We start from the raw sequence: 140257 nt of genomic DNA on the forward strand, positions 1-140257 counted from the left end.
ACAGATGTTGTGGGATTTATTTACCCGGACCATGGCTTGTGAAGAAAAATACATCTGAGGTTTACTGACGAGCCCCGCAACCGCGTCCTGCTCACACCCGGAGCACCTGCTGCTCAACCACTGATCATCTGAAATGTGTTATTTCAATCTACACTTGCGGCCATGTCTACCTATTGGCGCCCTTATAGTATTTTCAGATAATAAAATACTGGTTTAATTGCTACAGCCAATCCATACAATGTTGCTTTATGAGGCACCTGCTGGCCGCACACCACCGAGCAAACAAGATCAGTTTAATAATCGTTTATTTATTTGCTTGTTTGTTTGTTTGTTTGGATGCTGCCTTTGATAGGCGGCTCACTTTCAAAAACACAATTGCTGTATGTAGTCTTTACTTTCCTAAATGTCTAATAATAAGTTGGGTGAAGCGCCACCATAATCATTTCTTTACCATCATTTGGATAAAGGTACGCATGCGTGTACCCATAGCTGCGCAGTCAAACTGTATGTTAATGAAACACAATAGCGTCGCGCTGTGCAGTCATTTAGCCGGGGCGGTGGGCGTGGCTAGTGTGAAGTGGGCGGGGACTTGTGTGAGGGGTGTGGCCAAGTGCAAGTTTTGTTTGTGGAAGTTTCCTGAAGTGCGCCTGCGCAGGACTAGCCTCAGCTCAGCGGCTATCCCAGAGTTGCCGGTCCAACATGGAGAGGAAAGGTAATCCGGTCAATGATTATATGCAATTAATAATCTCGATGTGCGGGAGACGGAGCGGGGCAGCCGGCGAGCGGTGCCAGCAGGGCCCGGCCTGTCAGAAAGGGCAGTGTTGGGTGTTCGTGGTGCCGTCTGCAGTGCGCGGTGCAGCCCGCAGACACGCATTGTGCAGCGGGCGCCTCGGACGCGGCGGCGCGGTGTCTCCGTGTGCGGGATGCGGGCTGCGGGCTGCGGGAGTGCGTGCGCTGCTCTCTGCGGGTTTTACTGTGATCATGTGGGACGGGGGTCTTTAAAACCGCGCAAAACGACCCGGGATCTCCTGTCCTGCTCGGTTTAGAGCCTCGCTGTGGCCGGGGTGTAAAAGAGCAACAATGGGAAACTCTCGCACTCCTATAAAGGGTGTAATTGTGTTTATTGTGGTATTTCTGTGTGAAAGCGGGACGTGGATAGTGCGGGTGTGAAAATAGTTATTCCACAGCCCCCCGTCCCACGGTGCCTGTTGCTAACGGACAAAGCCCGGGGGATCACGGAAGTTTACCAGCAACTGCCAACTCCGTGCTTATGGAGGTTTATATTATCACACCTCTCTCTATCGCAATCCTCTAATGTCTCACCCCCTGTCTTACTCTCGCCTTCCCACAGTCCTAGCGCTGCAGGCGAGGAAGAAGAGGACCAAGGCGAAGAAGTCCACCAAGAAGTGAGTACCGTCTCGGCCGGGCACGGGCACCTCATCCCCGGCATGTGCGCTCTACCCGAGGCCGGTGCGACTAGGCCGCGTCCGCATGTGAGCTGGCAGTGCCGAGCGGGCTGCCCCGACTGGACCCGGTTCCCCCCCACCGTGCAAACACTGAAATACGGGACCATTCATGTAGTATGCGGGTTCGGGGTGGCTTTATATTTCCTGTATTGTTTTTAAATAAAAACAGTGGTTTCGTCCCCCCCCGTTCCGTATAGGGAATGTACATACGTATGTGTTTTTGACAGTAAGCGTGTCTGGCCGGCTGTGGCTCTTGATCTGTCTTTATTGCAATGAACAAGATCCAAAGCACAGCACTGATTATAAATATGCATATATGTATAGTTGCCCCCTAGTATAATAAGCATGTGTTTTTTTTTTAGAATATTAAACACGTTGCATGTCTTGCTATGCTCTAGCGAAGTTGATGTCACATGTGCGGTGCTGATGGCTGACTTACTCGGGTATAATTATAGTGCCCGGGATAGGACCCCTTAACCGCTCTTGCGCCCCTAAGTTTTAAATATCATCATATGGGGGGGTGGGGTGGGATGCTGTAAATATTTGGGGGTTGTTTCCAATTCCACCCAGCGTTTCCCATTCCAGCCTGAATCCAATGCGTAAGGCCATTATCCTTTCATCCCTTGCTTCCTTGACTTTGAGGGAGATAGTATGTTGAAGAACCCCACTGCCCCAAAGTGCCCGATGGTTCGAGGGCCATGGTTCCAGAATGCACTGGAACGGGGGGGAGAAATGTGCCTGGAGGTTCCATACAGGTTGGGTGCGAAGAAGAGCTTGTGTGTGCATTGCGTTTGCCTTTATTTTTAAATCGTGGAAAGTGTGACTGCCCTCGCTGATTTGGGATACCCGGAGAGGCATGGTGTCAGGGGCTGGTGTGGAAAGTGTGACTGCCCTCTGCATGATTTGGGATACCCGGAGAGGCATGGTGTCAGGGGCTAAAACACACTCTTGAACTGAACACATCTGTTAAGAAAACGTTGAGCACTTCATCTCCTGCCCCCCCCCCCCCCCATGTGCAGTGGATTGATTCACTGGAATACAGTTACACAAGGGAGACTATGTCCCAGAATTCATTTTTACTTTTTTTTTTTTTTATACACTGTTGAGACTAGCTTTCCAATTTAAACAATTATTTTTGCTCCACACAAAGCTGAGACTGATCTAGTTTTTGCCCCGACAACCCGTGAGTGTTTTCTTCTGATATTAATCTAGTCTTGCACAGGATTCTTCTATACTTGATTTGCTCTTTCAGTCTGGGAAGCCACTGGGCATTTTTTTACAACCGCTAAAAATAAAACCTTGTGATGATTGGTACCTGCAGCAATCCATTGTTTACCAGTGTGTGTCTGTGCTGTGTGTTGATCATCGGCAGCTGTGTGTGTATAGCGGGGAGGGTTGTGGGTTCAATCCCAGGTAGGGGGACACTGCTGTTGTACCCTTGAACAATGCACTGTACCTAGACTGCTCCAGTAAAACCTCAGCTGTGAATCGGGTGACTTTATGTAAAAATAATGTGATGTAACAATTTTAAGTCACCCTGGATAAGGACTTCTGCTTAGCATTATAATAATAATCAATTTCTTCCTCTCCAAATAGTTTGGCTAATTATGCTTTTCACAGAAACCCCTAATTTTAAACAAATCCATGAGACTGAAATGTAAAACGCCTTAAAATCCATTCACAAAATTAGTTAATTATCGTTCTTTGATTGTCTCTTTTGCGGTGTTCTCTCATGTTCAGTTTTGAACTCTTCCGGTATGTGGACGGGTGTATGAGTGTGGTTTTGTGTGTAATGTGTACATAACTGATTTTCCCAAGCAGGTTTTAATATTAGGAATAATATTGTTTGGGTTTCTGCTTGCTTTTCTATCTTGCCCTTTGGTTAGGCTAAAGATTATTATCTGTAACAATAAACCTGGTGACATGCACTATTAAAACACATTTTATTCCCTTATTAAACTAGCAGAAGGTATTTTTAAGTCTGTCTTTAGGAAGGAAATTATCCCAGAGAGGGTTAAATGAGTCTAGCGCAGAACTGTCAGGTCCCTAGAAACGTAATTGTGTGTCCTTCCTTGCTTCCTCAGTTATAGGTGTAATGGGTCTCGGCAGAATGGTCTAGGCTTAATTCATGTCTTCCACCTCTGCCCGGATCTCTGTTTCATAATTGGCAAGGGATGTAGTCGGAATGAGCTTTTTTTGGCCATTTGCAATCTGGACACGACTGCTGCTTAATTCTGAGCAGTTCAGCAGTCTGGTTTCTGCAGGAGAGATGGCGGTGAGTCCTGGTTCAGATCTCGGCCTGTGCATCTCTGTAGTTCACCGTACTGGGAGAAGTGAAGGGGAAAAAACAAGCCTAGCCCCACCCTCTTCGTTTTGAAATGTACCCCTATTCATGGAGTCTTTGCTTTGTGCGTCAGTTGGACCCGCACAGATAATTAGGCTGGCATTTGCCGTTCTTTGGCGGGTTCTGTCTCGCCATGGCATTTATCTTTTTAGTTACTCGCAAGACGGATCTTCCTAATTTGATCTCTCGGTCGGAAAAACAAGTCTGCCGCTGCCGAGTGGGGCTGCCGTTAATGAGAGCCGCTTGGCCATGACTGATCGCGCCAGTGATGCTGAACAGATCAGGACAGACAGTGCCAACCGCAGCACCCTCTGAATTATTGATGATCGTGTCATATAAAATAACTTTACAGAGATAACGTTTTTCCTCATTTGCTAACCGCTGGTGTGCCAGTTGAAATGCACTTGTTTTGAGTTTTTTTTTCAAGGTTTTGTCATTGTTATGATTTTTTTTTTTTCATATTTTCATATTTCTTAATTGTGACATAAAAAGGAATCTGATTACTAGGTTCTAATTACAGCTGGCAAAAATAATTGCATTAATCTTGTTTTAGGAAAATTGGACCTGCAGGTGCTATCTCAAGATTCAGAATTATTTATTATCGCCTCCCATCCGCCGAAAATTTAAAATCAGGACGCAGATGAATTCCCAGCAGTCACCACTGATGTGGTGATCTTTATATTAACAGGGTGGGAAATGTCGTGGGGGTCATTTTATTAGTTTTTGGTTTTGGGTGCATTTTTATGTGCCAGGACCCGGCGGTCCAAACGTTATTGTTCGGCGGGAGCAGTAGCATAGGGAACTGCGTCTGGGGAACTGCGTCTGACGAGCTGCCCATCGGTGCCAGCGAGGGTAGCTAACGGTCTTTGTTTTTGTTCTCGAGCGTGTTGACTGGGTGGAGGGCAGGGAGGAGTGTGTGCCATGAGGGAAGGCTGGGGGGGTGGCAGGCTGGCTGTAGGGGGCCCTGACAGTGGCATCCCTTCAGTCTGAGCCAAGGCAACGCGGTTCTGGCTGACATCTATATTCCTCCCACTCTCCCGCCTCCCATCCGCTCGGCTGAGCGCCGCTCCCGGGGGGCCGTTACGTAAGGCAGCGGTGGCCGGCTGACAGTGCCGATCGAAGGCGGTGTGTCGTGTGTCTTGAACCAGCAGTCCCTCTCTCTTATCTACCGCCGATCTCTGCTGAGGACCAATGAGCTCTGTTGTTGTTTTTGAGGATAAGCAGAAAGCTGTGTCTGCAAATCTCTCTCTCTCCCCCACTCTCTCGCCCTCTCCTTTCTCTGCCCCCTCTCTCTCTTACCTTATTTCTTCTTGCCTCTCATTTTGTCTCCCTCTCCTCTTACTCCCCTTGTTTCCTCCTCTCTCTCTCTCTCTCTCTCTCTCTCTCTGACGTGCACACGCTGATGTGTTCAGGCTTGGATATGCAGAAATAGAATTGTGTACGTTTTATTGCCCATTTTAATTATTCGCTGACTTCCCTGTGGAAACTCTGCACTTGTGTGCCTCTCACTGTCCCCTGACACATCTGCTAGCCAGCGAATTGCTCTACCCTGTACACAGCTCCCCTTCTTTGAGTGCAGCCCCTCCTCTCCCTCCCTCCCTCTCTCTCTCTCTCGCTCCAACCCTCCCTACCTCGGTACTTTGCGAGGCACTCTGTCTCGGGGAGGCGAGCGTGCCTGAGCTCCCGTGCTGGGCTGTGCTGTGCAGGGGTGGCATGTGGCTCCTGGACTGGATCGTCTCTCTCAACTCTGCAGTGGTGAAGCTGGCCAGCGGCTTGAGGTGCAAGTGAGTGCGAGCGCCAGGTGGACCGCAGCGCTGATTTATTGATGGATCAATTCATTTTTTATAAGGCAGGAGAGTGCAACCGCCACGGCCGCTGTTTCGCTGCTGCAGCTATGGCACGGTGCGGCTCAGCTGGGGAGTACCGCGGGGTGCCGATTCGGGGCTGCTTTTAAATTCCTACAGCTGTACAGTAGTTATGTGATGTTGGGGATTTGTATGTTGTTGTTTTACTAATTTGATCAAGTTTGGCAGCAACTGTGCATGCTTGTCCTCCAGTCCTGTGTCGGTCTGTGTGCGGAGGCAGTTGTGTTGCATGGGGCTGTTTCATTGCCCATGTTTTAAAGCTCTTGCTGCAGTTGTTCCTTCGCTGATGTGCATGTTTTCTGTGTGCGTGTGTGTCTATCCTCCCTCCCCGTGTGGGAGCCATTCTCTTGGTGCACCGACTGTCCCTGGTGTCGGTGAAAATACAGTCCGCCTTCTTCCTCCCACTCGCTCTGCCCTGATTAATGTCTAATTAACTGAACCTGTAATTTGATTTCCAGGGTTGTAATTTAATCCAACGTGCCTGACGCTGTGTTCTCTCTCTCCTTCGATTGTGCGCTCCGATGAGCTCGGTAATGGGCCCCTGTGCTTGAAATAGTTTGTGTTTGTTACGTAAGATGCGTGTCCGCGGCTGTTTATGAGCATCTGCGCGCTTGTTGTTCTGATGCAGGCAGCTGCCTTTTTTATATATATATATTATATATTTACATATATTTATATATATATATATATATATGTGTGTGTATATATATATATATAATGTGTGTGTATGTACAAACACATTCACGTACACCAGGGTTTAATTTTTACTGAACTGAAATTGCTGCAGCTCTGCTGTTCATCCACCCTGTGGGCTCATGGCGAGATCTGCGCCCTCCTAATGCCCGAATAATAAAAGTGCGTTGCATGCTTGATCTTTGACACTGTCATCTTTTCCTCTGCCTCCGGGATTAGAGAGGCCGTGTCCCTGGGACCTAATGAGTTGTGACAGCTGTTCCCACATGTTTAACGGCGAGGGTCTTGCAGAGGAATTTTGTTTTTGTTTACTGTACAGTAGTCCTTGAACTTCTCTTGTAACAGTATTGTACCAAGGGTCTCGTCTGCCCGCCCTTTCTCTCGTCTTTTTCCCAAATTTGCCCCCCTCAGTGATGTCGAAGAGGGAGGTGGGGGTGGGGGTATATTTAGTTGTATGTGATGCTCTGCTCTTGCCTCCCCTCTGTGGGTGTGGACCCTTTGGGGGGCTCCAGGCAGCCCCAGCATCAATCGGCGCAGTGTGGGCGATTGCCATCGGGGAGCAGCTGTAGAGCGCCTCTTACTGTTGTAATTGATGGGGGACAAGTTAGGTAAAAGCAGTGCTTGTCATTTTATTTTTAGGTATTGGGGTCTGCCATACAATCCATTTATCACAAGCCAAGTACCTAGGAGATGTCTCTTTCTGTATACTGGGGATGGGCACGAGTATTCAAAGTATTGAGAGTAGTTAAATTCTGGGAGATAAAAGTGAAATGAAAAATCTTTGTCTAAATGAAACATGATATAAGCTAAATAAGGGTTGTAACATTTGAAACCCCTCGGTACCTCTAGCACCGCCCCCCGCTCTCACATGGCACCACTGGCACTAGGGTGACCATACGGTTTACCGGAACAGTCCTGGATTTTAATTAACCGTGCCGGTGTCCTGACAACGCTCTCAAAATCGTCTGCGTCCAGGTTTTTAGCTTTTCCTTGGTTAGACTAACTTGAAACCTTAAAAATAGACGACATGTTTTTAAGTGATGGATCACATGAAAAAGCGAGCATTTTCATTATATCGGTAAACCCTAATTACCGATAACTCTTTGTAATACGATAACACTAGTACATATGGTTTTCTGGATGACAACCTAAACAAAACGTTAGTGAGATCGCATGCGTCAGAGTTGGGCCCACAGAGACGTGCAGCTGCCCATGAAACCAACGGGGAATTTCACACTAGAGGCAGATGTTTCTTAAGTTTACCGACTGCAGAAATACATCACTACCTTGAAAAATGAGTCGATAATACAGTCGGTACATGATCCGTTGACAACGGTGTCGGGACAAGGCATTATTGTAAAGGAATCCCATACTAAATTATAGTTGATGCCGCACATGATGTGATTAGGGATGTGACAGAGCTGACAGAAAACCACAGCCTTTGAATGCAGATTATAGAACATTAAATCTGTGTGGATGTAGTGTATTTAGTTGGCATGAGCGGCTTTTTGTCAGTATTATACCGAATCAACCCAAGCCGAAACGACTTTGGACCAAACTGACACGTTCCCAAGTAAACACACATGGCATGGGTGCTTAGGATACAGTTGTTACTCAAAAAAACGTTTTGAGTAAGTTATGGCAGCAGATTTATTTATTAAAATACCATATTTTTAAGTGATGTCCTGGTTTCATCTAAAAATGGTCACCCTAGATTGAACGCCCTGTGAAAACGTGTCAAATGCCCATCCCTCATCAGGAGAGGGCAGATTGATTCATGCAATTTTGTTTATGAGCTGATTTTATTTGCACACTCATCACAGCTGAAGCAGTGGGCCGGCCTCGCTGCCATGGGAGCACGCTGACGCTGCACCCCCAATCCCGTCACCGAGGCCAAGCCTTAACTTGCGAAGCCAGTCTCCTTGTAATGATTGCATAACCACGGCACCGTGCTATATTTATTGTCCGGGGACCCCAGCGCTCACTGGTGGACCAGCCAAGGAAGAAACTAACATCTCTGCACAGCCTGTGTTGGTGACAGCAGGGATGAAGCATCATGTGTAGATGCCATCATTTGTGTTCAGAATCCTGGTTTAGGCTCATTGTGCAGGGGTGACGGGGGTGGGGGCAATTTAGTCAATTTTGCGTTTTCTCTAACGTATCGCTGAACTTATTTTGTGTATTAATTTATATCTTTAAATGTATTCATTTTGTGGTAGTGGTGGCGGTACCAGGGTTGCACCCCGCTACTTAAATGTAGAGGTTCTTATATTGCAGACTCCCAGGAGTACCGGCACCACGGGGACGCACGGTATTACCGGGAGACGATCCTGCCGCGATTCGTTGCTAGTGGATGATGATGTTTTGTTGTTTAGATTACATATTGTACTGCTAGGGGGATCTCTGAATAACACACAGTATTTAATGAGGCAAATTGCCAGGATTTACTGAAAGAACAGCAGCGACAGCGAGGACAAGATGTGCACATTAAACACTACTGTACTAGTTTTCTGTAGTTCGACTTTATTAAATCAGCTGCTGCACTTGCAGCACAAGAACATGTCTTATACCTGAACATTATGCAGTTAGAATGCAAAGGAAGGTTTTAAAGTCCACCAAAACTAAAGAAAATATAGAAATACCCTTATAAGCGTAATGATCCCATAACTAAAGAAAAATACCATGATTTAGCAATTTAGTATGCTTTCCTGTATCTTCAGTCAGTATATGCCCTTTATCTAAAACCAAAGACACTCAAATGCAGTGCTGCCTTCAAAAACTAATTTCAATAGGTTTGGTTTATGACTTTCTATGTCCTAGCAGGAGCTCAGTTTGTTTTGTAAGTGTTCTGCTTAACCTTTCTTTCTTTTCTGGTGGTATCGTGGCAGTATCGAGTATTGTGACACAAATTAGTATTGGCATCATGGAGCACAACCTTGGTATCGTGTGGGTCGCACCTGCAGCCACAGCAATGTTTACATGATGGACTCATCAATTACTGTTGAGGTTTGCCTTTCCGGTTTTTCCAGTCCTTCCAATCTGTCGCAGTGTGGCAGGTATGGACACACCTGTGTGCCCACGGACAGTTCAGCAGCCTGTAACTCTTCCCGGCCCTCCGCCAACGCACACACTCGGCTGAGCGGTTCAGTCCTGCCAAGATAAAGCAACAGGTGTTGGATAGTTTACTTCGGTGGCATATTGTACTGAAGCATTTCTGATTTTGCGGTGTTGTCGTCCCGGTGTTTGTGTAGGGCCGGTTAGGTGGAGGAATGTCATGACATCCTGTTAAAAGGAGGTTGGGCCAGTTTAGCGTAACACATTTTGTAACCTTTTCCTGGATAAGCAAAGTGGTTCAATTACCACGCCAGCTCCGGTATCATCCGTGCCATTCAAGTTCATGTTTGGTGTACTTTGCACAGTACCCTTTAAAATGCTATTAATATGCGCAATTTATATCGTGGGGTTCTGCAGGAGTCCCATCTGACTTATTTACCAAACGGCAGTATGTACGTCTGAGCAGAGTGGAGCATGAAGTTGGAGAGAGAGAGAGTGTGTGTATGTGCTTTTACTGGTTTTGCATGACCGCACCAGGTACAGCATCTCATGTTTACATGTAAATTGTCCTATTTATCTCTGCTGCTGTTGGTTAACACTTAGTGTAGAAATACTTGCCATGGTTTGTCCTTGGGGGAGCAATGCGTTTAGCCAAGAAAGTGCCACCCGTGTTAATTTGCACGGCTGTGTTGATGGGATTGGGTAGCTGGGCGAGGTTGACCACCCTTCTGAATTTTGCCTCGTGAGCAGATTCTTCCCATAGGCCAAGTACTTTTTAAGTGACTGTAGTGCAGGGAGTCCCCACATGCTGCAGACCCGCTCCCTCTCTCCTCACAGAGGATCGCCCTGCTGTGATGCATCCGCCAGGCCTTGTCTGGGTGACTCGCAGGTGAACCTTTAGACATGGCATCGATCTTGAGAGGATGGGGTGTAGGGGGTGTTTTGTGGACTCTTAGGGTCTCCAGAAGAATGTGTCACCAGTGTGTGCCGACATGTCCCTTGTGTGTGGGTGGCGAGGGGGTGTCCTGGACTGTGTAGCACTAGGCTGAGATCGGGAGCCGAAGAGGTTCGTCACTCCGCAGCAAGTGGAGGAAGTGGCACTGTGACATGTCCCTGGCAGCGTTCGCTCATGAAGAGAGGGATTAAAATATATATTTTAAACTCTGAAGTAGCTCTGAGGAGCTGTGCTCTCTTGGCAGCTTCTGGGAGATAACGTTATCAATATTCCTGCAACCTGGAAGGATCTTGTTGCCATGCTTTACAAGAGAGAGTCTGGTCTAGGGTCAGTTTTGTGGATTTATTTCCCAGTTGCCTCAATTTCTGTTTTTGTTTTTCACCCATCTTGTGTTCAGGAATCTTAATTATTTTCTTAAAGTGTCACATCTGTCATGTGTTGCATAGCTGTACAGCTGACTGCAGGAAATTAGCTATTCGTCTCGACAGATCTGACCAGACAGCATATAGCGCATTACACCTTTTTTTGTTATCTAGTTTTTACAAATACCATTGTTCCGAGTCTGCTCTGGGGAATTTTTATCATATAGATGTGAGGCACATACTTCACATCAATCAATCAATCAAGCACGCAAGCAAGCAATCGCAATCTTTAATTTAATCTGACTGACTAATTTGTTAGCCGTGATGAACGGGCAAAGAAACTGCAGCTGTAAGATAATCTGAACACAGTCCGCACCATTCAGAGTAACCGACCGGAAGAACACTAATGAAAGAGAACAACAACAACATTCATTTGCATAAGCCACTTGAGAGGCAAATCTATGTATTAGTGCTGTGATCATTATGTATTCTTACAGATACGACCTTTTTTTCTTTTTGGCACAGAAATATCAACTTCAATTATATAAAAATCTAAATCTGGGAAGGATAAATCTGCACCAACAAGTGTCTGACTGAGAAACACGACCTCACTCGCTCGCTCTGGGTTGGATTCAAAAGCAGAGATTGCACATTAAAGCTCGAGATGACATTGACATGCATATCGGTGGTTTTTTTAGGGGAAGCAGTAAATCTGGAGACTAGGTTACCTCTATATGCAGTACTGTAGTCTGGGAAATGAAGAGAAGCAATAGGATTCACTCTCCACCTGCAAGCAGAATCCAGTAGAGATGCAGAGGGGAAAAAATGAGAGCCGGGGGGGGAGGGGGATCGTATTCACAAGAAAGCAGCAGCAGCCGAGCACCGATACAGACTCCTGTGCACAATGAGACGCTGCTGAGACGCCTGCGGCTGCTGGTGTCTGTGAGGTGTTGTGAGTGAGGGAGCACGCTTGTGTGTTTGTTGTGCTGCGTGTGGAGAGCCGCGCAGCACCGGCTCCTCGGCATTTACCTGCATTGCAGTACTGCGCTCCCCCAGCCAGTCGGAGCATCGCAGCGAGAGGGTGGGCTGAGCTCCGGCTGACGACAATCAGCGCTGTCAGAGCATCGTCAGCGCCCGACACTCAGCCTCCCTCGCAGCCGGAGGGGCACTGGCATCCCACACGCTGTTAGATGGCTTTATCCAAAACCTGTGAGCTCTCTCCCGGGCTGCTGTCTCCGATGGGCATTCGCGCTTCCTGCAGGTAATGAGGGGAAAGCTTTGCTGCCTGGTCTCTCTCTTCCTCTCTCTCTCTCTCTCTCTCTGTGTGTAAATATCCTTGAAAACTGCTTCTAATTCAGCACCACTACTGCCGCTTGATCGTCTCCTCCTCCTCTCCTCCTCTCGCCAGGGCTGGTGAATGCAGGCTGTCGTGAGATTAAAGACTGGGGGACACAATACCTAGAGGAACATGGAAGTAGACACTTGGCATGTCGAGTGCATATGGTAGCTGCGTGGCGAGTGGGGGGGGGTTGTTTTTAAAATGTTTGTTTATCAGTCGATCGCCGGTGCCTGGTGTTTTTCGTGCAGTTCGAGTTCTTGCCATATGTCTGCTTGGCTTGCTGCTTGTTTTCTATACGAGTCCCCTGTTGCTGTTCAGCATCACAGCTCCAAATCAGCATTTGAGCTCTGATTTTTCCTATCATTAACGTCGGTTGTAGTTTATTGAGGGAGGCAGGCAGGCAGGTGGTGGTTGGGCTTTGCTGTGTGTGTGTGGGGGGTGCTTGTGTGGAAAGGTGTTGATTCAGGGCCCTTGAATGTAATTATTCTTCTCTTATGCAGTTTAAGATCGGGGAGATGCATATATTGGAGGAGATCAGGCTTTGATTGGCGGGCTACCAATTTTGAAATGGGGAGCTGGAGGGGCAGAGAGGAAGCGTCGGATCCGCAGGTGTGCGGACGGCCACGATTGAAGTGGAAATCTGGATTCTAATGTTTGCTGTGTGACTTCCTCCTTTTGCCTTTTTTCTTTGATCTCTCTTTCTCTCTGGTCGATCTTTCCATCTTTAGCTAGTGGAGGTGTTGTGAGTCCGGGGCTTTTTCAGGAGCCGTGGCCAGAGCGGTCGGGCCCGTCCGGTGGTGCTGTGTCACGGGGCTGATGTGGTTTTGTCACAGTGTTGTTTCCACCATGGGGGGAGCCTCATCACCCGTTCATACCACCTGCCAGAGAGAGAGCTGGGCGGGGGGGCTTGTCTTGTGAAAACCGAGGAGCGCTGAAGTGAAGGAACCTGCTGCTTTTAGCAACTGCGTTAATTGTGTCTTTGAATATATGTGTACGCATGACCTGGAATCGATACACAATCGCATATTTAAGTGTGTGTTCATAGTGGCTGCCAGAACAGGCATTCCCAGAGGGTGTAATTAAAACAATGGGTATTCAGTGAATGGTGTGTGTGTTTGAGAGCAGTTTTTTGTGTGTTTTGTTTAGTGTTTCTTTGTTGTCGTCGTCTCCATGCTGTGCAGAATGTCGGTTTTCCTGCCGGTCTGTGAATGCGGTTCTCCCTCCCCACATTGAAGAGAGAAGCCTGTGACTCTTCTGAGCACCGCGGTCTTGCCGGATCGGGGATTTGAAACTGGGTTTGCGAGCGGGCTGGGGGATCTGGTGGCCGCTCTTGGTCGAGGCTGCGAAACTGGGCCGGATCTCTAGAGAGGAGGGGGGAGAGGGCTGGCTGTATTTCGGGGAATCAGTCGGAGTGGAAGGAGTCCTTGTGTTGATGAATAGAGCTGGTGGAGAAGCACGGGGCGGCACTTGCACTTGCGGCAGGTGTTTGGGAGGAGCAGGGGAACAATCAACGTAACGTTGATATGATCTGTCCTCCTATCAAGAATTTTAATTTACCTGCCTGATTGTGTATCTCGGCCACACGGCTCTGGAGGGCGTTTGACACCCTGCTGGAGTGCGAACGCCTCCTGATTACATTATTGACTGAGAAGCTTCCAGAGAGCGCATTGTGCAGCGCTACGCAGCTGAGAGAGGCCTTCTCTGAACCATGGGGGTGGCTGTGACACACACACACACCAGCGTCTGTCTGAAGTGTGTTGTGTTGCTCTTGTTGAGACCCTGAGGGCTAGACCAAAAGAGTAGAAAATAAATCAAATGGGGGGGGGTAAACAAGAAACGGAGGAACATGACTCCTGTTAGTTGATTGAGTGGTTTGTGAAGTGGCCTTGCTGGCCAGTAATTGGGAGTCTTGATTGATTAATTGATTTTAATAGTAGGATCCATGACAGGACCAATGAGAGGCTCTCGTTTTCCCCTCTCCCTTGACGCTGAATCTGCTTTCTGTGTCGTCTCTTAGCTGAGCGAATGGCAGACGCTGGCATCACCGTGCCAGTCTGCTCCCATATATAGAGAATCAATCACACACAGGTGCCTGGATTAGACCTCACCTTTGTACCCATTGCTAAGTGAGAGACCTGCATTCGAGAGAGAGAGAACTATGGAAAACCTTCGCATTTGCCTTTCAATGAGACATTTCAGCAAAGTCTTCTATGCATCCGAGTTATACGAGGGTAGGAGGAGGAGGAGGAGGAGGAGGAGGAGGTGGGGGAGGCGGACTGGCAGAGCACTCGTTTATTATAAAACCGATCCTTTGTAGTGGTTTGTTCTGTGCTTTTTTGTGCCAAACCGACTAGAAGAAGAATCGCAAAATGCTGCTTAATCCTGGATTGCAGGAGGGAAACCAGAAAGGAAGAATTGAGATGAATAGAGAGAAACTGAGTTGTCTCGGGGAGGGGGGGTAATTAAATGCATAAATAAATGCGTAAATATAGGAATGTCTTGCAGAGGTTTCTGTACTTGGGTGGGGGGATGATTTTCCTTGAAGTCTTGCTTTGCACATCTAGTCTGTGATCTGTAGAGGTTGTGGAGGGTGGGGGGTTGGTTCTGCTCCAGTCAGTGGCCGTTCCTGCAGGGGTTCGGCGAGGGTAATGTAGGACAAACACACAATCAATTGGGTAAACACAGAACATTGCAAACTGCAGTCTGGGGACCGGACTAAGACTCCAATGCATAGCTGTTGGGTTCAATGTGTACATTCTGTATTTAAATCAACTCCAACTGCCTCTCTATGCAAATCTACTCAAACGAGGCTTAACTACCCATCTTTCTGCATTCATTTAGGATCTATATGCTCCCAACTAAGATCCTACCGCAACCATTTAACAGTTCATTCATTGTGTGTTTCCTTAATAGAGTTACAGTGTAGGCACCTATTTCTGAGGGTTCAGTTTCACTCTGGTTTCCTGTTTTTAGTTTTTCACCTTTTTTCCTGTCAGTTTTACTTTTTGTCGTTGTTCTTTAAAAAAATATAAAGATACAAATCCTGTTGTGAAAGGAAGGAAGCTTCTCTGAGATTGTATCCAGTATATGAAAACATAGTGGGCAGGAAACCTCAGACAATCAGCTGATCTGAGCTGCTGCTTCGCCGTGCTATTGAGGTTGCATTTGCATTGTAGATTTATAGGCAGGGCAGAAAGCGTCCGCTTCGGGCGGCTGACTGGGAATTGAAGCTTTCTTGACCATTGCTCGGCTGTGGTTAAGGCCTTCTTACTGGTCCGGGATCTCACTCTGCCTGTGACTCACTGTGTTCCTGGACAAGTTTTTCAACTTCCTTATTTTCCCACCTTCAGATGAGCCAGAAAGTGAGTTCTGTTGCCAGTGTTAATACATACCTCACTGCCTGGTCCCTGGGAATCACACAGGATAAGTGTCTGCTCAGTGGTTGATGATGCATCAGCATTTGAAGGATGTCTGCTTATTCTCCTGTGTTCTGGTTGGTTTTGGTGCCCTTGGCTTTGGCCAGAACAATGAAATCCTGGCCAGATGAAGAGTACAAAAAATTGGCCTCAAAAAGCGTTTTGGCATTGCTGCATGTTATTCTCTACCTGGATTTGGCTTTGATCTCCTGTATTAAATTAGCTAGTATGAATCCTTTCAGCTTCTCTGGCCTTCGTTTAAAGCCATTAAGAGAGCCTTTGATCAGAGTTAGCATGGCGTTTCATGAGCGCAGTGAAGGTGGCTCGAATGCCGAGCTGATACGGATCTCGACGGTACATTCTCTACCCGTCAGTCTCTCTCCTCACCCTGAGGCCATCGTGCTGATCCGACCGCTCACCTGTTGACTGTTCATTTTTAAATCCTGTGCGCTCTGGGTGTCCAGGTTTCCTGCTGCTGCGATCGGTCGCCAATGCCGGAGCTCGACCAATCCGGCTCTGGGAAGGTCATCCGAGTCTATTGTTTGTTAAGTGCCGGGCTGCGATCAGTCGAATCCCGATCGATGGTGAGCTGAAGTGGACAGCTAATGTAATTGGATAGCATTCTGTATTGCCAGCTTTTTTAGGGCTGAAACTAAAACAAAAAAACAGCATCTAAATCTTGCACAAAAATACTTGTGCCACACCTGCCACACCAGTGCCTTGCGAAAGATGGTTCTCACTTGTTCATGTCGTACAGTTGTGTTGAATTAATCTGAGGATCTCGCTGCATTTACAGGGGACCCTTCTCGGTGCATTTATAATGTGTATTTATAATCATGCGTCTGTGGCTCTGGGAACAGTGCAGCAGGCTTCTCAAATGCGACTCCTTCCGAGGGGTTTGTGTCCCCCATCACTCGCAGTACGACGACAGTCCCTTCCCAGTCCGACACGGGTTGGGGGGGGGTCGTTTTGCCACAAGAATACCGCAGCCAGTGAATAAGTGCACGTATCGACGTCATTTTGAGTTCAAACGCTGCTGAATCGGACCGATGCTGGTGGCCAGTTTATTAGTCTCACGTTTTTCTTTGTATATGTGTATTTAAATATACATAAATATTTCTTTCAGCATGGTTTACATATTGAAATGGATTGCTATCTCTCTTCCAAGAGTTTCTGTTTACAGTAAAGGTTTCAAAATCAGAGAGAAATAAATGACTTGAGCTTTGTTTATTGCATGGAGGTTTGCACTAGCGCCCTGGTGTGAAAGCTGTTGAAGGAGGTCTGAGTGGCTTTAAGTGGCTCTGCTAGTGTGTTCAGGGTGGCCTAGTACTGCTTTGGTCCATTGCCATGAACAATGAAAGCGTCTAACGGAGGGGCTGGAATTGAACCTAACTGCGCTTGCGTCCGTCTCAGGCATGGGGGCAAGTTATGAGCTTGACGAGGGCGTTGCCATTGGCACTTCCTGGTTAGACTTTGGAGTAATTTCTGGTGCCTTATCGCAGTCTCACTTAGCCGAGTTAAATAACATTGTAAGATGGATGGGCTTAGTAAATTGCAGGATGTAAATGAGGGTGACAGTGTGGTTGGGGGCATCTGTCTGCCCCGCTGCTGCTGCGGTCTGTGTGAGCAGCCCTGTGGGGGCCGGGAATGATGGGATTAGTCCACTCGGGGGGCCATGGGAATTTCCACTGCCTCTGTGAGAAACGTAGGGGAGCTTTTGCATGGCGTGCACAGATGCTCAAAGGAGGACATGGTGCTGACCCACTTCCTGCTTTATTTTTACATATTTTCCTTATCTCTCCCTCCCTCTCTATCTCTCTCGATCCCTCTCTTGCTCTCTCCCTTTCTTCAAAGTAGGGTGCCCTGGCGGAAATTCTGCACTCCATCTCCACGCTAAATCCCTCTCTGACCCATATATATAGAGCGCAGCAGCGCCGGATGGGTGACAAGACTTCAAAGTGTGATTATGTGTGATTAGTCTCCAGGGGCTCCTAATGACTTCCAGTCTGAACTGCTTCCACAAGCAGGGGGGAGAGAGAAGGGGAGAAAAAGAGAGGGTGGATGTTCTTCCTCGTTCTATTTTTAGCCACCTACTGAAGTGATTTAATAGTTTTTCCTCAATTAGTTTGTTTCGAGAGTAGCTCTGACATCTGTGCCCAAACAGTCCGTATAGTGTTGTGTGTCTTGGCTGGGAAAGATGTGTACAAAAATATTTGTCATGAAAGCATGATCCACTCTGTGATTTAAAAATGAGTAATTCCAGGTTATGGGTAGGGTGTTGTCTTCATTCAAATTAACACACTAATTAAATAATTGGGCTTTTGAAACCAGGTGTAAGATGTAGTCACCATTAGAGCCTGACCGATATATCTGCTGATATATACTTAACATACATTTTCTTAAATAACATCCTCAAATTAAACATTGTAAAAATAAATCAGAATAAGGTAGAATAAAGGAAAAATATAAAAATATGCATGTTCTGTACATAAGCACAAAGCCCAAGGTATATGAGCAATTTCACACACAAATAGAAACGTGTGTACTTTCTATTAGAGCAAATAAGATAGTGTTAAGTGCTGGTCTGGCTTATATTTGCATTTCACATGCGTCGGGTTCTCAGTCCTGCTCAGTGCTCAACACTGCCGATCACATAGGGCAGGTTATTATACTGGAGACAGCACAGCACAGATGCATTGGTTTAAAAATGCCCTTGAAGGTGTAACTTATTAAATATGTATGTTAAACATATTGCAATACGAATCACAGCCAAAACACAATGTAGGATTTGAAATAGTTGTATGAATATCATGTATAGTTTGTTTTATCCAGCATTGTCTGAGAGATGCGTTTCTCACTCATTTTCTTTAGATGTTTTGCTGGGATCTGAGCTTGCTCGTCATTTTGTTTGCTGATATCCAGTCAACATCTTCAGACATTTACTGTTTTTTATTTTCTTTATTTTAATTCCTATTGTGAATTTTGAAAAGCGATTTAATTAACTTTTCACTAAAATTGCGCATCTATGCCATAGTATACGGTCATCTTCAGTCATGAGAATAAACAGTCAAAACCATGCACACATTTAAATGCAGCACAGCCTTCAAAAACACTTTCTATTCTATTTCTATCGCATCCCATATAAACCCCCCAATGCAGTTTCCAGGACTGTGGCTCCCTCCGAACAGCGTCTCGGGTGTCTCTGTGCTTTCCCCGTGTCCCATCTCGTAACCGTGCCTATGTTCTCTCCATAGGCCGGAGCCTCATCCCAGGGGTTCCTCCCAGGCACCCGAGTCCCAGCTCCCAGAACAAGAGGAGGAGATCCTGGGCTCTGACGACGAGGAGCAGGAAGACCCCAACGACTACTGCAAGGGTGAGCGCCGCGGCCCATCCGTCTGCCCCCCTGCTAGGCTTGCCTGCCGAGGGTGATTAAAGGCTTTGCGTGCTTGTGTGTTCTGGGTTTAAGTGTCGGTCCTAATCCCCAGCGACATTCATGTTTTCTTATTCATCAGTCTCATTTAATTTGCTGTCGATAGAATAAAGTCACACTTAAAACAGCAGTACAATCGATGTTTAAACATCCCCGCTCTGTTGTAATAATCGCCCCCCAGCTGACGAATCCCACGCTCCCTTCCTGTCTAGGTGGCTATCATCATGTTAAGATCGGGGACCTGTTCAACGGCCGGTACCACGTCATTCGGAAGCTGGGCTGGGGCCACTTCTCCACCGTGTGGCTGGCCTGGGACATCCAGTAAGCATCTGCGATTTTAAACCGGAGGATTAGGTGTTGCTGTTTTATTTCTTTCCACAATTCCAGTGATATTGTATGTGACTCTAAACATAGTGGGAGACAGAAATGAAGAGCTGCTTCACATGTCTAGCACTAGGTGGGTTTGGGTATTGTTTCAGGAATGCTATGTGCAGCAGTTATTTTTTAATTGTTTATAAAGGCTGCGGGAAACAATGGTGGCCAGGAATGTCAGCCACAGAAGCGGGGATTGTGTGGCTGCATTTGGAGAGCCTGGCGCCACGCTGGACTGGTGGCGGGGGGCGGTTGGGCGGGGGCGGGGACCCCGGGCTGCGTTCTGATTGCGGTGCGTCTGTGTCGCAGGGGCAAGCGCTTCGTGGCCATGAAGGTGGTGAAGAGCGCCGAGCACTACACGGAGACGGCGCTGGACGAGATCAAGCTGCTGAGATCGGTGAGTCACTGAGTCTCTCTCTCTCCTGCCTCTGTCTTTCTCTCTCCTGTTCCAATACTCTGACCTCTGACTCCTGTCATCTTGAAAGGATGTGACGAGTCTTCTGAACAGAACGGGGTGCAAAGAGACATTTATTTTATAGATTTACAAAATGTCAGCAACAGGATCAGTTATCGGATTATCTTCTCACTGCTCTGTGTCTGTTTGTGGCAGGTCAGAAACACGGACCCCAACGACCCCAACCGGGAGATGGTCGTCCAGCTGCTCGACGACTTCAAGATCTCTGGCGTGAACGGGACTCGTATCCTTCCTGGGCCATCCGAGAGCGGGAAAGTGGCTCGTTGGGAATAACGACCCATAGCTGGGAGTCTGTTATGTGAATAGTCTTGTGGTGTGGGGTGACGGTGGGGTCGGGTGCCAGCCAGCGGGGCAATAGTCTCTCCGCGGTGTCTCGCGTTCTGTCCTTGACTTGCTCTTCTCCGAGACGTGTGCATGGTATTCGAGGTCCTGGGACACCATCTGCTCAAGTGGATCATCAAGTCCAACTACCAAGGGCTGCCGCTGCCCTGCGTCAAGAGCATCATCCGACAGGTATCCTCAAGCAATGCCTCAACTTAGGCTTGGTGGTCCTGATGACTTGGCCACAAAAGCCACCGTTAGGACTGTTTTCTGTCTGCTCCCCCCCCTCTATTTAACCGAGCTCTGTTATCTTCTCTCCAGGTCCTTCAGGGGCTGGACTACTTGCACACCAAGTGTAAGATCATCCACACAGACATCAAGCCCGAGAACATCCTGATGTGTGTGAATGAGCCGTACGTGCGTCGCCTGGCCGCTGAGGCCACCGAGTGGCAGAAGGCCGGGGCACCCCCCCCCTCCGGCTCTGCAGGTACCTCACGACACTGTCGCAGACCCCCGCTTCGGTCATTGGTGTTTAAAAGCTCTCCACGCGTTCGTGCTGTCCCCGCAGCTGCTCCTTTAGCACTCTTCGACTCTCCGCCGCTTCTTTCGCCTCTTTTATAGATGGGTGCTGTAAGAAAGTGTAAAAATAAAGGGTTGTGTGTGAGGCGTGAACGAGAGAGTCTGCAGCTCTGAGATGAGCTGTAGCGCGTCGGCCCGGCTGGTGAGGGGGTGCTGGAGCGGCGGATATTGATAACCCACGATGTGATTATTGACTCTCTGTTCCTCTTCTCTCCCCTGTTTGTCTCAGTCAGCACCGCGCCACAACCCAAGCCGGTAAGTAGGTCCTGTTTTCTGTCTCTCGAGTCACGTCAGTCCAGCGCCAGTGTGTCCGGCTCACTGTCCCCGTCTCTCTCTCCATCGCTCTCTCAGACGGTGAAGATGTCCAAGAACAAGAAGAAGAAGCTGAAGAAGAAGCAGAAGAGGCAGGCGGAGCTGCTGGAGAGACGCATCCTGGAGCTGGAGGAGCTGGAGCGCGGCCCTGAGGGTGGCGAGGAGGACGAGGAGGACGATGGCCCGGAGCCGGACACCCCCGTGGCCCCGCCCTGCGTCCCGCTCCAGCCGGCCACGCTGCAGGACGTGGCAGACGAGCAGAGTGCCGGTGAGGCCCGCGGGGGGGAGGCCGCCGGGGTCAGTTAGTGGTGTGAACGTAACGCGGGGGGGATGCTGTGCGTGTTGCTCTCTGAAGCGCACCTTGCCCTTGCTGGTGATTTAAAGCGTGTCCCTGTGTTGTGTTCTTGGCCTGGCAGAGGGCGGCGGGCAGCAGGAGCCGGAGGGGCCGGCGGAGGAGGTGGCGCGCGGCGAGGCAAACTGTAACGGGCACAATGGCGGCGAGCGTCCCTCCCCCGAGGAGGAAGAGGACGAGGACGAGGAAGAGGAGGACGAGAGGAGAACCACCAGGAAAGACGACGATGACCACCACAACGCCAACGACTGTGTGCCGGAGGACCTGTACCCGCCGAGCCAGGGCCTGCTGCTCAACCCCGCCTACCAGACGTGCAACGGCACAGTGCAGGGCGACTCGCCAACGGGCAGTGACGGTAATGGACCCTTCCTTAGTGGCATGCTTCAGTCCATGTCCTGTAGCTTGCAGTCCGAGGGGCTCGACGCCAAGGAGGACGAGGACGGCATCGGGCGGGCGCAGGACGGCTCCGACATCCCGACGGGCCTCGAGGGGGACATGGGTCAGTTTGGGATGGTTCTCATCCCTTTGTTTTGCATTTCTTTGTATTTCTAAATGTGTAACCGGCCTCGGTCGGTACTAACACTAAAATGCACGAACACTGGTGGAAATGTGCGTCTGCGTGAGCCGCACATCCCCTCGTTTCCCCGTGCGTTAACTTGATTGGCACGGCAATAATGACTCAAATCACGTGTTGTGATTGGCCGATATTTAATCTAGAAACTGGCACGTGAGCTCGGCCAGATCTGGGCACGATCCCGAAAAGTCTTTCATTGGTTGGGAATAAAGCACGCTTCTGCTGAAGGGGTGGTTTTTTGGGGAACTGCGAACCAGGAGGCTCGGAGGAGACTAACCGGGGTGTTTGTGAAATTCTGTGTGACTGTGCCGATACGCTAGTTGTCTTTCCGAAGAGCTCAGTTGGAACTCTGTGTTTGAAATGTTGCAGCTAAGCTGGCCGCTGGAAATCTGCTGATCAACCCTTTAGAGCCGCTGAACGCCGACAAGATCAAAGTGAAGATCGCAGACCTGGGGAACGCCTGCTGGGTCGTGAGTAGAACCTCCTCTATTTCTGAAGCAGCAGTAATCAGAATCACACAGACAGAACCACGACAAAATGTAAACAAAAGCCAGCGGTTAAAATGAGTCTTTAGCCCAGACTTAAAGTGGGGGGTAGTTCGAGAGATCATTCCAGAGCTGGGGGCCGCAGGGGCACAATGTACGAAACCCCATGTTTTAAGGCGAGTCCTTGGGACAGAACGCGGTCTTTGATCATTGGACCAAAGTAGATGGAGAGACTGTTGGGGACTGAGAAGCTCACTGAGAGGATGAGGACCGGTGGCATGAAGTGCTTTAAAACACGAACAAAATAATTTCAATTTTTTTTGTACTTGATTGTAAATGCGATGGGAAGCCAGTCCAGGGGTGATTGTGATCCAGTGTCCTAGTTCCTGCGATGACTCGAGCAGGACTCGAAACGTTTGTCAAGATCCTCAATGTTCCAATGAGGATTGTCTTGTTTTTGTGTTAGTTAATTTAAGAGGTCAAGAAGAACCAGGATTAGAAAGTCATTTACTACTCTGACGATCATGTCCAGTACTGTGGTTTGGTCTAAAACTCAAGTCTCAAAGGTCATTGAAGGTCTAGTGTGGTCAGCCCTGACTTTTTCCATGACTAGACCGAAAAGGAAGCTTGGAAATGGGCTCATTTCAGAGAGGGGACAGGAATAGAATAGAACCGCACAGCACAATGAGATGGCAGGTCCTTGGCCGAGCAATGAGATGCGATGGTAGCCGAGATTGGGTACGTGGCTGGAGTGGGAGCTGCCCTTCATGTAACAAAGTAAAGGTGGAAGAAATCTTGAATTGGCTCCTCGTTGTGTGAATCCTTTTATCTTATGTGGTTTATTTTTGGAAAAACTAGCTCACAGTAGACCGTCCTGGTTTTTGCCACTTACTCTAACTACTTCATGCTTCTGGAATCCCACAATATGTTTACCCTCGCTTCATCAGAGAGCTGAAAGTCTAGTCTTGCCTTTGGCAGTTTCTTTTCCCTTCTTTTTTCTTTTTCTTCCTGAAATGCCCTGTTACAGTGACTCACAACCACCGCCGCTGCTGAGAGGTTTTCTTGTGTGTTGTTCCCACCTCAGCACAAGCACTTCACAGAAGACATCCAGACCAGACAGTACCGGTCGCTGGAGGTGCTGATCGGGGCCGGGTACAGCACGCCCGCCGACATCTGGAGTACAGCATGCATGGTAGGGGCATGGGCTGGGCGTGGAAAGACTTCAGAGTCTGCTTTAAACCGAGGGGGATCGGCTTCTTGTTTGGGTTGGTGCTGTGGGTTCTGTTACCAATAACCCCCCCCGTATGGGAGATGTTGAATCCTCATCCTTCACAATCCATACCTCGTGGTTTTGTTGTGATGTGATCCAAGTCCTGTACTATGTCAGAAGCCCTTGTGCAGATGCTCGCCTTCAGAACGACCAGAATAGTGTTCATTTGCAGGAGAACAATCCACACAATATTAAACTGTCAGTCCCGCGAGGCCTGTTGAGTAGAAAGACGGTGGGCTTTTTCTCCTGAACCCGGCTGTGAAGATGTCTGAGCGACAGGCCGTGCACTCAGGGATGTGTCGCTCTTTGTGTCTCCCCAGGCGTTTGAACTGGCGACTGGGGATTACTTGTTTGAGCCTCATTCTGGGGAGGATTACTCGAGAGATGAAGGTAAGGTCTTTGTGCCGCAGTCCTGCTCGTCTCGCACTCCATCTCCAGAGTGAGTAGACTTGACTTTAGTCCTCTTTGCTGTAAGTGATGTTTAGAAAGGATGTTTTTCTCCTGCTAATCTGGAAAATCCCTGAATCCTCTAAATATAACCGAGGCGTCCTCTCCCTGTACTGTATCAGTAGCGGAGAGGCCGGGAATGGGCCTCGCACTGCAGCAGCTCCAAGGAGGACTAAAGTGTGTCTGTGTCTGTAAAATATTGATATGCCAACAGTCAAAAAGCCTCCCAGAATTTAATTCTGCGCTTCATTTGGCTTGACGGAAGAAACAGAACTGTGTACATTCCTCAGGTGTCTCTTTGACTGTAGGTTGTGTGTGTTGACGCTACTGCAGGGCATTTAAACTTTCTCCCCCAATTGATAGGGGTCTCTTCCCTTTGGGGCAGTTTCAGTGTCCTGGAGTAGCATTTTGAAACACAGAAGGTGGTGCTAGATTACAGAAACACAGGCTGGCGACAGTAATATCAAGACACAGTGCTTTCAAAGCTTACCCATTCTATCTGAATATTTAAAACCGGTTAAATTTTAATCTGTGGGATCGTGTGACCCACCGTAATTTCCTCGCTGATTTCAGCCATGATTATTTGATGAAGACACGGATGCCTGTGTCTCTGTGGCCGTGCTCCTCCGCCCTGGCGGCGTGTGGCGATCACATGACGCGCGACACGCCCCGTCCTTCCTGTGTGTATTTCCCCAGCTCTGACCTCACCGCTTGTCTTTTCCGAAGTCAATCAAACGGGTGTCTCTGAAACCTCACCTCTCCCCCTCCGGCATCGTGCTCCCTCTGTCTGCTTTCCAGCGCTGCCGGTATGGGTCCATACACACACGCATTAAACACCACACCCACACATTTCGCACCCCAAACAACCCCCCCACCACCCCGTGGTCCCACACGCTCTGGTGTGCATTGCGGGGGCAGTTTGGTCCACAGTGAGGGACCGTTGGTGTTTATTTCTGTGGCCGTTTCCCCTCAGCCCCCTGTAAGTGCGGGCATTCCCAGCTTGTGTGCATTTGCGCCCTGTATTTATGTCAGATAAATCATAATCCTCCTTATTTCCTGATCTTGCTTTAAACCGGCTGTTTATTTTGCCGCGGCTGTATCCCCCCCTGCCAGCCTGCAGCTTGCTAAATGCGGTAAAAATGAGACGCACGGCTTCCTCCCGGCCTGTATCCCACCTCGGCCCAGTGCCGTCGGACACTGCCGTGTTTAAACAGCTTGTGACGCTGGACCCGGCCCAAGTGGTCCATTTCAAATAATTAGATGCATTTATCGGCACAGGCTGGAGGTCTGTAATCCAATTGCACGCTCTGGGAATTACAGCGACGGATGCCGTAGCACCAGGCCATGTGTGGGGCTCGTTCCACTGTGTGGAGACCCAGATTAGCAACGCTGGAGCTGTCTGCTGGTGTCTGACTTGCCTCCGCATCTCCTGTCGCATCCTCACCTAGTCATCAGTCTCCATAGCTTTGTGTTCAATCGCCATCTTAGTGCCCCTTCTGCCCCGGTAGGGTAAACCATAACAGAACCCCCATAATGCACTGGGGACCCGGCCCTCGCCCAGCAGTTTGAACCACACCTCCGTAGATGAGCTCTGCTTGACTAACATCCTGATACCGCCATCGCATCTGTTTCACTAACTTCACTTATTTCCCCCCCTGAAGTGCCCAGCGTCTGGCACCCCCCCCGACATCAGTCTGTTCCCAAATTATTTGCGTCTCTGCCTTTGTTAAACTCCTGCTGACGAACGGGATGCCTCGCTTCGAGGTTCTGCAGAGATGCGTGTGTTGCCGAGTGCCTGCGCAGTCGAAGGAGAAATGTAAAAACTAAGAGAACTGACCTGATGTTTAAAATAATATAAAAACAAATCCAAAATAATACTAAATGCACTTATTAAAAGTCGAGATTCTTTTCTTTCCACGCCGTCGCGAGTGATTTCTCTGCTGCGTGAGGAGCATGGTGTAACAGTCCCCGTTTTGTCACTGTGGAGTACACGAGGCTGCTGTGATGCGTTTCCTGTTCTTGGCTGCTCTGAATGCAGTCTTTCTGAGAACCTTCTAACATTTATATAATCTAAAAACAATACATAAGATATTTAAAATAGTCTGATCTGAAGGTTTGGGATTCTGCGTCAGCACATCCACACAACGGCACTGAAGTCGGAGAGGGGGCTGGACGCTCCGTACAGCTAGACATATCACAGACATTGTCTTCCTCCTTTGCTTATCTTGTTGCTTTGGCCCTGTCTTCTCTCTCTCTCTCTCTCTCTCTCTCTCTCTCTCCTTCTCCCTCCCTCTCTCTCGGCCTCCAATCCCCCCCCCTCCTCCAGACCACCTGGCCCTTATTATAGAGCTTATGGGCAAAGCCCCACGACACCTTGCTTTGTGTGGGAAATACTCACAGGAATACTTCACCCGCAGAGGTACAGTACTGCCCCATCGCTGTGCCCGGCCCCGGCCCGCAGACAGCAGCACACCGACCCGGCCAGCGCGGTCTGGCACCCTGCCACGCGCCTGCCAAAACTGAAATAAATACCTCGATCTGTCCGGAGGGGAGAGATTTATAGTAGAGGTATTTTTATGAACTGATTCGGCCCCTCCAGCCCAGGTAGACCTACGAAGGGTCCCTGTGGTCCGCAGACGGCTGCCGGGGTCTCTCTGCTGCCGAGCCGTGCCGGGGCGGGTCGGACTCCATGGATCTGTTGTGTTGATGAACCTGTTGTCTGTCTTGTTCCCCTCCTTCTCTCACCCCCCAACCCCTCCCCGCCTCTCTCCCACGCACCCTCCCTCCCCGCTCTCTGGGCGTCTCACATGCAGATCACATTGCGTTGATCATTGAATTGCTGGGGAAAGTGCCTCGCAAGCTCATTACAGCCGGCAAGTACTCCAAGGAGTTTTTCACCAAGAAAGGTAACGGATGTTCAAGGGTTTTTTTCCTTGTTTTTTTTTTTTTTCTTTTCGATCCTCATTCTGCTCTGAAGCGTCAGTCAGGACAGGCACCAGGGCTGTGACGGAGTTCGGATCCACGTTCGGTAGCAAATCCGAACCCCGGCGAAATGACGATATTAATATTACTAGATACTTTTTTTTGTAATTTTTAAAATATATAAGAATTCATGTACTGTACAGCAGGGGTCTCAAACTCAGTCCCTGGAGGGCCGTTTGTATGATGCTGGTTTTGGTTCCAACCAAGTCTTCAATTACTTAATTGATCTAATTGCTTAATTAGCTACATACATTTAAACACCTATCTGGGCCCAGGATATTTTATAAGATACTGTACCTTGAATCAAATGCACTTTTAGACCAGCAACTGTAAAATACTTTGCAATATATTGTTTAAATATATCAAATAGAATAATTCATTAGACAAATTAAGTAATTGAGGACTCGGTTGGAAAGAAAACCAGCATCGTACGCGCGGCCCTCCAGGAATGGAGTTCGAGACCCCTGCTGTACAGACTTGACACGTGTTCCGATTTCAGATACCATGGTTAACAATGCAGTTAATGTTGTATTACGTGTCTGTGAGGATGTTATTGGCGTATATATTTTGGCAGTTGTAAAACATTTAAGAAATGATGTACAGAGTGGTCACTTGATGATTTAAAACCCAGTTGTTGACGTTGTTGTGCAGTGAACGTGTTTTCTGTGCTGCTGTGGCGTCTAATGATCTTCTCCGCAGCTACTGCCCAACGGCTCGTGTTTGAATTTTGTACTTGGTAGTAAAATGGCTAGTAATAGTGGTACCGATACGTGTTAAGAACTTAAACCTTGTTCAATAGGAATGTTAGTATCTCTGAACACTTAACTGACTGTCTGACTCAATTGTTCGTTTTTAAAGTGAAATAAGTGCTCCATTGCATTACATTTTGAGACTGAGCAGATGTTTATTTCAACTCTAACTTACTTACAGCCTGTAATTGAAAATTAAAATGTTAAATATTTCAAGTACACTGTATCTGCACAGACTCTGCTTTAAAATCCGCATTCAACGGCTGCGAGTTTCTGTCGCATCCCTAACAGACCCGCTCTTTTAGAAGCACGGGTGGAATTCAGTCGGAGCTCTTCAGGGTTCCGTGTTCTTGAACTTTGAGGTTAATGGGAGGAGCTCCTCCTTGCAGTGTTTTGTGTTTTATATGGTACTACTGACACTGCTCTGAGCAAGAGAGCATCATTTCATTAAATACTCTAGGATTATCCGCAGGTTAATTGGTGTTTTTGGTCTTGATTACGACGTGTGAATATTATGAGGTATTTGTACTGCTTTGTCGTGTTGTCACTTGCTCTTTTTCGGCAAGTAGCCGCCCACTCCCTTATTTTGTTCTCTGAAAAGACATGGCGTCCCGGGAGATTAATAACGAGGGCGAGTTGTTTTTGTTCTGCAGCGAAACGGGACTTGTTGTATTACTGTGTGAAACTGCGATGCCAGATGCCATTCCGTGTCTGAAATCCTCGGCTCTCGCTCAGTCTGCGGCTGCGCTCCAGGGCGTGCCGGCGCAGTGCTTGCAGGGAAGGCACGAGCGATCGCATATTCGAGTAGTGAAAACATTTCGAATGCCAGTGACTGTTTGTAGCTAGAGTGACTGTATAACCGCTAGCCGAAGCCCCCAGCCTCTGTGACCGCTGTGTGTCTGGCCGTGCAGGAGACCTGAGGCACATCACCAAGCTGAAGCCCTGGGGGCTGCTGGAGGTGCTGGTGGAGAAGTACGAGTGGCAGCGCGACGAGGCCCAGACCTTCGCCGACTTCCTGCTGCCCATGCTGGAGCTCGTCCCGGAGAAGAGGGCCACGGCGGCCGAGTGTCTGCGCCATGCCTGGACCGCCCCCTAGTGGACCCGCCCGGCCGGCCGACCCACCATCCATCCGCCTGCCAGTCTGCCCACCCTATCCTCCTCCTCCTTCTCCTCTCTCTCCTTCCTCCTCCTCCTCCTCCCTCAGACCAGGCAACCCTGCGCGGCTCGCTCGCAAAAACACAAACTGCGTACCTGCTCCCACCCAACGACCCGCCGACTCGGCCAGCTGGCGACGCCATTCCAGTGTGAAGCTCGATCGCGGCGCCCCCCCGCGAGGAAGAGCGGTCCAATCTAGCAGATTCAATATTTATTTCCTGTTTGTTTGTTTTGTGTCTGTTTGTTTTGTTACTTACTGGATATTACTTGAGTATCTGAGCTGTCCGTCTTTCCTTTCCCTCTCCCTGTTCAAGTCTCTTCTGTAGCCGCGGACCGGGGGCTTTGCGCCTCTTGATGGGGGGTGTCCGTGTTCTCTGGGACACAAGTTATTCCAAGTCCCCGGTGAAACCTTCCACTTTCTCTCTGTCTATCGGTCTCTCTTTCTCTTGATCCCCTTGTCATATCAGTTGCTCCCAAGGACAAGATTTGCATTTCATTAAATAAAACCCAGTAATTATTGCTGCTGAGCTATTCGAGGTATTTAAGAATAGTAATCGTATCTGTGAGTGTGGCAAGAGGTATATTTTGTATTTCGTGGTTCCCCGAATTATTTTCTACTTTTTTTTTGCAGCTGTACTGAAGTTTGATAATCAAATTACTTTTGGGTCTGATCGCTTCACATCGGCAGCAGTAATTCCTGGAGTAGGAATAAAATGTTTTTTATTTTTTCTTTCTATTCAAAATGAATTGTAGAGCCAGATCTAATCAAGTCGCCTAAGACACTGTTAATGTTCGGATACCTACTACTTTGTGCCTCTCTGCAAGCAAGATGTCCGTGGAATTTCAGAAGCCTGGGGAGTTCTATATTTGATCCTTCAGAATGCTGACCCTTGACCCCCGGGCTCTTCTGCATTCCGATTCCCAGACCTCCAGGAGGGATCATGAGAGTCCATGCGTTCAGTGTATTTTATTTTTATTTTGTATTTGGCAGTACATAGGCATCTACTAAAGCATCACATTAAAGTCTGTCAAGATATTTCATCTTTAATTATATATGTGTATGTATATATTTTAGTTTTTCTGTCTTGCCTGGGTGCGAGTATAAAATCTTTTGAACTTCCCCCCCCGCCACAGCGATGGAAAGAAAGCGTCCGTCTCTGACCGGCGCCGGCCAGAAACGTGGAAGCGAAGGAGGCGAATTTGAAACAGAAGATTGAGAGATATACATATATAAATATATATATATATATACTCGTACCAAAGAGTTGGCCTTGTTCTGTATATTACAGCCATGTACAGTTTAAAAAAAAAAAAAAAAAAAAAAAAATCTAAACTCGAACAAAAAAAAAAATCTACATTATTGGTGTTTATTAGCTAAAATCTTTAGCTGGATAGCAGTATGTTTTAATAACAGACGTGCGGAGGTGTCTCGTTTCACAAGACTTAGCTCTAGTTGCTTTTTAAGATTTTTTCATACTGACGATGCTCCTTATAGTTGGGTAGGTTTTAAAAATAAAGATGAGAAAGCGAGACGGGAGATGAATGGAGGAGCAGGCCGGGGCGGCGCCGCTGTGGAGGGGTCGTCCGGCGGAGAGCCCGTTGCACTTCTCGTGTCTGTAGCAGCGCTCTGTCTTTCTCTGTGCGTTTGATTGTCCACTGCTGAACTCAAATTCTTTTCCTTAGTTCCCAAATAAAGACAATTTTGAAATGAACTGACATCGACAGTTTGCAGCCTCTGTTTATTTGCCGATGGGGAGAAATGAAATGATGTGATGGAGAGCTAGAGATGCAGCTCGGCCTGCTGGGAGGGGTTCGGCGATTGTTCAGCCTCGACTGCAGAAGCACAATGAAGCGAAAGCTTGTAGAGCTGCTGTTCAAACAAGAGGCTCAAGTCTCGACTTCACATTGTAGACTTTAATAGCAGAACGTGACGTTTTACAAGCACTACAATACTGATACTGTACACACAGCGGAGGATCTGCCAGTGTCACATTGTTTATTTACAAGCCTGTCATGTTTGTTTATACCTTTAGTTACTGTCCAGGCTGTCGGCTCGGGTCTTGGTTGGTGAAGTTGTTCGTCACATTGTCCCAAGCTGCCCCAGACACCAGAGACTTGTGGATAAACATTTAAAAAACAAATGTACTCTGGTATCCTGACGTTCGTCTGGGGGGAAAAGGTCTGATTTTCTGAATAAGTATATCACTCATTTCTACAGAACCGCAAACATATTGATGAAGATTGATGTGAATTTTAAATGTCTAAACTGAGTCGTTCGAAAGCCACTCTAACCAGGCTGCACAACAAGGGAGTAAAGTCATGCATTACCCAGAAATCCTAAAACCCACTGGTGAAATACCTTCACTTCAGGTTTGTCTTGGTGCTGTTAGTGGTTGTTTTTTGTTCAACATCACTGATTTGTAAATAATTTCCATTGATTGGCTCCACTGGAAAACGTAACTCTTGACTAGGTTTTTAAACCCTCCAGCCTGTGGCTTTGATCTGCCCTCCTGCTCTGTAACGAATCTGTGATCGTTGTCTTATTAATTGATGAAATGGCGGCTGCTGGATACTCCCGAGTCGCACGCCAAAACAGTTACACATCACACACACCACATCTGTGAATACAAAGTAAGGGATCTGTGTCAACTACAGTACTATCCACCACAAAACCACTCCAGATATCCAGTGTTTTCTGTACATTCATGTGCCGGGATTGTTGAGCGCCAATCGCCGCACTTCAGTTAATCTGCAGTGCATCATAGGAGCAAAGGTCCCCTTGCTCGAGCGATAGCCGAGCGCGTCTGGAGGCAGTGGAGAGCGGGTTCCTCTCCTCGCCCGACCAGGCACATGAACAAACACTTCAAACACTGCAAATCAAATCGGTGCCTAGGTATCTATCTGCTACTTGAAAACCGTTGCATGCACAGCCACAATAAAACAAAAATCCAGTTTTGCAATCATTTGTTTCAACGACGCACAAATGGTCAAGGTGCCGATCATTTCAGTCTCTCCTCCCCTCGTGTGAAAGGAAAGCGAAGGCCTTGGATCTTGTCAAAGCAGTCTGCCCTTGTTCCCGAAGCCCGGCTTGCTTACAGGGTCTGTTTTGGTGCTAGATTGGTCCGTCCTAAAGCACCATGGAGATGAACACTGTGCTTTTGGTGGTATTGCTGTAGCAGGCGGCCACTGGTTAATGTTTCTGGACTCGGACCGTGGCTTCGGGAATCTGCTGCAATGATGGTAAATGTCCAAAGCGCTCAGTCACTAACCTGCCTGGAAACATTGAACCTCCCCGAAATCAAAGTTCAGTCCTTGCCTTACTGGCACCCCCGTCCGGGGAAATCTAGGCCTTTCGCTGCCGGGTTTCACAGAGCCAAAAAGAACACTCAAGAAAAACATTTTGGATCCAGGGTGTGTGTGTGACGTGTCGTGTGAAAGGGTCACACCCAGACGGCAGGCGCAGTGCGAGAGTCAGGTCTCAAGGACAGACGCCGCCGTGTTTACCGCCCACACAGATCCACTTAAGCGTGATCCCCCTCTGGAAAAAGAAAAGAAAAAGCAGTTAAGTATTGTGATCCACTAAGAATATATAGAAATACACATAGATAGATAGATTGATAGATATGACTTTTTGTGGGAGATGCCCGTCCCAGGCTGGCACTTGAACTGGCGGAGATGATTGTTATCAGACTGAATGGATTGCCTTTTGGGAGGGAAATATATCCTTGTGATTTTGATCATTTGGTTCAGGGTTTATGGAGTTTAATCTTCTCTTAATTTAAGATCTCTCAGTCTGACACATTGTCGGTAATCTCCGGATCACTGTATTCAGAGCACAAGCAAACCCCTTCATGTCTCTGGCGCAGTAAGAGAAGTAATGCTCTGAAATTCAGTCTGAAACCTGGCGGTGGCCGGGACTCGGTGTCCACCAGGGGGAGTCCTGACTCTCGGGCTGCAGACTCTCTCCAGGCTGATGTGGTTTAAATCTGAAATCTCGTTTCCCTGTGTCAAAGTTTCACACACAGAGAGCTAGGCCTCAAACGTGGACATTTTCCCTTCAGGAATGAACATTTCCCCCAGGCTACTGTTCAGACTCTTGATGCTGCATTGTAGTGCCAAAGAAACCTAAGTTTAATGAGGACCCTAATCTAACCCTAATATCAAGAAAGATATCGCTGCTCTAGAGGCAGTTCAGAGGAGAGCAACCAGACTTATTCCAGGTCTGAAGGGAAAGTCCGACTGAGAGACTGAGGAACTGAACCTTTTCACCCTGGAACAGAGGAGACTACGTGGGGACTTGATCCAAGTCTTCAAAATCATGAAAGGCATCGACCACATCAAACCAGAGGAGCTTTTCCAGATCAGCAGGGACACACGCACCCGGGACACAAATGGAAATTGGGCTTCAAGGCATTCAAGACAGAAAACAGGAGACACGTCTTCACACAGAGAGGCGTCACAATCTGAACAAACTCCCCAGCGATGTGGCTGAAGAGACAATTTGGGAACATTCAGAAACAGACTGGATAGGATCCTTGGATCACTTAGTTATTAATGGACACCAAATTTAAGTAAAGTTGAGACATCACTCAGAACAATGCTCTTAAAACAGCCTACATGTAACTGTTAGACCATTTGTATCTTCATCTCTATCACTAAGTTACGCTTAACTAGGTCACATTTTAGATTTTGCTTTTTTTTTACTGTGAAATTTTTCTGAAACATTCAAATCTTAATTTAATACAGATCTGGCAATGGACGAGATTAACACTATAATAATATGCAGAATCTAATTGCATTACATCAGTAGGTTACCTACCCCTCCTTAAAACTTACTGTCTTTAAATATTTTAAATGTTTTGGTGCCAGGTGATTCTGGAGAAGATGCACATGAAAAATAAATGTATTAAATAGATTTTGTATTCCTACCCGAGCATGTTAATTATGTTTCACTTGTTTTAAAGTTAATAAGGGTGTCTTGGGCTTGAAATGGTCGGGATATTTTCATGTTTCATATTTTACTGTATGCATTTTTACTGTATATATTCTCACCTAAACACTCCTGAAATGCTCAAAAAGGGTAGCTTAAATCATCATCTCATTCAGAAATAGTTTCTGCAGATTTACCACACTCCTGTTCTTAACATGGAAGCAATAATAATTGATATGTCGAATGTAAGAGAGAGGAATTTGCTGAGTAAAAGCTATGAACCAATGTTTGGACTGGATATTCAATAATCAATGGGAAAATAAAGGTATATCTGTCTTTTAAAGATGCACTACATGAGTGATGTATAATTGGATATCAAAACCTGGAGCTCTGTACGTGTCTGCACATTATATTAACTGCAGTGCATGTGAGGGATCTGTGATTGTGTGGATAGTCAAAATCCTACCGATCCCTCATGAGATTCGTGAGGTAGGCTAAGTGCAATACATCCCTACTGGCGCGTCTGGTTTGTTGTAAGCGCAGGCCCTTGTGCGGATCAACTTGCAGTGTCTGAATAATGCCGTCCTGTTTATGCTTTCTAGCCCTCCCCCCAGGCGTCTGCATTTTAATTTCATTTGAGATGAAGCCGGCTCCCTTGACTTTTACATTTATTGAAGTCCGCATCCGTTCGACTCCACTGGTTCCTCAGCTTTTCAATTTCCATTATTTTCTTTATATCCCCCCCACCCCCTCACCCCCCCGCCCGCACTTTGCTGTTCAAATGTATTTTTTATCGGCGCTACCCTTTTGAAGTCGGTGCACATTCTCATTAGAAGAGACGGCGGTAATCTCCCAAGCGCAGCCGCAGCGGACTAATGATGCCCGTGGACACAAGCCAGCGCGATACCCTTTGCCTATGCAGATCAGCACGTCTCACAGGACGCCCGTATAATCAGGACTGCATTCAAGGTTGGTTCTTTTCTGCATTATAATTACTTTGTTGATGGTGAAGCGGATGCATGCCGCTCGCTTGAGCCCCCTCTCTGTATTCAGGATGCAGAATCGGACCTCTGAAGGGTGGAAAGTGACAAACGGTGTCCAAATGTACTTCCCACCTTGGTCTCCCCTTACCTTGGCCCTCCGCCGCTTCCTTCACACACCACACAAGACATACAGCTTGGCATGTGACCTCTTCCTTCCCAGGATGCTGCTTGAAGACCTATATCCAGCACTGCCTGTTCAGCTATTATCAGAATTCATGGCTATAACCAATTGTAATGACCCCAATATACCAACTAGTAAATCTGATCCCACTGCTAACACTGTAAACACTGTAACACTGCTAACTGCTAACATGTAAAATAAATCTGTAATGAGGTCATCCCATTACGTAGCCGTCTGAACCACTTTAAACTTGACCTACTCTGAGCACAAGATAGTGGACATTTCAGTTGGTTCCCCTTATTTGGAGCAGTGATGTGGAAAAGACTCTCAGCAGAGCATTTTGATTAAAACATTTACAAGCTGCAGCCCAGTTCTACAAGAAAAACAAAAAACGTGTGAAGTTAAAATACCATTTAACGTTTGTTTTACCAAGACGATCAATGCCAGAGTCTGCAGCTGAAATAGGGTGGAACAGTCTTACTGCAGTTTACCGCAGTTTACCGCAGTCGCCACCCCAGTATCCGGGGCAGTGTGCCTTACCTCTGGTCTCCACCTTGAAGTCCTCGGGGAGGAGGTTGTCCTGCCGGTTGCCCAGCACGAAGGCCAGGAAGGAGAGGATGAGGGCGTCCAGGATGCCGATGATGGCCAGGATGTAGGCCCAGCGCACCGTGCAGGCCCCCAGGCTGTACTTGTCCGTCTTGTCGCCGCACATGCGCTTCACCTCGGCCGAGTCCCAGCCGTCAGGGTAGATCATGCAGCCCATCACCATGCCGGTGGCTGGGGAGCCACACACACAGACAGACACGGCTCTCAGATCAACGCACTGAACACACTCCTAGAGGTGGGCAACCCTGGTCCTAGATAGACTCGTCTGTTTTTCTGCTCCACCTGAGCTCTGAATTACTTCAGTTTCTATTCACCACAAACTATGTTATCTGCATTTTTTTTTCTGGTTTTGTCAGCAAAAAAGGCTAAAGAAAGGAAGACAATGTAAACACTTACTCCACCCATCATGACCTAAGCAAAAGCCGCGTCCTGAAACGAACTGCTCTGATCTCTCATTAGCCTCGCAGGACCGTCAGGCAAAAGCGCTGTCCAATGTTTCCTTTGTGTCTTTCCATCCCCATTCATACAGTTGTTGTTGTAGTAAAACCAATTGTCCGCAGGAACCGAGTCTCCTAATTAAGACATCTCACTTCTGCAGAAGGAGCTGCGTTGCTTTTGCCCAACTTTGTCTCCGGGATTCTAATGACTAATTACACCGCTTTGCTGCTCTGTACTGCACATCTGTGCCCCAGAGAAACCCAGAGTCCTGCTTATTATTATCTGTGTGCGTGTCGTTTGTTTGATTTCAATAATAATCGCCCTCAAATTTAAAATGGATTTGGATACCTGTGACGAACATCTGAGGAGAGGCGTAATTTGTTTCCAAGACATCTCTGATCTCCGAACGTTTTTGCTGCAAATAGCAATTTTTCCTTTAGCTCTCCGTGTTGAACACCAGAGGATGGGGGGTGATTTGCCTTTTACGAGTGTATCAGACCCTCCGTGGTCTGTTATCATTAACTTTGTGTCCGCTATGGGCTGTAAGGCTCTTTTATTGTGTAATTGTCTTGCTACTGTCCCCCAGCTGGATCAGAGGGGGCAATTAATATGATGGAAGCTCGAATCTCCTAATTGAATTAGCCTGTGCCGTATCCCCGCTAGTTAGCGTCTTAGGTTCTATCTGAAGACGGGGGCAGTCACTGGAGACCGTGTCAGTTAGTCCAGTGAAATGGCAAGATGCTTTTAATCCACACCATCGGTGCAGTACAGTGTACAAGAGCGTCGCCAAAAATGGGCTTTCACTTCATAGCTGACCTGCAAGCAACTTTATATATCTTTTATGAAAAAAATATTAATGGAAACTAGCTATTTTATGTCAATTAACTTCGACTTTAGAACCGTCAAGCACATTTACGCTGTCTGTTTCAGCCACTAACACTGTATGCCTAAATATCAGCGTCTGTGTCAGGACCTTGATGATACACGGGGTCACGCTAACAGTGGGACTGCATTGTTTGTGTGTGCTCCGTTCTGTGCTTGGTGTTGTGTCGCAGTGCTATTCTCTCTGAGACGAAATAACAAGTTTGCTGTGATATTGTGGACTCAAAGTTGCTCTGTTGTCTTTAAAAGAGACAAAAGGCTGCTGCTGAGTCAGTTAAGGTACGGTGGCGGTACATTGTGTGTGTGAGAGAGAGAAGGAGGGAGGGAGGGAGAGAGCGCATGCACTCTGGCAAATGAAACTAAATGAACACAACTCCGAGATGCCTGCTGTTGTCAGGCAGCCGCCTTAAAAGCAAAGCGCCCGGCGTTGTAATCAGAGGGGCCTGGCTCTCCAGCCCGCTCTCGGCTCTGTTACCCCCATGGTTATTAATGGCGTGTTGTTTATTTGCATGCATCCGGGGGGAACGTGAGACGCCTGCAGCTGCTCTCAGGGCCGCTCCCCCCCCCACACTCACACACACACTCCCGTGGTTTGACACACAACTGAATGAAAGTGTCTCCGTGCAGGTGGCTGGATTCCCACAGGGAGAAACAGCACACAAACACAGCTTTGATAAGCATGGCTATTCGACCTCTCCCAGTATCAGTGCTGGGCTGCATTATTCTTCTGTGGATCACCATTTGAGATTATGGAAGCAAATCCCCTTGGGGTTATCTATATCCCTTTTGCTCAAGATGGACGCAATCGAAACAGGTTAACAAGGGGTATTTGCTGTTATTGCCACCTTATTCGTGTGTTAGTAGTCGCTGGTTAACTGTACAACTTCCTATCGTTTTTGTGTTCTGTTTAACTTCTCCCAGGGTGCTGGTGGCTCCCACTCAGCGCTGACCCTGCGGTGCCTGAGGAGGTTACTTTGTTCAGTCGCCATGTGGGTTTATTTTAAGACCTCGCATTAATCACCCCTGAGTCGTCTTTGTGAGCCACATTCTAAGAAGTGTATTATTTCTTAGTGCAAACGCTATTCAGATGACATCGCGGGACTGTTGGCCGCAGTTTAGTGCTAATGAATAGTGGCAAACCTCCCAGAGAGACTTCTAATCCACCTTCACACCATCTGGGTCTCATTCACACGGAACAGTTTGTACCACAATCAGGCGTGGCCCGTGTCTACCTGTGCAACGTCATCATGCAAAAACTGTTTAAAAAGCACACACACTACCTTTCACTGGAATTGTAAAAATAAAGCCTTTATATGAAAAACAATCTTTAATTCCAATCCTATTATACAAGCAATAGATGCTTTTGGTGTTGCTGTGGGCGTCATCTTTGTTTATATTTATCCAACAAAACTGGGGTACCCTTGCTTTTGGTCATTTGTAGAGTAGAGGCTTTGCAAATAAATGCTTGTAAAGTACAGGGTAGATGATCTATCCACCATTTACAGCTACCCAAGTCCTTGACCAGTTACCCTAACAGAGCTGAAATGGAGTTGGCGCTCTCCCAGAGGAATCAGGTGCCTGAAACTGTTCTCTTTCCCTGAATACTTGAAAAGGTGTCAGATAACAGCAGAAGGGCCTGGTGAGAAGGCTGTCATCTCCTAGCTCGGCTTGAAGGTTAAATAATTTAGCGTGCCATTCCTAGCAGACACCGAGCGGTGCGTTTCCCCTCTGTGACATGAAGATCTCAGAGACGGAAGCTTCCTTACGGCTGCCTTTGTGTACTTGAGGAGATGTGTGTTGATGTGGGAAGGATTTTTAAGGTCTTCCACGCGGCCTCTTGAGAGGAACGGCGCTTGGTTTGCCAGGGGTCGCTCCACTGTACGCCCCAAGGTGTTGAGCACTCAGGTGCCGGCAAGATGTATCACGTTTCATTCAGGTCATCAAAGTATGATGAGTTTACAGTCGTATATATGTCACTTGGCTTCAAGAGACTTCCTTATCTGATTACATGTTATGCCATGAGATTGCCAGGAAGCACAGCATCAACATGACACACTATACTGTTCCCTGGTGAAGTCTATTGCTGCTGTGGAGATCCTCTCACCGGTCCAGGTAGACCTCAGATGCAAGAAACATTGATTCCTTGTGCTCCACCACTCCACAAGCTAGACTTCACACATTCCCAACCAGAAGCTAAATCTACGGGATGCTCTCTTCTCCGATTCACAAAAGCAGGTCCAGATGAGGCTGCTGAAACCCACCTGAGGTCACCCACCTGCCTCCTGCTCTCCTTGTTTGTGAGAGGGTTACATCAGGGAGCTAAATCATATAATCAAGTTGGTTACAACTATGATTTAAAATATACTTTTGAAATCATCTTTACACAACCAATTTAAAATAACATGTAAACACACACGTACATTTATTCATCTTCAGGAAGATGTTTTTTTCCCCAAATGAAGTTCGTTTCACATGATTTTATTTTTGATGTTTCTTTTATTTCAGCAGCCTTTGATAACCTGACCAAAGGAATGGGTTTTCTTTTCCAGCCAGGCGCCCGTCTGCACCAATAAGCAATGCAATGCGGCGCCCTATCATTGCTGGCAATCGGGAAGCTTATTCGGTAAGCTTGGAATATATATCTCAGAGAAGCTCTTCTTCTGTGTAAGAATAAAAGATCTCTCCACCCGCTGTTTGGACAGGAAGTAGAAAACTCCCTCTGCCCACCAATTGATAATATATATATATATATAGAACCATGACAATACCGGTGAACACGAAGGCTTAGTTTCCCAGTGAGGGATTATCGAGTTATTCCTGGTTTGCGAGTCCTGCGTTACGACAGGACACTTAAGTCACTGCCGATCAGTAAAGAAGGTGCGTGTGACCGTCTTCATCTGGGACTTAGGCTACTAATGAAGGAGGGGACTGTCTGAGGTCACCTGACTTGCGGTCAGTGGAGTGACCAGCTGCCATCCGAATGTGCTCTGGTGTGGTTTATGTAGGACAGTGGTTCCCAACCCTGCTCCAGGAGAATCCCCTACCCTGCTGGTTTTTGTTCCAACCAAGCTCTCAATTACTTAATTGAACCCTTCATTGAACTAATAATTTCCCGAAAAATCAGAGCCTTTGAATTGTTCTAAACAGTAAGGGGTTTAAATTAAGTATACAATTGTATAAGGAACTTATTATCTTATAAAGGAACCAGTGTTGTATCAGTTTACAAAGTCAAATGTAAGCAAATTATTACTTCAATGAAGGGTTGTTAGAACAAAAACTAGCAGGGTAGGGGATTCTCCTGGAGCAGGGTTGGGAACCACTGATGTGAGATTGTATAAGTCCTAGATGAAATGTTAGCCATTATATTTTGCCTCTGCATATGATTTAAAAACTCATTATTGTCGTTGACCTAATGAAGCTGGTTGCCGAACGTATTGGTGCACAGAAATGGAGAACACAGTTTAACGCCCTTTGACAGCACGCATCTCGGCTCAGCGAGTTATCTTCGCTAACAAGGTTTTAATTGAGCCCCTCGTGACTTTTAATGAGACCTCGTTACTTACCGGGTGATTAAAACCAGACGTGCGCAGTGAGCAAACGTGTAGACATTATCAAGGGGAACATCTTAGGATCCAGTGAGAACCCAGGTAATCATCCGGCACCCAGAGTTATTGCATACAAGCCAACAATGGATGAACCGCTCAACACTGATGGATAAAATACGTTACAAAGGAAAATCAAATGTGAACTAACCTTTACATCCAATATTTCCCCGCCTGTCAGTGCACAGACTGCGTGTTTTACTGTGCATTCATAATTGCATGTATATCCATGTCTCCGTTTGCCTGCCACATCGGTAGCTTCAGAAGAGTTGCCTTACTAACACACCGAAGCCCCTGATCAGTCTGCAGGCTCGCTTTCACCCGCAGGGAAGGGGGTGTATCATTAATTCTCGGTCTTCACACAAATCACCAAAGAGCGGCTCACGTAGCTGGAGGCTTTGAAATGTCTGCTGTGCCTGGAAGTGGAGACGAGGAGTCACTTGAAGGTGTTTCCAGACGCTGGCACAGCGTTGGCACACCGTTGAATGCAGTAACGGGACGTGTGTGCAGTTTCTGTAAACGATGTTTAAGTATGTACTCAAGTATTCATATGTATCTATGTGATGTGTATATATTGTGCGTCTACGCCACGCCCATTAAGAGTACATACAAGTTTGTGATACTGGGCATTCATGTAGGTTTCCATAACATAAATCGGTTGCATCCATACAAATGTGACAGTGTGTTTTGTGCGCCTGCCACTAAACAGGTCTTTCCAAGAGCACAGTTCGCACACTTAAACAGTAAAAGCCAATGTCAAGTTCCCCCGTCTAACTCAATTCAATAGTATATTAGATTTCCCCACAGAAAATGGAGCTGCCAGTCCACTTGTTAGCGGTTCGTTTTGCTGATGTGATATTAACGTTGTGTTGGTACTCGCTGGTGTGTGCGTGGATTTGCCCGGGTTGTGCACGGTGTGTTGAGTAGCCGTGGACATGTTTGCACTGTGCACGCCTTCTTCGAATAGAGAAAACATTGAACACATTTGGGAAACAATCATATTAGCAACAGCCACGGGCAATTGGGCGTTGTAAGGGAAACGATTAGCATTTACACACATACTCAGACTAGTATTGGTCTGAATGACTCGCTCACAGAGAAAAGGCAATTCGGAAAATTCCCCACGACATCAGTGTCGACAAGGTGTGTTGTTGCTTGCTCTGTTTAGTGCTTGGTCTTGTTTCGCATACACGCGTTTTTACGTGTTGTCTATATTTGCGATTGCTGGAGGTGTCTTGTCAGGGAGTTTTCTGCTGCAATGTGCTTGTCGCTCTTGTATTATCTGTAATAGGATTGCAGTTCTCCACAACAATGCAGATAATGCGCTCTGAACCTCCTGGGCATCGTGGCGCCGGTGCTCTAGCCTGCGGGACCTCATTAGGAGAGACAGAGTGGTGTTATTCTGTTGCCTGATTGAGCTAATTATCTGTGTGGCGCTGAGATGCAGAAGGTTATTAATGCACACGACCATCGGAGTGCTGTGGAGCATGCCACGACATTAAATGAGCGTGGAGATATTAAGTTCTCCCTCGGGTGTCTGCCTATCCCTCACTGCTTCACATTTCAGAAAGTTACCGCAAGGAAGATACAAGACTCAATTGAATACTTGTACACTGGAAAACGTAATCGATTTGACTCTGTTTTTCACATATCATTGTGTTATTAACACTTAAGTCAATAATTATCGAATTGCACTCAAATTGCAATGGCACCAATGTGATTTAAGTTGAAGAACCATTGTTTGGTGTCTTTTAACGCAGCTTTTGAGATATAGATTTAATTTATAAATGTTTCCAATTATTGCAAGATGTGAAAACAGACTTACCTGATGCGAGTTGCATCCAGGCGCAGATCTTGTACACGGTCGCCGCGTTACAGAAGAAGAACAGACCGAAGCAGACGATGCAGCCCACGACCAGCAGCATGGAAATCCCCACGAAGAACATGGCAGTCTTAAAAGCTCCCGACGGGATGGAACCAAAGTCCAGAGCGCTCCCCTTACAAATGAGCTCGGAAGTCAGGGCATTGCCAATACAGTAGTGGAAAAGCCCGAAGTATCCCGCCTGGGGGGTGTTCACGCTGTCCCCGATCCAGAAAGGCTGGATGAAACAGACCACGGTGATGATGGCAAAGCAGATGGTGAAGATCGCCCACAGCACGCCGATCGCCCGGGCGTTCCTCACATAGTTCGTGTGGTAGATTTTAGCAGCTTCCTGGGCAGGTAGCATTTTCTCCATCTTTGCAAGATTTTGCTGTTGTTTTGGAGGGGCGACCTCCAGTGACTTGGTAAGAAGAACAACACACACACACACACACACACACACACGCTAAAAGACAAAGCGACACACACGATTCAAAGGCGCGCTCAGGTGGTCGTGAGTAACTCGCTCGTTTCTTGGCCGTAGGCAGATCTAAATGAGCAAGACAGCTCCCTGCTCCGTCCCCTCTCCCTCTCTTCGTCTCCTCCAAGTGAATCTCCTTAAGCACGGAATACAATGTGTAGCTCTGTCTAAGTCTGCCTGATCCCTTTTCCGTGGATAACTAGTCACACCTGTATGTATAACTACACGCTAAGGAGTGGTGGGGGGACGCAGGGGGTGCCCGCCGTCTGATCCGCTCGCCCGCCCGCCCCTCTGCCCGGGGATTCAGCACCGCGGACAGCTCCCTCCGCGCCGCTGACGTCGGCGTGACGTCGGCGCGGCTCTGGGGGGCTGGGGCCCGGCCGGGGGAAGTTGGCTGCCCGCACCTTGTCAGGGACGAGTGGGCGAGAGACTGGAGAGAGGACCGTGTGCATGCAAGCTCAGTTTCACAGACACTGTCAGGGCAAATCGAGCGGCTCCCCGGCTTTGCGCGCTGCCTGTGTCTGTGTGTCTGAGCGCATGTGTGTGAGCAGTGCATGACTGTGTTCATGGCTTGGTAATTACCCGTGGCAGCTGTACTAACAGTGTTTTTGTTCCAGTGAGTCATACTGCAAATCCTACTACTACACATATAATTGCCCGGATTTCATGCCACATATATTCTAATTTAATCAGAGTGAGACGGTTCTCTAGTGCAAAATAGCCTCCTTGGTCATATTAATAAAACATGTCTCATATCACCTCACGCGTGTGTATAATGTGACGTTGCTTTGCAGTTGATATCAATTCCAATACATGGGCTGGTATGTGTACATTCATCTGTTTGTATATATTTGTGTGTGCGGTGTGCCGAGGTATACCGAGGTGACAGCGTTCTGTGACAAACAATAAATATTTAATAGTAATCCTATCTGACCATTATAATGGGTTGGTGACGGTTGCCTAGCAAATAGTCTATCCCCTCAGCATACAAACAGTTTGCTGATCGTCCTCTGTCAAGGGAATTAATTAAAAAAATCTATCAAACAATGGCTTACAGAAAATGATAGGGATGAATACAAGTTGGAAGGATACACACAGTTTTATTAGAGACAGGCAAAATCGAAGAGTGGGTGGGGTGGCATTATATGTCAAAAATGACATTGAGGCAGAAGAACTCAAATCAGATCCCAGTAACAGAACAGAATATTTGTGGGTCAAACTTTTGAATAAAAGATGTGGAGGATTAGTGGTAGGAGTGTGTTACAGGCCACCCAACTCAGATATTCAGAAAGAGGTTGCATTGTGCAGTGTAATCAGGACTGCATGTAGCAAGGATGTGGCTGTTATAATGGGGGATTTCAATTTCCCATACTTAGACTGGGAAAGCCCAGTTGGGACGACAGAAGCAGAAATAGAAATGGTTGAGATGGTAAATGACTGCTTTCTAACTCTAACTAGTTTGTCAGGGAACCAACCAGAGAGAGTGCATGCATTGACTTGATCTTTTCAAATGACAAAGATAGAGTCAGAGGGACACTAGTTAGAGAACCAACGGCAAACTGTGATCACAATATGATTAGCTTTGAGGCATTCTTTAAAAAAACAAGGACCAAGTCTAAAACCATGGTCTATAATTTTAGAAAAGCAAACCTTGAAGGTATGAGGTGGCACTTAGAAGAGGTAGACTGGAGCACACTGGATACAGAGTCAGTTGAAAATGGATGGGTATATTTTAAGAATATACTACTTTGTACCAAAACTTAGCAAATTGAGGACAAAAAAACATTGGCCAAAATGGTTTAATAGAGGTATGCAAAAAAATATCAAGAGAAAGAAAATGTTGTATAGCGCATACAAAAGGGACAGAGATTAAACAAAATACAAAGAATGTGTTGAACTGCAAAGAGATCTTAAGAAAGGGATCAGGAAAGCAAAGAGGGAAATAGAAAGAAACATAGCTCTTGGAGCTAAAACCAATGCAAAGAGTTTTTTTCAATACTACAACAGCAAGAGGTCAATAAAGGAGGAAGTGAAACAGATAAAGGGAAAAATGGAGGTATCTTGGAAAACGAACAAGATGTGGCAAATGTTTTAAATGAGTATTTCACAGAGGTTTTCACAAAAGAAAAAACAGATGACATGCCACAGGTTAACAACCAGTCCAGTCAAACCCTAAGAGAGATCAGGATAAATGAGGAGGAGGTACTAAAGGGACTAGCAGAAGTAAAAACACACAAATCACCTGGGCCAGATGGTATATTTCCAACAGTACTTAAAGAAATGAGGGAAATTATTTATAGGCCGCTAACTCAATTATTCCAAATGACACTTAGAACAGGGGATGTGCCAACTGATTGGAAGACGGCAAATGTCAAACCAATCCACAAGAAAGGGGACAAAACTGAGCCAGGAAATTACAGACCAATCAGTCTCACCTGCATCACCTGTAAAATGTTGAAAAAAAATATTAGACAGAAAATAGAGGAGCATCTTATTGAAAACCATATTCTTGGAGATACAGTTGTCAACATGGGTTTAGACTAGGCAGATCATGTCTTACTAATTTATTAGAATTTATTAGAATTTTTCGAACATGCAACTGCAGCTGTAGATCATGTGAAAGCATATGATATGATATAGTTAGATTTCCAAAAAGCTTTTGATAAGGTTCCACACCAAAGACTGATCCTCACATTGGAAGCTGTAGGCATTCAGGGTAATGTAAGTAGATGGATTATGAACTAGTTGATGTATAGGAAACAGAGGGTGTCGATTAGAGGAGTCACTTCTAACTGGAGTGAGGTTGTTAGTGGAGTTCCACAGGGATCAGTACTAGGGCCTTTGCTTTTTCTAATCTATATTAATGATCTGGACTCTGGACTGATACTAAAATAGGTGTCTCAGCAGATACAATCTCGGCATCACAGGCTATTCAAAGGGACTCAGATAATATTCAGTTGTGGGTCGACACCTGGCAGATGAAATTCAATGTGGACAAGTGCAAGGTATTACATGCAGGTAACAAAAATGTCCACTATAATTACACTATGGGAGGAATAGAACTAGATGAAGTAACGCATGAGAAAGACCTACAGTGAGGGAAAAAAGTATTTGATCCCCTGCTGATTTTGTACGTTTGCCCACTGACAAATAAATGATCCGTCTATAATTTTAATGGTAGGTGTATTTTATGACAGTGAGAGACAGAATAACAACAAAAAAATCCTGAAAAACACATTTCAAAAAAGTTATAAATTGATTTGCATGTTAATGAGGGAAATAAGTATTTGATCCCCTATCAATCAGCAAGATTTCTGGCTCCCAGGTGTCTTTTATACAGGTAACGAGCTGAGATTAGGAGCTCTCTCTTAAAGGGAGTGCTCCTAATCTCAGCTCGTTACCTGTATAAAAGACACCTGTCCACAGAAGCAATCAATCAATCAGATTTCAAACTCTCCACCATGGCCAAGACCAAAGAGCTGTCCAAGGATGTCAGGGACAAGATTGTAGACCTACACAAGGCTGGAATGGGCTACAAGACCATCGCCAAGCAGCTTGGTGAGAAGGTGACAACAGTTGGTGCAATTATTCGCAAATGGAAGAAACACAAAATAACTGTCAGTCTCCCTCGGTCTGGGTTTCCATGCAAGATCTCACCTCATGGCGTTTCAGTGATCATGAGAACGGTGAGGAATCAGCCCAGAACTACACGGGAGGATCTTGTTAATGATCTCAAGGCAGCTGGGACCATAGTCACCAAGAAAACAATTGGTAACACACTACGCCGTGAAGGACTGAAATCCTGCAGCGCCCGCAAGGTCCCCCTGCTCAAGAAAGCACATGTACTGGCCCGTCTGAAGTTGCCAATGAACATCTGAATGATTCAGAGGAGAACTGGGTGAAAGTGTTGTGCTCAGATGAGACCAAAATCGAGCTCTTTGGCATCAACTCAACTCGCCGTGTTTGGAGGAGGAGGAATGACCCCAAGAACACCATCCCCACCGTCAAACATGGAGGTGGAAACATTATGCTTTGGGGGTGTTTTTCTGCTAAGGGGACAGGACAACTGCACCGCATCAAAGGGATGTTGGACAGGGCCATGTACCATCAAATCTTGGGTGAGAACCTACTTCCCTCAGCCAGGGCATTGAAAATGGGTCGTGGATGGGTATTCCAGCATGACAATGACCCAAGACACACAGCCAAGGCAACAAAGGAGTGGCTCAAGAAGAAGCACATGAAGGTCCTGGAGTGGCCTAGCCAGTCGCCAGACCTTAATCCCATAGAAAATCTGTGGAGGGAGCTGAAGGTTCGAGTTGCCAAACGTCAGCCTAGAAACCTTAATGACTTGGAGAGGATCTGCAAAGAGGAGTGGGACAAAATCCCTCCTGAGATGTGTGCAAACCTGGTGGCCAACTACAAGAAACGTCTGACCTCTGTGATTGCCAACAAGGGTTTTGCCACCAAGTACTAAGTCGAAGGGATCAAATACTTATTTCCCTCATTAACATGCAAATCAATTTATAACTTTTTTGAAATGTGTTTTTCTGGATGTTTTTGTTGTTATTCTGTCTCTCACTGTTAAAATATACCTACCATTAAAATTATAGACTGATCATTTCTTTGTCAGTGGGCAAACGTACAAAATCAGCAGGGGATCAAATACTTTTTTCCCCCACTGTAGGAGTCTACATGGACTCCTCACTTTCTCCATCCAAACAGTGTGGGGAAGCAATAAAAAAGGCAAACAGGATGTTAGGGTATATTGTCAAAAGTGTAGAATTGAGAACAAGGGCAGTGATGTTCAGACTGTACAATGCACTAGTTAGAGCTCATCTGGATACTGTGTGCAGTTCTGGGCTCCACACTCCTCTCGATTGTAAACTGTTGTTAACTGTAAAAGACAAACATTAGTATATTCAATAGTGTGCTGTGAGTGTGTGTGTGTGAGAGAGTGATTTATTCTCTCTCACTCACACACACAAAGTAAATCTCCCACTCAATGTAGTACATGGATCTACATGGTGAGATTGTAGCAGGTGTTGCTGATGTGTGTACTATGGGTCAGCTCTGTTTCACCTCTGTAGGGAGAGCCCCTGAGATAAGGGAGAGGTGGAGAGGGAGTGCAGAAGCTGCCCTATAAAAGAGAATGCGTCAAGGTCCAGACCTCCACAGCAGGAAAACTGAGCAGAGCATTATGCTGAAAAGCGCGTTGTTGATCGTGGTGTGTGTCCTGGCTGTGGCACTGGCTGCCCCTCCACTGGAGAAAGGCCTGATCGTCAACCTGGTGAGAGAGTCTTGCTTCAATTTTAAATTATTTTCAAACTGTTCCTTGTTCTTTTTTTTTCCTTTTCATCCTTTGCCTTTTTTTCTCCTCACCATCTCTTTCTGGAATCTAATCCAAAAGCCCCAAACCGATGGATAACAAAGCAAGAAAAGCTAACAAAATATTAGACACCACTATGCTTTGAGAGATGCAGTGGAGAGCGCGAGGGAGACTGGAGCTCACAGTTCTGCCTTTGCACTGGAGTGTTTATCGTGTGTGTGTGTTTGTCTCTCTCCTCCTGTGTCTGCCTGTGTGTGTGTGCGGTCGTGTCGTGGCAGGACAATGGGGAGTTGTGCTTCAACAGCCTGCAATGCAAGAGCTCCTGTTGCCACCGCACCAGTGGAGTGAGTCTGTCACGCTGCGCTCCCCAGGCGGCCGAGAACCAGGAGTGCTCCCCAAAGGTAGGGCTCGCCTCCACACACATACAGTGAGGGAAAAAAGTATTTGATCCCCTGCTGATTTTGTACGTTTGCCCACTGACAAAGAAATGATCAGTCTATAATTTTAATGTTAGGTGTATTTTAACAGTGAGAGACAGAATAACAGCAAAAAAATCCAGAAAAACGCATTTCAAAAAAGTTATAAATTGATTTGCATGTTAATGAGGGAAATAAGTATTTGATCCCTTCGACTTAGTACTTGGTGGCAAAACCCTTGTTGGCAATCACAGAGGTCAGACGTTTCTTGTAGTTGGCCACCAGGTTTGCACACATCTCAGGAGGGATTTTGTCCCACTCCTCTTTGCAGATCCTCTCCAAGTCATTAAGGTTTCGAGGCTGACGTTTGGCAACTCGAACCTTCAGCTCCCTCCACAGATTTTCTATGGGATTAAGGTCTGGAGACTGGCTAGGCCACTCCAGGACCTTAATGTGCTTCTTCTTGAGCCACTCCTTTGTTGCCTTGGCTGTGTGTTTTGGGTCATTGTCATGCTGGAATACCCATCCACGACCCATTTTCAATGCCCTGGCTGAGGGAAGGAAGTTCTCACCCAAGATTTGATGGTACATGGCCCTGTCCAACATCCCTTTGATGCGGTGCAGTTGTCCTGTCCCCTTAGCAGAAAAACACCCCCAAAGCATAATGTTTCCACCTCCATGTTTGACGGTGGGGATGGTGTTCTTGGGGTCATTCCTCCTCCTCCAAACACGGCGAGTTGAGTTGATGCCAAAGAGCTCGATTTTGGTCCCATCTGAGCACAACACTTTCACCCAGTTCTCCTCTGAATCATTCAGATGTTCATTGGCAAACTTCAGACGGGCCTGTACATGTGCTTTCTTGAGCAGGGGGACCTTGCGTGCACTGCAGGATTTCAGTCCTTCACGGCGTAGTGTGTTACCAATTGTTTTCTTGGTGACTATGGTCCCAGCTGCCTTGAGATCATTATCAAGATCCTCCCGTGTAGTTCTGGGCTGATTCCTCACCGTTCTCATGATCATTGAAACTCCACAAGGTGAGATCTTGCATGGAGCCCCAGACCGAGGGAGACTGACAGTTATTTTGTGTTTCTTCCATTTGCGAATAATCGCACCAACTGTTGTCTCCTTCTTACCAAGATGTTTGGCGATGGTCTTGTAGCCCATTCCAGCCTTGTGTAGGTCTACAATCTTGTCCCTGACATCCTTGGACAGGTCTTTGGTCTTGGCCATGGTGGAGAGTTTGGAATCTGATTGATTGATTGCTTCTGTGGACAGATGTCTTTTATACAGGTAACGAGCTGAGATTAGGAGAGTCCCTTTAAGAGAGTGCTCCTAATCTCAGCTCGTTACCTGTATAAAAGACACCTGGGAGCCAGAAATCTTGCTGATTGATAGGGGATCAAATACTTATTTCCCTCATTAACATGCAAACTATTTTGAAATGTGTTTTTCTGGATTTTTTTGCTGTTATTCTGTCTTTCACTGTTAAAATACACCTACCATTAAAATTATAGACTGATCATTTCACTGTCAGTGGGCAAACGTACAAAATCAGCAGGGGATCAAATACTTTTTTCCCTCACTGTATGCTGCATTACCAAATGTGATGACACATAAGATACACAAGAGAGCAGCTCACATACAGGGTGGAGATGATATCCCAGTTGTCATTTTGTTGAAGGAGTTCCAAAAGCCTCCTTGTAAAGACGACTGTTCATTATTTCTCACCCTGCGGGGAAGGAGGGAGGGTGAGAGAGAGAGAGGAAGTCAACACCTGGTCAGCAGCTCTGTCCTGACAGCTCACCTGCAGAAACGCACAGCTCTGTAGCTCAGATATGAGCGCAACTCCCCTGCGGTAACTACGTCTGCCAGCTATGCAGGGCAATTAAAAGGTAGCTAGGTGGTAATTATCAAAAAACATGTATGGACCACAACCGTCTAACAGTTACTCCATTTCCTGCAGAAAATGGGAAGTGTCCAATTGTGTTTGGAAACACTAACAGATAGAGCTACAGCACTACACCTGGCTGCGTCGATAGCGCACTCGTGTGGCTAAATGTGTGACTGCCACTTGTTATTTGTTTGCAATGCTTTGGTTTCCACACACAAGCCTCCAATATCACGATGATACAACCAGCATCATCGTTTCAGTTGTCTCCACAAAATAACACATGCCCAATGAAAAGCATGTCGCCGGCTGGATGCAGCGCAATGCGGGCTCTCGCTGACTGATGTCTCTCCTCCAGACCTTGTACGGAACCTACTACCGCTGCACCTGTGAGAGCGGCCTGAAGTGCGACGTGGACATTTCCATCGGCGGCTCCATCACCAACACCAACTTCGGGATCTGCGTGGACCCCAGTGCAAAATAGCGCCCAGTGCCGACAGAGACGGGAACGGAAGCGCAAAAACAAATAAAAAATGTATTCAAACGTTTCCCTTTCTTTTCTGAAATAAATCCATAAGTGTTTTATTTTTAGATGCATCTGAAAACGTGCAAAGTCTGTTCTCTTGAATGATCTGTATTGTTATGATCACCATGATACGTTACCCATGTTTCCCTACGAATATTATCGATACTTATTTATGTATAATCGATCCGAATCACCAGAAATCCCGGTTGAAAACAATGGCTGAGCTCAATTCCACTGCACCTCGGTAAACACGGTGCTGTGCTGTGTGCTGTGCTGTGTGCTGTGCTGTGTGCTGTGTGCTGTGTGCTGTGTGCTGTGTGCTGTGTGCTGTGCTGTGTGCTGTGCTGTGTGCTGTGTGCTGTGTGCTGTGTGCTGTGCTGTGTGCTGTGCTGTGTGCTGTGTGCTGTGTGCTGTGTGCTGTGCTGTGTGCTGTGTGCTGTGTGCTGTGCTGTGTGCTGTGCTGTGTGCTGTGTGCTGTGCTGTGTGCTGTGTGCTGTGCGCTGTGCGCTGTGCGCTGTGCTGTGTGCTGTGTGCTGTGTGCTGTGTGCTGTGTGCTGTGTGCTGTGCTGTGTGCTGTGCTGTGTGCTGTGTGCTGTGTGCTGTGTGCTGTGCTGTGTGCTGTGTGCTGTGCTGTGTGCTGTGCTGTGTGCTGTGTGCTGTGTGCTGTGCTGTGTGCTGTGTGCTGTGTGCTGTGCTGTGCTGTGTGCTGTGTGCTGTGCTGTGTGCTGTGCTGTGTGCTGTGCTGTGTGCTGTGCTGTGTGCTGTGCTGTGCTGTGTGCTGTGTGCTGTGGTGGCCTATTTACACAGAGGCGTGTCTTGTGGTGTATTTTGAAACAACACAAAAGGAAGACATGTAAGAGATGTAGAGCAGTGTTTCTCAAGCCTGGTCCTGGAGGAGCCCCTGTCCTGCTGGTTTTTGTTCCAGCCGAGCTCTCAATTACTTAATTGAACCCTAAATTGAAGTAATCATGTCTTAAATCAGAGGCTTTTCATTATTTTAAATGGTAGGAGTTTTAAGTTAAGTATACAATTGTATAAGGAAATGATTGTCTTATTAATGGATGCATGGATGGATGGATGATATACATGACTGGGATATAGAGAAAGACATGAGAGTTATAGATACTTAGAAACATTAAAGAGATGGAGGCAAATTAAATCTCTGGGTCTCTAACAAGCTATGAACCAGCAACGTGCGATTTAAAATGAATTAATCAATTGGATTTAAATCCTGAAAAAAATTGATTGATAGAGGTAGTTTAGTGTCCGTGCTGCATGTATCAGTCAATCGTGTGTAACAGTCATTAGTGTGTATCAGACATTAGTGTGTATCAGTCATTAGTGTGTATCAGACATTAGTGTGCATCAGTCATTAGTGTGCATCAGTCATTAGTGTGCATCAGTCATTAGTGTGCATCAGTCATTAGTGTGCATCAGTCTTCCCGGGGGGGGCGGCGTGACTTCTGGAACGAGGGGCATGTCGTCATGGATACAGGCGTGTCTTCTGGAACGGGGATGTTAGGGGGTGGGTGCGGTTGGGGAAATAATATGGGACGTGCAGTCTTTAGCCCATATGGTTTATGTGTTTGTGTAACATATTTTACTGTATTTGTAAACGTTCTTACCATCGATTTTACCATATTTTATCACGTTTTAATGTTTAACGATACTACACTTTACTATATATTATCATTATATTATATGATTATCATCATCATATAGTGCTTTTCCAATGGTACACCAAAATACACTTTACCTTATTTAACCATATTAATGTACCATAGTAAACTATACATTATGAAGTATTTACAATTTTAACTTGTAAGGGACAGAAGTGTCACAACCTTATATTTGACCCATGGTCCTGTTTTCTAGTTTCCTCATTTCTTGTTCCCCTTTGACACTTTTAAACTGCCTTCTACCACACCTTGTCTTTTCCCTATTGGGCTTGTATTTGCATATTATAAAGGGATAAAAGCAGCCTGGGGCTGTTTCCATTGTATCATAATCATAATAATAACACTTTGATATAATTATAGTAACCTACTTACTACCTTGAACATGCCTGCTATTACACTACAGCTGCTAACGTGTGTAACAGTTACTGATGCGTCCTGTTGGATTATGAACTGGTTGATGTCTAGGAAACAGAGGGTGTCGATTAGAGGAGTCGCTTCTAACTGGAGTGAGGTTGTTAGTGGAGTTCCACAGGGATCAGTACTAGGGCCTTTGCTGTTTCTAATCTATATTAATGATCTGGACTCTGGGATAGTTAGCAAACTTGTCAAATTTGCAGATGATACTAAAATAGGTGGCTCAGCAGATACAATCTCAGCAGCACAGGCTATTCAAAGGGACTTAGATAATATTCAGTTGTGGGCGACACCTGGCAGATGAAATTCAATGTGGACAAGTGCAAGGTAATACATGCAGGTAATAAAAATGTCCACTATAATGACACTATGGGAGGTACAGATCTAGATGAAGTAACGCATGAGAAAGACCTAGGAGTCTATGTGGACTCCTCACTTTCTCCATCCAAACAGTGTGGGGAAGCAATAAAAAAGGCAAACATGTTCAGACTGTACAATGCACTAGTTAGAGCTCATCTGGATACTGTGTGCAGTTCTGGGCTCCACACTTCAAGAAAGATATCGCTGCTCTAGAGGCAGTTCAGAGGAGAGCAACCAGACTTATTCCAGGTCTGAAGGGAAAGTCCGACTGAGAGACTGAGGAACTGAACCTTTTCACCCTGGAACAGAGGAGACTACGTGGGGACTTGATCCAAGTCTTCAAAATCAATAAAGGCATCGACCACATCAAACCAGAGGAGCTTTTCCAGATCAGCAGGGACACACGCTCCCGGGACACAAATGGAAATTGGGCTTCAAGGCATTCAAGACAGAAAACAGGAGACACTTCTTCACACAGAGAGGCGTCACAATCTGAACAAACTCCCCAGCGATGCGGCTGAAGAGACAATTTGGGAACATTCAGAAATAGACTGGATAGGATCCTTGGATCACTCAGTTATTAATGGACACCAGACGAGCACGATGGGGCGAATGGCCTGCTCTCGATTGTAAACTTTCTTATGTTCTTATGTTAAACTACACCCTCACTGCCCGACTACAGGCGAGCACGACACCGACCCTCATCGGCCACGCAGCTCCAGCGATAGCGCATGCGCCGAGAGCACCCCCCGCCGGCGCCGCGCAGAGGCTCGTCCCCGCTGCTCCCGCGAGAGGCGCGACTTTGCGGCGGCGGGCGGGCGCGCGCAGCGGGGGCGCGCCGGCCTCGCTCTCAGTCGCGACAGTGCGGGATCCAGCGCCAGCGCGCGAGCTGCGGACAGCGGTGCGGGAGTCGCGCGGGGCTGCAGCGATGTCGCACGACAGACCCACCTTCTACCGGCAGGAGCTCAACAAGACCATCTGGGAGGTTCCGGAGCGGTACCAGAGCCTGTCCCCGGTGGGGTCCGGGGCCTACGGATCAGTGTGGTAAATTGCACGGTTTTATGTCGCTGTGTTGGTAGCGGCGCGTTGCTTCGCGCAGGGGCGGCTGCACAGGCCGGCGCGGTCTTGCTCAATCGGGCAGCCAGGCCCGTCCGCGGAGAGGCGGAGAGGGGGACCGGGCTCTCACGCCGCCGCCTCTTTCTATCTCAAGCTGCGCAAACAAGAGCCTCCCTCTCCTGCCGTCGGTCTGTGGTCGGCGGCCGGGCGGCTCTGCATCGTGCAGTGTTTCCCCAAATCCCGCTCCTTCGTGCGCGGTGCAGCGGCGCTGCGGTCTCTGCTGCCTGGCGTGCAGGCGCGACGGTGAAACGCCAGCCTGTGGCCCTGCGAGGCCCGGGTACACCGGGACGTGTGGTGCGGCTCGGCCCGCTGCTGCGGTGCTGCGCGGCGGCTGGGCTGGAGCGTCGCCGCTGTTTCGGTTGCAACTTGTAACTGGTGGCAGATGACTCCTCAAACAAGCCTGCAGGTTCAGCTCTGTCCCACATTGCACTGCTTATTAAAAACGCAGTATTATTATTTACGACGTCCCGGGTTTATCTTCCGGTACAGGACGGGTTGCACCCGTGCACTGAAACGCAGCTCCCTGTTATCTTGAACAAACAACTGCGTCCCGATAAGAGGCCCTGTGTGGACGGGCCGAGTGGCTGTTTTTATCCCTTTTCCTTTCTCTCGGGTGCTCATGACTGGCACATGATCCCGGCCAGGGCAGCAGCCTGACCGCAGCTCTGCAAGAAAACACAATGCTGGCGTCATGCACCTGTTGTTGTTTTGTTGTGGTGCTGGTTGTTCGCCTACATGGTGGTTTTATGAGGTTTAATGCTGTGGATCTATTTATAGAATTGTATTTTAGAGCCGTTTTCAAACCACACCAGCATACAGTGGCTGTGTCTCTATTTATACATTTGGACGAGGCAGGAAACTGAGACAGTATCGATTTATTATTGCACAAATGTATTGAATGAACTACACCAGTGCTCGTCTGTGTTTTTATTATAGCACCATATCCGGATTTATTAACATGAACACACCATTCCACCCCCACACATAGAGCTGCACCTTTTTTTTTTGGCTTACTATAATGGGCTGTTTTCTGTTTTTGCACATGTGTCCAGTTCAGATGAAAACAGGCTTATAGGAATCTGTTTTCTGGTGTTTTCCCCGGTCAGAAATCCCCTGAACCCCCGGCCCAAGCTGTGTGGCCGGCCCTGTTGTGCATGCTGCAGGCATCTGCTGATGTCAGACTACATCATGACATCACCTCGGTGTTGCCTGCTGTGACTCAGGGCTGCAGGATTAGGTGGGACCGTCAGGATTGGCCTCCCGTTCACAGAGCTTCTTATTCGGGACGAGCGGCTCTCCAGAATGGGTTGCAGATGTCGGAAAAACCTGCTCTGCAGTGATGAAAGGTTGTTTTTGTCTGTTAAGGTTATTCAAGCAAACGCAGAGTTATTTTCTGTCCCAGCCCTCCAGCCTTAACTTCCAAAAGGTGGGGAATGTTTTTGGTGCAGCTTTGTGAAGTTTTTGAGTCTGTGGTCTGTCTGATAAATCATCCTGGATCACAGACGCTGCAGAAGTACATTTCTTACTCTGCTGCACTTTGTATCAGACACAATTATAACTGGACCTGCTTCAATCCCCTTTTTGTTTTTTGCATGCATGCATAGATCCACAGTCTTATCACACACACAGATGTAGCCTCCATTTATCTCCAACATGCACAACTTCAAATTCCTTTATGATTATTCCAGTGAACCTGTTCTGTCTCTTTGGCTCTTGAGCAATTCTCCCACACCTCTTTTGAGAAAGTTGTTCATCGGCACACATCTCGACACCTTTGTGCACAACCTTCAGACCCATATTTGTGCGTTTTAGTGTCCAGTGAGTTCCTGCAATCCTGCGGATCAAGATAGCATGCAAAACAGAAGTCGGTTAAAAACAGAAACCCACCAGTCGTTATTTGCTGGCCCTCTGTTCTGTACTGTTTTAGCACTAATAAGAAAATGCATTCACTTATTATCTCACAGCAACAGTGGTATTCTGCACTCAAAATGGCACTGGCAGCTTATCTTTTTACCAGAAAAAAAGTGTTAATGAAGCATCTGCAGTGGTATAACCTGGATTCTGTTTACCAAATGTTTGTGGGCTGCGTCATGAAGGAAACGTCTTAGTTGCTATATTAGGGGCAGAGATAAGAGAATAGTCCCAGATCTGTCACCTGCATTTTATTATTATTATTATTATTATTATTATTATTATTATTATTAGTTCATTTGGGGTTTGGGGAGTGGGTGTTTCACTGGCACGCTGACTTGTTGCAGCAGGTGTCCGTGCGTAGGGAGCCGGTGGGAAGGCATGCCAGGGCCGTAGAGCGGAGAACGTTTTTAGATCGGGCCGTGTCACAGGAAGCCTGGCCTAGCAGGGCCAGGAGCCAGGCTGGAGGAAGTTTCACGTACAGTGCAGATTAAATATGTGGCCACTGTGCCTGGGACATGTTCATGCATTGTGGTTGAGAAAAGGGGAAGTCCTTCATAAACTTAGGGTTAAAAACAAAACTGAACGATAGCTATCTTTAGTTTTATATTGCTTTTTGAGTTGTCTTTGTTTTGAAGTCTCTGCCTCAATGTTCTTTACACCGCGTTCAGTACCACCGTTCAGTACCACCTCTCTGCTCTTATCTTGCGGGCAATCTTATTATATCACCACCAGATGATGCCACCCCCTCCTTTCTTGTGCACTGCTTGACTTTACCAATCTTTCAACTGTGAGCCGCCCTGTAAATGCACACAAACCGAGGCCCGGAGAGAGTTATCTCCCCGCCGTGGCTGTTTAGTTGTTCAGTGGGAGGCCGAAACCGAGTGTGTGCATTGTTTTTATCTCATTTAAGAACCGCAGATTGCGTCGGGACAGTGAAACCAGCTGGGAGAAGGAGCTCGCCGGTATTTCGGCACTGTAGGTTTCACACAACTTCCTCATTGATCTGCAAAACTCTGGTTCCCCAATAACAAGCTGTGCACTCTGTGTTTGGTAATTGCAGCCTGATAACAGGTTACAGGAGCCTGGTCATGTTATACCTCCTGCGTTTTGCACACCACCAAATAACAGCACAGGCCACGTTCACCTCACCCCGGTGACAGAACCTGAAAACGAAACTTTGGGTCACCATGACTTTGGGATCTTGCGCAAAAAGTGTGTTAAACGATGGCAAGGAAGGATTTGCAGCTGAGGATTTGTTAATATTGCTGTTCTTTCCAGGAGATGCCTCATTAGTCATTGTGAACTGACTGAGTACAGGGCTCTCATCATGAGGAAATAGCACGGTCACATTAACGTGCCGGCCGAAATTACAGGGAAACCACGGGGGACGAGAGAATTGGGATTGAACATTATTTATATTACGAGGCAGGTTGTGCCGGCCTCTCGAGTGTGTGGACGGGAGCGAGGCTGTAATAACGTGGCACATTGTGTTTCCTTATGCAATGCTGTGCTGTTTAGAAACCCAGAAATTGTTTGAAAGTGCTCTGCAAGAAACAGGGAGATGTGGTCAGTCTGTTCCTGCATGTAGCTTTCAGATCACTTCCTGTTTACAGACGAGGAATGGAAAGTCACTGCGGAGAGGGAGGCCATCCGAGCTGGAGATCTGTATTTCAAATAAATACTCTCCTAATGGAAGCAGTTTTCTTCCATAAGCAAGGGAGAACGGACTCCAAATCTAACGCATGCCTACATGGAAAGTGAGGCTGCCCGGTCTGCACAGAAGCAAGTCTCTCATGTTGTGCGTTTGGATGCGATTAAAAAAAAAAAAAAAAAATGTGTGATTTTCCTAAGCAAGTTCCGCACGCTCAACACGTAACACTACAAGGCGGTTTCATCAATTAGTTAATTCATTAATCATGTCCATATCAAAATTAAACACTCTCGGGGATGCGGGGATGTTTGTTTGTGTTAATAACTAATTGAATGTGCCGAGGGACCTTGGATTGATAATGGCTCCATCTGAATGTTTGCTCACGCGTAGCTTCCACTAAATTGCTTTCTATTAACACAGCGTTAGTACCGGGCATAAAAACATTGCCCTCATAATGCAACGCTAGGCAACTTCATTAGTCATGCTTTATTTCCCCTAAAAGCTCGGTGCATTACCAACTGCCCTGTAAAAGACCGGATTTAATGAGGTGGGGTCACAGAAACCTGGCTGCTTTTATTTATTTTTATAACTATGAGTGTTTAGCATACATTATATATAAGATTGAGCATATAAATTTTGTGTTTTTACTTTCGAAATTTTCCTTTATACTCTTGGAATTCGTGGGAGTAAAAACAAGTACAACCTATTAATTAAAATGGACGATTTAGTAGCGTGAACCAGTCAAGTTTTCTGCTCGTTGGGAAAGATAGACTCATTGTGGTGCTAGAGGAGAGAAAAAGGGCTTTGTGGCCAAGACGTGCCTAGACCTGAGCAGCTTCTGGAAGGAATCTAAGCCTGGGGGGTGACGGTTCAGGTTTTCCTTCCCTTTGAGAGTTAAACAACAATATGGCTCCACAGCTGTGAGCCAAAAACCAGCGAAATCCTGATCAGTGAAGTGGTTTTGCAGGAACACTTTTTTTAGAACGTGAAAACAGGAATTGCTCTAGAGGACAGGAGTCAGAACGCATCCCCCTGTAGGTGCTCAGAGTCGGGATGATTGGTAGAGATTCGAGTGTGGTTGTCCGGGCCTGGAAATGCGATCTGTTTAAGATGGCTGTCTCGGGGTGTGTTGATCGCAGCCTAGCTCCTGGTGAGCACCTCGGCAGGGTGGTTGTTCTTCCCCTCTTGCCTGCAGTGACTCGGTGTTTTTGCCGCGTTGTGAGTTGCCCTGCACAAATCCGGCCTTTGGATCCCAGCCAGGGTGACAGAACGATCGTCCAAATAGTTCCTGTAAGCAAGGGTGTGTTTGGCACTCTGTCAGGGAGCGGTATTCAATTCTGCTGTTTGTTCTTGTGTTCTTCGAAGCGGCAGGTTCATGGCATTGTTAGTTTGCGCTCGGGCAGAAGGCTGGGGTCATTGTTTTCCTGTCAACATATTTGTTCGAGGTGGGGCCGCAATTCCTACCTCGTTGTGCCAAACGGGCAGCATTTACACAGCAGAGAACTCTCGTTTTCTGAAAACACCGTCGCTTTTGGGGAAAAAAGCTGTCCCGGAAGAGAGTGTAGAGACAAACCTGCCTAGAAACTAGAAACCGGGCTTTGGAATTAATGGCACGGTTCTTCCGTCCAGGGCAGGCATTCAGTAGGTGCATATGGCACGTGTGTTCGGCATATTAGAGGCTGCAGCAGATCTAATGAATTACTTGTGTGGGTTGGAATTCCTGATATTCCTGATATTCAGTAGATGCCGTTCAGTAAGCGTGTGTAGCTCGCTTCCATCTGCAAACCAGAGAGCAGTAACGGTGTGTTTGAAGTTCACCTGTGTTTCAGTTAAGGTCTGGTATTCCTGTGACCTAATATCTAACAATAGACCTGCTTAATTTATTTTGATTTTTTCAGATATGGAATTTATTATTGCGAGACATTTTTTAGAAAGTTCAGAACACCTGTTTTTGACTTAATGTCATCTCCGCTGTTACCCGTGCGTTTCTGCAAGTTCCCTTGGTCTTCTCACTATTACAACAATATCCCACCCTCGATACTGACGGCTGGAATAGTCCGATTCATGTTCTTAATATGCCGTTTATGTGGTGCAATACATATGTAATGTTTCCCAAATTTCCCCCAGTGCATTTACAGATCCCCTCTCTTCGGCGTTGTCTGTCGTGCCAAAACCTTTGATGAGATTGTATTATTGTATTAACTCCGACAGGCGCTCAAGGGGATTTTTCACAATCGCAGAGTATTTGTAAACAACACTGTGGCCGGCGATCCTGGACTGCCAGGTGTTTTCTGTGAGAAGAGAACTGTCTGTGAAATAAAGTAAGATTCGTGTACCAGCAGACCCCCGCCCTGGCCGTATGCAGACATGTTTCAAGTGGAAATCTTGAGATCCAAGTGTTTAGCTTTGTAAACTGTACAGGCACAAACTTGTTCACTCTGTAGGAATTTTGTTTTGCTTAATTATTTCAACACTGGCACTGTTAAATAAATCAGTGGTAACTATCCTGCCCTCTTGTCTGTATATGTAGAGACTTCTGTGCGGGGGCAGGGATGTTGTCCTGGTCAATTGATCCTTTAAGCCTAATAACTGAGCTGCTTGTGAGGGTTTTTGCATGGACACATCTCTATCAATGAGTTCATGTGTGGTAGATAAACTGCAGATCGCTGGAATGATTTGTTACACACCTGACTGCTGAAATTGATTAAAAATAGGATCCTTTCCTGATTAAAACGCCACAACTCACGGGCGTTTGTCTCTGTTCATGTTTGTTACCGGGCCTGTCTGTTTTGGTTTGGTAATTGCAGACACAAAGTCTAGCAGGCAACCTATTGAAGTTGCCAGGTAAGTTCTCGATTAGATCTACTTAATTACGAAATATTTCTTATCAGGCACCCTTATCTACGGCAATACTGTACATTATTTTTACATACAATTACTCATTTGTACCGCAGTGTCCCCAACCTGGGATTTAACCCACGACTAGTCCAGAGCCCTGAGCACGACTCGACACCGCTGCTGCTTCAGTGAAGTGATTGACAACTGATTTATCCGTTTACTTCCTTTAACCCGAGTAATAGTTTCAGTCAGATTGTAGGCATTGCTTGGGACTGAGAAATGTCAGTGGTTTCTCTATGGGCTGGACACCATTTCTGTAAATCGAATATCTGCTTGAAAAACAGAACTGCAGATTTATGGGTATTGTCTGTGAGGGTAATGAGGTTGAACAGAGGGAAGAGAAAGCAGAACTTCATTCCACAGAGCTGCAGAAACAGCCTATAGAAATACAACCCTCCGGAGAAAACGAACGTCTGCTCGTATGCAGTTGCCAGTAATTCCGGGAGATTGCATAACTCTTGCGAGATGACTGGCAACAGCGAGAGCGGTGTCGACGCGTTCCGTGTGCCAGGGACTTCGCTGCGCCTCCGTCCGGTGCCACCGTACAGATCCCGGCCACGCTGAAGCCAGCTCTGTCACCTCTGTGGTATTAATATCTTCCTCCTGCTGGAGTCGGAGTTAAGTGGGACAAAAGGCGGTATTTCTACGCTGTCTGTGCTTCTCCCGAGCTGAAACGATGACCCCACTGACTTTAGGGCTGCACACTCTCTATCTCTCTCTCTCTCTCTCTCTCTCATCCCCCCTGCTTTTAAGACTGCACCAATCATGCAATTCGAGCCTCCAACCCTCCCCCTTGTTGCCCTGCTGGCCACCGGCCCATTTCCCTGCAAGTTTTGCGTGCAAGTGTGGGTGTCTGTTTCTTGGTGACTTTAAAACCAGTGTAATTAATTTTGTTTCATTAAGACTTACATGATTTGATTTCCCCCTTGTATATTTTAATTGCATTTTTTTTTCCATCGCCACCCTTGTGCGTTTGATCTGGGCTGTAGGTGTTCGCTATAAGGGCTCGGCCGAAATCAGATCAGTCTCGGCTGATTTCCTGTTTGCGTTCCGACCGTATCACCACAACAGTAGTGTCTTTGCCGTGAGGCCCTTGTTTCTCTTAACAGAACAGGAAATTAAATTAAGATGGGTGAACATATTAAGGGGAGGGATTAATCTGGGTTTCCTTGTGCACACAGACCAAGTCCAAAAGTCATGTATCGCCTAATGTCTGAGGTTTTAATGTGCGATGTTGTTGATAGCTTCCTTCCTGTATCTTCAGAACAGGACAGCTTTAGAGAAAGCAATTGACTGTACTGTAATTGCATAATAAGGGTTGTCATATTAGAAGGACAGACACCACGCAAATCGAATGATGATTCATAGCCCTAAACTGGCGCTTCAGACCGATACACTGTCACTGTTGATTATAAAATCCAAGCAGCTGAGGAAAGTGTCAAATAAAAGTGTTTAAAGGAGTTGTTTGGGCCGGCTTCAGACATGCGTGCTGTTGTTGGGAATTTGTGTGTTGGGAGCAGAGGGCTTTCTCGTGTTTCTGGGCTGTGAGTAAGTGTTCGTGTAGGAGTTAATTTCCCAAAGGAGGATGCCAGTTTGCACATTGTGGCGTTTCTTAGTCGGTGATGTCTGACTGCATCCGTAGTCCATTTCATGGGACTAGAGCCTGCAACCAGAAGCCAGGCTAGCTAGCTGAAACTTCAGAGCAGATGAGTCTTGGGAAAGGAACAATTTCTGCCAGTCTCATAAGTGGATGTTGCTAAAGATAAAAATGTAAGGAGGGGGAGCACAGTTCACAATGTACCGTTTTTTTTATTGCAGTGTTTTAGAGAGAGTGCCAGAGCTGAGATAAACATAGCCTTATGCTTCTCTGCATTTTTCTAGCTCTGTTCAAATGGGCCCTGTGTGCCTCTGGTGTGAACTTTGACCCCTTTCAGAAGAATGACTGAAACCAAATGTAGAAATGAAAACTTGTTTACCAAAATGCTCATGTGCAAACTGGTTACACATAGAGCCCGACCGATGCAGGTTTTTTGTGTCCGATACCGATAATTGGGAAGCTAAATTTCCCAAAGTGAAACTTATGTAATATGCATGTTAAATGTATTGCAATACGAATCACAGCCAAAACACATTTGAAATGATATTTATAAAACAATATGTGTGTTTTTCACTCATTTTCTTCAGATGTTTTGCTGGGATCTGAGCTTGTCATTTGGAGACAGTTTTTGTTTGCCGATATCCAGTCAACATCTTCAGACGTTTACTGGTTTTCTTTATTTTAATTCCTATTGTGAATTTTGAAAAGCGATTTAATTAACTTTTCAGTAAAAATGCCCCTCTATGCTATAGTATACGGTCATCTTCAGTCATGAAAATAATCAAAACCATGGCTACTCAAATGCAGCACAGCCTTCAAAAACTTTCTATTGGTTATGAGGGTTTTATTAAAACACGTTTTTATTGGTTGATGAGCCCGGTGTTTCTCAGTGGGTGTGTTTTTCACTGCGGTGCTCAGTAGTGTGCGCAGCGCCGCTGTGCTGAGAGTCGGTGTGGACTCGGAAGCTTGCATAGAAAACTAAAGCACCATAACTGTTAAAAAAATAATTGTAAATCATTATAATAACGACTGTAAAACCAAATAAACGGGTATTTATTGTCTGAAGTCTGATGAAGGATTTATGGTAATTTGAAGACAATATTTAGCCAATAGTTTGAGAAAATATATCCGTGCATTATCAGTGGAATACAGATATTTCTGTAAAAGGCCGATATCAGCGCTCCGATATGTCACGCCCTAGTTACACGGCAATAGAGAGCGATGGGCATGTGGCTAAAGACTGCTGAAGTATTCTGAAAGGGAAAGCAAAAGAGAGATTGCTACAACCCCAAAAAATGAATCGAGAACTTTTTAAAATGTGTAGCCTTTTAGTAGAGGGAGTGAAAGGTGGCAAAAAGACATTGCTAGTTGCTTCAGCTATTGCAACATCTGGAGCTGTATCGCTTGGAAACAAACCTGCACTTGCTCTTCATGCTAGTTTGAGAAAAGTGCATCAAATCACCTGGCAAGTCATCTTCCTCTGATGCTGACAGCAATACCCACATCTGACAGCACTGGCAATCAGGTCCACTTGATGAATGTTTGTGTCATCGAAATGTTGGTTGTATGTCTGTGAGAACAAAAGACACAACGGCATTAAGTGCGTTTTTGATCCAAAGCCAGTGTTGTGTGGGCAAAATGAAAAAATGTTATTGCTGGTCTCCCCCGTCAGATTTTCTCCACCAGAGAGACATTAGGAAATCATTTCAAGCACAGAATTAGGCTCTCCGATAAACGGCGAGCTGATTTTCATAAAGCTGATAAATGTCATGTTCTCCTGCCTTCTCAGGTGAGAGGAGGTCTCAGTGGCTGGTGTTTGCCAACCCCTCCTTCAAAACCCAGTCCCACAATCCTTCTCTCTCTTCCCCTCCCAGCTCTTCGTATGATGTGAAATCGGGGCTGAAGGTGGCGGTGAAGAAGCTGTCCCGGCCGTTCCAGTCCATCATCCACGCCAAGAGGACGTACAGGGAGCTGCGGCTCCTCAAGCACATGAAGCATGAAAACGTGAGTCCTCCCCTCGTCTGGGTTCTCCTGGTACCGCTTTGATGTCTGTTTTCCTGTGCTGGGGAAGGATGTTTTAGGTCTTGAGTCTTTGACAGCTGTTGTTGGCCAAAGGGTTGAAAAGACAAATCCAAGATTCATGTTTATATGTGAATTAATTGGGAGCGTGTGAGGGGACTGTTTGTGTTTTGCTTTGCTTTTTGGAGGAGCATTGTTCCCCTGCTGGCCCTCCCTGCGTGTCCTGAGAGCCCTTCTCTTCTCCCACGTGGAGAGAGAGCTGTTTTGGCTCAGCAGATTTTTGGAGCTGCAGGAAGAAGCGCCAGTTGTGTGTAAAGTTGAATCAAATGAAATCCTGCTTGTTTGCAAACCCTGAATCTCTGCGTAGCTGTATTAGAAAGGAAGTGATTCAAAACAGCCCCTCCGCCCTAAAACAAAACTGTAATCTGGAAGACATTTTAAGCTTCTGTCCATTTTAGACACTGGAGATTGAGGGAGGTTTCTTGGGGGGGGTTGTAGTTTGTTTACCCCCGTTGCCTCGCTACGACTCGGAAGATGCTGAATGCGAAAGTGCTCAAGGCCGTTTATCTTGCATGTGCCTACTCCACTCTTGTTGAGAGGCTGCGTTGGCGAGGTTGGGCCTTGGTAGGTGGGCAGCTGTTCCCCCCCCCCGGGCCTGTGAATACCCTGGTGACCCTGGCACTGTTGTACTGGCTCCTTCGCCCCCCACAAGCCAGCTAAAGACAGTCACTTGTTTGTAGATGCTGTTCAGCTATCATTTTAAAATTGGCATCTGTGTGTAAATTACAGCCTCTTGCCTGGCTGTCGGCCTCAGACTTTGCGTGTGGTACTAGACTGAGCTGCCGGATGCAAATGTGTGTGCTTGGCATCGAGGTAGTTATCTTTGTGGGAAGCCCAGTTCCTTTTATAAACATCTGCCAGGTATATTTTTGAGAGGCGTGAGAGTTTGCATACCTAGATGTTTTGTTTTCTTGTACTAGCCCAGAGTCTCCATCTGCTTGCGTTCGTTTGGGAGGGATGTGCAGAGGTGCCAAGTTGTGCATACTCTCTGTGTGCAGGCTGGGGCACGGGTTTGCATATGGAAAGTTTCTCAACCCGAGGGGGCTAGTTCAGAAATTCTGACAGGCTCCTGACGTGCAGTTTATGGATTTGTTGATATTTGGACCTTTTCTCCGGTTTCTAATACAGCCCAGAGATTTCTGATTAAAAGAGAAATTGCACGATGCGTCATGAAATACGTCTCGCACCGCACGGCCGTCATTTCTAGGTAGCGATTGCCTAACTCCGCTGGCATTCGTTCCCATGTGAGCAGACGCCCGACGGACGGTCGCCACAGAGAGACCGTTAACGGCAAGAACATAAAAACGCAGGCGGCCGTTAAGCTACTGTGTAGTTTCTTAAAATGAAAAGCATCTGTGAACGCTGTGGTAAATCCTGTGCTGTCAGGATTTTAGACAGCCGTGCCAAAAGGCATTCAAAATAAAAACACTGTTGCATACAGACATGTTTGCCATGGGAAATGCACGATACATTGTAACTGATGTGTAACCTTCTGAACTCGGTGACTTTCGACACTTTTATGTTCTATCTGCATTTAAAAAAGATATTCCTGCTGCCCTTGGGAGAAGGGGCCAAGGCACCGGTTGAATTAAATGAACTCGCTGATTAAAGTCACCCTCGTTTTTCTGTGTCTCAGGTGATTGGGCTGCTGGATGTGTTCACCCCTGCCACCAGCCTGGAGGAGTTCAACGATGTGTAAGTATCCCCCGCCTGGTCGCAAGATCTCGAACGTTGTGTCTGTGTGTGGCCTCTCCCTGGCTGCTGCTGTGCCGGTGACAGGAAGCTGCTGCTCAGCGTGATGACTCAGGCCGGCCGCCCATTCTAGGCCAGCGGTCGAGTCGCTCAGTTGGCCAGGCCTGCGCGGCTCGTGTTTGTTTTCTGCACCCACTCGAATGCCAGGCGCTTCCTGTGTGTGTCTCTGTGTGTCTGTTAAAATACTGTTTTATTTGGTATAGTATTTTACATTTTCATAAAAAAAACAATTCAAATTTTTAATACTTATGATTAAAATCTTTTAAAATCAATTCTTAAAATCACTTAAAATTTTAAAATCTTTGTGATTTTAACGAAAAACAAAACAATTAACTTCAAATAAACGTGCCCAAAACAACAAAACAAATGTGATTAAAGCAAAACTGCTCACCAACATAAAAGTCAAATACATTGAAAATAACTGAAAATGCATTGGACAAAATAAAGAAACAATTAAAAAGGTAAAAATAAAAAACAAACAAAAAAGGTCCAATGCATTTAAAATTAAATCCAAAACGGTCAATGTATTTGACAAAGGAATATAACAAAACTAAACCAAAAAAACCCTAAACAATTAGTGGTGTAAAAACAACTAAATCTTTAAAAACAATTAAGTTTGTGTGTCTGTTAAAGCAGGCACTAACTCTGCAGCACAGATTTGCTGGCCTGCAACAAGTTTTTTTTTTTTATAACGTGCATGAGTAAAACGAAACTTCAAGCCTAGGGGGTGCCAGTTTAATAGGGCAGGGTTCTGGATTCTTCTTTTCTTTTCACATTGATTTCTCCCCCTCGGCACTGCATGCGTCCACACGTGTGCACCACCTACGTGAGCCGGTGCACCTACACACACCTACACAGGCTGAGGAGCGCCGACAGGCCGATCGCTACCAAAATAGTTTGAGTCGTAAAGCGGATCCCTTGAGGGGAGGAGTGGGAGTTGGTTTGAGCCCTGGACTCTCACCCGCCCGCAGTGCCTGCTGACCGCTTGGCCATGGGGAACACGGAGTCCAAGCCCAGCTGGGTGGGCCTGTCCTGCCTCTCCCCTCCTCTCCGGGCAGGGCTTTCAGAGCTTCCTGTCGACCCCAGGAGGAGCGCGGGCCTGGGAACCAGCGCTGGACTGTCGGGGGGTGGGGGACGCGGGGGAGAAAAAGGCTTAAAATAAATGGATCGATAGATGCATAGATGACACGAGCCCGGCTCCGGACAGGCCTGAGCTGCAGAGAAAGCTGCATGGAGACGGGAGCTAAGAATACCCCATATAAATATCTCGGTGGGACCTCTGGAGCCCACCCAGGGGAGATTAGCGGGCGTATTTAGAGAGGTGCACTATTTGGGTAGATAGAAAGACAGTCTGCTGGTTTAAGTAAATGATCAGTCTAATAACATACGCATTAGTTAAGTCTGCAGACCCCCCCGCCCCGGTGCAACGAGCAGTCATGCAGTGAGAGGGACAGGCAGTAAAGCACTAACAGGCTGTTCTCTCTCCTCCTTTCTGAGTGTGGTTTAGGGGGGAATAAAGCAGTTCGAATTAGGGCTCGTGCCATTAGCTTCCCTTTCTGCTCCATTACGGCAGCAGTATTGAGTTTCTTGATGGCATTCCTCTCGTGACAAGCAGTGCTGATGCTTTAGTGTCAAGCACAGGGTATCTCGGCTGTGAAACCGGTTTATTCCCCCTCGGGGGCTTCAGCAGTCGCTGCAGAAGTGAAAGGTTTTTTGTTTTGTTTTGTTTTGATGAAAGAACCGCCTTTAAAATGTGGCCGGGCTGATACGAATGGATTGAGATTAGGAGAGAGAAGGGGTGACTAGTTCCTTGGTTCTGTAGGTCCGTTGCTCGTTTTTAATTCATGCAAATTCATGCTAATCATAGCGATAGGTGCATCTCCAGAGAGAGTGTCTGTTTGTGTCTGTGCTGGCCTGAGAGATTTTAAAACTGCTGGAGGGATTTCGATCCTGTGTCCTGCTGTTCGGGGTTTGTACAGCTTTAAAGACCGGGAGATGGGACAGCGAGGTTGAGATGAAGGCCTCGTTTTGTGGAGGCTCCTGGCTCTTGGCCTTGCTCTGCCCCTGACATCCCTCAGCAGTAGCAGTTGTTGACTGACTCAGCCTTCTCGAATGACTAATTCATGATTAGTTGTTGTGTATTATTATCATCGCACACTTTCTCTGCGATTTGATAACCGTGTCCTGGGCGTGACGCTGTCCCTGGCCCTGTGATCGGCAGGTATCTGGTGACTCACCTGATGGGCGCCGACCTCAACAACATTGTGAAGTGCCAGAAGCTCACGGACGACCACGTGCAGTTCCTCATCTACCAGATCCTGCGAGGCTTGAAGGTACGGACCCCCCCTCCGCCCCCGCCCGGCCATCGTGAGCTTGTGTGCCGCAGAAACCTGGGAGAACGTTTTCTAACATCTCTCTCTTCTGTTTCAGTACATCCACTCGGCAGACATCATCCACAGAGTAAGTGTCTCTTCCCTCTGCTTGTGTAACGGCCCGTCACTAACCTGCTATGGGGAGTTTGAACTGGCCGTGATTATTTTAATTTGGGGGGGGAAAGGCAGGTTTTAAACGAGGAGCATCGTTATGTGAAACTAGTGTTCCCTTCCACCCGTCCGTTCGTTACCCAGGGTGCTCTCTGCTGTGTTCTGTTCAGTGTCCTTGTGTCAGTGTTCGGTTAATGAGGGACACCTGGTTTGTGAAGGTCGGACTTGTTGATACTGGATGACAGCTCCCCCCCCAGGTAATTTAGGTCAACAGTGCCCTGCCTTTTTTCCCTGAGAATATATTCGGCGTGACGTCAGTACTCGATTGAGCTTTGGTCTCAGACGGTTGTTTTATGACTGGACTAATTTGTGTGTTGGGAGGAGTAATTGTGTTATCTTGGTGGGGGGAGCGATGCCAGCACACACAGACGTTTCACTTGTCCTCCTCTTTTTCCCCGCAGGATCTGAAACCCAGCAACCTGGCGGTCAATGAGGATTGTGAGCTCAAGGTGAGAAAACCTGGGAAAACCATGGGCTCTTTCTTCTCTCGTGGTGGGGAGTCCAGCCGCTGTAGAGAGAGAGAGAGACGGACCGCTACACAACCCCACCATAGGCCAGCCACACGGCCCACAACCCCCTGGTGCTCAGGCCAACCTGGAAACGGTCTTGTGTGTCTTTCAAAGTCAAATAAGAACATAGGACAGTGTCCAATCGAGAGGAGGCCATTCGCCCCATCGTGCTCGTCTGGTGTCCATTAATAACTGAGTGATCCAAGGATCCTATCCAGTCTGTTTCTGAATGTTCCCAAATTGTCTCTTCAGCCACATCGCTGGGGAGTTTGTTCAGATTGTGACGACTCTCTGTGAAGAAGTGTCTTCTGTTTTCTGTCTTGAATGCCTTGAAGCCCAATTTCCATTTGTGTCCCCGGGTGCGTGTGTCCCTGCTGATCTGGAAAAGCTCCTCTGGTTTGATGTGGTCGATGCCTTTCATGATTTTGAAGACTTGGATCAAGTCCCCACGTAGTCTCCTCTGTTCCAGGGTGAAAAGGTTCAGGTCCCTCAGTCTCTCAGTAGGACATTCCAGCCTTATAGCAGCCTTATGACAAAAGAAACTGAAAATACTGGCATGTCCGTGTAAGTTTCAGCGTCTACTTTTTTTATGCGACATAAGGACATAAGAAAGGCACATAAAACTCCATGGAAGTATTAGTTTCCAATCCATAAAGCCGCCACTTTACTGTCCACCGACCCCTGCTACACAAGTTGCAGAGAAATGATAAATAAATAAGTCTCTGTAAAAGACAGTCTGGAAGACGTTGCGAATTAATCTGTGACACTTCCTGTTTCCTGCTTGGCTCACAATCATCTCTCCCCATCTCTCCCCATCTCTCCCCATCTCTCCCCATCTCTCCCCATCTCTCCCCATCTCTCCCCCCCAGATCCTGGACTTTGGGCTGGCGCGCCACACGGACGATGAGATGACCGGCTATGTGGCGACACGGTGGTACAGGGCCCCAGAGATCATGCTCAACTGGATGCACTACAACATGACAGGTGCGGCTCCCCGTGGCACAGTCCCCCCCCCACCCCAACACGAAACGTTAACCGAACTATGAGAAGCTAAACGGACGTCTCTGATTGCAGAGACAGTTGAAGTGTGTCTTTGGTCATGAAAGACCTCACCTGGGTCCCACGATCTGGACGGGGCACAGAGTCCGTCTTCATGTCCGACAGCACTTGGCTGCAGCTGTTCAGTCATCTGTGATGCACGATCTGCCGGCTCAGTGCGTTCAACAAAACCATGTCGTGTGATGGGCGATTCGATAGTGATATTGATCAGGGATGGGCACGAGTAGTTGGGTAGTGGAATTCTGGGTGTATTTAAAAATAAATGAGACCTCTGTCTAAATAAGTAAATTGGGATCATGATACAGGGAGAAGTCGGACACGTTTGTTATTGTTGTGAATGCGCTGCTCAAACAAAACAAAGGAAACTAAATGAAACAGCAGCAATAAACACATTTATTTTTTGCATATTTGTTTGTGATGAAATTTGTTTGATTCGGTTCAAGGCGATTGTTACGCTGCTCTCCTCTTCTCTCTGGGGGGGTTGTGTTTTGGGAGCTGTTGTGTAATGCCGTCTCCTCTGTTTGTGTTGCAGTGGATATTTGGTCCGTGGGGTGCATCATGGCAGAGCTGCTGACCGGACGGACGCTGTTTCCTGGCACAGATCGTATCCTTTCCATCCCTCTTTTAATAATACCTTAGATATAGCTCGTCTTGAGACCGGTTCAACGTAATTCCAGGGACCCCCATCTCCCAATCTCGACAATCCCAGGCCCTGTGTTTGCCGGGGACGTCTCTGAAGACGGGGGCTTTTTCAATCACACGCGAAGAGAGAATTCTTAACAAAGGCCACTAATTAGTTCAGGCTTTTGATGTGTCCCCGGATCGGAGAGACAGCGACACCCTCTCCTTCAGCGAGAGAGAAATCCAGTCTGCCTGGTAACGGCACAGACTCCTGCTTTCTCTGCAGACCCCCCCCGGCCCCCTCTTTCTCTCTGCTCCTTTCAAAACAACGAGTGGCCTAAAAAAAATGATTGCTGCTTTAAAAATAACAATGCGAACAGCTGCCGGATCGCACCGCTGTCAGAGTGCCTCTCCGCTCTGGTGATTTGTTCCACGTTCACGAGAATTGCTTTTGTGTGTTCTTTTCTGCTTTCCAACGCCCTGTGAGCTCTGTGCTACTCCTCTCCGGTGTGTGTGTGTGTGTGTGTGTGTGTGTGTCGGAGGGGGTGCAGATTTTTGACTGAAACACCCCCCGACACAGACGCACACAGACGTACACCCTCCGGCCTGTGCTTTGTGTGTCGTCCCAGTGCATGGTGTGTTCTGGGTCGATTCCGAACATTGGGGGTGGGGGGTGTTTGTATATATTTCTGTCTTTACTCCTATTCACCCCAAGTTTGCACCAACTCTGATGAGCCCCTTTGCCCCTCACTGATCTGTATGTACAAAACATGCCACCAGCAAGAGCACCAACACAAATCTTGTCAATATCTAAACCCTGTAAAGATGAAAATGAGTTTTGACAAATCAGTTTGTGCAAACCTGAGGTAAACGGGAGACTGCGGTTTCTGAGCGTGATTGCTGGGCCATTTATTTTGAACGCGCACTAAATCACGTGTGCCGATCGAAAGACGTGGAAGGGGTTGAGGTGCAGGGGTTTTGGGGACCGAGAAGATGCTCTCGGGATTGTGCGATTGTGTTCCCTTTGATTTGTGTGGCCAGAGCCCTCGAGTCGACGCCTCCTGCACACCTGTCCTTCGGCACAGTGTAAAATTGTTACTCCAGCCCATAACAAAGCACAGCCGAGGCGATTCAGAGATCAGTCGCTGTGACATTTACTTTGTATGCCCCACAGTTATTTCATTCTTTATAAATTTCAGTCAGGTTTATCACGCCAGGCTTCTCATTTTCCACATTCACTGAAAACAATCCTTCGAATGAACGCCTCACGGACTGAATCTATGTGAAAACGAGGCAACTACATGCCCACCTAGATTCCTGCTCTAATATGTCGTCCTCCTCGGTCACTCGGGTGTTTTCGGTTTGGGGTTTCCGGGTGGTTTGTGTTGCTCTGTGCATGGCTGAGATAACCCCTGGCTTGCAGCGCTCCTGTGTGGTGGGACGGGGGTGCCGAGCGTGCTGGACTCCTGCATGGGACGGACCTGGGATGGCACCACAGACCTGCCTGCTCTAACCTTTCACCTCTGACCTTTCATCTGGTGCTAACCTTCCATTCTGCTGTTAACCCCTAACCTCCCTCCTGACTAACCCTCATATTCTTCTGTTGTTTTTGTATAAAATCATATATATATTGTATATGATTTTCATATCCATTAGTTAGAACCAAAGTCAGCCGCATGAGTATAATTTGAGTTTTCGAGCATGTGTGGACAGTGTCTGCAGGTTATTTTGTTATGATTTCTTCATTTTGGTTTGGTTAATTTGAAGCTTGGTGGAAGTGTGAGAGTTGTGACAGTTCTTGACACTTGGGAGTTTTACTGGACATGTTGTTGAAAACGTTCAATTCAGACGAGTCGGTCAGTAATGGAGGACGACTCCTGGTTTCTCATTTCTCTTCATACTGTGTGGCAGGAGCAGAACGTAAAGGGAAGCGGTTTTCATCACAGGATTTGAACTGGACACTGCTTTTCTTGGCACTGTAGATGATATCTCCATGATTGCTATCGATTGCTTCCCCTGGCTTGTTAACAGCTTCATTAACCGTCGCCTTTGACACTTAACGGATATTTTTTATTTTGCAAACTAAAGCCACATCCAGTCTAGTTAGTGGCAGTGTTACTAAACCCAGCACAGGAGATGCATTTCTGGACCGTCTAACAGTCCTCCTCGTTGTGCTGCCCGAGTGGGACTTGCAGGAGTGTCAGCTCTGTCACAACTCTGGGCCGCCGCTCGCCCCTCCCGAGCCTCCCAGCATTTTCCTTTATGTTGGTCTGATAGATATTGATCAGTTGAAGCTAATTATGCTGCTCGTCGGAACACCAGAGCCCGAGCTCTTGATGAAAATATCTTCAGAGTCTGTGAGTTTTCAGTTTTTGCCTGATTTTTCTTTCTTTTGAGTTTTCCTTGGTTTCCCCCCCCAGCCCTTTTGTTGTTGTGTAGTGAAAGGCCTGGTGATTTATTGACTTATTTGCTCATCTATCAATCTTCCGTTTGCTCTTCTAGCATGCCCTAAACTGCATCCATCTTCTCTTGATGTTTGTGTACTCATATGGGGGGGAGGGATTATACGCACTCTTTGAGCCAGTTGGTCGGTTTGTATAAGACCACGTGATCTGGGGCCAGCGTGCTAGGACTCTGATTGGCTGGAGGAGGGAAGGAGCGAGGGAGAGGGGTGGGGGCTCAAAAATCTTGCCTCTAACCTCTTGGAGGGATAAAAAAATCCCTAGACCCTTCCCTGGCTTCCCCAGAATCGACGCTGGAACAAGTCTAAATCGGTGGCATCCTCTTTCATTCTCCAGCCGTGTCTTAAGTGACGTCACCTGTGTGTTTTTATTTAATTTGGGACTTCCTGGTTGACTAACATCATTCCTTCCCCACTTCTGTATTCTGCACTTCCCCTGCCACTGAAGCCCGTGTCCTCTCTCCCCTGACACCGCCTGTCCTAACTCTGCCTGCACAACACAGCCTCTCTGCTCCTCTCCTTCCTGTCCATATCTCTTCCTTCCCAGCACCCACACCTAGCGCTACGGCTCGATACCCCCTTCTGCTTTCTTTAATACTGGAACTCGATCGCACCAGCTGAACCCAGATAAAAAAAAAACAGGGGGATTTGGGGAGAAATCTGTTTTGCATTCTGCCTGTTTTAACGTGTGTGCCGATAACCCCCTTGACCTGGGTTTTAAAGATATAAACCAGCTACAACAGATAATGCGACTCACAGGAACCCCTCCTGCGTCTCTAATAAGCAGGATGCCGAGCCACGAGGTGAGAAACCTGCACCGCGGAGACCCATCGGAGACCCGGGGCGGTTTAGGGGCGGGGGGGGGGGATTCTGGAAGCACCAGCCGGGACAGTTTACTTTGTTTTTGTAGCTTTGGGGTGGGGGGTGGGGTGGAACAATCTAGCAAGATGGCGTTCGCTCAGAGGAAATTGCCAACCGTCTCAAGCCCCGGCCTGCAGCTGCAGAGACTGGGTTACGAATCGAGACGTACTTTGTCCTTCGATTATGATTCCACCTCGAGTGTTGCGCTTCAGGCGTACGGGGTCTCGTTTGGAGGAATCGGATCAGTTTGAGCTTTTTGCGGTTGGTTTTGTTGGCGGTGCTTCCTGGGATTTATTTTTTAATGAGTGGAGGGGGGCACACCTCGACCGCATGCTTTTGAGAACTGACTCTGGCATGAAACCCCTCTGCGAGAACCGAGCAGAGTATTTCCCCTCCCACCCTGTCTGCACAGAAGTGTGTTTTACTTAACTTACTAAATACCTGAATGTTTTACTCACTCTAGTTAAGGGACACCACATGTTGTACCTGTTCTTGTCGATATGCAAATCCCAGCTAGACCAGCCAATCAAACGGCAGACACGATCTGATTGGCTTTGCAATGCCAACGTCTGCATAAACCCAACTCCACATGGTTCTCATGTAAAGCCTTATCTTATTTGATAAAGTGCTCCATTATGAAGCCACTTACAAAACCACAATAAGATGTACAGCTTCCACAACATCCATTCTTTGAACCTATTGTCATTTTCCCTCTACAGCCGCAATCTCTCTCTCTGTCCTGTTGTCTCTGTCCCTCACTCTGACTTTAATTGGGCCAGGGTTTCTCCCAGGGTTTTATTGCAATTGTGAAACATTCGGCACAGGACCTTTGTGTAGAGCTGGAATCTGGCAAAAACACACTGAAACGTTCATAATAAGTTTGACCAACATATCTGACCTGTAGGATTACGTACACAAGCCAATCGGGAGCATTGAGATGCCCCCCCAGTCCTGCTTTTTGTAACACAGACAGTTGTTGAGTATTGCGCCACTGGACTGGAGCTGTGCACGGTGCTGTTTCCGTCTCAGTCGGTTTGTTTAACTCCCTGGGTTTTGTCCAACCTCTTCTCTGCAGGCCAGGAACTATATCAACTCCCTGCCGCACATGCCCAAGAGGGACTTCGCCGACGTGTTCATCGGAGCAAACCCCTTGGGTGAGGAGCGGGCCGCTTGCGTTGTTCTCTCGAGTCCGTTGTGCGCTACAGTGCCGCGGTGTTGTCGGAAAGTGTGGTTGTGAAACGGCGTCTGTTCCCCTCTCCCCTCGCAGCGGTGGACCTGCTCGAGAAGATGCTGGTCCTGGACACGGACAAGCGGATAACGGCCGCAGAGGCCTTAGCCCACGCCTACTTCGCCCAGTACCACGACCCAGACGATGAGCCCGAGGCCGAGCCCTATGACCAGAGCTTCGAGAGCCGGGAGCTGGAGATCGAGGAGTGGAAACGTGAGTTGAGAACAAAGAAATTGTATACAGACGGGTCAAACAGGACAGGACAAACCCACATAAAGTGTCTCAGTGAGGTGTTGGGCACCACGAGCTGCCAGAACAGCTTCAATGCTCTTGGCACAGATTCTACGAGTCTCTGGACTCTACTGGAGGGATGAACACCATTCTTCCAGAAGATATTCCCTCATTTGGGGTTTTGATGATGGTGGTGGAGAGCGCTGTCTAACACGTCAGTCCAGAATCTCCCATAGGTGTTCAATTGGGTTGAGATCTGGTGACTGTGAAGGTCATAGCATATGATTCACATCATTGTCATACTCATCACACCATTTAGTGACCCTCGTGCCCTGTGGAGGGGGGTATTGTCATCCTGGAAGAGACCACTCCCATCAGGAGAGAAATGTCACCATAGGATAAAGGTGATCATTCAGAATAACTGTGTAATGATTTGCAGTGATCCTTCCCTCTAAGGGGACAAGTGGACCCAAACCATGCCAGGGTAATGCCCCCCACAGCATAACAGAGGGGTCCAGCAGTCAGGCCTGTCCCGTTCTCTTGGTGTCCCACACATGCACTCGCCCACTTGTCCAGAACACGAGCCAGTTGAGCGTCTGAGTGACTGAAACTCCTGCCATTCGTGCCCCAATAATGCCCCCTCTTTCACCGTCACTTAGATCCTTTCCTCTTGCCATCTTGATCCAAAATCGAGGTCAACTGGGTCTGCTCAGCATTTGTATACATGCCACAGAGCATGATAGGATGTTATTGCTTAATTGTATCATACAGTACACCTGCTTGAAGGCGCCTGCATTCGTTATGTTCCTCCACTCATTTATTCAGGTTTTTCCTTTAATTTGTCACCCGTCTATATATCGGTCCATTTCCGACGCCTCGGAGGTGGAGCCGACCGGTTAACGGTGCTGTCCTGTCCTCTGCCCCCCTCCTCTCCTCAGGACTAACCTATGAAGAAGTGGTCAGCTTCGAGCCGCCGGTCTTCGACGGGGACGAGATGGAGTCGTGAGGGCGGAGCGGGACGCCCCCCCCACCGCCACACTGCGAGGATGTGCTCCGTCACCGGACCTGCGTTTGGAAAATGTCATTCAAGTGCCTGTTGTATCTCAGTGCTGGGTTCTCTGTGGGATAAAAGGGGCAATAGCATTTTTTATTTTCTGTACAACTTTTAATGATTGTTTCCTGCTTGCAGTATTGGCTGACGTCTCAGGACTGGGACTGAGGTTTCCCCTGTCATATTCATGGGTGGGTGGGGGGGGGGGGGGTATAGAGAGAACGTGATGCTTCTCTGAAGATAGAGGGCGAAAGCAGACTTTACCTTATATTATGAATGAGTAACTATATATAGAGACCTTTTTACGTGTATTTATAGAGAAAGGCCCGTCTGTCAGCTGGGTGATCCGGCCGCTCAGATTCCCAGTTATTGATCTGTAACTGTAACCTGGGCTCCGGCCATCGGCTGTAATCCTCTGCATCATCGCATCAGTGCAGATCGGTGATGCAATAAAGCTGGACTCCCGCTTAAACACACACAGATATAAATGTATCTCTGTAGATCCAGAAGCATGCACCCAGTCTGATGTAAATATGAGAACTATATGCAAAGGCGCTCCCCGTCACTGGTCAGCGTTTCGACCCGTAAGCCATAACCAGCCACCCCCAGTCCCGGCGCTCGAGCGAGCCGCAGCCCCTCGAACCCCTCCACAGCCCTGCTCTCGGAAGAGAGCCGTCGCGCGGCTCATTTTCATTTCCCCGGGGCGGGGGGGTTTATCTGTGTTGTTGTTTGTATACTGTATGATAGATGATTTTAGATTCCATTTTTATTATATTTTTAACTATTGTATTTCTCACACCCACGGCTAAATTAAAGTTTTCCTGTATTTTGTTTTTTATGTTTAGGTTTTTTCCTGCCAGTTCTTACCGCACTGTGTCGGTCGAAAGTCTAAAAGCGTGATGCATCGTAATGTAGGGCGGGTAGAGGCATGGCCCTACGGGAACGGATTTCAGTTTCTTTCATTTCTCGATCGAACCCGCCGATTCCCTGCAAGAGATTCCCGGCGCCCCGAGTCATTGCGCCTCCCTGCTGCCACCCCGCCCGGCCCGCTAACCACAACAGACGGACCGGTCAGCGACACCCACCAGGGGTCAACCACCACTCTCGTGTAGGTCGGGGGTGTCGAACCATCCCTTGCGGGGTTGGTGTTTTACCACAGTGCATCCCGGCTGCGTTTCAACCTGACGCCTTCAGCAATACGCCGGCGATTGGGTTCTGTCCCGGACCTTGGGTTTTATTTCAGCACAGCTTTCCACTGTGAGCTTCGGGCGTCACGATTTGTTTGATTCTACGGTGTTAGTTTGCCTTAATATTCTTGCCATATTGCATTTCTGAGCGTGAGGAGCATCGTGCGTCTTGCCCCTCCTCTTCTCTCTCCTTCAGTCCGATATTGTCATTTATCATCCATTCTGCCCAACATCCTCCTCGTTCATCTCCTGTGCCCTCATCCTCTACTGAGGCTTTTCAATGGGATGCAAGAATGTTTTTTTTCCACTCGTTCTTCCTAAAGCCCGACTACTTTAGCAGACAGCGTTGTTTTCATAAATTGACCTCGCATAGGAGACCTCTGAATGCATTCTAAGGAGAAAATTCTACATTTTATATGAAAAACATGCAAAATCTATACACACCATATATTGCTGATCTGATCTGAGCGCACTTTCATAAACCGTGCACCAGCTGCAAGAAGACCGAGCTCAAACCCAAGAGAGGTGTCTCACGATATTTAAAAGTGTAAAAATGTCCGTACTGAGGGAGTTTTCGATTGCACCGATTCCTGATCAGTTTTGATTGGCAGTAGTGGATGACGCTTTTATTCCTGGAGGAGCCGTGTGTCCGTCGTTCAGTTCAGGACCAGGATTTATTTTTTTTAAGGTGCTGTTCCTTTGCGGCCACAAGAGAAGCTCAAACCAGCAAAACCCCCGAACCAGAACTTTTTATACACATGATAATTCAGGATGTACATAAATATATTAGTTCTAGCATTTTTTGTGTGTTTGTTCATTTGTCTCTTATTACTGTGTTTTCATGGTATAGTATTACTTGATTCCATAAAGCAATATCTGTCAACAGGCATGTGTCTCGGCGTGTGTGTGCGTGTGCGTGTTTTCAGGATTTTGAAGGGGAATGTTAACCACACAATCATTACAGTGGTAAAAAAAATAAAGGAAAGGACAATGTTAGACTCGGACATATTTATATCCCGGTGTGAGGTGCTCTGGAGTCTGTTGTTCCTGGGTGGCTGCAAAAAGTGCCTGTTTTTGATTCAGCCGGTTCTAAATCTTCATTTTTACAAAGCAAGAATAATATCACTCGTAACCCGACTCGGACTAACTCCCACATCCCCCACACTCTGAAAGTATTAGCGCCACATTGTGCGATCTGTGACGGAAAACAAAGGTTTAAAACAAAGATGTGGTCAAAACAATCCTTTTTGTGACCGCCAGGAACTGCTGTAGTCTAGAGTTTCAATTTGTAGTTTTTTTTTTTTTTTTTTGAACAAGGAATACACTTCTATTATGCAGAAGTAAAGACTATTATTGGGTGTACTTATACAATTCACTATACAAGATCAGATAAATAAAAAAGTAGAGTAACTATTAAGTACCACTGTTTAAAAATAAAAGGCAATTATTTTTCAGACTTGTGTGGTGTTTTATTTGCTGTCCTGTTGTGTGTGCAGTCCAGCCTGTGTTCAACAGCCTAGCAATGCGTATTATGTGGCGGAAATGACGTGGTTTATGAGGAGGTTTTTGACCTCAGATGCTTCCTTGGATTCTTTCCATAACGTCTCTGCGGCTGCGCGCCCCCTGCTGGCAGAACTGTGGAAACGCACTGCAAAGAAACTGCGTCAGAAAGGGCGACGCTAAATCAGTTCTGAGGTGTATAGCGCCTTGCGCAGTACAGATGGATAAACCGAAAACAAAAATAAACCATTAGGAAAATACGCCAATTACAACAATAGTTTGTTTCAGTGGTGTTCGCCTTTGAAAAAGTTGTAAAAAGCGTACGTGTTGTAAAATGCACAATTACACAAGTGAAGAAACCGCAGTAAATGTATAAATATACATCCCTTTCACCGCGCATGCTTCTCATGGGTCTAAAACTGAAGGGCGGGTGGATGTTTAAAGAGTGATTAGACTCCTTATAAACGGAATTATTTATACATCCTGCAATTGTCTGCCGCGTCCTGTTACAAGAATAAGGCATAAGATCCACACGTCATACGTCTAACTAGTCTCCAATCAATGCAGCATCGTTTTCATTAAAATAAATGATATATACTAATTCACCTATGTCTTGTGCTGTCCTCGTTACACTTTTTGTAACAATAAATAAACGCACGTGTCAATTATTGTAATTGGCTTAATTAATTAATCATCTTCAAGTGCGGCCAATTAACGGACAGCCCTATGAAAAAGAGGCCGACAGGCGCGGGGCACCGTGGTGTGGGAGCGGGAGTTTGAAAGTTAACGGTCGTGTCTGTTGTAGTTGGTGGTGTTTTTGGTTCGTTTGTTTTTTGTTCATTTGTGAAATGGGGGTGTGTTTGTGTGCTTTGTGCTTTTACACAGGGTTGTTACCCGTCCTGATCTTCACACAGGACCTTGCGGTTGACAGTGATGTTGACCTGGACTTGGAGAACCTGTCCGAGCCCGACCTGGCCCAACGGGCTCGGGATGCGCGGCACTCTGCCTCCAAAGACCCGGCATCTCCAAATGCCGCAGATCAGCCTTACAACTATCTCCCCATGTACAGACACGTACTGCAGCCTGTTGTGAACAAAACCGAGTTCAAGCCCGCGGCGGACAACCGAGAGCTGCCCAAGGCCATCAAGAAGATCCTGCTGCCCCACCGGTACTGGTCTGTGCCGAGGCCCCTGCGCCCGGTGCAGCGTGACGGCCTGCTGGTGTGGTGCAGCTACAGCCAGCTCTACGTGATGATCAACCGCAACATCCACGGCTTCAGGTGCAAGGTGTCCGAGCTGAGCCTGGGGAGCTGCCCGGTCAGCAGAACTACCAAGAAATACTTCTACTTCATCTATGGTCTTCATGAGTGTGGAAACAAGGTGGCGGTGAGTCGAGTTGTGCTTTTGCCCTGACTTACTGACTTCAACTGCAGACTTCTCACCCAAATGTATACATGGTGTATATTCTGTCATTTTTAATGTCTTGCTGGACTGGGGAAGAGTAAGATCTGAGAAGGATTTGTTCCCTCCTCAGGTGGTAGATGGCCAACTGGCTTATTCCAACACACTCCGCTACGCCCCAGCTACTTCTCAAGGCCCAGTGATCCGCTCCGTTCCCTTCTCTGTGCCCATCCAGTGTCGCTATAATCGGTATTGAGTGGCTCGCTTCTGAAACTACAGTCCTCGGTGCATGCATTTGGATGCTCTAAAGCCATGTTTCTGCTACAGGTTCCACTACTCCTACAAGATGGGCTTCCTCCCCACATGGCCCCGGAAGCAAAAGTTCTTCAAGGACCTCAAGAACAAGTATGGCTTTGTCCTCATTCCCACCGACGGTATGTGTTGACCCAAACCCTTGTGCTGGTGTCTGCAGTGACGTGAATGGCGTTGGAAAGCTTGAGTGTGGAAGTGAACTCCAGTTCCTCAGGGCAAGATCTGCCATCAGTTGTACATCTTGTGCCTCAAGTCCTGGCTTCATCCTGAGGAACTGGGGCCGGTTGCACAAAAGGTCTTGAATGCTTTTGTTTTTTAGGTCTTAGAATTACATTTAAGCCCAAAATAAATAGGCCTGTTGCACAAAACAAAATCGGTTTGGTATGAAATGCAAGTCCTTTGTTAAGCCTACCCTACACCAGACTTAAATGATGAAAAGGTATCTCTTGCTATAGAACCTGACGTGTAAACCAACATGGCAGCACATATGCCAGGTAACTTTTGAATTATTAAATTAAAGGGGATTTCATCGAGAGGATATTTAAGGACAGGCAAAAGCCTTCTCGTATAAATAATTCGGATCACACTGGAGAAAGCTCTAAATGTTTCATTACATGCATAGTTATGGAAGTTTGACTAATAATAGCAGCAACTAATATGACCCTGACTTTTTTTTTTTATTGATTTAACTTACATTTTAGGTGAACCATTACAATACAAATTCAAATCTAGTATCCATTATTAATAATGACAAATGTATTAACCAACAACTCTTAACTAAAATGTTCTCCTTCCCCTTCGAATCGTGCCATTTTGATTTCTAGATCAAGTTTTTCCCTTTACAACTTCCCTTCTGGACAGTCAACGTAAAGTTCCTGTCTTTGAACCTAGTTTTTCTTTGTTTAGTTTGAACGTGGCCGACCTCTTCACAATCTGCAATTAAAGTACGTGTCCTGTTATGTAGTCGGTAAAACTGCTGTAAAATAAGTAATATATTAATAATTGTAACTATACAAATGGTCATACGTTAAAATTGGGGACTGCAGGGTCTGTTTTGTGCAGCGCTCTTATCGGGAGGTCAGATTTCACAGGACTTGGACTAAAGCTAGGACTTTAAGCCTTTTTAGTGCAACTGGCCCCTGGACTGTATCTACATCTATATCCCATTGTCTGTATAGTGACCTAATCTTTGACATGTCCTAAAAGAATTGACTTCCACAAATCTGTCCCTGTTGAAAGGCACAAAATGGGTTAATGTCTTCCCTTGGTTTCCCTTGAACAGCTGACTGGACCAGGCGTGCCCCAAAGACCACCTACTACCTGGGCCAGCCAATGTACTTCCAGGCTACTGCCTACATTGCAACTGGAGGACAGCGGCTTTTCATCCACTCCTGTTACGCCACCCCTACCCCAGACCACAACTCCAAACCCAGATTCACAGTGATTGACAACTTTGGGTAATGTGCATCTGAACTCGACCCACCGCTTCACTGCGATGCTCTTCCCTTCCTGACCTTTAGAGACGTGTTCTCTGGCCTCAGGTGCATGGTTGACAGCAAGATGGACGGCTGCGGGTCACGATTCATCCCGTACGAGAGGAAAGATGTCGTCCGCCTCACTGTTGATGCCTTCCTGTTCCAGAAAGCTCTTTCGCAGGTGACGTACTTGCTCTGGAGACTCGGACTCGGATGTTCAGTCTCCCTATAAACCGGTCCCCTCTCTCCCTACAGCACGGGTCCACGGAGCTGTACATCCACTGCACCATGGTGTTGGCAAGTGCTCGGGCGACGCCGGGCAATAAGGCCTGCACTTACAACCGGAAGGAGAAAAGGTAAAAAGACGACTGGCCTGGCTGCACTATAAACAGCTGCTTCTTGCCACTAACGCGTGCCTGTCCTCTTCAGATGGGAGGAAGTGGATGGAGATCATGAGGTCTGCACGTGCTGCGACTCCAAATGTCATGCTGAGAAAAACGAAGGTAGGAAGCTTTGAGATCATGGTGCTTTAAACTCCTTGGTGGCAGCCATAACTCCAACATCTCGACTTCCAAAGTGTTCTTGCAGTGCATGGATGGTTGTGGTCTTCTACCCGCATCTTCCACAGGTGCCAGGAGCCTGGTGACCTCGGCCTCCCTGCCCTTCAGCAGTCGAGGAACCAGAGGGGCGCTGACTACGGAGGCCGCTCTGAAGGTTGAGGAGAAACTGGAGAATGGTGTTTGGAACGAGAAACCGGTGGACCAGGCCGCCCTGGGAGAGGCGGTGGATTTGGTGGGGCCCGCCGAGGTGCGCGGCCAGCTTGGGGAGACCTTGGCTGTGGAGCAAGAGCAGCCTGGGAAGATCCCTGAGGGATGGCCTGATCAATAAGGCAAGGCTACCTTCCCCACCTCGTGCTCTCCAACCTGCTGTGGCTGTCCCCTGGTTTAAAGATCTTGTCTGCTCACTGGTTTCTCTCTCTCCCCAGGTTCCTGAGCAGACGAGTGCTTTAGTCTGACCCTTCAGTTTCTGAAATGCAATTAAATAAAAAAAAGAAACTGGCAGTCCCGTCTTGTTCACCATTTTTATTTGAAGCCAGAGTTAATAAACTCTACTGAACTGTTGTGACTCCAGGCTGAGGCTTTGTGCAGGTTTGCAACTTCCTCTCCTTCGCTCCATCTACAAAAGCCACATGCGAGTTGTGCAGAGTGGTTTAATTGCAATGTAACAGCAGGTGTGAAGTCATTTAAGGTCTCTAAACTCGCAAGCAAAACTTAACTTGCTACTTTTATGTATTTACAGAATATGCATAAGTAGCAAAATGATTCTACCACTTCATAAGGGCAAGTTTTCATGAAGGAAAGGAAAAGGAGCAATGCCCTGCCCCCCCTGACAGATTCAGCATGGGTGGGTTGTGTTGGTGTAGAAGCTCCAACAAGAAAATCGTGTAGATAGTGAAAATAGCCTATAGTTCATTAACCACAACCAATTGAAAATCAAATTGGCGAAACCAGAAATTCCACCCTATTTACAGTCGCATGACGTGCCAAAACGCAGACGTTGCTGTAATACCCTCCTAAACCATGGGGGTGTGTGGGGGGGCATCTACATCTGCCCTTTTCCACCCCGCTGGAGGTATAAACTCTCCTGTGTCCGGGCAGGCTGGGCGTAGGGGAGAGCTGGCATCTCCACTGGTGCCCGGGTGCCAGCCAGCCCAGCTCTGGCTCAGGTGCGGGCCGACGCGAGTGGGTGGGGGCTGACGTCACGCGTGTCGCCGCGCTGGGTGGAGGTTGAGCTCGGAGGAGGAGGAGGAGGAGGAGGAGGAGGAAGACGGGCGGGCGGGCGGCGCTGGTGTCGGGCTGTCGGATCCTGTGCTTGTCCTCCGCGCTGTTTCCCCGGCGCTTGGGCACAATGAGCGCCCGGAGAGCCGCGTTCCGCCGGGAGGAGATCCACGGCACGGTGTGGGAGGTCCCGGAGCGCTACTCGGGGCTCAAGCAGATCGGCACCGGCGCGTACGGCTCGGTGTGGTGAGTGGCATGGCCCGGCGCCAACTCGGCTGATCTTCTCTTGCGCACAATAAACTTTTCCTGCGGCTGAGCCGTGCATTAGACGGGTCCGTTTCTATACCGTGTAGCCGTCCACAGCCACAGACGGGATTGAAGGTCTATTTTTGCGCACCGGGGACTGCGACGTTGCCCGTCCTGGAGGCGCTCAGCACAGCTGCCGACAGTCCTGCGCGGTTTCGCTCTGCTGTGATTGCAGTCTAAGGTTTCACAGTCGGACGGGAACAGCCGGTGCTTCTGGTGGGACGGCAGTGAGCGCTGTCTGCGGGCTGGGCCGGGCTGTCTGCGGGCTGTCTGCCCGGCTCTGAGCGCTGCTGTTGCGTGCGTCTCGCCTGGCAGCCCCGCACCGAGCTGCACCGTCGGCTGCCCTCCGCGCTTTGCTGCCAGGACCACCATCCCTGCACAGAGGAGAGCTGCTCGCTGTCTGCCGTGCATTTGTAAGATGAATAATGTATTTTGCGCTGCACGTAGGTGGGATCAGATGTGTTGCACAATCTGGTGTGCGAGCGCACTTATATTGAGCTTTTTATTTTTACTTTTGTTTTAGAGACTCGGGGGTCGGGGAGAGAGAACTCAATTGTTCCTTATTAGAAATAACCCGTTATTAAAGTCAGCCACTGTGCACACAACGGTTACACACAGCCAGCGCTTTCCTGCGATTAATTCATAGGCAGAAAATAGAGGAGAAATTGCATTATTTCCGTTATAGGGTTTGTAAAGCACATCTGACAATGATGCTGTGGGCTATGGAGCGGGAATGCATTGTGTAATAGCCTGGCCACCACAAATGCATGAAACACACAATCTGCATCCATGCAATAGAAATGTCATTCAAAAGGAGCAAATGCTGCTAATTAACATCACATTGCATTTGTACTGAGACAGGTTTTGTGCATTGGGCCCATGCCTGATTATAATAAGCACGGGGTGTTGTTGTGTAAGAAGACGTCATTTAGTGAATTCACACTCTGTAACCATTTATCATGGCGTGTCCTCCACCTTTAATTACAGTAAAGGCATCTATAAATATATTCCCACTGGTTTGGGTGTGCCAGTGAACTGCACACTGCAGGTACAGGGAGGCTGGCTGACGTCACCCCAGGCCAGAGCCCTGCATAGTTATCTCTGGCTAAAGTGACAGTTGTGTATAAGTCTGTGTAAACACGGCAGCCCAGCTTGTTTATGTTGGGCCCGAGTGTTTTCATCCTTCCCCGGTCACAGCTCTGGCCAGTCTTGCTTTTCTAGTTTTCATTTGGTTTCCTTGTGTATTTGAAATCAAACCACTCGGGCCTACGCTTTTTCTTTTATCGTTATTGAAACACCTGGTTGGATACTTTAAGGAAATTGAATTCAGTTGTCCCCCAAAGTATCACAAATCAGTATTTATTCCAAAAGAAGCAACACTGAACATAACCATGAACAGTGCTTTCAGAGATGGCTTTGTTTCTAGTTCTGAATTCATTTGTACATGAATAGACATATAAATTATATATCCTCTGTGTGTACAAGGCTCAATATAATATGAGGTGCAAATACAGTCGCGTCTTAATGCATCTGAAACATCTGGGTGAAGGGCTTATTATGACCGTTCAAATGAACTGTCTAACTGAGATCACAGTGAAAACCTGAAACTGAAGCTGTTCTGTAATCCAGCCCCCTGCCCCCACATCGCTTTCATTTAAGCCGGGGGCATCATCATCAGAGCGTCAGTTTCTGCGCAGCGGCGAGGGGCGTAACGGTGCTAGCATATGCACAGTCGAGCATATCCTGCCTCTGAACGATGCTGGGCTCTAAATATGTGACCACAAGGGGGAAAACCTGTCACGCTTTAATTTTGGGTGTCGTTTCCTTCTGGTTCTCCACTTTGAAACGTTCATAAAGATCAGTTCCTAACAGAGCAGGGCGTCTGCTGTCCACCGCTTCCACTCGCTCCACCCGCTGTACCCCTCTGCTCTACCGCCCCTTGATGTTGTCCCCCCCCCCCCCCCATCTCCCTGTCCCCCAGCTCGGCCATCAATGAGAAGACCCAGGAGAAAGTGGCCATCAAGAAACTGCACCGGCCCTTCCAGTCAGAGATCTTCGCCAAGAGGGCCTACAGGGAGCTGCGCCTCCTCAAGCACATGAAGCATGAGAATGTAAGTCACGCCATTCTAGAACACTAATCATTGTTCGCTCTGGTTCCGGGGCTTGAATATTTGTTCCACAACTTTTTCTCTTCTCTCTTCACCTCCGGGGGAATTTTCTGGCGATGAATAGCGATGTTGAGCTAAGCAGCCGGTGACTGAACACGTCCTCCCCGTGTGTGGACAGGCTCGCGTGTGAGCGATGATGTGCTCATGTCCTGTTCCCTTCTTCCTGCAGGTGATCGGACTCCTGGATGTGTTCACTCCTGCCGCCACCCTGGCAGACTTCCAGGACTTGTACGTTGCTTTCTTCCGTGTTTATCGCGACCCCCCGGACACGGGAAAAGTACTATTCAAATACACGTGTGATGTCTGGAGAGGTGTAACTGATCTCCGTGTCTGATTTAAACTCATACAGGCAGATGATGATTAAAAAGGAGAAGTTGTGTGAAATGTAGTTCTTCGGAAAGTAATCCATCCTCTGTTATTTCCCTTTAAAGGATAGTTGCCTGGCTTGTCTGGGGAACCCAATAGAGCTAGCTAGGGGGCAGGGATTTGTTCAGATTAAAAACAGAAGATCAGTGTGTCGTTAAAGGGGAGGGCTGCTGACGTCTGCTGTTGTCGTTTGTGTTTGCTGTGTAGCTACCTGGTGATGCCGTACATGTACACAGATTTGTCCAAGGTGAGGGGAGTCCTCTCCGAAGACAGGATCCAGTTTCTGGTCTACCAGATGCTCAGTGGATTGAAGGTCAGTAAGGTCTCCGTACAGCAGGAGAGATGTGATTTGACGTCTCTTTCTGCCCAAGGCTGAGTTGGATCCTTCTAGGTCTTATTGTGCGTCACCTCTGCCACTCCAAGACCGCAGAACGATCCCTGAGGCCCTTGTAGGCCAGATGCACAATGACTCAAACCGTCTCGAGGCTGAAAACGTTCTTAACCTTCCAGAAACCGCGTCTTCTATACATCGGTCCAAAACAGGGGCTCGAATGAGTAAGATGTTTGCACAGAAGATTGTCTCACTGGTGTCAGTCTCTGAAATGTGTGAGTGACTGATCAGTAATGTATCCGTAGTCTGGTTTAGCTTCTCTTCTCTTTTTCGGTGATCCTCGTCCACTTGTTCTGGTGTGTGTGTGAGTGTGTCTCTGTGTGTGTGTGAGTGTGTCTCTGTATCTGTGTCTGTGTGTGTGTGAGTGTGTCTCTGTATCTGTGTCTGTGTGTGTGTGTGTGTCTCTCTGTATCTGTCTCTCTGTGTGTGTGTGAGTGTCTCTCTGTGTCTGTGTGTGTGTGTGTGTGTGTGTCTCTCTGTATCTCTGTGTGTGTGTGTGTGTGTGTGTCTCTCTGTATCTCTGTCTGTGTGTGTGTGTGTGTGAGTGTCTCTGTGTGTGTGAGTGTCTCTGTCTCTCTGTCTGTCTGTGTGTGAGTGTCTCTCTGTCTGTCTGTGTGTGAGTGTCTCTGTGTGTGTCTGTGTGTGTGTGTCTGTGTGTGTGTGTCTCTGTGTCTGTGTCTGTGTGTGTGTGTCTCCCTGTGTCTCTGTCTGTGTGTGTGTGTCTCTCTGTATCTGTCTGTGTGTGTGAGTGTCTCTCTGTGTGTGTGTCTGTGTGAGTGTGTGTGAGTGTCTCTGTGTGTGTCTCTGTGTGTGTGTGTGTGTGCGTGAGTGTGTCTGTGTCTGTCTGTGGTTATTTGCCAAAGACTAGATTACTTCAATAGCGTTTGTATTACATGGGACATTGTAAATGTTTTGCAATGCCTGTATTTTGTAACAACATGCAGTGTGTCTGAGACGTGGCTGACTCAGAGCTTCAGTTTTCTTCCTGTCGCTACCTGTTCGTTCAGTGTGATTCACATTTCCTTTCAAATGGTATCAAATCACCCCAGATTTATGGATTTATAGATGCCACAACGTTAGTTTTTTCTTTCTTCCCTAACAATTAAATTGTCTCTTCTTTTGCAGTACATCCATTCGGCGGGGATCATTCACAGGGTAAGTGAATTATTTTGTATCCGTTCACTGAACTGGCTGACCCTCCAGTATAGAAATCGATAGATCCGTGCTGCCAACCAGAACCTCTGTGAACATCCCACACGGAGATCTGTCTCACACGCGTCTTTATGAATCGGCCGACGGAGTGGCCCGTGGGTGTCCGCCGTTCCCACACCGGCTCTGTGTGCGCCCTCTCTCCCCTCTCGTCTGGGGCGTGTCTCGACTCGAAGGATCAAAGCGGCACCGGCAGCGTGGAATGTGTCTTGGGGGCGGGGGTGGGGTCTGTGAGTGTCGGGCTCGCTCTGCCCCGTGTGACGGATGCGTCTCGGCGCCCGGGGCCCGTCGGAACCTGTTTGGGAGTGCGGAGGCTGTGGGCTGCTTTCTCCCGAGTTACACCAGCCGGGGAAAGCTGGAATAGGGACAAACGAGAGGAGGCCATCTGGTCTTTTGTCTTGTGTGGCTGGATGTTAGTAGGCCTGTGATCCGAGGCCCCAGGTTACAGAATGCCACGGGGCAGTTTGGTCCGTGCAACCCACCCTCGCCAAAAGGCTTTGTGTAAATATGACTTGAAAATCCTGGGGTAACTGCGTACCTCGGGACGATATTATGGTGCCTAGTTAGTTTCCGTTTAATTTGTTCTCCCTGTGTCTGATGTTGTTATTATTATTATTTTTATTTCTTGGCAGACGCCCTTATCCAGGGCGACTTACAACATAAGTGTAACTAATCATAATGTTGTAACTAATCATCTCGTTTCAATGTGCAAGAATATTGTATGATCCTCCTGTGGTTTCGCAGGGTATTTCTGCACTTTTTAACTAATTGCATCTGGTCTGAGCTGATGATGGCAGCAGCTTGTGTTTGTGATCTCTCCTGCACGACGAGTAACGCGTTTAAAACTCCATTAAGCGCTGGGGTGGATCGGAAACCACGAGCGTCTGCGGCTGAGCGTCTGCGGCTGTACGTCTGGAGGCCGTCGCTGGTTATCTGCTCGTGACAGAGTGACCTTCGGGTCCTGTGGGCGGGGCGGGATGGCGGATCTGCGGGGTGTGGACCGTCCTTGGCTGGTTACTGATTACAGGTCTGACGTTCCTTCGGCACACAATCGGGCCTCAATGCCAGCCTCTGATAGCGCCGCTTTCAACCCCCGGGCTTTGCTGCATCATCTGTCTTTTTTTCCGTGGCCTCGCGCCTTTCTGTTGTGGTTTGTGTGTACAGAAAGGAGACGAGGAGACTATAGATCGGAAAATGAATATGGATTCTCTCTCTCTGTCTGTCTCTTTCTCCTACAGGATCTGAAACCTGGCAACCTGGCTGTAAATCAAGATTGCGAATTGAAGGTATTTTGTTTTTGCTGCTGCGTTGATCCTGCCTCTGTGTTCAGTCAGACTTCCCACTGACCGGCATGTAGACGCCCATTTAAGGAGCGAGAGATTGACCGCAGACCACTGCGCTATTGTTACAGCTTATATTAGTGCTGTCCAAAGGGAGGCCGCGATTAACTGATCAGATCAATAGATTTAGAAACGCGCAGTGTGAGGCATGGGGTTGTAAATTAAATCCCTCCTCCCTCCCCGCACTGTGAAGAACCACCAAATCCTGCCCCCTGGAACCGCCTCTGCCACCCTGCCCTGACACTGTTCCTGGTACCAGTGCAATTAATGGCCAATTAATAGTCTGAGTTTCTTACCTTTGCTCTCTGTGGAAAAAGTAAACACCCCCCCCCCTCTCCCTCTCTCTCTCTCTCTCTCTCTCAGATCCTGGATTTCGGGCTGGCACGGCACACCGAGCCGGAGATGACGGGTTACGTGGTGACGCGGTGGTACCGGGCCCCAGAGGTCATTCTCAACTGGATGCACTACAACCAGACTGGCAAGACCCTTTACCGATTCATTGAAATCCTCCCTGATGCCTTAAATGGACCCAGAGGACAAGTACATGAGAGCAGAGAGCTCCCACAAGAGCAGAGGATCGTGTAGTTCACTTATAATAATACGAATCTGAATAATGCCCGGTGATGCAGCTCATTTCCCCCAATTATTAAGGCTTCAGAGGCAGTTTCTTTACCTAGACAGTGAAGCAGTCTGAGATGTCAGTGTCATGAAGAGTCCTCTAGGTGGCAGCCTGCCCAGTCTAGTGTAGCGGCACGAATGAGAGGAGAGAGGAGAGGAGAGAGGGTTTCAGCTCTCAACCACATGGAGATCAGAGCCCATTTGTACAAAGAAACAGTTTTTGAAATAATTTTGACCAGAATGATTCCTCTCTTTAAACGGAAGCCAGTTGGTGTATTTAGAAGCGGCTCGCTCTCCGTCCCGCTGGCTGCTGGCTGGGTTTGGCGAAACGAGACCCTGGCTTGTGTGTGGGCTGCGCCTGGGAAAACGGTCAAGTTATCTCTGCGAGAGGCCTCTCGTGTATTCGTCTCCTCAGCGGGAATTGAAGACGGAATCGTTTTTCCCGTTTCAAGATTGAAAAAACGATTTTCTCAGCCTGGCGGTCATTAAAATGTGACCCGTTGTTGTTCGGTGAAGATGGCGATTGGGTAGATAAAGGTTCCGAGAGACTTTGTATGTTCATTGGCCATCCTTTTCTTCCTGCCCTAGTGCAACCTTGCTCTCCGTGTTTCCTCTCCTGCCTAACCGTTTCTCCCTCTTCTCCCCACAGTGGACATCTGGTCAGTGGGCTGCATCATGGCGGAGATGATCAATGGCCGGACCCTCTTCAAGGGGAAAGATTGTATCCTTTCTCAATCGGTTTCCCTCTGCTTTGTTGGATCGCGGCTCAGGAATCGAGGACCTGCCTCCGCTGTTGTCCCGTTTCCCTTTTCCACATCTCCCTCTCTTCCCTCCTGCTGCTTTTACTTTCTTTTCATCCTTGACCCCTGACCACAGACATGGACCAGCTGACCCAAATTATGAAAGTCACGGGGGTGCCGGGACCAGACTTCATTAAGAAACTACAAAGTGAGGAGGTAAAGACGCATTTCGTAGTATTACCCTTTACATATGGCCATGCAGAAGGTTGATATATGTATATACACACGCCACCCCCTCGACACACCAGATTGGGATGCATCACTGGCTTCATTACCCATCGTGTTGGCGGTCTGTGCCATGTGCTAATTTTACAGTGTGCCCTACTTTTCTGTAGTGATTACAAGTTCTCTTCTGTACAGCAGCGGTGCAGAGTCTACAGACGCACCGTGCAGTACGACGACCACACTGTGCGCTGCATGTCCCTGTGTTCATAGCCTGTTTATAATTTTTGAGGGCTGCGACTGTCGGTTATACGGTATTTGACTCTTTCCTCGCTATTTCACCGCCCTGAATCTACTAGTTTTCTGTTGGACCCCAACGCCCGTGATGTACTGAGGGGGTGGTGTGAGTGTGTGGGTGGATATATCACGGGTACAGAAGAACGGTGGCAGAACTTCCACTGCATACATTTTAGGGGACGTTTTTAAAATCCCTGCGGTGCTGGTGTTGTGTGGGATCCTGCTTTTGTTTGTAGCTTCCACTTCCTGTATCTGGCAGCTGTAGCAGAGCGCTTTCCTATATCCACTCCTGCCCCGTGTGCCAGTACTGGTGGGATTGTGAGCTTGCACGTCTTATCTTTGCCTATCTTGGCGAGTGTGTGTATCTGTGAGTGCTTGGGGGTTATCTTCATTCCATTAACTTCCTCTTCGGCTACAGACGCCAGACAGCAGCCGTGTCAAGGTGATCTCGGCGCTGCCTTTCAAAACCTTGCACACTCTGTAATCGCTCTGTGAATCGCTTAGTGGTGGCGGATGATCTTTTGACAGAGATCCAGAGCCAAACTGTGCTTCAGAGTCTCCAATTGTAATTGCAGAAGCATTTAAAATAATGCAGGCCTGCAGGACAGATGTGTTATTATATGTATATTGAGGTTTGTGTGTGTGGGGCGCCTCTGAACTCTCAGGGGACCGAGATCAAACCGGACCTGTTTCCTGACTGGCTTTTCTTTTTCTTTCCGTTTCCTTGCTTTTCCTCTGGGTGCCGGAGGGCAGGCCAAGAGTTACGTGCGCTCTTTGCCGCGCTACCCCCGCAAGGACTTCTCCCTGCTGGTGCCGAGAGCCAGCTCGTCCGGTGAGTGTCCCCCCTCTCTCTCTCTGTCGACACCTGAACACAGCCACGGCTTTTGAAGCCACAACCATGCCCATATCTGATGTTCACACAGCTCAACCCTGAGCCAGACAGTATGGCCATAACCATAACCCCCAGAGATTAGATAACCATAACTCATAGACCAGCACTACCGTGACTTATACAGGTAAAGCTCCCACAGAGGAACCAACCCAAAAGGATGTGGAGTATATCTTGCCAGTGCGATTGCTGTGCTTTATCCAGTCGTATTTCAAAAGGTGTGTGTGTGTGTGTGTGTGTGTGTACAGCTCTGGAAAAAATTGAGACCACGTAACATTGATTTCTGAACTTGGAGTGGTCTCTTAATTTTTTTCAGAGCTGTATATATGTATGTATGTGTGTGTGAGTGTATGTATGTATATGTGTCGGTGTGTAGTCTCTGTGTGGAGCAGTCAGTGTGCTGCTCGCTCTCTCCCGGCGCTCGGAGGATCGGGCCTCTGCAGTAACGAGCCGTGTCCTTGTGCGGCTGGTCTCCATGGCTACGGGCTGTGTGCGCTGTGCGGCGCTAATTAAAAACCGGAGCCAGTCATTAACTGGCTGTGGTGTGGGGGTGTCATAGGGCAGGCATTGTTGCTGCACTGTACCAGAAAAACAGGACTGGACCCCCTCGATACAAATTGTGTGTGTGTGTGTGTGTGGCAGCTGTACCATGTGAAGGCTCTCTAATGTGTCTGGTCAGCACCATCTAAGCACCTTCACTCCCCTGCGCTTTGTTTACTGATACTTTTTATGTAATTATGTAATATGGTTCTGTAGTAAATAGTTTGTGACTATAACATACTACACGCCTGTACACAGGGGCAGCTCTGTGTGTTAATATGACCCCAAGTGTTTACAAGATTGTTATGCTCCAATGATGATAATAATTAATAATTAGTCTAAATATCAATGTGTGCGTGTTTTTTAAAGGCCTGTAGGTTTTAGAAAAGGCCACGGTAAAGCAGCGGCATTAATAAGTAGGGCCGTGTGTAACTGTGTGTGTGTGTGTGTGTGTGTGTGTGTGTGTGTGTGTAGCGGTCAATCTGCTGGAGAAGATGCTGGTCCTGGACTGCGATCGGCGCCTGACCGCGGCTCAGGCCCTGGACCACCCGTACTTCGACAGCCTGCGGGACCCCGAGGACGAGGACGTGAAGGCCGAGCCCTACGACGACACGCACGACAACGCCACCATGCCCGTCGACGAGTGGAAAAGTGAGTCGGCGTGCACGCGCTATCCCCGTCGTCCCTAGGTCACGATCGCAAGTGTTTATATCACGTCCACGCCATCTCTTCACTCTCTCTTTCCCAGCTGTGATATTCCCTGCAGTAGTTCAATCTCCTCGGTGTGTGCGGAGTGTAGTGTCTGCGGTTCAGGATCGCGCCTGTCCTTGCCTCACTCATCTCTCCCTCCTCTCCCCGCAGGCCTGTCGTTTGACGAGGTGAAGAGCTTCGTCCCATTCCCAAGGCGAGACTCCCGGAGGCGGTGCACACTGACCATCTGACCTTGAGCAGCGACAGGACATGCTTGCCCAGGCAGACACACACACACACACACACACACACACACACACTCCTACACAAGACTGACAAGGACTTTGGCCCAGAGCAAAGAAACAGGGCCTCAAAGCCACGATTTCCTACCGAGAACTCAAACATCCTCACGAACAGATTAAGCGGTGGAGGGGGGGGCAGGCCGGTGTCTCACCTTTAAAAAGCCGTTGGGGCCACAGACAGTCGTGGCTCCGGCTGCGTTTGAGCCGGGGGTCTTTCTCTCCGTGACCCTCTCTCTGCCCCGGCAACCTCCACCTGTCTGAGGGTGAACTGTCGCCGCATCAAAGACTGAAAACTGTTCCGATCGAGACAGCGGTGCGGTGGTTAGCAGTTAAAACGGTCGATGCGCTCCCCGATTCTTTCACTCATTGTTTTCTGTCTTTCAGCTTGATTTTTAAAACGGTTTACAGTGTCGATGATCGGTATAGATATAGTTTCTCAGTGTTGGTGTTGGTTCCACAGCTTGGCCGTGAAGCGCTCAGAGGAGACGTGCATTGCTTCTGATTTCTCCCGCTGCCGGTTATATTTCAGCGCCTGCACTTTGCATTGGAAGGTCCTTGTTTTGCTTTTTGTGTATTTTTGCAAGCCAGGAAAACTGCCAAACGGCAATTAAAAGGTCACCCTGCCCACTCACCAGTCCTACGAACTGGAGGGGCGTTCAGTGTGCGGTTAAGGTTTTAATTTTGATTCTAGTTTACAGGCTTATTTTCACAACGCATCTGTGATTATCTTTCTGGTGAGTTTATATTCAGTCTAGTAGAAGCCAACTGGCAAAGATTAAGATCCGTTATCTTCAGTGATATTATTCTTGCATTTAAAAAAACACTCAGGACCCGGGTCTTTCTGGACTGATGGACCTGACAAAACAAACAAAACAATCAACCACAAAAGGGAGAAACCTTAGGACCATCTGCTTTTTTGGCGTTATTTTAATGCCATGCTTGCCGTGGAGGTTGTGGTCTCCCTGTTGTCCTGTGGGCTTAAGTTCCCATTTGCCCTTGTCCCGGAGGAGTCCCCAGGGCCTGGGGAGGCACATGGCATATGTTCACAGTGCTGCAGTGTGGGAATTTGCAGAAGAGTAGACAAATTCAGGCCATCCAAGACCATGTGCCTTTTGCATCACGCAGACAACAACATTAATGGAGGAAATTTAACAGTTTCTGGGGGATGTGGGTCTCATTGCAGTATGATGGGGCTGTGTAGAGAATTGCACACCTGTGAGCAGGGAAGTGCCTCTTTCATCAGAAGCACAGTCTGAGGAGCACAAGGTCCATGTTTTGAGTTCTGGCTGAGGATAAATACTGACACCTAGCTAAGTGACTCCTTTACACCAGGGATGCACAACTCGAGTCCCAGAGTTTCTCTGATTCCTTGTCATCTCAAGAACTATGGAGCGCTGCTAAATTAGTCCGGTTAAGAGTCACTCGTTGGCCTAGGTGTTTGAGATCATGTGGGAGGCCAACCAGAAGATACTGGAGCTGTTCGGGACCAGAACTGGGCTTCCCTGCTTCACACAGTCTCCTCAACCCTTCTCCTGCTGAGTCGAAGTGTCTTACGGTTTTTATTTGAGCTCCGCTTCATAATATACTCAAGAATTGAGTTGCTGGTCAAAACAAATATGATCTTTAGCCTCTGACTGGACACTCCTCTAGAATGTGATTGGCTGGAGATCCCCAGGACCAGGAACGGAGATCACAGCATTATACTGGTGCTGATCGGCCATTTTGGAAACAAAGGCTTGTGAGCATGCTCCTGGGAGGAGAACCCAGTAATCTCCACACTCAACTGAGGGTATATGCAGGATGTGAGGGGGGCGGGAGTGCCGGCTTGGCTGGTTATAATCTAAACGCATCCCTTTCAGACCAGAGGAGCAGTTGATAAGACATTGAAAGAGAGGGGAAGGGAGATAAGGAGCCTTTAAAGAGCTGCTGTACTGGAGAGATGGGATGCCCCAGGGGGTGGATAGTCTTGGCCAGCGACAACAGTGTGCTCCTCAGCCACTGTGACCAAATGTTCTCAATCCCAGCCTTACGGACAGCGGTATTTATTTTCTGTCCCAGCTGAATTAATTACTTATTTTACCTCTTACGTGGGCTAATAACAAGCTCGGTAAGGCCTTTTAAATGGTTCTAAAGTTGCAGGTCTCAAGTAACATACAAGCTTTGAAAGACAATTCAAAATGTCCCATTGCATGCCCACCGAAAGCCTTAATTAGGTCTTATAAAGCCCGTGCTGAGCTCAATCGATGGTGCAGTAGAGTCATGGAGCAGCCAGTGGGATCCGCAAACCCGGAGGAACTGGGAACACAAGGCCCAGGATTGGGAAACCTTGAGTTACAGGGAGGTTGGGGGTTTCTTTATGCAATTCCTGTTGTGTTTTTATATCTTCACACAAAGTATCGGGATCTATTGTCTGCCATATATATGTATTTTTTTAATGTGTTGTTTTTGCAGAGGTGAGCCTTGTTAAGAAAATAAATATTTACTTGAATATTTGTAAAGTGATTAAAGTGAATTTATACCACCTATTATTTTAAAATGATTTGTATTTCTTGGCAGACGCCCTTAGCCAGGGCGACTTACAACATAAGAGGTTTACTGTCTTTATTGTTGTTATTTATCTTGTATTTAAGAACCTGGGCTTTTCAGCACACAACATAAAAGCAAGATTGCTTCCAATTTACTGAAGTAAGTAATGACGTTACAACAAGCTTACTTACTTACATACTGTCCACTATTCGCTTTTCTAAATTGTCCCTCAGTTGAATTATTCAGTAGATAATTCTGATATTTTCCATTTACGTAAAATGATAAAACTTGATAGCCAAGCACTAAGGTTACCTTTTAATGTTTCCTCCTCAAATGATGAATTCCAAACACAAAGCTAAAAAACAGATTGTGAGTGTCACAAATAACCCCATTTTCTATCCCACTTATTTCCTCACCTCTTGTTCTGACATCTCTCAATTGCCAGAGATTGTGGGTTTTATTTCTGATTTTCAATTCTCTAAAAGGCAACAAATAAACAAACTGCCCTCTGCGGTCTGCACACCAAAGTGTATTAAATCTGTTGACTGTCTGCAAGATAAATATATAAATAAGTGAGTTGTTTAGATTTAAAATGACACCTGAAAAGCACACAGCTGCCTGGCTTGTGTGCTTCCAGCAGCACGATGTCTTGAAATGCGTCTTTGTTCCAGGGGTGCAATATGAATGAGATTTGACAGCAGCTGTTCTGCGTTCGATCTCTGTAACCGGGGTATAAAGTCTGAATTGTGAAATCAAACAAACTAACACACACCTTGGTCCGTTGGTTCCTCTGTGCTGATCAGTTGAATATCTCTACTTTGTGTTTAGTAGGAAATTGGGGCATTGTTATTTTTTTTATAGGAAATAAAACATGTTGAAATGTTAATCTCAGAAATAATGTTCTGAAACTGAACTGATTTTGTGTTAGTGACAACCAGAAAGACACTATAAATGTCTGTTTACTTGGGACTCTAACCCTCACCCTATTCCAACCTAAAAATGTTACCCTCGCTCGATACCCACACTAATTTGTAATGCAAAAAAGTTGCTATCTTCATCGTAAACCATAATTAAAACAAAAACATCACACTTTAGTAGATTCTAACGAAATTGAAGTTTACTCAAACCTCGAGACCCTAACCCTAAATCACTAAACCTAGTCTGAACCCTAAAGTTAGAGTTAGTGTAAAAGGTACTTTAACTAGGTAACCCCTATCTCCAGAAACTACCTTTCCCAATAGTGATGCACATTCTTTCTGCCTCTTATTGGACGAGTCGAGGTTTTATATTATAGCACTGTAATGGGATCCGTTCGCCCGGCTTCTGCTCTCTCTCCAAAGACGGGGAACATTTCCAGTGGCGGGAGATAAGGAGTTAAGTGAAATGCAGTGAAAGCGATGCCAAATACAGCACATCTGCTCCAGGATGACAAAATACTCTTGAGTAGGAACCGTGTAGTAGAACTAAGAAGTTCTTACAACATTTATTCAGACTAGAGGCATCGTTTTGCTCCACGGGGAGATCTGCCCACCTCATCCTCTCACTGTGGGGCAGGCACTCTGAACCCACTTCGCCCACAGTGGCACAAATACCGACTCAAACGGGGAAGACATCGGGGCTCCTGTGGGAGTTTATTTTGATTACAAAGTACAGCATTGAAGCAAACGGCCTGGAGGAAAAATGTACCACTGCTTGTAAAAAAAATACATTAAGAAAGGATGATTTATGTATTTATTTATCGAGGGGAGGGGTATTTTAAATAGGCAACCATCTGGAACGGTGTGAGAACTTCTGACGATAAACAAACAAGAGCGCAGCACAGGAATGGTTAAACAGGGTGGAAGTTATGACCCGACAGCTGGGAGTTTGTGGTCAGCCCAGGACACCTGGCTTGGTGGGAGGTGGGGGTGGGGGGTGATGGCTGGGGGCCACGTTCATAAAATGCCACACTAACATCAACACCTGTTTCTGTTTTTGACAAGCGGACAATAATGTCGCTCGACGTTCTCACCAGCGTGCTAGTTTTGGAGTATATGTATTTGTTCATTTATAGAGAACAGTTAAGCATGCCCCAGTGTGTGTGGGAAGAGGCAGTGCGGAGTTGCTAGGATTCAAGGTTGTGGTGGGGGAAGGGTGCTGTGTGCTGTGCTGACAACTTTCAACCCTGTGCACATGCAAAGCCTGGCGGTGTTCATTACTCCACACAGAAACACCAGCTTGGCAGTCTCTGTGGGGAGCAGCAAAAAGTTACAGGGGAAGGATCGCCCGGGCAGGAGACTACTTGTGTCCTTCACTGTGTTGTGTTTGTGGAATGAAGCCCTTTAGGTTTAGTCAATTCAAAACACTACATTTGAAAAAGTGGAGATTCTGTTAAAAGACAGGACAGTGTAATACGACCACTCTGGGGGGGGGGGGGGGGGGTTTGCATAACAAAAAACGAAAACTGTCCTCTTTGTTGACGGTCAAGGAGACCAGATTAGTGCTGACACTTGAAAAGTAATAGTATACCTTCCAGATAAATACAGTCCCACACACACGACGGGTGAGTTATTTTGCATGCACACTTGGCTCGGATGACACTGGCAGAGGCTGGTTTAACTGGTTTATTGCCCCCTCCCCCCAGTATCGTAGAAAGACGGGCAACAGTATGCAGGGGCAGTTGTGGTTGCATGGAAACCGCTCCTGACATGTTCATTATATGTCCATGCAGGCGGGGGCAGCAGCAGCAGGATCATAATGAGACACTAAACTAAGCCACTCCGACAGTGTCCATCATGCAGCGCCACGGCCGTGTGCCTGCCCCCCGGCCCCGCTGCACGGCTGCTGCAGGAGCACAGTAACAGCGGCGCGGCGGAGCTGCGGGCGGCCGAGGCGCACGACTGTCCCACACTCGCAGCGCGGGGTTTCCATGTGTCACAGCCAGCGCACTGGCGTCTCCGCGAAGGGGCGGTCCTAGCCGCCTTGATTGAAAGCGCCGCTTTCCCATAGCCAGCGCTGGGGGGAAAAAATCCCTTCGTAGCCCGAGCGGGGTATCTACCTTGTCGCGGTCCGCACGCAGCAGCCTGAGCGCCACGGATGTCCGCGCCGCTGTGACTCGCAGGGAAAACGGTTCCTCCGGGCGCGATGGAGGGCTGAGGCTCGGGAGAGGACGACTTCACGCCGAAATTTGCCGGCTTTCACGGCCGAAGAGCAGACCGAGCGACGGCGCCGCTCCCCCGGTTGGCTGTAACCGCTCTCGGCGCCGCGTTGCCTTTTGGGAGGCCAGGTAAAGGTTTGCGGCGGGGCTGTGTGGCCGGTGGGGCTTTAATCTGGCACGGAGGGCTTTTATTTCACCCGGGCAGTAATGGAGACTCTAGTACCCCCCCAGTGCGGGAAACACGGGCGGTGCAGCGGAGCGGGGCCGAGCTGTGCGGGGAGACCGAGGGGGCTGTGTAGGGGATGAATCGCGCTTATTGCCCGCCGTGCTGTGTGCGGGCGCCGGCTCGGCGTCGTGCTGCAGGAGGGGGATGTTTGGGTCGGGGGCTACGGTTTAACGGGTAAGATGGCCGCCATCTTCTCCTCTCCTGGAAATAAGCTCCGGCAACCAAACTATGCCGCCCGGGCCCGCCCCCTCGCCGGGCGCTGATTGGCTGCGGCGGAGGCCCGGTGCCACGCGCGCCGGCGCTGATTGGCTGCGGCGCGGCTCAGTCATGTGCGCTGGGGTTCGGCTGCGCCGTCGCTCTCGGTCGGGATGAATTCCAGAATCATCTCCCGGAGCGCGAGCAGCACGGCGGCGCCGAGGGGCAGTGGGACCGGGACCGGGACCGGGACCGGGACCGGCGGCTCTCCTGGCCCGCAGCCGTGTCGTGTCGACAGGCGGCCGGGTTGTGGCCTCTGGTGGTGTTTGCAGGCAGATGAGGCTGATATCTTCAGCCCCGCCCCCTCCAGCGAAAATAAAAACATGTCATTTCTGCGAGTTGGCCGCGATGAGCGCCTCGGGGGGGAGACTGAGAGCTGCAGGCCCGACCCCCTGACCCAGTGATGGCCTCAGGTGGTCTCTGCAGCTCGGGCACTGGGGCCTGCACTGGGGCCTGCACCGGCGCTGCTGTCGCTCACCGGGACGAGCTAGCGGGCGTTCATTGGCATGGGGCTGCTGCTGCTGCTGCTGTTTTGCACATCGGGGAGGGGGGTCGTGCACAGGGTTTTTGTCTGGTGTGGAAATGCTCCCGCGGCCAGTCCGGGGGCTGTGCACGGAGGGGGGGCTGTGGCGTGTCGGGTGGCCCACGGGCAGGTGAGGGAGAGCTGGTTTGGGGGTGAGGGGGGCGGTGTGAGCCGCCAGGCAGCTGTGCGGGCCGAGATCACTTCCGCCCTGAGACGTCATCGCGCAGGCGCAGCCAGGCGGGGGTTTAAAGGGCCAGACCGCGCCAGCCTGTGGGGATGCATCATGCTTTTACTCCGGGCCATGTTAATACAATATTTTAATGCATTTCTACAATTAGAATATGGTAATCACCTATGTATCATATAATAATAATAATACATAAGTGGTAGTAGTAGTGCTATAGTAGTTAAGAGTAGTAGTATATATTACAGATCCTGCAAGAGAACAATAATAATACATTAGTGGTAGTAGTACTGTAGTAGTATACAGCTCTGGAAACAATTAAGTTCAGAAATTAATGTTAAGTGGTCTTTTAATTTTTTCCATAGCTGTATATCTATCTAGTATAAAACTATAGTAGTTAAGAGTAGTAGTATATATTACAGCTCTTGCAAGAGAACCAGACTATGTTTTCCTCAGATGCAGGCAAATTGTAATCATAAGCTGCCAATTGGGGTTTATGTGATAGTTTCAAGTGTATCTTTGTTTGATATCTCGAAAAATAAAGCCGGTGTGGGGCTTCTTTAATTTTTCTACTTAAAAAAACCTATTCCTCTCAGTTAAAGCCATATCGTATTAGCAAGGGATGATGGTTGTGTGTATACTGTCACACTATGCCTTGCTTGACTATTACCAGGACTCTGAAACAAACCGTTCAGTCGTGCTCCCTGGGCTAGGAATTGGGCATTGCCCTGCAAACGCAAAGATGGTTGTAACTAATGAGTTTCTGTCTGTAGTCCTTAAGCATGCAATCCTTCTGGTACCCCCCCCTCAAAACACACACACACACACACACACACACACACACACACACCACAACAGGAATCTAGGCCAGCTGAAGAGTGTAATTGCTGCCTTACTGCAACTTAACCCCCTTATTACTGGCCCTCATGGAGCTGATGTTGCATCATAAATGTATAGTGTGTGTTGACAGGGCCGCCAGCTCTCCAGCTGCACTGTTGTTCCTCTGAGCCCTTGATTTTTTTTGCCGTACATTCACGGGTATCATTTCGGAGGAATCTGCTCCTCCTTGCTCCTCTCCCCATCGCCTCTGTGCCGGCGGCCAGTATAAACCTGCAGGCTGTAGCATGGACATCTTGCGCAAGGACGGCTCCCGTGTACAATGTTCCTGTTGTGACATCTTGAATTTCCCATTATTTAGGATCAAATCATGGTTGCCTAGAAGTTAAGCTTTGTTTTTTTCTTCCTCCCCAAAGTTCTCAAGCCACTAACTCGGTCTAATCAGCAGAGTAAATTGAATAACTTCAAATGCTGCTCCCCGGGCCCCCCAGTGATTTATGGGCTTTAAAGTGCGCAGATCCTTGAAATCGCCAGCTATCAAAGGCCATTGGAAAGCCTTAAACGTGTAACAGTCTGAAATTATCAGATTAAATGAGAGCTTGAGTTGGAACGGAGACCAGGAGGCCCTGAACTAACGTTTACATTGTGGCCAGCAGGCATAGGGACAGAACTCTCCCTGAAAACGGCAATATGACCCCATGGGCTTTTGTTTTCTGTCTTTTGTCATGCGAGGCCTTTGAAGTGTCTGACTGTCACACTGCTGCAAATCTCACACGGGCTCTTCTGTTCTACAATTAATCCAGCAGAACTAGCGGGGGTTCAGTCTGCATAGAGTCAATTTGTTGGAAAGGCAATCGTGAGTAAAGGAAAACAAACGCAGCTCTTCTGTGAGATGCAAGGCATGTAGAATTATTCTTTCCCACGTGGCGTTTGTTGTACATGTTCGTCAAGTTTGAAGGACAAAAAAATCATTTTTCAACCAAACATACAATCGTGGATACGTTTTGTCGAATGTATTTCCTTATAACAGCCATCTTCTGGCACAGTAGTCAACTGTGACACCGGTTTGCAAACCACTGGACTATTTGGCACCTCCCTGTAACCGCCAACAGAGCCCCCTCCCACATGAGAAGAGCAGCTAAGATATAGATATAATATGCATGTGGAAAAAGCCGCAATGCAACATGCAGAAGCTGCCAGAACCGTAGGATTGGGGAGCTTGACCTTGTAGACGCTCATACAGGAGTCTTTTGGGAAGTACAGATATTTTCCCCAATACGGAGGTCTGTAGCTGTGGTGCTCGAGAGCCATAGTCCTGCAGCTCTTAATTGACATTTTTAAATAGTCAGTGAAATACATTCTGACTGACACTCCTTACGCAGAGTATTGATCCAGCTGTGGCGATCGGTTTTCTGGTGGCCTGAAGAACAGACGTTGTTTTGTTTTTTCATAAACGTACAGTTAGTGGGTTCCCAACACTAGGGTTCGAGAAGGTTGTTCTGACTGATCGATAGACATGCAGAGCAGATATTTTAGTTATGCTTGTGAATGGAGCTGGCAGACTTTCCACAGCACTTGAAAAAGTGAGGTGTGTTTCTCCTGCTTTTTCAGCTAAACAACAAACACTGTTGTGTCAGGGAAATGCTAACCCGGTGTTTGAATCTGTCTCCCTCCGTCTCTCCCTGTCTCCCTCGCAGCAGGATCAGGGTCGTGTGGGGCGCAGATGAGGAAGCCGCGGAGGAGGGGGCGCCAGGCTGGTGGGGTGAGGGTGGGGGCAGGAGCGGCAGCGGCGGCAGGTAGAGGGGGCGGAGCCGCGGTGGGCCAACGCTCGCCCTCGCCCTACAGCCTGAAGGTGTCCCCGGCACGCGAGACGCTGACCTACGCCCAGGCGCAGAAGATGGTGGAGGTGGACCTGGAGGGGCGGCTGCACCGCATCAGCATCTTTGACCCGCTGACTGTCATCACGGAGGACGAGATGACGGCCCAGGACATCGCCGAGTGCAACAGCAACAAGGAGAACAGTGAGCAGCCCCTGTTCCCCAGCGCCAAACCCAGCCGCAAGCCGCCCGCCACCAAGGGCAAGAAGAAGGACGCGGCCAAGCATTGCTCCTCCTCCTCCTCTTCCTCCTCCTCCTCCTCTTGCTCACACACGGCAGGCGGCCAGCACAACCAGCACCCCCCCCACCACCACCACCAGCACTCCAACGCCCACCACCCGCACCATGCGCTGCCCAAGCCCACCTTCCGCGTGCTGGACTGCTTCACGCCGGCCGAGGCGCCGCCGCTGCCCACCGCCTACTACCGCTACATGGAGAAGTCGGCGGAGGAGCTGGATGCTGAGGGTGAGTACGACATGGACGAGGAGGACTTCGCCTGGCTGGAGATGGTCAACGAGAAGCGCGTGTCAGACGGCCAGACCTCGGTGTCCCCGGACGCTTTCGAGCTGCTGATGGACCGGCTGGAGAAGGAGTCCTTCCTAGAGAGCCGCAGCCAGGGCCCCTCGCAGTCGGCCATCGATGAGGACGCCTTCTGCTGCGTCTGCCTGGACGACGAGTGCCTCAACAGCAATGTCATCCTGTTCTGCGACATCTGCAATCTGGCCGTGCACCAGGAGTGCTACGGCGTGCCCTACATCCCCGAGGGCCAGTGGCTGTGCCGCTGCTGCCTGCAGTCACCCGCCCGGCCCGTGGACTGCATGCTGTGCCCCAACAAGGGCGGCGCTTTCAAACAGACCAGCGACGGGCACTGGGCGCACGTGGTCTGTGCCATCTGGATCCCGGAGGTGTGCTTCGCCAACACGGTGTTCCTGGAGCCGGTGGAGGGTGTGGAGAACATCCCTCCGGCCCGGTGGAAGCTCACCTGCTACATCTGCAAGCAGAAGGGCCGTGGCGCCTCCATCCAGTGCCACAAAGCCAACTGCTACACGGCCTTCCACGTGACCTGCGCCCAGCGCGCTGGCCTGTTCATGAAGATCGACCCGGTGCGCGAGACCAACGTCAACGGCACCACCTTCTCCGTGAAGAAGACGGCCTTCTGTGAGGCGCACTCACCCCCCGGCACCGTGCGGAAGGGCGGGCGGCCTGGGGGGGTGTGTGGCAGCGGCTCCTCACACAGCCACGGGGAGGAGGAGGAGGAGGACGAGGACGAGGAGGAGGAAGAGCAGCGGCAGGGGGCGGCCGGGGAGAGGGGCCGGGACAGGGGCAGGGGCAAGCACAAGCGTGGCGCCAAGAAGGGCTCCAAGCTGAAGAGGAAGGTGAGGAAGGGCATGGAGGCGGCGGCCCGGCGTGCGGCCGTGCCCATGGTCCTGGTGCCGCAGATCCCCTCGCACAGGTAGGCGTCGCTCGGCCCTCTCTCTTTCAGAAACGCCTTCCTCTCTCCTTTAGGCAGCGTTACGCTCATCCACACCCTCCCCCGCCATCAGGCTGCAATTAGCACTGATGCACAATGTCTTGCATGTTATTTTTGGAGCGCGAATCCGTGATCTCCTCCCCCAGCAGAGAGGGATTGTTAGTAAGCGATCGTGTCTGTATTAACAGGGCGAGAGAAGCGACTATTTGTGTGGCAGCGCCCAGTGCACAACTCAGTGACACAGAAGTTGATGATTTGAAAAGACGGTGATGTGGGCGACTGTGTTGATGTCCTCTCCTCTCCTCTCGCAGGCTGAATAAGATCTGTATCGGCGTTCCCGTGCAGCGCAAGAACCAGTTCATGCAGCGGCTGCACAACTACTGGCTGCTGAAGCGCCAGTCGAGGAACGGGGTCCCGCTGATCCGCCGGCTGCACTCGCACCTGCAGTCCCAGAGGAGCGCCGGGCAGGTCAGACACCGGGGGGCTGGGGGCGGGGGCTCGTGGCCGGGGACGGGCACACAAGTGTACACGTTACCTGCAGTGTGTTACCGAGGGGAGCTGGCCTCTGCAGGGAGTGGGCGGGGCTGCGGTGGTGATGATGGCGAGGGTTAACGCAGGTTTTCCGGTGTGGTTTCTTTCAGGCGGAACCGGACGAGAAGGTGAGCGCCGTGAAGGAGGAGCTGAAGTACTGGCAGAAGCTGCGGCACGACCTGGAGAGGGCCCGGCTGCTGGTGGAGCTGATCCGCAAGAGGGAGCGGCTGAAGAGGGAGCAGGTACCGAGAGGGGGTTTTGTGTGGGGAGAGAGAGGGGAGTGGTGGCAGTAATGTAGGGAGGAGAGGATGAATTAAATTAAGGGAGAGAAAGAAAAGGAGAGGGAGACTGAGAGAGACAGAGGGAGGGGGAGAGTGAGAGAGACGGAGAAGGAGAGGGACAGGGAGAGAGATGGATGGGGAGAGGGAAACCGAGAGAGAGGGGGACGGAGAGAGGGAGGGAGAGGGAGGGAGAGTGAGAGACGGAGAAGGAGATGGACAAGGAGAGATGGGGAGAGGGAAAGCGAGAGGGGGACGGGGAGGGGGAGAGGGAAAGCGAGAGCTAGAGAGATGGGGAGGGAGAGAGAGAGGGACAGGGAAAGCGAGAGGGACGGGGACGGGGAGAGCGCGCATCAGTATCAGTTCAGTGGTTATTTGTGAAAACCCCACCCACACGAGCATTGAAGGAGTCTCCCTGGGAGAGCGGGAGTGAGCTACCCTGTGACGGATGAGTGGACTGAGGGAGGGGGCACAGCCCTGTCTTTGAGGAGGAGGGAGGTGTGTCTGTGTCTGTGCTGGCTGCCGATGCCACGGTCTCAATTTCCGGTCCCCCCCGGTGCACAGGAGCTCACCGGTTTAAAATTCCTGTAGCTCACGATGAGAGAGAAATGCCAAAATGCGGGACGGGGCCCCAGCCAAATTATTGTTGTGCCTCCGCTCTGCCAGCACCGTGTGGGGATAACAGACTTCAGAGACGGGCGCTGGCGTAGCGGCCTGGGGGTTTATAGGCCTTGGGCTAAAATAAAAAACAAAAATGCCCCGAAATGTAATCACTGTGTGTCTAATTAGTTTTTAATGGGAAGCACAAAATGAAAGTTCCTCTCCATGCCGCTTTGCTTTTAGGCAAGTATTTACTTTGAAACCTGTGAAAACTGCATCACAAAGAAACGGCACAAAGCAGTTTCTATATTTAAAACAGATGGCTGATTCGGTTAACCTAATCATCTTTATATGAGAGCGCATTCTGTGGCCCCTTGGCTAGTGTATCTTCTTAAAATTCGAACCTAAAGATGTGCAAGCGGCGCAGTAATTGAAACCGGATTTCCCCACAGCCGTGTATCGATTCGCGGGGGCTGTAGTGTCGAGCCTGATTTGGATTCATGATCTCTGGAGCGCACTTGAGGAAAGTGGAAGACGGAAGCAGATTTTTATTTCTATTGTCTTGAGAGCGTTGCGGTGCAGGAGAGACGCGCTGCTTTACGAGACCAGTTGTTGCCTTTAATAATACGCCGTCTTTGATTTCAGGAGCCAAGGAGTGTCTCTCGATACCTGGTGATTCATATCTGCACCTAGATTGCTTATCCGTTAACGGCTCACAATAACTGAAAATTTCCAATTAAGAAATTATAGTTCAATTAAGTTTACAGTGAAGTAATTTAGAGCTTAGTGGGAAAACCAGGGCCGGAGAATTCCTGCCATGAGAAACATATTAGGAGTATCGGTCTCCCTCAAGCCTCACTGTGTCCTTTGTCTGCTTCCCTCCCCTCCATCTCTCTCTCTCTCTCTCTCTCTCTCTCTCCCCCCTCTCTCTCTCCAGGTGAAGGTGCACCAGGCGGCCATGGAGCTGCAGCTCACTCCATTTCTGGTCCTCCTGCGCTCCACGTTGGACCAGCTCCAGGAGAAGGACGCCGCCCAGATTTTCGCAGAGCCCGTCAACCTCAGAGAGGTCAGAGGTCACCGTCTGGACTGTCCCTGTCCCCCTCCACTATGACTGCTCTTCTCTGTGGTGCCTCTTACACCCCCTCCGCTTCAATCCTCCTCTTCCTCTCACACCCCCTTCCATCTCCTCTCTCTCTCTCTCCATCCCTCTCGCCCGCTCTCTTACTGTCCCTCTTCTTCTCTCCCCCATCTCGTCCCGCCGTCCCTCTCTCACATGCTGTGTCTCTGTGTTTCCCCCTCCCCCGCCCCCCACTCCCTGCCCCACAAACCCCACCCCCGTCCCCGCAGGTCCCTGACTATCTGGAGTTCATCTCCCAGCCCATGGACTTCTCCACCATGCGCACCAAGCTGGAGGCCCACGGCTACCGCACACTGGCCGACTTCGAGGCCGACTTCAACCTCATGGTGGGCAACTGCCTGAAGTATAACGCCAAAGACACCGTGTTCCACCGTGCCGCCGTGCGCCTGCGGGACCTGGGCGGCGCCATCCTGCGGCACACGCAGCGCCAGGCCCAGAGCATCGGCTTCGACTGCGAGACTGGCATGCACCTCCCGGACTCGCCCAAGGGCCAGGACTATTACCGCTGCTCCTGGGAGGACGGTGAGTAAAGCTCTCTACGTCCACACCCGCGTTGTGACCGCAAAGGAGGTGGAAACGGGCTGAGAATGATCAGTCCAGATCTCGGGCAGAGTGAGAAGCAGACGCGCTCTGGTCTGGAGGAGAGGATGTGAACAACACAGCTGTGGATTTAATTATGTGTGTATTATATGATGGTTCAAAGCTGCTTTGGTTTTGGTTTTCTGCTCTGTTGTGACGCTCTGCTGTGTCTCTGTCACAGTGGACAACATCCTGGCCCCAGAGAACCGTGTGCACCTCTCTGCGGAGGACCAGCTGAAGGAGCTGCTGGACAAGCTGGACATGGTGTCCAGCATGCGCTCCAGCGGGGCCCGGACCCGGCGCGTCCGCCTGCTGCGCCGCGAGATCAACAGCATCCGCTACCGGGTGGGCCAGCAGCAGCGGCACCTGCTCAACGGGGAGCACGGCAAGGGGCCCCCCGCCGGCCCTGAGGACAGCCCCGCCGCACCGGGGGAGCCCGCCACGCCGCCCGCCACGCCGGAGAAAGGTAGCGCCCGTCTCGCGCCGCGTGATCAGAGTCAGGGCTGCGTGCGCGTTGCGGAAATTCACTTTCTGTTTTTCCCCTCCCTTCCAGACACCGCCAAGTCCACCCCTCCCCCAACCCTGGAGCCCACCGGCCCCGCCCCCTCCCCGACGGACGGCGACACCCCCCAGGACCCCCCCACGCTGCGGCCGGTGGGCGGGGAGCCGCGGACCCCCGGCCGGCCGCACAAGCGCTTGAAGTCGGACAGCGAGGCGACCGGCGCTCGGAGGCCGGGGGCAGGCGGCCCCGGGAGTCCGGGGGGCGTCCAGCGGCTGCTGAGCGATGGGGGGCTGAACGGGCTCTCGCCGGGGGCGGCCCCTGAGACCCCCAGCCCCTCGGCCCCCGGCGTGGGCCGCCGCACCTCCGTCCTCTTCAAGAAAGCCAAGAATGGCGCCAAGATCCACAAGGGAGCCGACAGCCCCCTGCGGAACGGCGGGGAGGAGACGCACAGCACCCCCCTCTCTCCTCCTCCTCCTCCTCCTCCCATCCCCGCCCCTACCGTGCCCTCGCCCCCCCGTGCCTCGCCGGACCGCCCCCCCCGCCGACGGAGACACAGCGTCAGCTCGGACAGCGAGGGGGAGAAATCTCCGCCCCCTGTCACTGAAGCAGGTGAGGACTTTGACCGGGCCGTGTCCCGGTCCTGCCCCCGCTGGCCTCTGCGCCTCCGAGGGGGGTCACAGATAAGAGCAACCTGGGACTCCAGACTTGCGTGGCTTGTAACGTGGGGTCTCTTGGTGTATGATGGAGGTCGCTGCTCTGTTATCCGTGTGGAAAGGTCTCGACTCGTGTCGCTAAGCTGTTTCAGCAGTCCGCAGCAGATCTTGAACTTTAAACCGGCACAGATTCGAAACTCCAGGTATTTGTCCCTTTGATCCAAGATATTTTAAATGTTTAGTTCAGTCTGTATTGGCTCCTCTGTGGTGAATCGGGCTGCAGTCAGATTGTTGTCCACCAGAGGCCACTGCTCTCCCGGCCCCCAGCGGGACCTCTCGGTGTCGGGCTGATACAGCGATGCTACGCGTCGTGGGGTGGGACGGTCGGCCATGACGGGCCCGTGGGCGTCGGGCGGTCCGCTGTGTGTGTTGAGCGTCAATGACGTTGGCCGTGTCTCCTTGCTCCCCCAACAGGGCTGACGAACGGCTTCGGGAAACACGCGGAGAGCGGCTCGGATTCAGAGTGCGGCTCCCCCCCGGCTGGAGCCACGCCCTTCGTCAAGGACGTGTGAGTGGACGGGTCTCCAGTTTGACCAGGATTGGCTTCAAAATCTCTGTCCAAAGAACCTGCCGGCAGGAGAAGTAACATTCTCTCTCTCCCCCTCCCTGGCAGCTGCATGTCTCCACCCAAACGCAGCCGTGGAAAGCCAGCACTGTCCCGGGTCCCCTTCCTGGACGGCGTGAACGGGGACACGGAGTACGACGGCTCAGGTGAGTTGTTCTAGTGCGCCGCTGTCTGCCAGTCCCGGCCCTCGTCCCGGCCGTGTCTGTCAGCCTCCCGCATCGTCCTGCGGTGACGGTGGCGGTGTCCGTCTCGCCCGCAGGCAGGAGCATCCTGATGTCGTATGAGAACAGCGCTGACCTGGAGCCGCTGGACCTGGTGTGGGCGAAGTGCCGGGGATACCCCTCCTACCCGGCGCTGGTGAGTGGGCCGCTCGGCCTCGGTGCGCGCTCCGGCCGCCGATCCCGGTCCAGGTGTGGTTTGTCACCCATAAAAACGCCCCCCGTGTGTGTGTCTGTCCAGATCATTGACCCGGACATGCCAAGGGAAGGCCTGCTGCACAACGGCGTCCCAATCCCCGTCCCGCCCCTCGACGTCCTGCGGCTGGGCGCCCAGAGGCAGGATGAGGCCGGCGAGAAGCTCTTCCTCGTCCTCTTCTTCGACAACAAGAGGACATGGTAAATGCATACTCTCTCTGTCCCCTTTTCTGTTCTTTCTGTCCTCTCCGTCATCTCTCTGCCCTCTCTCTTCTGTTATCTCTGTTCTCTCTGTCCCCTCTCTTCTGTTCTCTTGTCCTCTGTCTTCTCCTCTCCTCTCTGTTATCTCTGTACCCTCTCTCCTGTTCTGTCTTCTGTTATCTCTGTCCACTCTCTCTGTCCCCTCTTCTGTTCTGTTCTCTCCTCTCTGTCCCCTCTCTTCTGTTCTGTTCTCTCTCCTCTATCCGTCCTCTCTGTCCTGGGACTCAGCCGGCTGTGTGTTTGTCTCCGGGCGCAGGCAGTGGCTCCCGCGCGACAAGGTGCTGCCCTTGGGGGTGGATGACACGGTGGACAAGCTGCGCATGATGGAGGGGCGGAAGACGAGCATCCGCAAGTCCGTCCAGGTGGCCTACGACCGCGCCATGATCCACCTCAGCCGGGTGAGGGGAGACCACGGCTTCGTCACCTCCAACTACCTGTAGACAGGCCGGGGGAGGGAGAGGGACGGACACACCGTGGATTCATCCTTCAACCTCACAATGGAGGAAGAGAGGGAGAGAAAGAGAGGGAAGAGAGACTGCTACCTACAGATTATGGGAGAAAGGAGGCCACTGGGTGAGAGGCGGAGCGACGGAAAGACCCCCTTCTCTCCGGGGGTCCGCAGAGTCCCCGCTCCCCGAGAGGCACCGGGGTGTCCGGCCAACAACCAAAACTCCAGACGAAAGAAACCGTTTCACAAAGGCGATGACAACAGAAATCCACGATCGTTTTTTTTTCTCTCGTTTGTTTTCCCAGATTCATTTTTTTTTTTTTTCATATTTATAAAAAAAAAGAAGAAAAAAAAGTTATAAAAACAGAAAGGATCACTGCCATTTTCGTACGATAGCTTTTTACTTTTTAATACTTTACAAAACCACTTCTTGTACATTGGAAACGCACACACGCATATATCTATATTTCCTCTGTGGAGGAATATATATATCGATGTATATCATACTCTTCTATGATTTCGTTTTATTTGTTTGCATTTGTATTGAATTAACCGAGGGCACTACGGGGAAGAAAAATGATGTAAATACTTGTAAATTACCGTTATAAATTATTGGCCGGCTTCAAAGTTCATTTAGCTTCTCTGTGGTGTTAATGGTTATATATACATATATATATATATATATAAATATATATATTTTCTTTTTTTTTTTTTTAATACACAAAATGTAATTTATTTAAGGAAAGCAAAAAAAATATTGTTTGACAATTGAAAGTAAATAGATCAGTAATTTAACATGAAATAAAAAGATAAATAAAAAGAACAGTGGACTTTGTGACCCATGTATAACGTTGTAATAATATCGAGATTTTAAAACACTTTTACTACATTTTATGATTTTCTTTGTATTGTCCCCGAGGTGTTGCCCTAGGGCCGGAGTATTGCTGTAAGTCCGCTGCTGAAGCACAGAATGTTGTATTTATTGTAGAAAGTGTTTATTTGCTTTCTAGATCTGTTTATAAGATGCCTCTGAGAGAGATTCTACGCTTGTACAAATTGCAGATTTTACCCACTATAACCTGACTGTCTGAATCTATATTTTCTCTCTTGAGAAATAAATGTTCTAATCTAAGTCCTTGATCATCGATATTCATTCATTGAGTCGTGGCGTTGCGGGGTCGCCGGGTCTGGCCGAGCCGTGGCCTCCCGTCTCGTTCACAGCCTCGTACGGGTGTGAGATAGATCTGGATTTGTGTGTTACGGTCTGCACGGCGGCCAGACCGAGGAACCGCCGCGGTGCCGGGAAGACGAGTCAGACGTGCCGGGTATTTCGGCGCAGTTCGTTTTCTTGTGATGTCTCTGAAGCGCCCACGGCACGACGTCGTCCCGTTCTCAGTGGAGACGTGTCCATTTCCCAGGCCCGCCTTCCGGAGGGCTCGACCTCGCGCCCAGAGAGGGTTACCCGCCGACTCCGTTGCTGCCACGGACTGGTACTGCCATCCTGATTGATAGAGGCCGTCGCTCGCCAGCCGAGAGGGAACCTCTGATATTTGAGCTTTTACCACAGAAACGTAAATCCAGAGGTTCTCTGCCATCTTGGTTGGCTGACGGAGCATCTGCAGTCAAGCCGAATTCTTCCCAGATTTGGTTTTATTTGTTCGGTTGACAGTTTTATGCACTCAAATCATAACTGCATTGTAAACCCAAAAAGATAAAAAACAACAGGGAGACGCATCCTTAGTGTTGGCACACATCTGTATACACCTGTTGCCCACTCCACACCACCCCTATACCTTCACTTATGTCACGTCACTGTAAACCTGTACATTGCCTCGTCTGCTGAACAGCTTCATAACGATACTTCTGCTGTCCCCGGGGAGCCCAGAGAGACACATTCTGTCGCACACAGACGCCTGGTATGTTGGGTTTGTCTATTTGCGTCAAGCCTGTGAGATGTTCATTATGTAAACATGGCACTGACGTCCGAAGCGAAGGAAAATGCAGCGCAAGGTCAGGCGGCTGGAGCGGCCGAGTAGATGGGCACTGACTGGCACTGCGTTCCCTTGGGCTCTGGGCACAGGGTCTGTTATTTGAGTTCTTCACCTCTGTCCTCTGCCATCGCTTCCTGAAATAACCGACCAGGAGGTGAGACTTGTGAGTCGGTCCGGCTGCGTTTTTCTCCACGGCCTCCGACCCCTGGTGTCTGCAGAGCTGGTGCGGTTTTTCCCCAGAGCAGCACGTCCAGATCGATAGTGACCGAGTCTGCTGACCCCGCTGGGCTGTGCGGAGACAGTAGATTGTATTTTCCTAGCCCGGCAGCAGGCTGAGTCGGCTCCTGTTTTGCTTTTTCTTTGATAGTGAAACAACATGATGGACATAATGGGATTTTTCAAAGGAAATTGTTTCAATGTGACCAGCAACAGAGATGTGCCCGTTGTGCCCGCAGCCGGCTTCGAGGGGCCCCCAGTGACCGCTCCTGGGGGTCCGGTGTGGGTGCCCGTGGCATCTCTGTCCTGTCAGAGTAGAGACAGCCAAGGCACGGCAATAAATAGATTCATCTCGGCTCTGCTGTGACCGAGAGGGAGGCGGGGGAAGGACTCGCTGAACAGGGGAGAGGAGCTGCCAGCGAGAGCCGGCCATCTCCACAGACCAGATGTGTCGCGATCGATAAGGGCCCCTCGGCTACCAATTATCCCACCAGCCAGCTGTGCGTCTGGTCGATCACACAGCAGTCTGCTCCCTGCGCTGCATTCGTAAGCAGGAGCCGCGATCCATACACCCGGCGCACCTGGAAAGGAGAGAGAGGGAGAGAGAGAGAGAGGGAGGAGGGGGGAAGCTAAATCTGATCTTTGTTTATTGAAATATGCAAACAGGAGATTTGCCAGAGCCCTCCGTACCAGAAACCAGGAACAGCCACGCAAGTGCTTTAAAGTTGTAAGGAAGTCAGGCCTTGACGCTTATGAATAATGCCGTCTCTTTGATGTTCACCATCATTCAGTTTGTATAGCGCCTTTCAGCACAACTGAAGATCCCAAAGCACTTCACAACAAAGCTCCAACTGACTGGAAGATACGATTCTAGACATGCAGCAGCAAGGACTGGACAGGAACCTCAGGAAAACCAGGTTTAAAAGTCATGCTTGATGCAGTAAGGAATCCAGTGGCGCCCTCTAGTGGGAGGACTGAATCGCAACTACAACACCCAGGTGAATTAAAATGTTTTCATGCAAGAGCAGAGTCTCTCAGCGCCCGGGTCCTTGAGCAGCCCTGTCTCTGCTGGTTTTTGTTGTAGCTGAGCTATCAGGTAGTTAAATCTGTGCCTGAACTTATCTACCCACCGAACAGTGGAGAATGATTACAGGTCCAGCGAAGCAGTTCTAGTTACAGTTTCTCGATTGCTTGAGCACGTCTGTCCAAACAGAATTCACTTTTTCAAAACAATGTATTGATACTATCATTATAGTATGTACCATACAAGGCATTTCTCAGTTTTTCTTTGCATCAATCGATACAATGACAAAAACATTGTAAATTTTACTTTGGCATTTAGAATCAAATTTACATATGTATTTGAAGACAAATAATTGCAAAGAGACACCCAGTAGCACACTGGAGTACGTGTGAGATTGTGAAGTAGCACGACTGCAGTAGTATTTTCTTGTAGAAAGTACTTTAATAATTTTCACTCTATTTACAAGTTCAAAAAATCATTTTTTCCACTGTGGAAAGGCCATGATTGACAATATGGTCAATAATTGTGGCTTGAATTTAATCTGAAACAGTAGCTCTTCATATTCCTCTTTGAGCTATTCCAGCACCACACATCTGAACCCTCTTCCTCTATTGGCTCCTCTACCTCTCCTTTGACCTCGTCCTCGTCCTCACCCTCATCCTCGCTCTCGGTCCATTCTTGCAAACAGCAGCTCAGAGATGAGCTCTTTTAAGCATGAATAAGGACTGATTGCTGATTCAATAATTGACATTTTGCACATGCGCAGTAGAGGTTCACATTCATGGCAGTCATTTTTATCAGCTGTGACCAGATGTTTTCATTTTGTTTGCCATGATTTACTTGACTGAGTTTTGCGTTTTCTGTAGAGAGTTGTGTTTACTGTTTTGCAAAAATGTTCTTAGCCTTTTCATTGTGAGTGAAAGCAATGAGAAAAGAATACTGTTGTGCTCATTAGGTAATAATGGAGATCAAGTGGACCCCAGTTTCAGTAAAAGTGTCTTAGCAATCGAGAAAAACTGTCAATGAAATGTCCAATTAGGTAATTGAGAGCTCTGCGGGAACAAAACACCTGCTGACCCAGGCGTTCTCTGAGACCATGTCTGACAGTCAGTGGGTGAAAGGATGGAGATGTATAGCAAAGCATGATACAAATCACACTGGAGACCCAGAGGGGAAAAATGCATGTCACAGACGTGGGCAACACCAGGCAAATGAACGTGTACATCTCTGCTCCAGCACAGTCACGGGCCTGTCTGCTCTCCTGAAAACGCCGTAGACCCTCAGAAGCATTGGCATCTCTGCGGTCTCCACAGCGTGCCCAGGGCTGGAGAGGATGCCCAGGCGCCTCTGCCAGCGAGGCACTGGTCCAGATGCTGCCGAATCCGCTCTGTGGAAAATATGTTTGGCTTCATGACCATTAAGATAACACTGGGTTGCAATGTGACTAGACAGACGGAAGAGAATCATGCTTTTGTGTGTGTTGACTACATAGTACAAAACAAAGCTGCTATTTAGAAAATGAAGAAATGAACACATTAGGAATGTAGAGGCAGGAACAACGAGTTTGTGTAAATACCACATGGGTTCAGCTGCCGCTCACCGTTTATTCCTTCTGAAACAGCTTCAGTTTTATGGGTTTTTATCGTCCCTTAACTGACGTGCAGTCGACCCAGGTAGTATATCAGTGAGACAGCAGTTTGTGTTTTGGATGAGAGCGTTTTATGAGAAAGCCCACTTCCTGATTGAGAAAGCTGCCCTGGGTGGAGAGAGGACTTTCTGTTTTTATTGTGTGTTATTATATATATTTTGGGTCGGAGGAAAGCTTAACTGAGGCTGAATTTGAACAGATGGCAGCTGTGGCTCCAGAGAGCTGCCTTAATCCCCAATTCTGTAACACCCCATTGTGTATTGTGTTGTACTGTAGAGTGTATTCAAATGCACAGTATTGAGCCCTACTGTTCTACACTACCAAACCCAGTATGTATAACTCATTAAACACTGATTTTACAACTGAAATCATATTTGTTAAGTGCAGAGGCCTAAATAAGTGTCTTTGTCCAGTATTTGAATGGGAAGTCCAAAAGATCTCCAAACTCATTGGGCACAGTGCATCCAGAAAGTATTCACAGCGCTTCACTTGTTACAGCCTTATTCCAAAATGGATTAAATTCATTATTTTCCTCAATTCTACAAACAAACCCCATAATGACAACGTGAATGAAGTTTGTTTGAAATCTTTGCAAATGTATTAAAAATAAAAACAATAAAAGCACATGTACATAAGTATTCACAGCCTTTGCTCAATACTTTGTTGAAGCACCTTTGGCACCAATTACAGCCTCAAGTCTTTTTGAGTATGATGCTACAAGCTTGGCACACCTATTTTTGGGCAGTTTCTCCCATTCTTCTTTGCAGGACCTCTCAAGCTCCACCAGGTTGGATGGGGAGTGTCGGTGCACAGCCATTTTCAGATCTCTCCAGAGATGTTCAATCAGGTTCAAGTCTGGGCTCTGGTGGGGCCACACAAGGACATTCCCAGAGTTGTCCTGTAGCCACTCCTTTGTTATCTTGGCGGTGTGCTTAGGGTCGTTGTCCTGTTGGAAGATGAACCTTCGCCCCAGTCTGAGGTCCAGAGCGCTCTGGAGCAGGTTTTCATCAAGGATGTCTCTGTACATTGCTGCATTCATCTTTCCCTCGATCCTGACTAGTCTCCCAGTTCCTGCCACTGAAAAACATCCCCACAGCATGATGCTGCCACCACCATGCTTCACTGTAGGGATGGTATTTGCCAGGTGATGAGCGGTGCCTGGTTTCCTCCAGACATGACGCTTGCCATTCAGGCCAAAGAGTTCAATCTTTGTTTCATCAGACCAGAGCATTTTGTTTCTCATGGTCTGAGAGTCTTCAGGTGCCTTTTGGCAAACTCCAGGTGGGCTGTCATGTGCCTTTTACTGAGGAGTGGTTTCCATCTGGCCACTCTACCATACAGGCCTGATTAGTAGAGTGCTGGAGAGATGGTTGTTCTTCTGGAAGGTTCTCCTCACTCCACAGAGACACGCTGGAGCTCTGGCAGAGTGACCATCGGGTTCTTGGTCACCTCCCTGACTAAGGCTCTTCTCCCCTGATCGCTCAGTTTGGCCGGGCGGCCGGCTCTAGGAAGAGTCCTGATGGTTCTAAACTTCTTCCATTTACGGATGATGGAGGCCACTGTGCTCATTGGGACCTTCAATGCTGCAGAATTTTTTCTGTACCCTTCCCCAGAACTGTGCCTCGATACAATCCTGTCTGGGAGGTCTACAGACAATTCCTTGGACTTCATGGCTTGGTTTGTGCTCTGACATGCACTGTGAACTGTAGGACCTTATATAGACAGGTGTGTGCCTCTCCAAATCATGTCCAATCAACTGAATTTACCACAGGTGGACTCCAATCAAGTTGTAGAAAAATCTCAAGGATGATCAGTGGAAACAGGATGCACCTGAGCTCAATTTTGAGTGTCATGGCAAAGGCTGTGAATACTTATGTACATGTGCTTTTATTGTTTTTATTTTTAATACATTTGCAAAGATTTCAAACAAACTTCTTTCACGTTGTCATTATGGGGTTTGTTTGTAGAATTTTGAGGAAAATAATGAATTTAATCCATTTTGGAATAAGGCTGTAACAAGTGAAGCGCTGTGAATACTTTCTGGATGCACTGTGCCCAATGAGTTTGGAGATCTTTTGGACTTCCCATTCAAATACTGGACAAAGACACTTATTTAGGCCTCTGCACTTAACAAATATGATTTCAGTTGTGAACATCAGCGAACCAGAAAGCATCTTGATCTTACAAAAAATAAAATAAGCTAGAACTAATTATTTTAAAATTGATTTTTCTGCTGATTTTTTCTCTCTTCAAGTCTTGTTATTTAATGGGTATCATAAAAATATGCAGCTGCTTCGTTTACTTAATCGCTTTCCTGGCTTCTTCATTTCTCCCGAAGGCAGGGAGTCTTATTATAAAGCATCCACACTACACTGCCTCCAGAAGGTAATGCTTTTCAGATGCCTAATAAGTTCATCTTTAGGAAATCAAATTGGAATAATTTCCTACAGATATTTATTTGCGTTTCTCGTAGCTATGATGCATGTTTAGCGCTCCAAGGACCATCTCAGAAAAGACAAACAGCTGGAGAGCCGCAGCAAGGGTTCCCAGCAACTTTAATTATAATCTTCTGAGAGATGTGGCCCGGTGAGTGATAGTCTGGAAGTTTATCATTAACAACAACAACAATAATAACAAGTCCTCACGAATTCTTTTAAATTAAACTACTACATTGCGTGCATTTTGTAAGTTACTTTCTTCAGTGGGAGTTCATCCAAAACATGCTGACTTGTCGACCGTGGGGGGTGCATCACTGCATTGCATTGAAGTAACAATCTGCTTAGATTTTACTTTTTAAATTGTGTAAGAAAATAGTTGTTTCTTCAATACGTTTTTTAATATAATTCTATACTTAACTTAAAACCCCTACTGTTTAAAATAATTAAAAGTCTCTGATTTAGGAAATTATTAGTTCAATTAAGGGTTCAATTAAGTAATTGAGAGCTCGGTTGGAACAAAAACCAACAGGGTAGGGGGTCCTCCAGGACCGGTTTGGGAACCACTGGTCTAAGCCATCAGGTGCCCAGTTTAAGAAGAAGAAGAAGAAGAAGAAGAAGAAGAAGAAGAAGGAGGAGGAGGAGGAGCGCGCAAAAGATAAAGGTTTGCAGCTGTCTCATCTCTTTATGAGTATAATATTATGCATGTGATGAAATAGGCTAGTATAACTCCTGTGTTTGTTGGCCTGTGTTCTATTCGTGTATTTGTGTGATATAGGATTTGTGCAATTTAGTTGTGTGTGTTTTGTTAGCAGTAGGGTTATAGTGTCATAATTCGATTCTTTTTAATTTGTACTATATACTACAATTTGTTTCTATTCGTCTTTGTTACTTGTTTTTGATAGTTATGAGTCTTATTTTTGTATATATTTTTATATTTATATAGGCGCCTCGCTAAAGCCCAACACCTTAATTAATGACACAAGAGGAGGTTTATCGGCAGGGGTCGGAGCTGGGGGGTGATAGAAACGGTTTAGGGCAGTGGTTCCCAAACCGGTCCCGGAGCCCCCGCTGACTTGTTTATTTTCAATGCAACTGAGCTCTGAATTGCTTAATTGAGACTTTCATTTAACCTACAGTTCAACGGAAGTTTCAATTAAGTAATTAAGTGCTCGGTTGCAACAAACACCAGCAGGGCAGGGCGCGCTCCAGGACAGGGTTGGGAACCACTATTTTAGGAATTCACTGCGACTTAAAGAAGATTGATTTCTTTATTGAATTGAGCAGGTTTTGGAGGCAACTCTCAACCATCAGTTACTAATTACCTGGAACAAATGGTTAATTAAGCCAAGCGCCGAATCAATTAATTAATTAAGGGTTGTGGGGAAGGCAAAAACAGAAGTGTCTGTAGCCCTCTAGCACCAGGGTTGCCTACCCCCTGGACTGGAGCTTTTATATTGAGAGAATTCAGGTGACAAAACCCGATTTAAAACCGCACAGAAATTGGGTCCGTTCATCGCAGCTTACTTTAACGAGCAGTTTCTGCTTATAAGCGCGCAGGCCAGCGCCGGCCATTAATGAGCCGTTTTATGATCGTTGATTGCTTGGCTCAGGCCAAAAGCAAAACAGAACAAAAAAGGAATTAATATCGCATTAATATTCATAGCGCAAAGTGGACACGGTGCGCCACACGCTTTAGCAATAGTTGACAGCAGAGCTTTGTTACTGGAGTAATACTGCCGTGCCGTGTTTAGAGAAAGTAATTCTCCATCGCGAAAAACTCCGAAGCACTGGTAATTAAGGCCAATTATAAAGATAACTGATTTAATCAAGTCATTAAGAGCTCAGGTAGAATGGAAACAAGTCGATCCTGGGGGTATCGTTTGGGCACATTGTATTTCCAGTTGCGGAGAGCTGTAGTGCATCTCTCGACCACGGGGTGGAGACATTTCTCCTTCTCCCAGCGGGCGCCCCTGGGAAATGCAGGAAAATAGCTTGTTAGTCTTAGTTTATTAATTTACAAATAGAACATGGAAATGGCTGAGATTATCACGGTGCATTTGTGGTTTTGCTACGAGTGACTGTCACTAAACGCCACTTCAAAATAGTAGAAAACTATAGTGATTATATCAGGTAGAACACAATCAGACACCCCCCTGACTGTCCAGGAACATAATTTCTCCAGAACTGTACCAGTACCAACAGTGTGTCACTGTAAACAGCATAACCAATAATAATGTAACTTATTGTCTTGGTGTCTTTCTGCACTGAACTCATGGGTTAAATAGCCTGTTTCTATCGCATCCAACACCTGTTGAATACTGCGCTGTGCGTCCCAATGCTCACTCTCCTTCTCCAAACAAGTCGATCTCCACTTTGGACGTCAGATTGTGGCATTTGTGTTTTTTTCTCTTCAGAACGGTGTGTTTCTGCGCAGACTGTCAGAGACTGATGCCACCATCGCTGAAAAGAGAACAGAACAAACACACAAAAACGGAAACTGCTCTCGATCTCCAGGCATTGACCTTTGCATCAAAAACCAACACACGCACAAACTCACACCGATCGCAGGACGCCTCCTTCCCCCTTCCTCTCTCCGCTAACAAGTACAGAGACGAATGCTGGGGGGGAAGGGGCACCCCGTGTCTGACCTCTCACCCCCAGGGATGGTAACTCAGCAGAGGCCCGGTCCCAGCTGTCACCTTCGTCGGATGCTGCTCCCTGCCAGTGTCTAATTTATGGCGCCCTCTAATTAGCAGCGTCTCACCCACATCCATTATTTATTTACAATGCACACAACTCCCGTTCAAAAAGTGGGGGGAAAGAAATAATTAAAATGATTAAACAAGGCCCGTCAAGCCCGGTGGTGAGTAATCGAGGCGCGCTCGGTCTTGGTTAAAAGAGATTTACAAGAGGGAGCTCCGACCGAGATAGCCCTGCCTGGCGAATGGCATTAATTAACGAACTGCTCAATTAAGAGGCCGTGGCGCAGTGGTCGCTCTCTCTCTAATCACTGCGGGTTCGGACTCTCCCGGGCTCTGCTTTTCCTGGGACAGGGTTGATCATCTATCTGTGAAAGAGAAGGAAGCCAAGCCCAGTCTTCTCCTCCGTCGTATTCCTGGTTTCATCCCTCCGTCTCGGAGGGTCGAGGTCTTCAGCTCGATGCCGGTGTTAGCGCCGCGTGTAGGAGGCGTGCAGGGGGGTTTCATCAGGAGGCTTTCACTAGTGCTGCCGGGCTCATGTGAGCAGGTCGTTCAGATATCCTCGATGTCGACTTCTAGTCCGTAAAATCCGGCGGCTTATGTCAGCTTTAGCGAGAACGAAAAGGAAACTCACACAATAAACCAAAAAGAAGAGGAGGGTGCCTGCATCCTTCTCATGAGTCGACACCCAGGCAGTGTAGTGAGGGATGCAGCAACAACCTGTTTGTCTGTCCCTCTCTCTGTCTCTCCCTGTCTCTCTCGTCTCTCTGTCTCTCTCTCTCTGTCTGTCTCTTCGTGTCTCTCTCTCCCTCTCTCTCTGTCTCTCCATCGCTCCCTCTCTCTCACTCTCACTCTGTCTCTCTGCCGTTCCTCAGGGTATCTCTGCAGAGCTCAGCCAAGCGGAGGAAGAGAGAGAGAGTCCAGAACGGAGATGATCAGACGCGTCGCGGCTGCTCTGTATTCTCCCCGCTCGGCCGCGTTGTACCGCAGGCCCGGCGAGATTCCATTATCGCAAAAAAAAGGGCCTCTGACTCAAATCAATAGACTGATTTTGAGCGCTGACACTGTACCTCCACCCCCCCGAAGTGCCGACACAGAGATTAGCAGTCCCCCGTCTCTCTCTCTGTCTTCGGCGCCTCACTGGACTCGAGGACCGGGAAGAGAGGGGACGTATTCTATAGACATAGTTACTGAGACCGGCCAGGGAGGGACACCGCGGGCAGACCGTCCTACATCCAGAAACTCTTTCCTTGATCCCGATTGCAACACTGCAGTTGAGCTACTTTTGGAAAACTGAAATGAAGACTTTATATGTATATAATCTCCTCCTTTTACAGTGCCGGTGTGTCTCTGCTCTTTTTGGGAGGCTGCCACTCCTGTGCCCTCCGCCGTCTTCGGTCCCGAAACCTGCAGGCGTGTAGCTTGACCTTCCCTCCCTCCCCACCTAAAGAATTCAATTTAATGTTTCTCCCCCCCAAATTCAGGACTATATGTCATATAACGACATCAGTGCTGAGTTATATTGAAAGACAGATTCCATGTTTAAAACGCTTTGGCTCTGAAATCCTGATTGCTCTTGATCTTAAGTAATAACCTTTTTTTTTAATCTACACGGACCAGAGTTAGTGCAGAGTAGAGTTGCTATAGTAACTGTTCTAGTAGGCAAACTACACGGAAAATGAAAACGGTCGCAGGTCATATTGTACTGTCTCTCAAACGGCACAGCGAATAGTTGTCCAGACAAGAAGCCCAACAGACCGCTGAGACGCAGATAGACTCAGAGTCACACTGGTGCGAAAAGCGGAGACGCAACGGGATGACGACCAAACACGAATGTTGCGGATTGGCGTGATGCCACTCTTCACGTATCCTCAGGCTGCACACTGTGAGGCCACAGTAAAAGAGACACGAGGGTGGACTGATGTTGAACAGGACTGGTCAGTAGTCCTTAAAGTGGAATCGAATCACTCGAACGTGTGTGTGTGTGTGTGTGTGAGTGTGTCTGTTTCGCCTGGATCTCAGTCGCATGATCCTGCTACTACCGTGACAGTATCCCTGCTCTGGGTCGTGCCGTGTGGTCAATAAACAAACCCACAAAGGCCATGCCTCACTATTGGGTGAATGGAACTCTGAAACTGATCTGGCATCCAGGGCTGGCAGTTCGTCCTCCGAAATACCATGTTCTCAAATGATAGCACCCCCCCGTCCTTCACACTCCCTCCGAGAGCAGAGCCAGGGTGCGGCCCACTCCGTCTCTGCCTGCCGAGGATGCTGGGAAGCCGCTGACTGTTGCCGTCTGACAGGAACACCCTCTGCTCGCTGTGTTGATGAGCTCCTGTTTGTCAATCTAGCTGGGAACAAGACCGAGCGTGGTTTGTGTGCTCAAGAGAGACGACAAACGCAAAGCACAACAAAACCAAACCCGAAGCACTTAAAAAAACAACCTATTGGAGGCGTGACTTTGAACATTTAGGTTGCAGGTAACAGTGTTGAATTGCGGTGCTCTTTGTGTACTGAACTACTGCGTTACACTGCCAGTTGTCTGAAAATCTATAGGGCCTCAAATGTTACAATATGACAGCCAGGGAACATTTATAGGACCGACCTATTTTATGATCTCATCTGTGCATTGAAATCTCATCTTTACTTGGCCGATCCCTGTTTAGAACTTTTATAAACACGGGAAATGTTTTGGCCAGATAGCGCTTCTTTTCCAGTTCAGCAATGAAAGAGGTTTGAAGATCAAATGGTTGGGAATGGTGCTTGAGCCAGTTTATTAAATCTGCTTAAATTTTGTAATGCCGTTGCCAGCCGGCTGCTAAAAACATCAGCTGCAGCCTGTGCTTTTTGCTCCCGTCTGCCAAAGTGCTTTCTGCGGCACCAAGGAGTCGAGTTACAAGGATCAAGTCCCCACGTAGTCTCCACTGTTCCAGGTGAAAAGGTTCAGTTCCTCAGTCTCTCAGTAGGACTTTCCCTTCAGACCTGGAATAAGTCTGGTTGCTCTCCTCTGAACTGCCTCTAGAGCAGCGATATCTTTCTTGAAGTGTGGAGCCCAGAACTGCACACAGTATCCAGATGAGCTCTAACTAGTGCATTGTACAGTCTGAACATCACTGCCCTTGTTCTCAATTCTACACTTTTGACAATATACCCTAGCATTGTGTTTGCCTTTTTTATTGCTTCCCCACACTGTTTGGATGGAGAAAGTGAGGAGTCCACATAGACTCCTAGGTCTTTCTCAGAAGGGGAGGGAGGGTGAGAGAGAGTGAGTGAGAGAGAAATATCAATAAAGTCCCATTTTCAGGCCGGGGCCCTGATGTCTTCTCAGCGCTGTTGTCGGCCTCATAAACGGTGAAAGGAAGGCAGCAGAACCCTGTTAAAGTGCCATTTACCGTGATTTACTCTTCAGAGCTCGTATATCACGGAGGGCTCGAACACTAACACCAATAAGAGCCGCCGACTGACTCTCTCGGAGTTGCTGTGTCTACCGAAGATCGCACCAGGCCTTCCTGTCACTCTGTGTTTGTCTAATCACTAGATTGGAGATTTCTGTTTTTTGTTTGTTTACCGCAGGGAAGTCCGCAGGGTAAAGTCTGAAGATTGAAAATGCTTCTAAAGTTCTGTATTTTGTAGTTTCTTTACCCTTGAATTCAATGCATTTCTGTTTTGTTTGTTTTGGGATGCGGTCGCAAGGGTCACCTTACCTGGGGGTCCCTGTTTTGTGCGAGAGACAGCTCTGTAGTTTCTTATGTCCCCCCCGAAACGTGGTTGTGCTTTTCTGTATCTCTTGCGATCGGAGCCACCCGTGATACCCAGAGGACCTCTTCTGAAAGCCTATTATATTCACAAATTGTGCGTCACGAACCGCCAAGCGACTTAAATCTCCGTAAAGTCAACTGAATTTTTTTCTTCTCTTCCTTTGTCACATCTCTATCATATTTATTATCCACACACAACTTCTGAAGTCGAATCCAGTTTCGGAAGCGAATCTTTTAAAGGATTCAATTAGGGGGCGGCGGTGAAGGTGGCAGAAACTAATGAATCCGTCCCGACGCGCCGAGGCGCTCGTTGTCTGAGACGCAAGGAGCCCCTGTATTCATTCACTAAAATAAGAACCCCAATCAAATGAAGTGATATGAGAGCACTTTTTCATCTCGTCTGTTTGTTAATTCCATATTTAGTTGCAGATGTAGGACTGGAATCCTAAATTAGGGTTGGCACCTCTGCTGGCATTAACACAGGTCTTGGGTGTTTGTATCTTCGATTCAGTTGCATTCTCTTCCATGGCAAAGCTCTGTTTCTTCATTATACTTGTCGGCAATAAGGTCAGGTATAGTTCAAGTTCAATTAAGAAAGAGGGACTGTGTGGATCAGAGACTGTCAATGGAAATAAATTGAATTGGTTACCTATTGCCTGTCTTTATTTTTATTTGTGCAAGTGTGTGTGTCGAGGGGGGGCATGGATTTTTTTTCTTATCCGTTAATTATTCAATTAAACCCTTGATTTAGTTAATACAGTTTAATTCACCCTTTTATTTTTGTCAGAGATGTTTAAGTAGCCCAAGATTATGCCAGAGCCAGAAACAACACAGAGAGGGGGCAATTAAGAAAGTAATTAGTTCAATTAAGTAAGTAATTGAGAACTCGGCTGAAACCAAACCAAGGACACAGGGTTTTCTCCTGAGGACTGCGTTTGGGAGGCACTGCGGGCAACACGAGGAAAGAAACGTCCGTCTGGGATAGCCAGGGCGATGGCTTTCTGGCACTCTGGACTCAACGTCTTTCATGGCAGCAGATCAACATCGGATCTATGGAAATTAGAGCCAATAGGGGGTCCCGTCCTGTCCCATGCATCCGGCTGCCCTCACCAGTCTGTGTGTGACTGCGTGAAAGTCTTATTTCTCTACTGCCAGCTCTGAGTCTACCTCTGGTTCATGCGTTTGTGTGACTTCCTTCAGGACACAGTCTGATGGCCTTCGTGTCAGAGGGCTGCTTATTTTGTTGATTGTGTGCTTTTCAATTCTTCTGTTTGTGTGCAAGGTAGCGAGAGGCACTGGGGTTCGGCCGCCATAGAGGTTGCTTTGGGGAATCTGTGTTTTGTGAGAGGAAAAAAAAGTTCAGAAAATCCACGTCAAGATTTTATCACTTTGAACGGAGAAAGAAAGGGCCTGTTCTTCGCCAAGTACACAGAAAATCTTCCACAAGCCTGTAGGGACGCCTCCTAAAACATGTATGCCACCCTGAGTGAATTCATGGTGTGGCTTGTTTTCTTAGGGAGGAAAAACCCAGAGAAACCGGCTTAAAGCTAACGTGTCGGTGTATTATAATGTGGCAACACGACTGTGAAGCCTCTACAGGGAAAAGGGAAAATCATAACGATGCACAAAAAATAAATCATGTGCAGTAGATATCTGTGCTCTAATCAACTCTGATAATTTGTCCTGCTGATGAACGAGCTGGTGGGGGGCAGGCTGCTCGGGAGGATGATATTCTCGGTGAACCCCGGCCGTACCTGCCAAGACAAACCTTCATCTTCCTGTTTCACCCCTTCGCTCTCGATGCTTATGCTGTTATTGGCTGTTTGTTAATAACTGATCAGTTTCTCACGTCCCCCCGCAACACCCATGCACATTCACTCCTTTTCTGCTTTACTTTCACCTAATTTAATCATACACCCCCTGCCCTTTCCTCCCATGTCCCCATGTATACACTGTTATAATTAGCTCAGGACTCCTGTGTAAAGAAAACACAAACCCCTGCTTTCCCCCTGCCTTTCTGCAGCTCCTCACATGTTTATCGGCTAGGCGCTGAGCTGAATGCGAATTGATTGGGATAATGGCACCAGTCAGATACATAAAGTTCAAATAATAACAATAATACAGTCTGCAGCAGTACGAGGCACTGTGCGGAGAGAGAGAGGGCGGGAAGCAGCATTGATTAATTCACAGTAACCTAGTCTTCAAGACACAGCCCGGCTCCTGCAGTGCCCCCCCGCCGCACGGCTGTGTTATGTGCTGATTAGCAGATCAGCGTTTTTAATTCCCAGATTAATGTGTGTCTGATCGAGAGGCAATGGAGCAGGGCCTGGGAGCCGAGCGGCAGGGCCGGCCAATGGGAGGAGAGCAGCTACTGAGGCCCCAGACAATGCAGTTCAATTCTCCCTTAATTTCCCTGCCTCACATGGCTCTGGAGTTGGCAGCTGTGGCACCTTAACAGTTTAGCCAGGGTATATATGCACTGTAATCATGCTCTTCCCCCTGGTTTTATATATGTAGGCATTTATTTATTTTAAGTAGTTGCTGCAAATTCCCACTAGATGGCACCAAATGGACTGGAATGCAGCCTGTTGGCGCCCAGTCGCAGTGATGTCACTGGTCGGGGCACTGAGTGGGATTATGGACGTGTGAACAGGATCCGGTTTGAACATTAAAATGACACTGGATTTGGAGAGAGGGGGGTACCCAGTGGCACGGAAACAGTATATTTTCACCCATCTAGACTGCGCTTGGCTATTTAAACTGACCCTCACTCATTCAAATGCTTTGTCTGTTGCATGGGTTTCAAATGGGTGGCAGCCCCCGCTTCTGTAATTATTCTGGAGATGCCAAGTTGTGGAGGGAGAGAGTAGAGGAGTCTCATTTGGTTGTCCCATACATACAGGTACAGCTGGACAGGAGACTGTGGCCCCGGCCCTTATTAACATTCATAACCGTACTGTGCAGTTTTAATAGTGTGAATTGCTTTTGTGAATGGTAAATGACATGCTTGTGTTTATCGGTGTGTTTGACATAATGGTGAATTGTTTCTAATTAATCAATTAAGCACCAGGGAATTTCCGGGTTTGTTTTCTATGTTGTCCGGGACTTTAATTAAACTGTAAAGCGTTTTCCTTTGTGTGTGGAAGAAGAAGATGCCTCCACATGAACAGCAATGTAAATTTACAGTTTTCGTCCCACATGCGAATAGTCAATTTAAAACGCAAACTGATCGCCAATCCCAAAAACCGTGCAAGAGCCGAAATCAATAAGGGAGACAAAGCAAGGTAAGTTTCCGGTGTACATTTTAAACAGTGATGTGGGGTCATGTGGCCCCAGCTCTGGGACACAACGATGTGTGCATCATCCACTGATACAGTCTACACCCCCACATCCCCAAAGCGAGAGATTATTACTTGTTTATATGTTATGCATTTTGATGTACTGGTATGGATTAGTGTACGAGTCCAGACTGTAGTGTATGCACATGATTAAGTTATGTTGCATATGTTTTCCACAGATGTAGCACCTGACTCTGCCAGTATGATTAATGCATGAAAACGTACTTCATGTGGGACAGAGAGACTTGAACTATGTAAATATGACAGCTGCCCCACTCCAGGATGCCTAAAGTGTAAAATACATGTATGTTGACATTCTAGCTGCATTTAGTATAACAACTCTGTCCTTTAAAATAGAAACATTACAATATAAATCTTTAAAATATGCCGATGACCAAACCTGGAAGGCAAGTTAAAAGAAGCTGCTAGTCTTTGCCTACTGATGCCCCATGTAGTGTCAGTCACTGTTAACAAATTGATTTCAGGTTTAGTTGTGGGTTTGGCTGCTGTGGAGGGATGTCACTGCAACAGCCCCCTGTCAAAAGCGTCAGGCTGCAGTTTATGTATTTTTCTAAAGATTATTAATATCAATGCAGTGAGCCCAGCCCTCTAAATTTGAATTAATGATGCCAGGCTTGCGCAAGTATGATGCAAAATTAGCTTCCTCCTACTGAACACAGTGGCTCGCTTTAGTGTACCGGCTGAGGTCCGGACACCGTTTCGGTTTAGTCTTTTCCAATACAATGCTTTCCATTTAGATAAAGGTTAGAGGCAGCAAAGCATGCCCCCGCGTGATTAGTAAATTAAATCAATAAATGTTTGAATAAATCATCGCCACAAGTTTATTTTACCAGGGAAATGTCAGCGCGTGTGTTGTTCCTCCTTGGTGCAGTGGATCAATAGGTACTGGAGACGTTGGGATCAGGTGTTCATATTTCTGTGCCTTTTCGTTTTGCCTTGACAGCACAAAAGGAAAGAAAGAGAAAGGGAGGGGATAAAAATCTGACCCCGAGCACCTTTAATTCTTGATTAAATAGAAGGTAGTTAATGCAGACAGTCACTTCTCTGCTTTAGGTGCTTCCCAGTTATAATCTCCTCTCTAAGCCGCCGCAATATCGCTCTGTGCTCAAGGTCAAGCGTGGAAACCGTGGCATTTGGAAACCATCCAGTGAGGTCAACGAGGGACCTGTCTTTAGCTCTTTCTACTGCAATCTGCATACAAGCAAATTAGAAGATTAGGTCTATTGTACAAGGAGTCGTTCAGGGGGGAGGAGCAGGGCGAGAACCTGTCTAACCCTAATGTGGCAAATTAAATGGCAGTTATTGCTTCATTCACATGTGTGGGACAAGAGAGGCCGACACCGTCCCCTAGCTCACTTCCTGTTGAAGATCTGCGGTCTATTCGTCTAAAGCTTGACCTGGATTCCAAGGATGCGAATGAAACCAAATTGGCCTCTCGGACGGCAGTGAAACACCTTGATTGCGTCAATGCTGACCTCCTCCAATATGAGTGTCCTTTGTGTTCGTATTCTAGGATGTGATGTAGAGACCGTCAGAGGAATCAAAAAAGAGAGCGAAAGGATGAGACTGAAAGCTAAATCATAAAACATCGCTAGCCGTTAATATGCCACTGCTCTCCCAGCTAATAGAGTGAGTGCTCAGGGTGTGATGTGCTTGTTTTGTGTCTGGGCTCAGTTAGTATAGCAGGTGAAGAGGACACAAATGGCACCTAAAAATATGTTTAAGCTGAAGCTTTGAGAGGAGAGGGATTGTGTGGGACAGAGGTTAAATGCTCTGTTCATGCAGAGACGTTTTCAAACTGAATTCACACCCCCCTCTGAAGGACTCCATCAGCAGAGCTTTTTGATATGTGGAGCTAAAGCATCCATTTCCCTTCTTCAGCAGAGTGTTGTTCAGTACTGTAGCTCCAAATATATTTTTTGTATTGTTTTATATGCACCTCATTTGCATGTTAAGGACAGATAGATGGGCACATATTGTGGAATTGCCTTTTTTGTTGTTGGTAGCGGTCCATTGTATATTAACCGTTTTTCCTTCAAGGGTCAAAGTACTGAGACAGTGATGATTGAGTTAATGAATTGAGTTAAGCTGCCTGGGTGTCAGTTTTCTCATCCTGTAGTAACGATTTCCTTGGGCATTGATTCTGTAAAACTTGCCCTTTTCCAGGGCATATGCAGACATAATAAACACAATGCAATCATTTTATGCATCGGACTTGTACAACGTTTACTAGCTGAGTATATTGAGTCACCTGATCTGGAGTTCCTGGAGGGAGCGGTGAAATGAGATCTGCAGGAGTCGACACGGAGGAGAAAACAGATCTTCTGCACAGTTTTGATATGTATACCTACAGGGGAGGACATGGCAGTGCTATCAGAGTTGAGACAAGACTGAGAGAGTCTCGAATGGGAGACCCCAGGCTCACTGTGGTCATTTCAGCCCCCGGTTTTCGGTCCTGTGTGTTTGCAGGTCGCCCGTGCTCCACTGCTCGGGATCAATAGTGTGTGTGGAGGCAAATGACGCCTCCTGCAGCTGCTCAAGGCAAAGGAGCTAAAGGTTATGCACCGAAACAGGAGATTGTGTATTGCTCCAAGTTCCCGAGCTTGTTGGCTGGGAAGACTTTATTAACCTTGTGACTGCTCGCAGGAAAGCAATTATGGCTCATTACAGGAGGTGTAAGGAAATAATCCCAGCTGTTTGCTACTTCTTCTTCACCGTGTTTTTCTAAAAATCTTTTTTTTTTTAATCTCTAAAACTGCCAGGAAAAAAGCACATCACACACAAGTGCTAAATATCAGAAAGCACAAGAAATCAATGGCTTCTTCTTTAACAGTGCAGGGACTGACAGCTTCCCAATAGACGTCTTGTGGTTGTTGATTTAATAATGAAAAGAAGAAGAAAAAAACAGTTTTTAAGCAGTTTTTTTTTGTTCCTATGACAGCATCTTCCATATTTATAGAGACAAAGAAAGAGAGCTTTAATTCGGTTCTGTTTCGGAGGAAAGCGATCGACATGTTGGTTAGGAGATGCTGGAGAAATAGTCATATTGTTTAATGTTCCCTCAGAGATGTAATAGATGCAGAAGCAGTACACCACTGTGTGCGATGGGGGTTTGGGTACATGTGTGTTTGTGTGGGTGTCTCTGTACAACTAGTCATGTTTTACAGGGCAGCAGAAGTCCCACTGCTCGGAGGGTTGATCCATTTTGATTTTTTAGGGCTGAAAATAGGGTGTTGGATAATTCAGGTGGGTGTCCTTGTTGAAAGTGAACCATTAAGTAGTGGGATGACAAGGGAATTATAGTTTCTGTCCAGTCGGCGCGTTGTATATATGGGTTTGTGTGTACGTGTGCCAGCCTGCTCCCTCTCTATGGGTAAGGCATGCTTTTGTGTTTGTGTTAAGAACATTATTAAAGGCACACAAGGCTGGGTGAATGTTTCTCTTCAGTGTGTGTCTGGGTTTGGATTCTGGCAAAGGACACTGGGAAATAGTCTCCTTAAAGCTTACATGCATCAACCTCTATCTCTCTTGATCTCCCAGAATTTGATCATTTCTCTACTTGTATCCCTTTGAGTGTTTGTGTGTCTTTAGTTTAGTGGGTTTGTTTCATGGGTGATTCAGATGCTGTTCATTCCCCAGTCCTTCTACCATTTATTTGTGTTGCGCCGAGCCAAGCAAAACATTGTCCAGTGCCTGTCAGGAAATGCTGAGGTGAACACAGGTGGAAAATGGAAAAAGCTACTTTTTTCCCTTCTTTCTGAAGCCATTGAGCTGAAAAGTGTTAAACTAATACAGTCGCTTCCAGCTGTTCAATAATTTAACTTCTTGTTCTTTCTCTCATGTGGTTTCTCCTCTTCATAAAAAATGTATGGTGGTATGAATACTGCATTCGAAATGCTGGCGAAACTTTTCGGGGGTGCTGATATAGCTCTCAGCCGTGGTAGATTGTCAGGTTAAACATCACTCTAAATTCCATCTAATCGCACTTTAATTACATCAAGCCTGAATTTGTTATTTGATTCTTATAGGTGTTGTGACACTCCTTTGCCTCCTCACATCAATTGCAGTGTGTGATCGAGTGCTCAAGGCATGCTTTTCCAGTCGGCTCCCTCATCCTCTGTTTCTTGTGTCTTCTCTAAATATGAATAAAGTTGAGTGTTGTGCGGTCTTCACATGTTTTACACCTGAGAGAACGGAGCCCGGGAGAAAAATCACGGAAGTTGTTTTTTTGCATCAAAAATGTGATCAGAGCTCGGTGGCTTATTTTATTGTGTATTATGCATCCATTACGGTCTGCCTGTTCAAGACGAAGCCTCAATCGGATGACAAGCTATGTAGAATATAGTGACTAGTGAGCTATCGATGGTTGTTCTGCTCGGGAACTTCTTCGACTTCTTTCCGTTGTACTAATGAGTCAAATCCATAACCGGAAAACAAAAGAAAAAGTTGAGTTGAGTCAGTTTGATGCAAATGAACGAGCAGAACAAAACACCCGATGCATTTCATATTTGAGTAATCCAGTATATTAGACAGGCAGGAATCATACACGGAGAAAGCTTTACCCTTCAAAGACTGGAGATAATGGCCCGAGAAGAGACAAAAAAAAAGATAAACAAAAGGGAGGAATTAGAGTGGGTTTGGGAGCAGTATTATCAATCCAGAGACCTCGTCAGCCCTCCTCCCTGAGCTCAACCTAATGATTCAGCACCCTTCGCTCGGCTGGGTAATTTGTTCCTCGCTCCCACGACTCTCTTAAGGAATAATTAAAGCTCATCTTTTATCTCTGATGCAAAGTTTTTCTCTCTCTCTCTCTCCTCCTTCTTCTCTTTGTGCGTCTCCACTCTCAAATTAACGATCATCCTCACCCAGGCAGGACGGGAGAGCATGGGGAGGTTGAGTAGCGCTTGTTGCGCCTCTAGTCTGTATCTCCGCCGCGTGTGGAGTCACCTGGCACAGGGAGGAAGGGAGGAGGGGATAATGAACTGAAACCGTCAAAATACATTTGCTGCCTGTCTGGCTCCGATCACTGAGCCTTAGCTCTCTCCAGTGCTCCGAGATCATGCCTGTCTGGGGAATGGGCTGATCACCGTTCATTCCCCATTCAGAGGACACCCAAGTACTGTCTCGGCAGCTCTTTCCACTTAAGAGAGCGCTCAGAGGATCCCCGGTTGTCGTGATCTGGCGGGGACTGTCTCCTGTGCGGTGAGAGGGAGGTCAGGCTCTGTGCTGGTTAATTTTGCATGGCGTGCAGAGCCTCGCACTGGATCACAGTTCTGGCAGACTGAGCCGAGCTGAGAGTCTCCAGTGAGGTGGAGGAAAGAAACCCCGGGCTGTACGAGAGGGAAAGGGATCACGTGGTTCCGGTTGTAGTTGGCGTAGATACACACATTTTCTGTTGTAATTGTTTGGTATGTAACTCTGTACTCCTACAACAAGTGGCCCAGTATGTTTCCTGATGTATACTATCAGTGCTGCAGTGGTGATTGAAGTAGAGGGTATACTCTATATGCTGGCGTTTCTTCACCAGGGAAAAAATTATTCTGTCATCCACCACAGGTGTTGTCCGTGGTCTTCCGGGCCTTTTCCTGTTCCTGAGCTCATCAGTGCATTCTTTCCTTATAAGAATGTACCAAATAGTTGATTTGGCCACACCTAATGTTTTAGCTATCGCTCTGATTGGTTTGTTTTGATTTCTAAGTTAAAACTGAATTCAAAACGCCCCAAGAACAAGCAGGAACTAAAGACAGCTGCAGTGCAGGCCTGGCAGAGCATCACCAGCGAAGAAACCCAGCATCTGGTGATGTCTATGGGTTCCAGACTTCAGGCAGTCATTGACTGCAAAGGATTTGCAACCAAGTATTGAAACTCACAATTTAATTAATGATTATGTTAGTTTGTCCAAATACTTTTGAGCCCCTAAACTTGGGGTGAGCACATATAAAAATGGGTGTAATTCCAACACCGCTCACTCAACTACCCTCACATTAAAGATGAAAATCTACACTTAAAGCACATCTTGATTGTTTCCTTTCAAATCCATTGTGACGGCGTACAGAGCCAAAATTATGACAATTGTGTCACTGTCCAAATATTTATGGACCTAACTGTATACTCCTGCTTTACTAATGACAGCTTAAACACTGCAATCAAGATTCAAGAGTATCTCCATTAAACCTCTGATCGAGCACAATGACTTCCTCTCGAGGTTTATAGAGAACCTACAGTATTAAGTGTTTCCAGTATGTATACACCGTAAAGACCATACAAAAAATCTTCTGACAAAAGCCATATGTAGTCTTCTTTGCATATCGGAGATGATAAATTATACATGGGGGCTCCTAGCAATAACAAACCCGAGTTAGTAGGTAGATGGTGTTTCATATCGGTGTTCTGAAATCCCACCTGGATTTGTGCTTTGTGTTGCAACTGCAGACCGACAACAACAAGCGGTTCTGACGTAAACTGGGAATGCTCGCCGAGATTAAAGCGTGTCTATTATCCCACTGCTACGGGTGAAGGATGTGCCGCTACTGAACATCACAGAACCAGCATCCCCTACTTCCTTAAATATCTCGACTGCTGTGTGAAAAGCGGGAAACAAAGCGTTTCCTCTCTTCAAGGGCCTCGATTCTGCAGCTGAAGTGTTAAGCATCGCAGTTTTTCTTTCTTTTCCAATTTCTTCCCACTGAAATTCAGTTCCGTTCACGTTAGATGTTGGGTTCCCCTTTTAATGATTCATCTTTTTAACCATATAGAAATTACAAATGTATCTTAATGAGGATATGCATGGCATGCCCCTTTCAACATAGTCTGCCCCCCTCCTGTATTCAACTAACTTTTAACTCTCAGCAAATTACGATTTTAGAAGCATTAATTTCTCTGAATTATTTTAATTAATTTAATTTTCTGATATAGTGATAAATGTCCGGTCTTGTTCTGTCTTGTTTGTCTGAATGCTGGGCAAATGAAGTTGTGTAAGCAGACCTTCTCTGTTATGTAATGCCTGTTATCACAGTGTGAAATATGTTTGACATGAGTGCAGCGTTTACACAACTCGTTCTTCCGTGCTTGTTATTTTTCTTTATTGACATTTCTGTCCTTGCTTTTATTGTCTCTTCTCAGTTTTACCTATTGCTTCCTTTTATTTATTTTCTTGTCCAGCCTTTTTTTTATTGTTTAGGGGTTTCTCCTTGCATGCTTCTTCTTTTCTCTCTCTTTTTCTCCTTTTGGTCATCTTTCACTTTTCTTTAGCTTTTTCTGACTTTCGTTCCTGGATCCTTTTTCTCTCCTCCCCCCTTACCCGATTAGAGATTCACAGGGCTATCGATCCGGACTCTCTAGCAGCAGTTGACCGTCATTATTGCACCTGTCCGCAGGCCCCTGCTCGGTCCCCGGGAGAGCCGCCTCGTGTCAGCGGAGATTGAGTGCTTGCCGTCGCCCCCTTGTGTGTCTGAGTTAATATGCACCACCGTGTGGAGCGCACACTCCCCCAAACATTAATCTTGTCAGAGGCTGAAGGCAGCTAACTGCATTTGGATTAAAAATTAAGAGGAACGTTTATGTCAAAAAATCCATAGGTGTTAGCTAAAGGAAGCTAAGGCTCATGAATAATGTAATTTATAAAGTTAACTTAGTTCTGTGCGTCTTCAAAAAAAAGAAAAGAAAAATCTGAGTTTTGTAAAGCTTAAAATCTCACTTTTTTCCCCTCACTGTATTTAAAAAAAATTTGATCCCCTGCTGATTTTGTACGTTTGCCCACTGACAAAGACATGATCAGTCTATAATTTTAATGGTAGGTGTATTTTAACAGTGAGAGACAGAATAACCACAAAAAAATCCAGAAAAACGCATTTCAAAAAAGTTATAAATTGATTTGCATGTTAATGAGGGAAATAAGTATTTGATCCCCTATCAATCAGCAAGATTTCTGGCTCCCAGGTGTCTTTTATACAGGTAACGAGCTGAGATTAGGAGCACTCTCTTAAAGGGACTGCTCCTAATCTCAGCTCGTTACCTGTATAAAAGACACCTGTCCACAGAAGCAATCAATCAATCAGATTCCAAACTCTCCACCATGGCCAAGACCAAAGAGCTGTCCAAGGATGTCAGGGACAAGATTGTAGACCTACACAAGGCTGGAATGGGCTACAAGACCATCGCCAAGCAGCTTGGTGAGAAGGTGACAACAGTTGGTGCAATTATTCGCAAATGGAAGAAACACAAAATAACTGTCAGTCTCCCTCGGTCTGGGGCTCCATGCAAGATCTCACCTCGTGGAGTTTCAATGATCATGAGAACGGTGAGGAATCAGCCCAGAACTACACGGGAGGATCTTGTTAATGATCTCAAGGCAGCTGGGACCATAGACACCAAGATCAAATACTTATTTCCCTCATTAACATGCAAATCAATGTATAACTTTTTTGAAATGCGTTTTTCTGGATTTTTGTTGTTGTTATTCTGTCTCTCACTGTTAAAATACACCTACCATTAAAATTATAGACTGATCATTTCTTTGTAAGTGGGCAAACGTACAAAAACCAGAAGGGGATCTCATTTCCCTCACTGTAAACAATATAATTTTAAATATTTTTTAGTTTTGTGTGTATTTCTTAAATGAATACTGACAATTCTCTCCCATTGAGTTTGATGGTAGACATATTTTGCTGTCAGTTCTGCTGTCAGTTTTAGAACAAGAAACTCCAGAACCTCTGTCCCAATTCTGGAAAATCAGAGCAGAGAAAAGCGTGCGCTCGTTACGGCAAACGTGTCACTATTTCTGTCAGATCCCTTAACCTCTGTAGAAGTTGGGAAAAACCTCTAGATTCGGGCCTAATCCCTCCAGATTTCTGTTTTTACAATATTGCCACGAAATGATGATGAGCTGATGTTGAGCATTAATAAGCAAATGAGCCGAATAGTGTGTCTTGCTCTAAAAACATACATAACCTGATATGTATAAAGTAAATATGTATTTTTAAATGGCCTTAGGTCTGGGGTTCAAATAGAAAACAGGATTCAATTGAAGATGAAGAAGAAAAACAGTGTGAGGCACTGGCGTGGCCCAGAGCCTCTCTTATCCCCTGCTGTGGTGGGGGAAGCTGTGCACTCAAATTCATTAAAGAGATTAAACTGTGGAACGAAGCAGTGCAGGACTGCTGCATGGGTTGGTGGACTCAAATAAGATGCATCTATATTTGTAAATGCCGCAGAAAAAGGTCTGGCGTTCATGCCTGCGTGCCGCAGCGAGGGAAACTCCTGGCCCTGTTGCCGGAGCCGGGCTGTTGTAGCTCCTCTGTCACTACTCTGGGAGTCAGTTACGTTGCTGGACATGTCGTTAGAAGAGCATCTAAGAGTTAGCGTACAAAAATCACAGGAGCTTTGAAATAAAGCTCTAACATCCATGTGCCGATCTCTGTCTAATCAATATAATAATTAATTCATTAATTATAATTAGTAATTGTGCCATCTCTACCATTTCTCTTCTGTGTGGTGGTACTGCTCTAGATGTGTTGCCAAGCAGAAGGACTCCTCTTGGGCTGTAATGTCCTGTCGTACTGAGTCTTCAGGCTCCTCAGCTTTATAGTTAGCCAGTTACCCACTGATTAATATGTCAGTTTTCCAGGTGAGAGTCCCAAGAATAGTGCTAATCGGATCTTGATTAATCTGCCGTTAATTAAGTGCCCTCTCCTAAATTCTGTTTCTAGACTTCTAACACAGAGAGAGATGTCGGGAGGGAGCGAGAAAAAACCTTAATGAAACTCATTAGCTGTGAATTATTGCAAAAATATACATCTTCCAAACTTTACAAGAGAGGATCAAGTTAATTATAAAGTAAACAACAATCTAAGTTGATAAAAAAGAGCAAGAAACTGTGGTGTTTTTTTTTTAGCTGATCTGTTTTCTTTCCTTTTTTCCCCCCACAAAGCCCTTTGTGTTTTATCTTAATTACAGTTACAGAATAATTTATTTAGAAGTATAATTTTCCCTGGATATAATTAACAAGCTCATGAAGATTAAACAACTTATTTAAAATGACCTGGATTTGTGTCTGCATCTGTAGATCATATTAAGTTTTGATATAAATTACTCTAAGCCTAATGTGGTGCAAATTAATTTTGCAGTTGCTCCAGGGTCTCCTGGCTTTGTACTTGTGTACCTTCGAATTCCTCCTGTCAAGTTTCATGCTCCTTGCAGCTCCAAAAAGCTTACATTTTAATTTGTTTTTTTAATTGTCAGAGGAATTTAGAATTGTAAATCACTCCCTAGGCAACTGATCTAAAACTGCAAGATATTCCTGCTGACGTTTCTTTCTTCCCTTCCTTCTGCTTTTCTAAAGTTTCTCTGTATTGATATGTCACTCTTTTGCCTTTATTTTTGTAGGTGCATCTATGTTGTCTTTTCTTTTTCTCGTGTTTCTTTTTCTTACAAAGTACAGATGAAGAGTCACAGTTAAAAAAGCAGTCCTGTATCTAACATCCATCACGTTGGAAGCAGGGCGTTCGTTTCTGCCAGCCATCTGCATCGGTGCGGAGTACAGGAACAACGGCACCGCTCCCCTCCCTCGCTCTCGGCTGTGCGAGAGACACACTTTCCCCGTCCTAACCCAGGACAGCAGCGCACACCTGATCGGCCTGTCAGAGATGGAGGGGGCTGCAACGTTGTGTAATCCATATAGTGCTTTCGTTTTCATGCGTTCCTCCCGATTACCTTGTCACATGAACGGCCTGTCTGGGGAATAAAGAGAAATTGACAAATTGGGCAATATCTGTAATCTGGCTGCTCGAAGCATTTTCCTGCAGGTGCGCTGCCTGAGATCCCCACTTTTTGCTGCTCTTTTCTCTTGTATTTGAAACTTTTTCATTTTGTTTGCTCATTAACCCTGAAAGCACAGAGATGGAGACAAGTATGGATCTTTGGGTTGCAGGTTAATGACAGCCACCTACACTGTACTTTAGCCCTTGAAACTATCTGATATTCTGCTCTATGCATATTGCTTTTAACTGAAATCACATTATCTAGGACTTCACTGAGTTTCAATGTCTTAAAAAAAGAGTCATCAGTACAGAAGACTCAAAATGTTATTAATTAGTATTTTTTCAAAGCCTGCGATAAACAAACAAACAAAAACAAGCAAACCAACAATACGCACAAACAAAGACAAAGACGCCAGCAGGCATTTCTTTTCAC

At 47.6% G+C, this 140257-nt stretch overlaps 7 protein-coding genes across 10 annotated transcripts; 6 read left to right on the forward strand and 1 right to left on the reverse strand.

Moving 5' to 3' along the window:
- Positions 1-618: 618 nt before the first annotated feature.
- On the forward strand, positions 619-30713 carry srpk1b (SRSF protein kinase 1b). 3 transcript variants are annotated; one of them, XM_066703398.1, is made up of 16 exons: positions 619-712; positions 1352-1406; positions 18749-18867; positions 19137-19245; positions 19606-19693; positions 19907-19994; positions 20178-20284; positions 20414-20579; positions 20901-20926; positions 21023-21251; positions 21400-21834; positions 22279-22379; positions 23479-23586; positions 23985-24054; positions 26925-27017; positions 28754-30713. In XM_066703398.1, the coding sequence occupies exons 1-16, from the start codon at positions 700-702 to the stop codon at positions 28936-28938; spliced, it is 1992 nt and encodes a 663-aa protein (XP_066559495.1). In that variant the 5' UTR covers positions 619-699; the 3' UTR covers positions 28939-30713. The 3 variants fall into 3 exon arrangements, with proteins under 3 accessions (XP_066559495.1, XP_066559493.1, XP_066559494.1); XM_066703396.1 differs by lacking the exons at positions 619-712; positions 1352-1406 and adding an exon at positions 5509-5594; XM_066703397.1 differs by lacking the exons at positions 619-712; positions 1352-1406 and adding an exon at positions 11915-12000.
- Positions 30714-30896: 183 nt separating this feature from the next.
- On the reverse strand, positions 30897-43281 carry lhfpl5a (LHFPL tetraspan subfamily member 5a). The gene is made up of 3 exons (XM_066703399.1): positions 42445-43281; positions 35632-35868; positions 30897-32535 (listed from the first exon to the last, which is right to left on the reverse strand). Exons 1-3 carry the CDS (start codon positions 42854-42856, stop codon positions 32519-32521), a joined length of 666 nt encoding a protein of 221 aa, XP_066559496.1. The 5' UTR covers positions 42857-43281; the 3' UTR covers positions 30897-32518.
- A 4767-nt stretch (positions 43282-48048) lies between these two features.
- LOC136749270 (colipase) lies at positions 48049-51139 on the forward strand. The gene is made up of 3 exons (XM_066703400.1): positions 48049-48248; positions 48566-48688; positions 50950-51139. Exons 1-3 carry the CDS (start codon positions 48111-48113, stop codon positions 51073-51075), a joined length of 387 nt encoding a protein of 128 aa, XP_066559497.1. The 5' UTR covers positions 48049-48110; the 3' UTR covers positions 51076-51139.
- A 3272-nt stretch (positions 51140-54411) lies between these two features.
- mapk14b (mitogen-activated protein kinase 14b) lies at positions 54412-79782 on the forward strand. 2 transcript variants are annotated; one of them, XM_066703405.1, is made up of 12 exons: positions 54412-54614; positions 64621-64750; positions 66462-66520; positions 68799-68910; positions 69008-69037; positions 69522-69569; positions 70499-70613; positions 71221-71292; positions 73587-73666; positions 75707-75785; positions 75899-76072; positions 77029-79782. In XM_066703405.1, the coding sequence occupies exons 1-12, from the start codon at positions 54499-54501 to the stop codon at positions 77094-77096; spliced, it is 1083 nt and encodes a 360-aa protein (XP_066559502.1). In that variant the 5' UTR covers positions 54412-54498; the 3' UTR covers positions 77097-79782. The 2 variants fall into 2 exon arrangements, with proteins under 2 accessions (XP_066559502.1, XP_066559501.1); XM_066703404.1 differs by lacking the exon at positions 73587-73666 and adding an exon at positions 74494-74573 and having other exon boundaries at positions 54413-54614.
- A 96-nt stretch (positions 79783-79878) lies between these two features.
- Positions 79879-84149, forward strand: LOC136749271 (zona pellucida sperm-binding protein 3). The gene is made up of 9 exons (XM_066703401.1): positions 79879-81213; positions 81362-81477; positions 81556-81662; positions 82823-82997; positions 83082-83196; positions 83271-83371; positions 83445-83518; positions 83644-83904; positions 84001-84149. The coding sequence occupies exons 1-8, from the start codon at positions 80677-80679 to the stop codon at positions 83901-83903; spliced, it is 1485 nt and encodes a 494-aa protein (XP_066559498.1). The 5' UTR covers positions 79879-80676; the 3' UTR covers position 83904; positions 84001-84149.
- A 683-nt stretch (positions 84150-84832) lies between these two features.
- Positions 84833-97394, forward strand: mapk13 (mitogen-activated protein kinase 13). Its single transcript, XM_066703402.1, has 12 exons — positions 84833-85039; positions 87081-87210; positions 87437-87495; positions 87841-87946; positions 89150-89179; positions 90472-90519; positions 90937-91051; positions 91841-91912; positions 92068-92147; positions 93204-93282; positions 94354-94530; positions 94741-97394. The coding sequence occupies exons 1-12, from the start codon at positions 84924-84926 to the stop codon at positions 94818-94820; spliced, it is 1092 nt and encodes a 363-aa protein (XP_066559499.1). The 5' UTR covers positions 84833-84923; the 3' UTR covers positions 94821-97394.
- Positions 97395-99970: 2576 nt separating this feature from the next.
- Positions 99971-113066, forward strand: brpf3b (bromodomain and PHD finger containing, 3b). Its single transcript, XM_066703406.1, has 13 exons — positions 99971-100662; positions 104256-105888; positions 106218-106374; positions 106548-106679; positions 108253-108381; positions 108663-108975; positions 109214-109498; positions 109586-110143; positions 110662-110755; positions 110861-110958; positions 111072-111169; positions 111272-111426; positions 111743-113066. Exons 2-13 carry the CDS (start codon positions 104282-104284, stop codon positions 111924-111926), a joined length of 3810 nt encoding a protein of 1269 aa, XP_066559503.1. The 5' UTR covers positions 99971-100662; positions 104256-104281; the 3' UTR covers positions 111927-113066.
- Positions 113067-140257: the final 27191 nt, after the last annotated feature.

Source organism: Amia ocellicauda, chromosome 5 (genome assembly GCF_036373705.1).
Source record: "Amia ocellicauda isolate fAmiCal2 chromosome 5, fAmiCal2.hap1, whole genome shotgun sequence".
Classification (NCBI taxonomy): domain Eukaryota; kingdom Metazoa; phylum Chordata; class Actinopteri; order Amiiformes; family Amiidae; genus Amia; species Amia ocellicauda.

Excerpts from the sequence above, each read along its gene's own strand:
- LOC136749271 (XM_066703401.1), top strand. The coding sequence starts at position 80,677 with ATGGGGGTGTGTTTGTGTGCTTTGTGCTTTTACACAGGGTTGTTACCC. Across the intron at positions 81,663-82,822 it reads TGTCCTCATTCCCACCGACG|CTGACTGGACCAGGCGTGCC; the intron begins GTATGTGTTGAC and ends TCCCTTGAACAG. Across the intron at positions 82,998-83,081 it reads ACAGTGATTGACAACTTTGG|GTGCATGGTTGACAGCAAGA; the intron begins GTAATGTGCATC and ends CTCTGGCCTCAG.
- lhfpl5a (XM_066703399.1), bottom strand. The coding sequence starts at position 42,856 with ATGGAGAAAATGCTACCTGCCCAGGAAGCTGCTAAAATCTACCACACG. Across the intron at positions 35,869-42,444 it reads CTGGATGCAACTCGCATCAG|CCACCGGCATGGTGATGGGC; the intron begins GTAAGTCTGTTT and ends GTGGCTCCCCAG.
- LOC136749270 (XM_066703400.1), top strand. The coding sequence starts at position 48,111 with ATGCGTCAAGGTCCAGACCTCCACAGCAGGAAAACTGAGCAGAGCATT. Across the intron at positions 48,249-48,565 it reads AAGGCCTGATCGTCAACCTG|GACAATGGGGAGTTGTGCTT; the intron begins GTGAGAGAGTCT and ends GTGTCGTGGCAG. Across the intron at positions 48,689-50,949 it reads ACCAGGAGTGCTCCCCAAAG|ACCTTGTACGGAACCTACTA; the intron begins GTAGGGCTCGCC and ends TCTCTCCTCCAG.
- mapk13 (XM_066703402.1), top strand. The coding sequence starts at position 84,924 with ATGAGCGCCCGGAGAGCCGCGTTCCGCCGGGAGGAGATCCACGGCACG. Across the intron at positions 87,496-87,840 it reads CTGGCAGACTTCCAGGACTT|CTACCTGGTGATGCCGTACA; the intron begins GTACGTTGCTTT and ends TTTGCTGTGTAG. Across the intron at positions 94,531-94,740 it reads GCCCGTCGACGAGTGGAAAA|GCCTGTCGTTTGACGAGGTG; the intron begins GTGAGTCGGCGT and ends CTCTCCCCGCAG.
- srpk1b (XM_066703396.1), top strand. The coding sequence starts at position 5,524 with ATGTGGCTCCTGGACTGGATCGTCTCTCTCAACTCTGCAGTGGTGAAG. Across the intron at positions 5,595-18,748 it reads GCCAGCGGCTTGAGGTGCAA|GCCGGAGCCTCATCCCAGGG; the intron begins GTGAGTGCGAGC and ends TTCTCTCCATAG. Across the intron at positions 18,868-19,136 it reads CCCCAACGACTACTGCAAGG|GTGGCTATCATCATGTTAAG; the intron begins GTGAGCGCCGCG and ends CTTCCTGTCTAG.
- mapk14b (XM_066703405.1), top strand. The coding sequence starts at position 54,499 with ATGTCGCACGACAGACCCACCTTCTACCGGCAGGAGCTCAACAAGACC. Across the intron at positions 70,614-71,220 it reads GATGCACTACAACATGACAG|TGGATATTTGGTCCGTGGGG; the intron begins GTGCGGCTCCCC and ends TTTGTGTTGCAG. Across the intron at positions 76,073-77,028 it reads GGAGATCGAGGAGTGGAAAC|GACTAACCTATGAAGAAGTG; the intron begins GTGAGTTGAGAA and ends TCCTCTCCTCAG.
- brpf3b (XM_066703406.1), top strand. The coding sequence starts at position 104,282 with ATGAGGAAGCCGCGGAGGAGGGGGCGCCAGGCTGGTGGGGTGAGGGTG. Across the intron at positions 106,680-108,252 it reads AGCGGCTGAAGAGGGAGCAG|GTGAAGGTGCACCAGGCGGC; the intron begins GTACCGAGAGGG and ends CTCTCTCTCCAG. Across the intron at positions 109,499-109,585 it reads GCCCGCCACGCCGGAGAAAG|ACACCGCCAAGTCCACCCCT; the intron begins GTAGCGCCCGTC and ends CCTCCCTTCCAG.